General features: G+C 41.3%; 3 protein-coding genes and 1 long non-coding RNA gene across 19 annotated transcripts in view; 2 read left to right on the forward strand and 2 right to left on the reverse strand.

The window, feature by feature from the left end:
• Positions 1-398: 398 nt before the first annotated feature.
• Positions 399-9085, forward strand: PRKAB1 (protein kinase AMP-activated non-catalytic subunit beta 1). Of its 2 annotated transcripts, XM_035340403.1 has the most exons (9): positions 399-470; positions 715-767; positions 1622-1796; positions 2643-2809; positions 4244-4337; positions 5326-5440; positions 6693-6826; positions 7305-7373; positions 7456-9085. In XM_035340403.1, exons 3-9 carry the CDS (start codon positions 1632-1634, stop codon positions 7531-7533), a joined length of 822 nt encoding a protein of 273 aa, XP_035196294.1. In that variant the 5' UTR covers positions 399-470; positions 715-767; positions 1622-1631; the 3' UTR covers positions 7534-9085. The 2 variants fall into 2 exon arrangements, with proteins under 2 accessions (XP_035196294.1, XP_035196293.1); XM_035340402.1 differs by lacking the exon at positions 399-470 and having other exon boundaries at positions 646-767.
• A 1485-nt stretch (positions 9086-10570) lies between these two features.
• On the reverse strand, positions 10571-84735 carry CIT (citron rho-interacting serine/threonine kinase). 13 transcript variants are annotated; one of them, XM_035340976.1, is made up of 47 exons: positions 84526-84735; positions 83618-83759; positions 82247-82422; positions 80790-80891; positions 80449-80591; positions 79326-79419; positions 77994-78197; positions 76617-76770; positions 69195-69375; positions 61664-61769; positions 60643-60786; positions 59180-59299; positions 55589-55759; positions 55265-55318; positions 54602-54655; positions 53262-53402; positions 52790-52915; positions 49818-49913; positions 47902-48018; positions 47344-47453; positions 44232-44406; positions 42657-42854; positions 40434-40487; positions 32340-32537; positions 31683-31876; positions 31067-31202; positions 29773-29877; positions 28283-28423; positions 27994-28101; positions 27135-27297; positions 26726-26890; positions 25504-25641; positions 25047-25227; positions 24753-24844; positions 24368-24472; positions 23334-23503; positions 22589-22681; positions 22256-22391; positions 20844-20983; positions 19889-19981; positions 17500-17608; positions 17243-17371; positions 16439-16519; positions 15737-15815; positions 15439-15621; positions 14452-14785; positions 10571-13953 (listed from the first exon to the last, which is right to left on the reverse strand). In XM_035340976.1, the coding sequence occupies exons 1-47, from the start codon at positions 84619-84621 to the stop codon at positions 13930-13932; spliced, it is 6255 nt and encodes a 2084-aa protein (XP_035196867.1). In that variant the 5' UTR covers positions 84622-84735; the 3' UTR covers positions 10571-13929. The 13 variants fall into 13 exon arrangements, with proteins under 13 accessions (XP_035196867.1, XP_035196866.1, XP_035196880.1 ...); XM_035340975.1 differs by having other exon boundaries at positions 55265-55324; XM_035340989.1 differs by having other exon boundaries at positions 14452-14752; positions 22601-22681; positions 84526-84734.
• Positions 84736-90337: 5602 nt separating this feature from the next.
• LOC118175094 lies at positions 90338-132163 on the reverse strand. The gene is made up of 5 exons (XR_004754868.1): positions 131880-132163; positions 99646-99754; positions 99270-99364; positions 98296-98550; positions 90338-91951 (listed from the first exon to the last, which is right to left on the reverse strand). It is a non-coding gene; the product is annotated as an uncharacterized LOC118175094 (long non-coding RNA).
• BICDL1 (BICD family like cargo adaptor 1) overlaps positions 106432-144179 on the forward strand; it is a 53555-nt gene continuing 15807 nt past the window's right edge. The window contains exons 1-7 of one of the 3 annotated variants that reach the window (XM_035340990.1): positions 106433-107549; positions 112070-112285; positions 140009-140125; positions 140793-140804; positions 142183-142329; positions 143497-143676; positions 143980-144179. The exon at positions 143980-144179 is cut by the window's right edge and continues 19 nt beyond it. In XM_035340990.1, the coding sequence (XP_035196881.1) occupies positions 107175-107549; positions 112070-112285; positions 140009-140125; positions 140793-140804; positions 142183-142329; positions 143497-143676; positions 143980-144179 (1247 nt within the window). In that variant the 5' untranslated portion in view covers positions 106433-107174. Of the gene's footprint in view, positions 107550-112069; positions 112286-140008; positions 140126-140792; positions 140805-142182; positions 142330-143496; positions 143677-143979 lie in introns of all 3 variants that reach the window. The other 2 variants (XR_004754867.1, XM_035340991.1) reach the window with 2 other exon arrangements.

The raw sequence follows: 144179 nt of genomic DNA on the forward strand, positions 1-144179 counted from the left end.
AAAAGTAGAAGACAGCGGCAGCAGATGGAGAGTCCAGGGTAAAAGGAGAGAGTGCAGCTGGAAGTGCATAGAGAAGTACATTAGAGAAATACACATGTATAATTTAATTTGGGAAACATTTATTAGTTCAGGACCTTCTCTGTGGGAAGTAGAGCCGGGTGCTGTTGGCTTACACTCCTTCAGTTGTGTTCACACAGCCGGCTCTCGCTCCAGATTCACCAGGAGCAGCAGCGCCTTTCCCTTAGCTCAGCACCGCGGGGCTCGCTCCCTCCGCCTCTAAAACCCCGTGGTGGAGATTGGAGGGGGAAAAGAGCCCCAAGAAGCCGGCAAAGAGCCGGGAGCCGGCGGTGGCAGCCCGGGGCAGGAGCAGCGGCCTGCAGGGCCCGGCAGCTCCGCGGGGCGGCGGCGGGGGACGCGGAAGCGGAAGCGAGGGCGGCGGGGCCGGGACCGGGACCGGGACCGGGAGGGCGGTGGGTGCCGGGGGTCTTGTGGGGGCTGGGGGCTCCTGTGGGGGCCGGGGGGCTCCGGGGGGACCTTGCCGCTTGTTCCGGGGGGCGTGGGGGGGGTCCCGGGCAGGGGCAGCCCCCGCCCGGCGCCGTTGAAGGAGCAGCAGCGTGCGCCCCGCCGCACGGGGCCGTTGCCGTGGGCACGCTCCCCCGTGGTTTTTTTTTTACCGCGCCAGATGAATTCTCTGCTGTTTGTTTGCTTCTCCAGGTCCGGCACGCCGAGAGTGGTCTCAGGGTAGGACTGAGCTGAGATCTCTACAGGTAAAAGTCAGGCACCGTCTGAAATAGGAGGCTGCAGGGGCAGTGGCCTGTGTACGTACATGCATCCTGGATGCTCTGCACAAGGCCCTGTTTGCATGGTTTCACGTGGCCCCCTGGGACATCTCCAAGTTACTGCCCCGCAGCCATCTGTCACCTCTCAGTGGGATGGGCTATGCGCATGCAGGAGGCAGAGAGCACCCACTGTCACCCCTCTCCCTGCTGGGGGGCTGCGCAGGCTCCAGAGCTGGAGGGTTTGGGCTCTGGACCTGGAGGATTTGTCCTGCTGCCCACGCAGCAGGCCCTGGTTGTCCCAGAGAAGAGTGGAGACTGGAGGCAGCCTCATCAGTGGGGCCGTGCCAGCTGTGCTTTCCGAGCCCCGGTCAGCTGCTGTAACGATCCTTCAGCAGGTCACCACCAGAGCTAACTTTTTATTTTCTGCTGAAGTCCAATTTTTAACAGGCTGCTTTTGAAGTGCTCTGACAGTTAAGTTCTGCTGATGTTTTGACTGATGTAGTAGAACATTTTATGTATGGGTGTTTCAAAAGACAGAACAAGCACTCAGCTTGTGAAGAGAGAATACAAATGCTGCAGTGACAGCTACCTGCCTGCTGAGCTTTTAGAGTGGCTGAGTCTTGCAGGGATATTAGGATATTGAATTGTAACACAATTCAAGGGTAGTTAAAAGTCGTCATTTACTGTCAGTGTTCTTGTTCTGAGATGCTAGTACATTGGGTTAATGGAGGTTCTTAGACTTCAACTCAGAAGCCAGGACTACTGATGATCCTGCTTTCCTGCCTAATAGTGTTCTGGCTTCAAAAGTACGTATGCCAGTCTGGCTTTTTCTGCTCTTTTAGGTCCTTAAAAATGGGGAACACAAGCAGCGAGCGAGCTGGACTGGAGCGTCATGGGCATAAAGCATCCCGAGGTGACAACTCAGGAGGAGCCATCAGTACGAAAGAGGGTGATAGACCAAAAATCTTAATGGATAGTCCTGAAGATGCAGACTTGTTCCACTCAGAGGAAATGAAGGTATGGCTGGTTCTTGTCTTCTGATATTACTGGCTTGGGCACCCCGTCCAGCTGTAATGCCACACAGTTGTTAGCAACCTACAGTTATTCTGTAACTGAATTTACACGCAAAATTGTTTGCTTCCCTCGCTTCCCACACTAAGGAAAGATATACCATTGATATTCGAACAGATAAAATGTGTAATGTCTTGTTTTTCAGCAAGAATTAATTGTAAAAAAAAAAAAATAACTGTCTCAGCTTTTGCCCAGCTAACTGCGGTGACCCGTATTCCTTCAAATCCTTAATGCTCTTGCAGTCACCCCAATGTTTAACCTATTATTTTCCATATTAAAAGATCTGTTAACTGCTTTTTTGCTCATTATTAGGTGATTGGTAGAAACTTTTTGCTGTGCAATGTGTTTCATGAGAATATCTAACAATAAATTACACTGTTAGATTTTTACTGTTGTACAAAGCTGTGTCCTGTAAACAACTTCTAACCTTTCTGGATCCAACTGCAAATTCTGTGCCTACCACATTTGTGCAATCTAAATACTTCGTAAGTGTATTTCTTCTTAATTGTCTTTCTTTTATCTCTCTTTTTAACCTAAGTTAGGCTTCCCGGAGGGGGGTTATTTTGCCTTCCACTCTTTCTGTAAATTTGGAAAGCTTTAACAGCTTTGCAAAATCCTTGCAAATGAACAGTATCTAGAAATGCCCACTTCCTAATGTTCTTCTGACGAAAACTACATATAGACTTATAGCTGAGAGAATCATGCCTAAGTGCAAAAATATGTATAGTGAAATATTGGCTGTTGAAGGCTGCCAAGAAGGAATTCATGTTGATTAAAATGTTGTGCTTGTAGGCTCCACTGGAGAAAGAGGAATTCCTAGCTTGGCAACAAGATCTGGAAGTGAGCGATAAAACCCCCACTCAAGCTCGACCAACAGTCTTTCGCTGGACTGGAGGAGGGAAAGAAGTTTATTTATCTGGGTCCTTCAACAACTGGAGTAAAATTCCTTTGACAAGGAGGTAATAAACTATTTTTCCAGTGTCAATGATACTCCCTGTGGACTGGGAATGCTTAGAGAAGTGAGAAAGATAGTCAGCTGATAGATTGGTATAGCGCGTGGATATGGATCAGTATAGTGCCTACCACTTTGCAGCTTCTCTCCTCGAGCTCTCGGCAAGAATCTGAGTTTCTCTTCATTTTTTGACTTTTGGATGGCTGGGAATGACAGCTGAGTTGTGTGTCAAGTTTAAGGAGAGGTTTGTTCTCCATTTGCTATGTTTGAATGACCCAAAACAGTTCTTGCTGCGCAGAGTCTGCTGTCTGGGATGGACTTGGGGTATGTAAAACGAGGCTTCTTTTAAGCTGTGTCTCTCATGGCACATATACTTTCCTGTCACATGATTGGGTTTTGTCCAGCTTTGGGACAGTTTGCTCTCCTGCCATTTTCTGGAGTTTCTCATCTCAGTGGGTGCCTGCTTGCATTGTAATTGTTGCAGAAGTGCCTTAATCTCTTAGGAAACTAGAGGGAGGAGCATGGTGGCCTGATGAAATAAATGGTATTGGATGGAAAAAAAGGGTACTGTAGCAGTATTACAGTCATTCTCTAAGTAGAAAGCCTAGGAGATGGGAAATGGTGAAATCAATCTGGAAGAAGGCCAAAAACAGTTCTTTACAAAATCTGAAAAATGCAGGTTCATCTCTTGTCAGGTTACATACTGTGGGGAAGAAGGTATCTGAACCTCTTTAAAGGCTGAAAAAAATATGTGTTACAGAATCAAATATGCTGAAGTAGAAGAGTTCATTGTGCTCCCTACTTGAACAGAAGTAGAGAGCAATACTGGCACTGCATGGCTTGTTTGAATTGCTCACATAGCATCAACTGTTTCTCAGCTTCTTTGAGATGCCTATAAAGAATCCTGAAGAATAAGGAAGTTCACAGCACAAGAGTATAAAAATTGCTACGCAGCAGCTATTCTAACCCAAAATGCCTCAGAAGTACTGAGTTGCTGCTTTCATCTTCCAGTTGCTGTTCATTCATTTCATTTCTGAAATGCAATTTGTGATGACAAATATGGAAAGACAAGGCAATATAAGTAAGCTGATCTTGTTTCCTTAACAGGAGACTTGCAGATAAAATGAAGTCTTGTATACTAACAAGTAACACAAAGGTGTGAGAATGACTTTGAAAAAGCCCAGTGCAAATAATTCCTGGATTTCAGCACTGTGGGTGTTGATTTTGAATGTGCTGTCACAGAAGAAATTATTATTAACGTTAATTCTAGTTTGAGTATTTACCTTGGATTTTATCAGAGAGTCTCTTAAACGTGGTGTTGCCTTTTTAAGTTCTCACATATTAAGGAGATTTGTATTCTGTGTTACGACGTTTGTTGTAGTTTATGTATTGATGCACTTCTCAGAGTATTTTAGGAGAGATTGTTTGATTTAAATTCCAGTCACAACAACTTTGTGGCGATCCTGGACCTGCCGGAGGGAGAGCACCAATACAAGTTCTTTGTGGATGGGCAGTGGACACACGATCCTTCGGAGGTAAATGCTTTCTTCAATTTGCTATATTTAATCGTTGAGGCATCTGAAGAGGGGAAACTGAGGGGTTTCTGCACCGGTAGCTGGTCTTTTCAGGGAGGAGGCATTTATTAACAGAAATGGATTGTTTAAGCTGCTGAGATAGTTCTGATCCCTGCTGGCCTAGGTGGTGGCACCAGACTGACGGCCTCAAAGGACAGGAGATGTTGTAACAAATGGGTGACAAGGTCTCTTGGGTCTCCATTTTAAGAGATTGTGAGCTGTTCTTGTCTGGTCCTAAATCATCTTTTAAAGCACTGTAGCATTGCTGACAGCCCAAATCCCCCTGTGCTAACACTTGCTGTCTGTGCCAGAAAGTTGATGTTGCTGGTCTAAAACTTTCCATCGTCCAGTAAGTGTGCCAGTTGTGCCAAAACTTAGCAGGCCATTTCCTCCTCTGCTATAAAATGAGCGATAACCCAGTCTCACACAGCAGTCCCTACCTGTCTCAGAACTAATGCACAACTGGTGGTTGCTGTCTTCTTGCTGCTTTGGTAAATCTTGCAGAATTTACCTCACAGTAAAATTAGTTCTTAAACCCTCTGTCCTGGTCTCCAGTCCTAGCTTTAGCAGTACACTTGCAATACCAACCTTATCAGACACCAGCCTGGCTCTGAAAGGCCTGCAGAAGCTAAAAGTAAAGCCTAGCTCCTTCTGTACTCACTGTTAGCTTTAGCCCAAACCTAATCCTTGCCTTGTTTATAGCCAAAGAATTTCTCAAGGGTCATGTGGACCTAGCAGGTTCAACTGACATGAGTCCCTGTCTGGTTCTAAATCCTGCACCTGGCCCTTAACCTAACACTGAGCACTAGTGAGCTCCTGCCTTATCTGGTACCAGCCTATTTTAAAAGTAAAACACTTCTTTCTTGTTAATGCTGATTGCATAGATTTGAGAATTCTGATAGTCCGGCAAGCTTTTTTATTCTGACTTTTGTATCCTGTTTCTTCCCAGCCGGTAGTAACCAGCCAGCTCGGTACTGTCAACAACATCATCCAGGTGAAGAAAACTGACTTTGAAGTATTCGATGCTTTGATGGTGGACTCCCAGAAATGTTCAGACATGTCTGGTATGAGCAGTATAAAATAGTAATTTTGTATCACGCTTCTTAGAGCTGTTAAAACTTCTGTCTTCCTTTATGTCTGGAGTTAAAGCAGTATAGATTAATCTCCCCTTTTGTCAGGCCCTCTGGACACAAAGAAAGAATGTGGAATGCACAAAAGAAGACACCTCTGGCAGAGCAATACAGCTCATAGTAGATCTAATTGAGGAGGAAGTCGTGTGCTTAATAGCTGTTTGCCTGTGAAATGTGAAATGACTCTTTTAGCATGCTCGGTAGTGCATCAGTCTGTACCTTACAACATCCAACCAATGTTGACAGCCTCTATTGTTCCTAGTAGCATCTTGCTTTGCTAAGGAGATGGGCTGAGGAGGTTACAAGTTGTGTGTCAGGAGGCAGAAATTAGGTACATCTTGGTAATGCCTCTACAGGCTGAGGAATATCTCATATCCTATCAGTTTAGTATAAGTGATCCATATCTTAGATCAGAACACTATGAAAAAGTTACTTTAGTCTGATGTTTCAGGTTCTAGTATAACAGAAGAGAGGTAAGATTGAGCTTAGTCATCTCTGAAATCAACCTGCCAGCTGTCCTTTGTAGACCTTTGTAGGGATAGAGACCGTGACTCTATTCAGTGTTCAGATCTGTCCTTTGGGCCTGAGGCAGAAGATGCCTTTGGCTTGTTTTTGCTGTATACCACTTAGCCCTGGACAAAGCCTTCTTGGAGAAAGTGAGACTTGGGCAGTACAAGAATCCAGGAGGAGATTCTAGTACTTGAAGCCCTACCGTGCCACTGCACCACCCACGTGTTGTAAAAACCTTTGGTTATTTTGCTTTAAATTCTGAAAAGCGCTTTCCATTAAGCTATCCCTGCACTGCAGTAACACTTACCTTTCACATGTGCATTCCTTTGTGTTTGGTACTTCCCTTGCAGGTAACATCGCAGCTCAGTGCTTAATATTAAGTGTTTGCTGCAGAAGAGAGAACAGTGAAGGTCTGGAGTGCAGTAGGCGCTTAGAACTCAGCTTCCCAAATCTGCACAGCTAGTCTCAAAGCAGACAGGTTTTGGCCATCTTAAATCACTTCTTGGGCAGTGACCAATCCTGTTTTATTGCATCAAGTGCTGCAGCTCATGTATTTACATGCCATTGATTTATTTTGGTCACGTGTTCATGGATGTGAGAATTCACTTTGTACCTGTAATGAGCAGATATTCTTACAGGCTATTTTCAGAGTAAATATTTAACATCTCTCTGGCAGAGTTGTCGAGTTCACCTCCAGGACCTTACCACCAGGAGCCCTATGTTTGTAAGGCAGAGGAGCGCTTTAAATCTCCACCCATTCTTCCTCCACACCTGCTGCAGGTCATCTTGAATAAGGACACAGGCATTTCTGTAAGTACATCAGTCTGTTTTTCTGAATAAGGGCCTTGAGGGTGTGAACGGATGGGGGAAAATCTGGAAGACTGAAGGAAAAGCCTTACAGTGGTTGCTGTGTTTGTAAGTTTCATATTATATTAAGACCAGGTGGATCCATCTGAAGCAACTTATCTTTCTACTTGACTTAAGAGAACTGGATTGCTGTTTTAGGCCCCCAAACCCTAACTGCAACACTACTTAAATGTCAGGAGCACATAAGAAGTAATTGAGATCTGTTTCATGATGGCAGTGAGGATGCAGAGGGTTTCACCCTGGAGGGATCTTGTATCATTCTGAAACTTTGTCTGCTTTTTTTGATGGACTGTGTGCAAGAAGCAGTACGATGCGTTTGAGCGTGTGGCTAGTTGCAGATGGTGTTTATCACCCATCAGCTCTGACAAGTAAGCTGTGAGTTCTGTTATTTTCACAGTGTCTCACTTTCTCTTTTTTCCAGTGCGATCCTGCTTTACTCCCTGAACCCAACCATGTCATGCTGAACCACCTCTACGCACTTTCTATCAAGGTGAGAGGCCAGGACACGTACTTCACACCAGCAGGTTTTAGATAACTATATAATATGCTCACTTGTTTTCAATCTCCTGTAGGATGGAGTGATGGTGCTTAGTGCTACGCATCGTTACAAGAAGAAATACGTGACTACTTTGCTGTACAAGCCAATATGAACATCGTAGTACTTTGTGACCAAGTATTCTGGGCCAGTGCAGTCTCAGAAAAAAAAATGCTTCTCTTACCAAATGTATTCCTGCTCTGTGCTGTAGCAAATGAACTCTAACTTCATATTGTTTCTGAGACTTCCAGGTTCTCCTATATTTGCCTTATTTTCCCAGTCCCACCTTGGATGTTCTTGGAGACGGCAGCTCCATGGCAACGAGACTGATGGCAAAGGTGTCACTGCCCGTTGTCAGTTCAGTTAAAAAACACACTGATTCAATAAGGCTGAGAAACGTGAGGGCAGCAACAGATTAAGGACCTTCAGAGAGCCAGACTATAAGAAATAAACAAGCCAGCCCAAAGTCTAGAGAGTTCAGGATTCTTGTGGAATCTTATCTGAGCTCATCATCAGCAAAAGCAAGCCCATGACTGCTTTCATAACTTAGGTGCATCAAAGCCACAATTATTTCAGTAGCAAGTTTCACACTTGTATGGCTGAAATAAGGGTGAGGAGTGATGATTATTTTGTAGCGTCTTTTCTAGGCAAAATCATTGACACAATCACTTGCACGTTCATTTTTATTTTACAGTAGATTGGGGTGCTCTCTTTCTACTGTGAATAACTCTGTAGTTTTTCTCTTCATGAGAGCTGAAATATAACTTTTCCCCTGTGGAATTTCTGTAATTGAAACAATTTCAGTTGTTTTTACTGGCTGGGTTTTTCTGTAAATCATAAATGTGTCTTAGTAATCTGCTTTTGCAACCACTTTCCCTTGCTGTCTGATAAATTCCTCAAGCTGGGTTAGGTAGCTGTAAGGAAATCAGGATATTCCATTTAGGGATCAGTTCTTCAGCAACAGCTGCTGTCAGCCGACCCAAAGGTGACTGTAAGTTACCTGCATCCCAGCGGCCAAACTCCTGGTGTGAGCGGCTGTAATATGCTGGTGCAGCAGCATTGCACCGCCTCTGCCCAGGGCTGGAGCTGGGCCTCCTTGTCAGCAGCACTGACCACAGGTGTAAAATCCCTGGTACTTCCAAAGCCAGGGCTGTGGTAAGTGCTGCCAATTTTATTCTGTTTTCTCAGTGATTATAGTAATGCCAGGGTGCCTGCATGTGGTATTTACAGTCTGTTTAATCCCCAACTAAATGCAACACTAATGCAACACTGCTCGCCTGCCTTGGGCCTGCCTAGAGAACCCATCTCAGGAGCTGACCTGCTGGGTCCGTTCCTGTTCAGGGCTGGTGCCTGAGTGCCTGTGCCAGTGATAAGCAGCCCCAGTGCCACAGAGGGAAAGAGCACGTGGAACAAAGCAGGGGGGACGAAAGCCACAGCAGCCAGCATTCAGTGGAACCACCGTGGAGCGTGGTTTGCTATCCTCCTGTCTGTTCGCTAGCCTTGTTGCAATATTCTGAGTCGCTCAGTAGATCTGGGTCTAGTGCAATGGTTTTCTTGGGAAACTTTCTTCGTTGTGTGCTATGGATGGCATTTGGTATTCTGAAATATGGAATTGCTTTCGTTTTCAGCCTCTTTAGAACCAAATAAAACATTTTCAAGAAAAGTGGATGATGCTGTTATTAGCCTTCCCGTTTCTGGTGACCTGAGCTTCCTTGAGTCGTTACTTGTTATAAGTGGTGAGTGGCAGATTAGCGTTTTATGCCTTGGTGGCGTGGGCAAGCTTTTTGTCCAGAGATGCAGCTGGGCCATTGGCAGCCACTAAGTTGTTGAAGCATGTGTTACTGTGTATTTGTGAGGCAACATTCTTACAGTCCGATTATTTGTTACAGGCCCCAGTGATCAGGCCAGGAAAAAAATGATCTTGGCCTTAAGCCACCCCTCACTGTGTTTGTTAAAGCAAACCATGGTGTAAGCAAAGTGTTGTTCTGAGCCTTTCTCCTTGGCAGTGTGTAATGCGGGGGGCTGGGGTTTGTGGTGTCAGCGGCACACCAGGCATGGCATTGGGTTCGGCTGTGCCATGGGACAGCCTGCACCCGCTGTACGTTTATTAGCATCAGACAATACTAAGGCTGGGGTAGGTACTAGGTGTAGTCTGCCTGGGTGTGGAGGGGCCTTTGAGCGCAAGCTAGTTAGGTCAGGGCTTTAAAAAAAAAAAAAAGGCACATTGAAAGAACAGCAAAGGGCAATGACAAGCAGGTTGAAACAGTTCCAGTTAATGAATTTTAACAGGATTGCCTTTTGTAAGTTCAGTCAAAACTGCCATTTTGCCATATGCAAGAGAGCAGTATTTATGGCCATGGTTTCATTAGCGCTTGCTAACCTTTGTGGATTTTTTTTCTAATTACATATCTGTGTGACTCACTCCAGGCTTTTCATCAGTGCTGAGATGATGGAACGACAGGACAGAGCCAAACGCTTTGTACAAAACTGTGCTTTGTTTTTTAAAAGTGCAGAATATAGCAAGCTCTCAGAAGGCAAAGGGTACTTAGTACATGGGGTGCACCTGGCACCATTTTATTGCCCTCCCCCCCCCCCCCAAAAAAAAAAAAAAAAAAAAAAAGCTTTGCTTGTGCCCTTCAGAACCCAGGGTAAAGGGCCCCAGGTGTTGTTTTTTTTGACTAAGCAAGTGACCCAGCCCAGCCCAATCGGGGGCTTGCAAGAGTGATTATTCTCTGAGCACATCCATCTGTGCTTGTTTTGGATGGGTGAGCACAGCTGCCCCAAGGCTGGGGGCCAGTGTGTGTGTGTGTGGGGGGGGTCTCCCTCCCACCCACCAGGAGTAGGGTGGTTACATGGTGTCCTCTGGCACCTGTGGCTTCACCAAACATCTCCCAGGAGCCACAGCCGTCCTCCAGGTGAGCCCCTGACACACCTCAGCCCCCCCCAAATCCCTTCCTCCTCAGCAGGAGGACTGAGGACTCAGGGCCCAGGTAAGCAGAGGTAAGTGGGGGGGGGGGGGGGGGGTCTGGTGGGGGGGGGGGGGGGGGGGGGGAAGGAGTTGTCTGCCTGACAGGTGAATGAATTAGCTTGTCACACATGCAGTCCCTTAGTATAACGGGATGAATCAAATCCCTCCAAAGGCAAAAGCTGGATGAAGCGTTGGATTTATTAGCTCGCTTACATTCCCCTCCTACCTCTCACAGTCTGTGCTGTTATGTTTATTCTTGGCTGTTGCTAGGAGAGCACTTTTTTTTTTTAAGGTAGATGCAGAGCCTTTTGTTACTCTCATTCTGGGATGCTGGAGTAAGCCATTAGGTTCTATAAATAACAGGAACTCCCTTCCCCCACCCCCCGCCCCCCTAACTTTCAGCATGACATGGGGTGGTCATGCTGAAGTGGATTTGTGCAGGGTTCTTGATAATCAAAAGGCTCAATAAGTAATTTTCTTTTTACTCCACCAGTTTCTGGATTATTTTAGTTTTGTTACAATTCTGATCATGCATCATAGGACTGCAACAATGAGCTTTAAATAAGTATTCTTTGTGCACAGTAAAATAGAAATAAAGGAACATTTAACAAGTTAGCATTTCATCATATACATCAGATAGTAGGCACAATAGATAAATCAAGCAGCTTGGTTTTTATGTAGAGCATTTTCATGAAGAATGTCATGTAGACCAAAATGTAATAGGAGCTATTAGTAACCCTCCCACACACCCTCCAACAAGCCCTTTATTGGGGGTAAGGGGGCGGCTATGTGCACAAAACCAAAAACACTGAACAGTAGGAGGACAAATTAAGTTACTGTAGGCAGCAGTGTGAATATTAAAAACCTCTTCCTGTGAAAGAATACTTCAGACCCTGTAAAAACTGGTTCAGTTAAAAATAGATGTATTTACATTTAAGTCTGATCTAGCAAGTTTTCCCAGCAGGTGTAAGTTAAGATGTACAGCAACTCTGCAGGTTGTACTCAATCTGAATTAGATTTGTGAATGTTGCTTTTCTTAAAAAGTTGCAGCTATTAGGCCTTAAAGCACCAGCATAATACAGCAGTGGGATGAGTAACTATCTGTCCCCTTTGCTACCAGTACTCTGCTGGGATAAATCCCAAAACCTGTCATTAGATCACACTATTGTTAATTAAGATTTTTTTTCCAGCTCAAACTGCACGGGTCATTTAGCAGGGCCACATTCTTTTCCCATATACTCACACGTGTCTTACCTCTACCCACATCACCAGTTAAGTACGTGAGGGCAGAATTTAGCTGTAGGTGTTCGCAGCTGACTGCTGCTAGAGTAAAAGAGTTGGAGAGATCCCTCTGTTTTAGTTCATGTGAACATGCTTTGCTTTTGTGAAGCCACTTATGCTACTAGTTCAGGGCATAACGACTATTAAAATGCTAAATAGTCACGGTTAGCTCTTTGGTAAGCTCTGACGCCTATAGATTACACAGCCTCGAATGCTGGGTGCAATATTAGGATGGCTACGGGTTTCTCTGTATAGAAGGAAGCGTTCATTTCACCATGCCAGTCAAGATAGTTATTTGTTTTATTTGGTTATTGTTCAACAACAAAGTTCAATACTTTCCAGATGGAGCTTTGAACTGTCCCTCTAGTTCCCTCCCTTATCAATAATAAAAAGGTAATGAAGAAAATTCCTGTACTTTTAGATACCTAAAACCTCATTTATGCTAACAAGCTTCAGTTGCAATTTAATGTTACAATATTTCTTCATGGGAGCTAGGAGGATTAAGCTGAGGCCCCTCCAGTGTCTGAAGATGGCTGTCCACAACCACCATTAAAACAAAAAAGCTAGTGTTGAAAAACACACAGTTTACAATAAAAAAGTAGAAACCAATTCAATTCCCTTTTGTTACGAATATAAAGTTTCTTGTAAATATGTACAGTCCTTTGAGCTATTTCTATAGCAGGAAGCATTTCACGAACAAGACACAAGATATACACTTTCAGGACTCAACAAGCCCGTTTCTGAGGTCTTGAAGATCTTCCATGAGATGCAAAGATTTAAAGACTGATCTCAGTGACCCTTCAAAATATTCAGACCAGAAGACAAAACTTTCAGCAAGTTTCCTGCCATATCATCTGACCTAAAATAACCCAACAGACAAGAGAACAGAATACAATATTCATGAAACCTGCCAAAGGACACTGACAAGGCATTTGACTTCTTAGGGATTTTTAGAACAGGTTAGCACGGGCTTGCAAGGGACTAGCAGAAGTTTTAAGAGTGTGGCCAAGGGAGATTGGATGCAGTTTTGCTCTTTCCAGTTGTAAAGAACATGGTTGTTCACTTCGAATGTTGCTATTGCAGACTGAATGGTCAAAAATCTGCTTTGAAAATCTTTTGCTCTCTGCTTCGTGTTCACAGCAAAAGAGAATAGAAAGCAATAAATGGCTCGAGGTTAGATACGCAGAAGCGAAGGCGAAGGTGTGTTCAGTAACCGCTAAAGCTGTTCATTGTGAGTATCCTCTCGTGCCGTGACATTTGGTGCTTATTGTACGGCAAGTTACAGCTCACAGGGATGAGCCAGCTCTGGGCTGCTCCTCTCCCTGGGGAACGTGGGCTCCTCGTGGGCTTTGAGACGGAGCTGTGGTGTAATTTCTGAAAGGACCACGTTTAATGCTGAGAGGAGAACACAACTGTGACTGTAATTCTTGTCATAGAATAAGGCTTGTTAACTCTTCATTGCCAAATTTCCAGAGTAATTAACGATTATTTTGCAGCGTAATCTAGAGGTTTCAGTTAATTTACAAGTGAGGTACAATACACTACTCAGCAAAGCAACCTAAAAGGAGAGAGCAGCCAGTGATGGTGCAGCAGCATGCAGTGAACTGTCATGCAGAAGACCTGGATAAAGTCTTAACACCCCAGTAGCTTATAGATAATGCACTTTGTCTTGGGGCAGGGCACATGGGATCACTTAAAGCGGGGTTCTTCCCTCCCCAGAGCTGCTCTAGAGCAAGTTGAGTGAGAACAAAATAACTCTCAGAAGTGGCAGGTGAACAGACTACAAAAGTAATTTTTGTGTGTTGTGTAAAGAATATCCAGTCACACCTTCTACTGAACGACCTTGGCCCTTCTGTTTCCAGGCCACCAGGAATTCCCAGCACATCTCAGAACTATGATCAATTATCTGGTAAGGGGTGCTAACCACATTGAAGATCTGGGGTGGGACTCTAGTCCCATTTGATTTCCTTGATGAAGCACTAGGGAATAAAGTGAATACAAAAAGTTCATGAACTGCTTGAAAGAGTAACAGTAGTACAAAGTGCAAAAACAGGAGTGCAGGAAAGTGCAGAGAAATTAACTGAGATGCGAACAATCTTCAGAAGCGTCACATCTCCTGATGCGGAGCTAGCTTTGGCCCAGAAATGCTGGTTGGTAACTGGGCAGCAGACATGGAGTGCATATACTCAGTATATTTCATTTTTTTTTTTTTTTTTTTTTTTTTCCTGCAGGTCAAGATGAATAACTTTGTCTAGCTGAGACTTACACTGAAGACTGGTCCCAGACCTGGCAGGGAAATAAAATGACAGTTAACGTTGCACGTATTTTGCTCATATATGCACAGGTACCAGAAGCAGTACATCACCTAACTACTGCTGAGCAAGTGCTGCATGCCTACTTGCTTCTAGGTGGCATCATTCTTAAACCACTGACAACAGCAAGTATCAACACCACCCTGATCACAGCAGGCTCCCGCATTAATTTCTCCAGAAACGACCTCCCCCTCAAGTCCACAGTAACTCAATTTATGTTAGTAAATGCACCTGCACTTTCACATCGGAAGGACTTTAGCCTGTTCCAGGGTCAAGCTGCTTTTGCAGTTACAGAACTAGCACGCAGGAGGGTGTTCACAGGGCCAGTGAGTTGCACAACTTGTGTGTGCTGTGTTTTGACAGAAATGAAGTGGGGTGAGATTTGATTTGCTCTTATACTTTACAGTCACCAGCCCTTCTGAAGTCCATGTCTTGTCACATGAACAGAGAAGTTTACAAGCGCCTGACTTACCTTGTTGACTTGAGCAAGAGGAGTTCTGGCACCACTCACGGGCATTCGTCCTCGGCTGCTCTCGTCAAACAGTCTTCCAGGGGACCTTTCTCTGCGGGTGCTCAGAAGCCGGCCTGGAGATTTCTCCCTCTCCAGTGGTCGCCCAGGTGACTTGTCCCTCCGCAGCTCTGTCCTTCCCTCGCGGTACCGATGTGGTGTGCTTGGTTCTCGAGGGTGGCTTGGACCTTCCGGTGGTCCTGGGCTTGATGCAACCCGCTTGGTTATGTGCTCGTTGTATGTGGGCGGACCTCTCTTGTTAGGGCTACTGTCATTCAAAAATAATGGACGCGAACAGCTGAGCAACAAAAACCTCACGTTAAATTTTCTTTTAGCAAAAATAAAGTTTTATCCTAACAGCCAGCAGTGATTATGTGAAAAATCATCAGACCTCCCTAGGCCAAGCTGAAAAGTGCAAAGAAGCTTTGATAGCTGAGCATTCCTTACGTTAGCAACACTGCTGGGGTGCCTTAATAAATTGCTAACGTAAATCACGTGCATGGAACAGGCCACAAAACCGCATCTTTTTGTGTAGCATAATTTTCCATATAAAAGTGCACTAAAATTTGATGTATTCATCTTCACATACAAAATTTGTCACTAGCTGCAGGATGCTCAGGCCAGGTTAAGATGAACTACAAGCCTCTGTTTCTCAGCTTTCAATGCACAGCAGCACTACCAACCACAGTATTTATGCACTTAGCTGAAGTATCTGCTCTGCTGAACACTGTCTCCTTAAGACATCCATGCTCTTTTAAGAGGAAGGGGCTCTTGATTTAGAGATTCTTAAAGTCGATTTTTAGTGTCACATCAGTATCATCTAAGGTCACCAATTTGTGAAGTTATTTTTGTGAAGCCTCAAACATTTGTGAAGCCAAACATTTTGGGGGTAAAAGCCCTCTAGAGTGAGTGTGCTTACACAAGGACCGCAACACGCTGACTTTTTCATACCTGCGTGTAGCAGAAGATCCTCTGTGATGCTGCTCATTGTTGGTCTCCTTCACCAGATTGCCCTTACAGCAAATCACTCTTAATTTGTCTTGGTAGGAGGAGGCCAAGTAGATAGCTCCAGATGAAATTGCAGGCCCTAGGTACCGCGGATTTGGTATCTCCAAGTGGGCTCGTGCAGGAGTTCTGGGTAAAATTGCAGGAAGAAGTCTTTACAATCACAACTCTGCACATTTTCCTGGGAAGTACACATATTCTTCAGCACATACTGTTCAAAATAATGAAAAAAAGAACTACTTACCCTAGAGAAGCTCGTGCCTGAATCTCTATCACTTCAAGGGAATTGAAGTGGGTCACAAAGAGATAGGGCTCCCTGTAGGCTGAAGGAACATCATAGAAACAAGTAAAACACCATGTAAAATTCTCTATTAAAAACTTCTAAAAAGCATCAGTGAACACAACAGAACCCTGCAGCCCATTGGAGAAAAAACAGGAAAACTAGGTTTCCTGTAATAAGACAGACAATATTACTAAATAGAGAGATAGAAGCTTAGAGAATTGCTCTGAAACTACCTGCATCCCAACAATTTTACTAACTGAAGTATTATGAATTGGGCATTAAAGTCCGCTATTAACTGCACAAAATTCATTAGGTAGAGCAAAAGGCCCGAAGGATCCACACTGGAATGATACATTCTTGACTATTTCAGAAACTTTCAAGCATCATTAAAAATTCCACCAGCCAGTTTAGTCACTGTCAGACTAGGAACATTAAGGAAATACATCACTTAGGTTTACTTTTCCCTCATTGTTTACACCTCAAGTGGTCTGCCGTTAGGATTTATAACAATCTTAAATCCTGTGAAAATTTCCATAGCTTCTGGGAGCACTGGGAGAGGGAGGAAGAAAGAAAACCGCTGAGAGTGTAGAATGCCTTTCCCACAGGAGTGTCTTCTTGTTTCAGTAATGTCCATAATCCAAGCGAATGTCCCTCTACACCTACCAAAAGCTAAAGGTAAGCGATTCCATTTCAGGTCATCCGTCCTACTGCGTCTTCCATAGGAATCCACAAAGACCCCGAACTCTGCCAAGAAAAGTAGTGTTATGTCATAAGCAAGTGCCTGGATATTGACTCACAGAGAGAAGGTGCTCACTGTCTTGCATGTCCTACAGTGCCTTGACATTGCATTGTCTAGATTTAGGAGAACTTGCAGTACCAAAAGGCACTTAACTTCTAGGTCTCTTTATACCAGTTAAGGTAAGGTCATTATTTCATCTGTTTTTACAGCTGGGAACACTATGAGACTCCTACTGTAACGCGCTCAGAATTGCTGCTACTGGGCTTTTGAAGACTTCTGTGCATTTCCAGGACACTATCCTAGAGAGCTAATAAAAGCAGCTATATGTAAAACAATACACCCTCTTTTTATCAGCACAAGAAAATTAAAAGGTCTCATCTATATATTTGGAAACCAGACAAGAATTCCAAAGTTTGAAAACCCCCTAATGTTTTATTGGGCTGATCAAACACCTGTCTGCACTGAACACTGACTACAATCCCTTCTTTTCTGGGCACAAACTATTTGTGGTAACTGATCCACAGGCACAGAGAACTTCTAAGCCAGAATCAAGCTGATCAAAAGTGCTTCAGCAGGCTCGATCAGGAACAGTTATTGTAGCACCAACATCCTGTGCATCTTACTGTTTAAATCACGGGAAGTGAACTGTTCAGCTTTCTATTCCGACAGTACCTTCTGACAGTTCACAAACCAAGAGCAGGTGTAATACAATCATACAGCACACTTACCATGGAAACACAGCAGATATTCCTCCCTCTGCCCCGTTGGGTTCACCTGGATGATACTGACTGGGAAACTGTTGGTCGATGCAGCAAACACAGCAGAGGCCAAAGTATGATCATTTTTATCCAGAAACTCTGTAAAGAGAATGGGAAAAACAGCTTGATCAGCACCTTCCCCCCCCCCCACCCCCAAGCAGTACTTCCATCTCCACCAAAAGAATCTGTGGGGCCATTTGGTGCATTCCTTAGGAAATGCCTCCTACCCTCCAGCGTATACTGTTTCATCTCAATTTCATAGAACTTGTTGGTTCCAATGATGATGCTGTAAGTGGTTAAATGTATGCAGCTGCAAGGCTCTGAGGTTTCAATCTCCTGGAAAAGAGGAAAGTATAGACCAATATTAGTTCCCTGTAATTCTTTACAGCTATTAATTATTCTGGAAGTTTATACATTGCTACACTTACAAAACAGAGAGTCAGCAACCCCAAAATCATTAACCATCTCTCAAAAACATGGAAAAGTAATCGTTAGAAGGAAATGTTTTTATTTTGTTGCAAGTGACATTTGCTTGAATATAGAATTGTAGGTCACCTCAACGAAACTCTTTCTTTTTTAAAGATACACCATCCTGGAAGACATTCTGCTGTGTAGCTCAGTTTTCAGTAGCAGCAGGGAGTGGCTCCCTGCTTATTTATAGTAGATCATAGCCACACCAAAAACTGCACATCTGAACAGTGTGTCTGGAGATGACATATGAGCAGGACTGAGCAGTTAAGAGTTGAATCAGAGACGTCACTGTGAAGTGTATCAGTTAAATTTGCCCCAACTCCTGAATAGCTGTGCTAAAACAATCACTTCCTAGCCTGGAAGTCACTAGGATTCAGAGCAGCTGCTAGAAAGGCAGACAGAAGATCCTAAGACAACTGCAGTAGGATTGACCCAATCAAGTCCTAAACTCTTACAACACAAGGAACAAAACTCTTGTCAGTAGCCATGCCCACCACTGTGATTTGCCCAACAGAAAGAATCAACTCACTAATGCATCTCCGCTGTCAACATGGCTAAGAAATTAGCTCGATGGCTCATTAAAGACAACAACAAACATACACAGTCTTCCTTCCTTCCTTGTACAAAGTAACACTGTACACTGTCCACCAAGATTTGTATTATGACTGAATACCTAGGAAAGCTCTGCAGGCCAGACTGACAACACAGACTAAGATCTTCTGAGGATAAGGCTCCTTGCATAACCCACATTTGCTCCCCAAGCTGCATCAATTAATCCATAACAGTCCCTCATGGAAAGGTCTCAGAAAACAGAATCCCTTCATGAAAGTTGCCGTTCTCCATTCTAAAGTAATGTGTGGCTACTGCCACATTCATTGGGATTTCATTGGATCACAGAACAGATGTGTTTATAAATTAGGATGTTCTAACATCTGCACATTCCAGCCCAGCATTTTACCCAGAAACCTTATAGTAATCATTTTGATTTGCCTCCATCCTAAGCTGTAAAGATCACTTCAAATATTTGTCTCCAGAGTCATGTATTTGATCTAGACTTCTTTAATCTCTACTGTCTATTGTTTACCCTAGTTTATCTGGAAATTTAGTTGGCAGCACAGAAGAGCATATTCTGGGCTTGCTGCCATCTTGTTAGGATCTAAATTAAGTTGTCTGGATCAGTGAAGATAAGGAAAACCTGTCTTCTAAAGCACGCCTTTGCACATTCTTTCTGTAAGCCCTTGTCAAGGCACTCCGCACCATGGAGAAGCTGAGTGGCAGCGCTAGCAGAGTGGTGGCTGTGCATCTTCAGAGTTTCCTGTCAGCTCGTACTCCATTGTGAGCAGGACTTGATATCCGCTACAAAGCTTGTACACGTTCCAAGTTTGCTGGTATCCTCATTGTCTGTGCCAAGATCTTCTCCAACAAATGCATCTCAGCTTTCCAGGAGGCCAGCACAAAGAATGTGTGCCTGCAAGCGGGGGTCTGAAGGAGTTGCAGTGGATCTGCTTTTCATATCCACGCTTGGCAGAATGAAGCAATACGTGTGCCAGTACCATGCAGTACCAGTGGTGCAGGAAGACATGGTTCCACGCACTGGAGGTGTACACACAGATATAGAAGGTCTGTATCTTACTGCCTTGCTGGCTGGCCAGGAGAAAGGACACATACAGGGCAGTATCAGCAAACAGCTGCCTGTCCTGTGATGGGATAATACCAAATACACTTTGATTTCCCTTGGAACAGTAAACAAATTCAGATACCCATTACTTCTTTAATTGCAAAGAAGAGAGGTCATTTGTTGAGGATTTCTCCAAAGGCAATAAAGGTGAAAGAACACTGCTGGATAACTAAGAAGAAAGCCTTTCTTGGGTAAATAAGCAGGGGTACAATTACATCTGTGTCCGGTACCTCAAAAAATCCCAATTCCCTGTTCTGCACCTCTTCAAATATGCCAGCCCTTGGTGTAGGAACTTGCTGCCTACTTTCTTTTTAGTCTGTGCACATTGCAGTTTGCTCTCATTTTAGCTGGAAAGCAAATGTCCTTATGGATGCACAAAAAGTTTAAGGTGTTCACTCCAGAGCAAAGCAAAGTCTTAGTGCAGGGTGTCAATTGCCTTAGCTACTGAAGAGCATTACTAAGCTTACCTTTCTGATGCAGAACTTGTTCAAGCTCTCGTTATATCGCAGAACAACCACTTTATTGGGCATGGCTGCACAGATACAAAGACCATTCTCCACCTGAAGGGAAGTTTATAGGCAAGGTTTAGTTAGGGTGGTAATGGAGTAAATTCTAACGCTGAGTGTATGGAACAGATCCAAATCTCTCTCAACACAAAAAGAAGTTTGCAGAGTACTAAGGTAGTTATTGCAAAGTGGTGAAATAATGAAAAGGCTCTTCAAACTCAAAAGAGAATGTGAACTGCTTCTATCATTTCTTTTATACTTGAAACAAGTTAATAAAAATCAGAAGCTTTTCCACAGAAAAATGTTTCATTAAAAGGAATAAAACTGACACAGGTTAGGTTTAATGTTACCCCCTCAAGCTGTTATCTTAAACATCTCTTTGAACTGAATGATGTTTAGTTTGTTATCAAAGTAGTCTACAGAATTAATTGTTAATGATTTTTTTTTTTTTTTTTTTTTTACTGTGGCTAGATGTTCCATAATGAAAGTGGGAATTAGCAGAAACATCAAACGTTGTCAACTGACACAAGCACGTAAATAAATTTGCTAACCGGGAAACTGTTACATGACATTCAAGAACAAATAGCAGAAGAATTTCACTAAGTATAAATCTTAAAATTGAAGTCAACTGTGAGGAGGCATGCTATGCTTTGCTGGATTTCTTATTATGTCGAAGTTTAGGATATACAATCATGCCATCCTGACTGAATTTATTTGTATTTGTAGTAGATCCTCCAAACTGGCTCCAGCTCAGTCTCTTTTCCACCTGTATTTGTCTTATTTCAAGGAAATGATTTTAAAACAGGAATACAGACTTTGGATTTGTTGCCAGTGAAATAAAGATGCTGATTTGATTAATATTAAACTCAGTACAGACTAAAGGGTGGTCTGGGAGCAGGAGGGAACTCTATCCTACCTTGCCAGCAGCAAAAAGGTGACATCCTTTGACAGCCTCAAAGACATTTGGTGAGATATCAGGCTGGGCTGGGAGGTGAGACTGGGCTAGCGATTGCTTCACTTTTTTTACATCCACGAGACACAAAGCCCTTTCTTCTCCTGCAGACAAAAGTAGTTACATTTTGTGAAGGGAAAGCTGCCTGTTCTCTACAGGTCTGTTCTGTTACCTAAGCAGCGGCTTATCATTACAGGCTGTTACCACAGTAACAGCCACAATGTACCATGTACAATTCATTTAATATAATTCTTATTAAAAGTGAAACAGAAAACTTTTAAAAAAAAAAAAAACAACAAAAAAAAAAACAACACCACACAACCAGCAGTAAGTAAATCCACAGGGGTAACAGCCATGGATTATTAGTGTTGCTAAGGTCTGGTAGAACATCATTAATAATGACCTCATTAGGACACTATCCAAAAGGAAGTTTTATTTTATTCTTTAGAACTTCTTAAAGCGAAAGGTTCGTTAACCTTTCTGTGCCAACATAACTGGCAATGGGTTTCCAAGTGCTCCAATAAATTGTATTACAGACCAAGCCTGATTTCTCTCAAGAAGCCTAGGGACTCAGCAGCCTTCTCCTAAAAGAGAGAATGCTAGTGTTCCTTTCATAAGGCAGTCTTAAACAAGCACTTTAACAAGTCCCCATTTTGTTACATGTACTAGTGTTTAAAGCAAGAAAGGCTGAAAGTTGTTGTCAGCCCTAGGCCACAGAGATCACATGATGGTCTTCAGTTTGTTAACTATGTGAAAACAATGGTAGGTACAAATTAGGAAGGAATGTGCTCAGTAACCAGCTCCACACTTTTTAAACTTGCATTGGACTGTTTGCTCTAAGGCGGAGTCAGAGACCCTTCTACAGCCTCCATCACTTTCTGTGGAGTTCCAGAGAGGTGACGAACACTCCAGGCAGGTTCTCATCCTCCTTTACTGCAGCTGCTCTGCAGTTTCTCCTCCTGCTGTATAGCAGGGGAAGAAGGAACAGGCCAATTTTATTTCTGAACTGCAAAGGGCTCAGAATGGCTACCCAGTTCCATCTGATTTCAGCCTAGCTGAATTACCTAGTTGCTCCACTTCCATGCCTATGAAAGTCATATAAAAGGAGATGTAACAAAACAGGTTAACTGCAGCCCCAATCCATGGACACCAAGAGTGCTAAGATAAAGAAAATAAGGACACTTTTTGGAACTAAAACCAATGAAGACTGCTGCGTTAAGCATTGCAATTGACTCCTGATGATATGCTGATTTAAATAAATACGTAAATAAAAATTCTGTAATTAATCTAAAGGAAGGGCAGTGAGTTTCCTCCTACCAATACAACACAATTACCACAGTTACTGCAGGCATATATGGCAGCAGATAGCCCCCTACCTGCTATCATGAGTAGCTTCTCCAGATCCTTGATGAGGTGAATTTGGAAGACAGCACCCACTCCTGGGATGTGCGTTAAGGAATTCTTTAATACATTCAGGGCATAGAGACCTTCCTCTGCACCCACAAGTACTACCTGCAGTGACAATAAGGAAAAGAGAAAAATAGCACATGTGGTAAACAAGGAATGTTCCAAGAGCAAGCTTGAGTAATTTCATTTACCAATGAAGAAGAAAAAAACAAACCAATAACCAAGTATACAATTACACACACAGATGTTAAGATACAATTTTCATGAAAGAACAATAAAATATTCAGTAAGGTTCAACTGACCATTGTCATTACCTGGTCACTAAAGGGCATTGTGCAATTTATATCCAAACGGTCTTCACCTTCGAGCTTCAGCAGGGAGTTTCCAAGCAATTTCTGCAAGTGACAGAAAGAATTTTTTTTTTGTTGAGTTCATCTTGATCTCTTTCTCTACTAGTATTTTAACAATGTAAAGTCATCATTTCAGATGGGAGAAAAGTTTAGCACAGATTTCCTTTTCTGAGAATTCTCCCTTTATCAGAAAATAAAGAGTAATCAGTACAACAATGTTAAAAAAAGGCTATCCAGAGACAAAACAACTCAATTTAACCTCTTATTCCTATCAGAAATAAAACTAAAAGTAAAAAACAAACACACACTTCCCCCCCAAGAAACAAAAGGAAATCCCATCTCCCTAAGAAGGAGCTTTTTGTTTTTTTTTTTTTATTTCAAGGTTGGCTCATTCCATGTGGTACATTGGAGGATTAGATTTAAACCACATCCTAACTGCTGTTTCTTCCTTCCGTTTGCTGGAATTAGAGATCGTTTTGGGGTCCTCTTACTATATGCCCCAAGTCTAATGAAGGCTATTGTAATACAAAGCTTCACAAGGAACTAATTCCTGTTACTCATACTGTCCATCTCAAGGCAGAAATAACTTACCTTCAGTTAAACCTCAGTGTGTCAAATACCAAAAAAAAAAAAAATTTTTCAAACACTCTGCTCCCTCCCAGAATATTTTATTATTAAAAGAAACTTTTATACTCACAGCATCAGCCTCAGCCTTTTCTCTGGAAACTCTCCCACCTGCCACTATTGATTCCAGTGCTGTGACCCAGCGCTGTTTGTCAGGGAAGCTGGGTGCTAACAGGTAGAGTGTTCTACCAGGCCAGCAAGTGGTGTGTGGATGAGACTCCAATTTTAGGATATATGGCACATCTGAGATGTTGTATAGATAGAATAAGACTTAGATTAGTTTTCATAATATTGTCAGTGGACTTATATCAACACCTTTCAGCGTCATTGGAGAGAAGTTGTATTTAGCAGGATGTGTTACCATGACAATTTATAGATAGGTTTCTCCTTTACAGGTCCTGCATAGGCTAGCCACTTAAAGCTATGTATTAGATAGAGGTATGCAAACCATATGTACAAGGCTGTCTCTAATAAATAAGCATCATTTCTTGTCTTTTATTCAAAAAAGAAACATTATGGGAAAGAAGTACAAAACCAGCCACTCAACTAAAGTTTTACCTGTACTGTTCAAGAAAAATCTGTAAAAATTGCTTGTGGAAACCTTTGTTTTTAACAGTCTGTATCCTTTAATGTTGAAGTCAAGACATACATAATCTTTTCATCAGTTCTATTGAATACATACAAATCAGAACATTAACATTTTTTAATAATGAGACTGTATATACACCCCACAGTGTTTCTAAGTTAGTAAATTTCTGGTTAGAGTACAATGGTGGCATGAATTACAAAATTTCACACTTCATAGCGAGCACTGAGCAAAGAAATTTGAAATAAACCAGGTATGCCTTCAAGTATGTTACAAAATACTAATATTTACTTCCATTTGGCTTGATGGTTATCTTATTCACAGCTCAAGTACCATGACAGAAGCAACTGCCTGTGTATCTAGATGACTGACCTATTCACCTAATTCAGAGAGAGGTAACCTCATAATTACATGGTTACAAAATGGAAGTTAAAGCGAGAAAAATCTGTTCAGCCAGACAGAATGCCAACTGATGTCAAGCCAGATGAAATCCATTTGACCTCACGTACATAGATTCTCACCTGTCTTTGCTGTATTGGTAAGTTCAGTAGCTCCTACAGCTCCATGAACAGTTACATCACCATCAGGAAGGCAGAGCTCAAATTCTTCCAGAGGCCTCTGTCCAGCTGCAGATAGAATGGGGAAACGGACTAAGAAGAGCAGATAAGTAGTGAGAAAATATCTGTGACAGCAAAATGAAGCGCATACACCCTGGATATTTCCCAGCTGGACTGTAGTGACATACCAGCCAATAAAACCATTAAGGATCTAAAAAAAAATCAACTATGTTGCTTTATTACAAAGGATTAACTTAATTAGGCACAGCCACAGCAAACAATCATTAGGCCTCTCCAAACAGTATCTGAATATTGCAAGAAAAATTGTTCTTCCTGGAAATGATGTTACCTTCTCTTGCTTCTGCATCATAAATGAGCACTTTTGTTCCTTCCAGGACTATATACTTCCTGTCCCAGCCCTGCTGCCCACGTTTATTATTCCTGAAGAAAACAAGCACAAAACCACATTGGATTTTCTACCTGGATAATGAACAAAACAAACATGCAAATTGTAGGAAGAGATTTCAGTAATAGTAAGAAAATGTAATGGGCATGTACCAATTACCACCTCGAGCCAGGATAATATATAAAGCTTTTCCAAATGTTTCAGCACCTGATATGGCACCAAGATTCATGTTTATACCTTGGCACTTTCATCCACCCTTCAAGACGTAGACTGCTGCTTGGCTCCTTCAGCTGCAGACCGGGAGAATTCATTTTATCCCGGCAGAATGCTTCAGAGAAGTGTGTGGCATATTCTGCTGGCAGTCCACAAGTAGCTGGCAAGCAAGTTGAGCATTTTGGGTGACACATCACCTGGCATTCTGACAGAAGGACAGAGAAAAACTTATGTAAAATGACAAAAAAAGCACAGCACAGTTGCTTCAACTTTTAATACACAACCCCCAGCTTTTATAAGAATTTCCTTCTATTCTAAACCATCGGATGTTTTCTAATGTAGAATGTTTGCACCAAGAAGTTTCAAAATCTTCCTGCTCGGTTGTTTATTCAACTTTCACTGAAAATCTATTCTAGACAGCTGATCCTTTTTCATTCTACTGCAGTGTTACACTCTGTTCGCGCACACGCTCTGCTCTTACCAAGACATTTAGATGCTTGCCGTCCAAAGTGCACAGTATCCAGACATACCGCACATTTTGTTGCTCTCATATTTAGACCCACATTAAAACGATGTGGGATATTGTGATGCATTCGCTCTTTCAGGCGCCGACTGTACTCTGAAAGGGACAAAACCTATTATCAGGATGCAAACTGTAACAGGGATGAAAATTATAGTAAGTTTGGGCATTTTAAAGCCAAAGGAATTAAAAAGTGATTGAATATCCTTATCAAAGCCCCAGTGAATATAGACACTGTCTATTTTCCTTTGCAATCTGCAAATCTTAAACTACATTTCCACCTCAGTAACTACCTTATACAGGTGCACAGAGTGTGCCACTTGAGAACAGACTATAGAGCTGAAACTGCTACTGTTTGGTGTAGCAAGATTATGCCAATCAATCCAACTGAATTTCAAGTCTGTACTTAACTGCAATTCTTACAGTATGCTAGACTAATCACAGTTTTGCTTATAGCTAACAAACCGTTCAGCACCTATACTTTTGTAGTCAATACACAGCAGGCCCTTTCCATACAGCCTTCATACTAACCTTTGGTACCAGCATACCTTAAAGCATACCTAAAATCCCTGTTAGTGGATCTATTCTGTATTTTTGATCGTTAAGGAACAATGTTAATCCTTCAAGGCATGCTCTTTTACCAAATAACATGATTCTATTTCCTGACCATGATCTGCCACTGAAGACATCTTCCTATGTTGATGCTATCCATCCTTACAGCACCCTGTGGCTCCCCAGTATCTGTAATGGTGGGACCTATTTGTGCTTTTGGCTTTTCCATTTTCTTCTAAAGACTGGAGGTTGTAGCTCAGAGTCTCTAGGTTTGACACTCATTCTTGAATACCAGTTAGTTAAGAATAAAAGAGCAGAGCCCTTAATCCCTTTCTTTTTCTGATGACCCTCACCCCTCCATTCTCAGTAATATGGTAGGGTCTCCCATTCTTCTAGTTAATAGGGTATCAATATCTTTGACCTGGTAACTCCCATTTATGCCTAACCCAAGTCTTCTATTACCAAAAATCTTGATAGAATCTTTCTGCTCTGCACTATTAAATTTGTATGCAGCTTAGATAAGTAAAAACCCTTAATTGCTAAGGAAACAGCCATAAATCCTCTTGATCAATGCACAGAATAGTACAGAAAACATACTCCTTTGAAAACCAGAAGTTCACCTAGGACCTACCCTCTGGCGTGGAAGATTCCTTCCTGCGACTGGAGGGTGGAGCTAGCAGACTGATCGGAGTAGGCTGATGCTCTGGTGAGCGGACTATGGCAGACATGATGATCTGCTGCCTGGCTGTGGCTGGAGTGGATGGATGAGGGTGGTCTGATATTTTCCGATGAGCAGCTACAGATGAGATAAATATCACTCATCAACATAACCAATATGAAGCACTAGTTCACAGCAGTGGTTCTGTGCAACCATTCAAAGGTTACAACCGGCAGAAAAAACGTGTAGCCTTACTGCATCTTCACAGCAGTAGATAAGATTTAAACAACACATTACTGCTCTAGTGGCATACAATTAAAGGCATGTTTTCAGACCAAAAATGTGCGTCTCCTCCAGATTCACCTTTTCTGCTAACTCCTACCTTCTTCACGAGCAGATCTGAGCTCAATGCGTGTTTTCTGTAGAGCCTCCTCCAGCTCAGCAGAACGAGCTTTCTCCTTCTCCAGTGCCACTTTCAGCTCATTGTATTGCAGGGGAACCTGTGTGGGTAAAGAAGGGTCCTCTTTCCGCCGACTAAACAGGCCCTAGCAACAGAAACACACAGACAACTCCTAACTCCTAGTAAGAGATGGCTTAAACTAGGCAAAGTGAAACTAGCTAGTGGCAGTCCGGCCAGAGGGCCTAATGGTAATTCTGATATAAGTAAGGATGGATTTTTATCTCATACCGGCACTGGAGAAAAAGTGTTGCGATATGGATTAATTTAAAGAGGGACAAACATTACCTGTTAGTACTCACACCTTGAGTTTCCGAAAGCATCTAAACAGAGGATCTCAAAATATGTGGTTAAAATTAATTTAAATTCAAAATGACAGAACTGCTTCTGACACAGATGTGACAAGCCACATCACCTGACTAATCAATCCTATGCTACAAGACAACCACTCTAGATACAAAATATGTTCATACACACATACATACTTACTGTTCTAAAAAAGAAAAAAGCATGATAAAATTAAATTAAAACTCTGTATTCCTACAGCTTCACGGATGTGTAGCTACTGGGTTGTAACCTAAGTATCATGGGAATAACAAAATACCAGAAAGGCCATGTGAAAGACATTCTGCGTTGTAAAGCTTGTGCTCAGTGACTCGAATACTTAGATGAGGACACATTTGTGTTGCACAAAGAAATATAAAACAGAATATTTTGAATGCACAGCACATAACTAATCACAAAGCCATCATTTAACTCCATGCCTCAAACCTTTTTCACCCACCTTTTTCTTTTTCGCCGGTTGGTCCATCTTTGCCTGCAAGAAATCAATGAGTTTGGTTTGCTGAGAAATAGTGCCTTCCATTTTCACTTTTTCATGGGAATAGAGAACCTGTGAAATAAACAAATATGTAAGCAATTTCATCCTGCCAGTAGAAACAAACAGACAACTCAGTAGAACTGAGTTAAATATAGGGTAATAGGAAGTGTCACACAGAAACACTAAGCCACATCCCCAAACTCCGTATTAAATAGGAAGCATAGAGTCCTGCCCACTGTTTCCTCATCCTCACCTGAATGTTTTCCAGCTGATATTCCAGATCACTTCTTTCAGTCTTCAGAAGATCTGCTCGATCTAGAGCCTCCTGTAGTCCTTGAGTTAGGCGGAAGATGTGATTCTTTTGCAGATCCATTTGCTGCTGCAGCTTTGCCTGCTGTTAATAGGAAATCAAAGGCCAGTGTTTGTTTGTTTCTTAAAAAAGTTATTACATGTTAACATTCCTGGTAAATGAAGCATATTGCACAACTTAAAACTAAACTGACACTTTAAAAGCTAAAAAATTACAATATTCTAGGAGTTTTCCTTCCCTTCAAAGTGCATTATGACTGTTTCCATGTAGTGTATTGATATTAATTCATAGCAACAGAATTTCTTTCAACTACGTGTTCAAGCTAATTGCTTTTTAAGCATTTTAAAATTTTGTAATTATTAATTGTACTGCACACACATGAAGTAATTTGCATGCCATTTCTCAAGTCCTCTATGCAATCACCAAAAGCCATCTCAGTTGTTCCTAATAAAAAAGATCTTTCCTATAAACCAGGATTAACTCCTGTGTCTATTCGCATGAGATGATGAAATTTAAGTCCACATGTTTACATCTTTGTCTCCAAACAACAGAAAAGAGCACATGATACAACTACTCCTAAGTGGTTTCCTTAATGAGAAAACCCCTAAGTATGAAAACCACCAATGCTCAGATATTATTAAGAGCCAGAAATTTTTCACTGCAATTCATAATGGAATTATCTACCCTACAGTAACTTGTCAGTGCCCCAAGTACATCAACGGGCTCTAACTGCCCTGTGCAGCCTGCAACCACCTTTCCTCCAAAATCCTCCTCTACAAACTCTTCCCCCACTACCTAGGTTTTGGCCTGCATTCAACGTCTCTGTGATACTGTCCAGGTGTGTAACCTTGGATCAGACTTCTGTGAACCCAGCTGAATTATGAAAAAAAGAGCCATGAAAAGCCTCACCGGCCTCCACCCCCATGCACCCTCAGCACATTGGCTCCAGAGCTGTTTTTGAGCTATGGTCCTTGCCCTTGCTGTGTCAGAACTATAGTGTAGGAATGCTGTGCCTGGGCACGGACACTGCCTTGAGAGGTGACCTAGGATGTACCTTGTCACTACAGGCTTCTCCAATGATCACCAGGGCACCAGCTTAACCCAATTACTGTCACCAGAGCTGATCTGGTCTTCTTGTGCAGGTACTGTGGGACTGTGCCTACTGGCTGCAAAGTTCCTGCCCCTGCCCACCTTGCTGGCAGCTCTTGGCTCCCAGCTCACCTTTCCTTGTGCAGCTGTTCACCTTTACAACTCCCTGCTGTGGCCACCCATTTTGCAAAGATCTAAGTAAAAACAAAGCCCCTGTGTTCATTAATTCCCACAGTTGTATATGAGAATACCAGATACGTAGTAACTGCCATCCGCACAACTTTCTCCCTTCTTCCCCACACTGTGAAACCTTTTTTAGTTATAACTTGAATTTACAAGGTTACCTCTTCTAGAAGCCTCTGCTTGAGCTCCCTTTCTGTCTCAAGCTTCTGTTGTAAACTGCGTGCATTCATCTCCAACATAGCATGCTTCTTCTCCAGGTCATTGAGCTAGGCAGGTGGGATAGATGATCAGGACAAGGCTAATAAACAATGTTCCACAATCTTAAAATCCAACTTCACAAAGCATACACAAAAGAGAAATGGTACAACTACCCTTTACTTACTATAACGGCCTGCGGGGGGACAACAATTTGGTATGTCACTGCTCCAATTAAAAATGTGGACATCAAGTTATTGACAGAATGCATTGTATGCTCCTGGCACAGGCCGTTTTTACTTTCAGTCTTTCTCAAAATGGGCACAAGTACAGACTGGGAGACGAGTGACTGGAGAGCAGAAAGGGATCTGGGGGGGGGACTGGTTGCAGGAGGCTCAGTATGAGAGGACAAACTGCATTTTGGGGTGCATCAAACACAGCACAGCCAGCCAGGTGATTATCCCACTATACTTAGCATTGGTGTGGCCTCACCTGGAGGTACTGTGTGAAGTTTTGTGCTCCACAATAAAAATATATATGTGTGTATATATATATATAATTATTTTTAATTTATAAATATAAATAATATTATATATACACATGTATATATTAATACAAAAAAACTACTTGACTGCACCCAGAGGAGGGCAACAAAGCTAGTAAAAGGGCTGGAAGGCATGTCCTATGAGGAGAGCCTGAGGACACTTGGTTTGTCTAGTGTGGAGAAAAGTAGGCCAAGAAGCAACCTCATTGCTCTCTGCAACTTCCTGAGCAGGGGAAGAAGAGAGGGAGGTGCTCTTCTCCCTGCAAACCGACAACAGGATGTGCAGGAGTGGCACAAAGCTGTACCAGGGGAGATTCAGATTGCATATTAGAAAAAAAAAATCTTTACCATGTGGGTCATCGTGCACTGGAACAGGCTTCCGAGCAAGGTGGTTGATGTCCCATGCCTGCCAGTGGGCAAGAGGCATTTGGATAATGCCCTCAATGATACACTTTAACTTCGGGTTAGCCCTGAAGAGGTCAGGTAGTTGGACTGAATGATCTTTGTAGGTCCTTTCCAACTGAACTAATCGATTCAAAAATGAAATCCCAGGTCTTTGGCTTGAAAACAGAATTCTATCCTATTGACCTCCCATCTTTAATCTGCCTCAGCACCTTGAAAAAGCTGCTCAGGACCACATTTCTAGAACTAACATCTCTCTATTAAAGACAAGTATCTCAGCTAATAATAAAAGTCTTGGGCTGGAAGTTACTTACCTTATCAGAAAGGCTCTCAGCTTTGAGTTTTTGTTCCTTAAGTGCTTGCTGGAGGGCTAGAATCTCTGCCTTGTGTTCTTTGACAGCTAGTTCTACCACCTGGCGAGATTCAGTAATACGCTGATCTGCTCGCACTCTGCATTAAAATGGAAAACACTGTTACCTAACTCCTTTCTGGGTTTGACCTCTTCCTAGCATGCAGTAGCATCAATAACTTTCAGGGGTTTGCCTCAAATTCAAGATGTTGCTTTATAAAGCCTGTTTGTTGCGACACTTTTATTATATAACCCTGTTTCTGCCCCTGCTAGAAAAGCAGCCTGAAGACCCCACAGTAACAGTTTGGAGCAAGGACTAATTTTCTATATAACGAAGTAGAAGAAAAAGAAAATCAAGACTTTTATAAATTGCAATGATAAATACCATTCCCCTTGAATTGCTCACTTGTAAAGAAACAAAAGGAATAATATTACTGGTGAATGACTATTAACTAATATACCATTTTTAGAACTACCTCACAAGAATTTATATTTAGTTCCAACTCCCATATCCTATTCTAAAAATGCTTTGTAGAAGCTCATACAAGTTAATAAAAACGTGCAATAGAGAGAGAAAAGACCTGCTCTGTTTCTCAGTATCCAGCATCCTCTGCAACTCTCTGACACGACATTCAAACTGAGACTTCTCATCCCCTAGAACGTTTCTCCATGCTTCCCACTGACGCTCTTTCTCCAAGAGTTCATCATTCAGGGCCTCCAAGTCCATTACTTGCTCTTCCAGCATTGTACATGTTGTCTTCAAGGCCTCCATAGTCTAAAAATAAATCCTCCTATCAATTCTCACATCCCACATCAAGCATGCACTTTAAGCTTCAGCCTTACCATTTAACTTACAGTACATGCAAATTGGCAGCAAACATTAGCTGGTAAATCACAACCCATTTATTTCAAGGCTTCCATACATTCACTTGTGATTGCCTTTAATGTCAGTTCTATCACATTATGAAGATTTTGGAATTGCCAGGGTCACAAACTTAAAACAAATCATTCTAAGTTACAATACCTTCACAGCGCTAAGTATCTAAATAAAATTGCATAAAAACACAAAGAGAAATAACCAAACATTTCAATTCATTCAAGTACATGGGGAAGGAAGGCTTAAACGATAATTGGTCCAACCGTCCCTAGAGGCATATTCAGGCTTTCAGATTTAAAAGAATTTTTAGTGTTTCAGATAATCATCTAGCTCAATTGTGATCCACATTTATGTTACTTACTTGTTTCTGACTGGTAAGCTGCATCTCTCTCTCCGTGATCTCTCGACGGAGATGGTCAACTTCACTTCGCAACTGGACAACCTCATCGTTGGCCCCTGAGGCCTCATCAAGTTGTTTGGACAAGAAGAAATTCTGGTTGTTCAGTTCTGCATTGTCTTCACTGAGCTGGTTCAGCTGCTCTTCCAAATCTGTTATCACCTAGAAAGAAAAATAAATTAGATTATATGTCAGTGAGTACAGCTTTTAGAAAAAGTGTTCTCCTCTTGCAGAACCATTTATTGCCCAGCAAGCAGACACATACAACCTGCTTTCTTTTGCAGATTTACACGCAGGCTATATTATAATAGCAGATTTTATGCATGGGAGTGTACTTAGATTAGGAATAGCTTTGTTTCTTACACAAAATGCTGTGAATTATTTTTGATTGGGTTTAGAGTATAAATATGCTGCAATGCAACTTAAATGTGACAGTTCTTTCTCAAATACTAAAGTACTGTGTTGGGAGTCAGGAGTTCTGGTTGTATTCTCAGATCTGCTGCTGACTCAGTGTGCCTTTGCCAAAGTACCTCATCTTTTTTGCCTCAATTTCCCCTTAAGTGAAATGAGGCTAACGCTTCTCACAGAGACTTTTGAAGCATGATATTTAAGAAAACTGAGTAAGAGGTGCAATGAAGGCAGCATAGTCTGATGAATCGTCCTAGAAATGTTGTTTAGATTACTGTAAGTAGCACTATATATAGCCAGAAAAAGCAAAAAATGCAAGAAATATTTTATCCAAGCAACATCAGCATAGGATATATGAAGAAAGAAAAAAACATGGCAGCACAACAGACTAATAGAAAATCAGTGAAAAGCAAAACCTCAACAAGCACAATAGCCTTGCCTTTAATGAAGTACAACCATCCACTTGTTAAATAAGAATAGCATTAAACTATAATGCTTTAAACCACATTCCCCTTCAATTTAAAGACAAATACAAACAACAGTGGGCCCTTTATTACAGTCCCTTTTCATTTTTATGAATGAAAGGCCATAAACACTGGATGGATGAATACCTGTACCTCTGCCTAACTGAAAAGCAATGAAAGCAATGTCATCACAACAGAAGGGAAAGGATCCTCAGAATAATCTTGAAAACAGCTTAATAAATAGAATTTCAGAAACAATTAACATTCAACTATTAGAAATATGTTCAAGATGCATTTTTGCCTAGATGTCAAAGAAAAGTGAATAATATACTTCATTAAATGGGACAAACTAAAATCCCAGAACACAGTTGGCCACGCGTTCAAATTTAAATGTTCCAATTTCCTACACAAGCCAAGTACTTGAATATATAAAGCAGTAGAGCATAGCACATACATCTCTTCTCAGCTATCTGGAAAGATGACAACCATTTCTTTTTGAAGAATCTGTAACACGTATATTGGCTGCCTTTTACCATGCCTCTCCTAGATCTAAATTAACGCCATTTGATTTTTAAACTGTTGGCAGAAAAAGCCCAACTGCCATTACTCCCTGCTGGGTGAAGGGGAGATTCCCATGTGTTGGGTCAAATCAAAGTGATTCATAATCTAAAACACAACATTGCTGATGAAAATCTGATTGTGTGGTTGTTCCTTGAGCAGTCTTACTGTTCAAAATATGCATTTTATTCTGTATCATGTATCAAGTTTCTGAAGAACCCAGACTGTATCATAAGGATGTCTTAGTGTCATATTGCTGTAGGGATAAAAGCTTGCAAATATACTTAAACAAACAAAAAGGAGCAAAATGCTAGCTTTTCCAGTGTTTTACCAACCATTCTTACAAATAACAGTGTAGATTTCTACTATCTGCCAGATTAGATAATCCCTTTCTTTTTCTTCTACTTTTGTTTTTCTTTTATGTTTAATCACACCACATATCTTGGGAATTTCATGGAACCTGTTATACAGCTAAGGTTTCTTCCACTTTCATTGCAGAAACAAATGCAAGTACTTTCTATAAAGCATATTAAGCTATTTTTGAAACAGAAGAAAGTAGAGATAGGATGGAAACAAAATGAATAAGGTGGCATGCAGATCTAATACTTCAAACTACTTGACTCATATTTAAAATTAGCTGTATTTCAAGCCAGTTTTATCCCTTCAGGGCTGGAAGCTAAGCTCCCATTGACCTTTATTCTAGGTTCTAAGATTCTGACTTCTCTCTCTGGACATAACTAAAATTAAACCACCCGGTATTTCACTGTAACATTTAATCTAGTAGGATATTTCTGGAAAATTTCAGACAAAGAACTAAGCAATTAAGAAAGAAGGGTTCCAGAAGTAATAATGTGATCATCTCTCTTGAAGATTTTCCTAGCTGTTTATTTATCGAAAATTCCTAAATGGCTTGGCTTAAATTCCAAATATATTATAACCTATGTATCGTCATCTAGATAGATAGATTGTATTTATTTATTTTAAAGAGAGATAATTGGTTCTTTTCAGTATAATGTTCATTTTTTCATGGAGAAAGGGAAAATTTATTGACTAAATTTAAAAAGCCTATCTATTGATATATATAACCCGATAAGGTTACAGAATTTGTAAATACTGTAAAGTCTAAATGGTGACAGGTAATAGCGTCACAGGAAAATGGGGCAAGGTGTGATGTAAATGGCTGTCCTATGAACCAAGAAGGAAAAAAACAGATCAGGAAAACACATGTGATAGGAGATATCATCTTAGGCATACATACATACAAACTATACCAGAATACTGTAACTGAAAAGAGTCAATACTTTTAGGTATTTTTCTTTTTAGTTAAGGAAATCCCCAGGCAAAACAAACAAACAGACAAAAAACTGAGCTATGCTGGAATTAAATTTGTAAGTATATTAAAGGAAAGCCTACAAGGAAATACTATTATATCCACTGTTATATCCTTCTGAAACCCAAAATATATTTACAAAAGTCTTCAGATTTAAAGTTTATAAAACAACCAAACACTTGAAACTTGGAAAAGCACTTCTAGGCAGTGCAGGCAGCCTTATCTGTGGCACTGTATCACCTCTCACAAAGCCACTGAATTTTTCTCCTCAATCTATGTACATCTTCGTCACAGCAAATATAGAAGATTGTGATTATAATCTAACTGGACCATGCTAATCTTGACAGACCGTTCAATACATGCCACATCTAAGCACACAACTTATCTTTATGTTGGTATAGAAGATGGTATCTCATTCTTAAATATTATGGAGCATCCCAAGCATAACAACTCTTCAGCAAAGTGATTTTATTCAGCACAATTCCCTCCCCACTGCACGGTATCAGAGAAGTAGTGTTTCTATATTGTGAGATTGCACAGATTCATAGGTATTATACCTGGCCCAAAAAACTTCTCCAGGCAGAGATCACAAATTAAATTGTATAGCAGCCAGCAGTTCAGGACTGTGTTGATTAGGTTTGTGTATCAGACACAATGTACAAAATTTAATCCATACGCTCCATGTGTCAAAACCACAGGCAAATAATGAGGGAAAGAAAGAAAGGAAGCAGTTTTAGAATACTTCCAACTGCAGTTCGCAACCTTCTCCAAAACCTTATTCAGATCCTTCAGGAAGATGTTTCAGTTCTCAGATGCTACTGACAAATGTGCAGGAAAACATTAGGACACAGCAAGGTTAACTGCTTCAGAATGCCATCAGCAGTACGTTCTCTGGGGTTTAATTCAATCTTTAGTACAACATCAATTCATAACTTCTGAACTAATGCATAGTTTTACCCTATCCATTTCCACTCCCCCCACCATCACTGAGCTTTACTAGAAAGTTAGCTGTCAGAAGTAAAGAAGAAAAAAGAAAAAGCCATCTCTCACCCCTAAATTACCACAAGGAGAATGTGGAGCAGGCACCAGCTTCACTTCATCTTAACCTATTCACATTTGGACCTGAGACACCAAGCTGTTCTAGCTGAAAATTACCGAGCATCTTAATGACCACAGCCACAAATGCAGACTTGTATGCAGACAGGCTTGTGTGTCTTCCTGTATGATGGATATTTAATAATCACCTCCTAGCTTTCCTCCTCTTTCCATAATCAGAGAACTTCTGCAACTTGAAACATACCTTACACTGCGATAGATCTCAGTCTCCAAAAAATTATCACAGCTTAGCTTGAGGGACACTGATCATCAGTAGCTACAAAACAGGAGGACACCGCATGGTCTGCGTTCCCTTCGTCCCAACTCATTCTTAAAACATACACTCTCCTGTGCTCCTCAATCCTACTCCTTAGAAGATGAGCTGCCTCTTCCAACCGTGAGCCTTGTCCTCAAAGCACGATGATGTCGTCCATAAAGAAGGCCCCATTAACACCACATCAACACCCTAAAAGTCTCTGACTTTTTGTCAGACTACAAAAACTACAAAGCTCTATTTTTGCCTATAAGAAGCACCTGCCATAACATTTTCTGTGAAATGAAAATTAGGAACAACCCCTCCCAACCAACAGCCAATAACATAAATATACGTACGTGCGTGCATGTATGTGTGGATATTCTTGTTTGTTTGTTTGTTTTACACACTTAACTAAGCCATATAAAACTTTTTGCCTGGGTATTAGCCTTGTTACAGTGGGCAAAATCTCTTTACTCCAAGAGATAATTTAGCAAAGTATGTAACATGTCTGAATATAATTTTGGAAGTTCTCAAGAACATGTAAAGATTTTTTCCTGTATGCCAACTAATTGAGCCAATGTGGATCAGGAGCTCACACTGAAGTCAGAAGGACTTCATGCATGACTAAAGTGGTATGTGTGCCTAAGGGCTTGTTGTAGTTTTAATGCTCTACTATCCCGTCTCATAGACAAGTGCAGAACCAAGCATGGTAATGCTTATGATAGCAACACAAGACAACCACAAAGGAACCTCAGGGAGGGAAGATAAACCTTATTTTAATGGTGAAATGTTGAATAAATGGTAGTGCAGTATCCAATTAGTACTAAAAATGCCATTCTCCTTTCTAGAGTAAAAGCCTGTACCTGAAAAAAAAAAGAAGATTCAGGCAGTGGATTCCTGAAATAGCAATAGTATTTTATACTAAGCTGATTGTAAATACCTTATGAGATATCTTTTCTTCTATTTTTTTTTATAGACATTGCCACCTCCTTACTGAATGTTTTCCTCTTGAAAGAATTCTATTATTTAAATAATTTAGTATCATTTTTAACACCAAATGTGCAGATGATCCAACAACAAGCCATAATTAAAAGCCAGATGGAAACAACTGACAGAAAGGTAAATCTTCCTGTTTAAGAAAATGTATTTTATTTCCAGTGTTTTTGCTGATTGCCAGGGAAATAACTTGAATTTTAAAACTCAAATGGATCACATGGCTAATGTTTTTGATAGAACAATTCTTTAAAGGTAGGGAACTAGCCCCTCAACAGATTTTCTGGCTAAACTATCATTGTGAGAAGATTATGATAAAATATCACTCTTTGTGTGTGGCCATGTATATCTCTGTGTGTCTGTGTGTGTGTGTAGAGCAGGTGCTATAATTTGCAGGTTTTGTTGTAATTAATAGATACGTACTGTATCTTAATATTTTTTGCACAAGAAAGCAAAAGCTAGTATTTTTTTGACCCCAACAGTAAAAAAAAAAAAAAAAAAAAAAGATATCTTACAAGATGAAACAATGCAGAGCTATCAAAGCAATTAAATATGAATTCAGAAAGACGTAAGAAATTAAGACCAACAATATAGCAATGGTTTCTATGTACACATCCCAAAAGACAGCAAATTTAAAACTCAAAATAGGAGAACCTAAAAGAGTATTGACTTGGGTCAGACGTCTCAGCAAAAGAAATGACAGGAGAGCAATTTGGGTACAAGGAAAGCAGATGCATGTTTGAGGTGTGAGCCTTCTCTATAACTGGAAGCTTTGTAAAGCTAGAGTACAGAAGTAGAGGAAGTATTTTTATCTATCTTTTGCACACTAAGAAAAATATCAAAGTAATGCAGTCTTTCAATAATGTACTTTTTCCCTCTCTAATCTTATTTTCATTTTTTCTTACGCTGTCTTGGGTTACTTAATAAGATTAAATAAAAATTAATTCCATACCAGAATTCTGTACCAAAAACTAATTCCATACCATACTAAGTTTGCCAGAATAGCTCAAGGAGTTTGTTTCACCTCAAAATGGATGTATTTTCAAAACTTGCTAAAAGAATAAGCCTACTCATTTCTATGCTGCATAAGGAGCAGCATATTACAATTATTCTCTTGAAGTGCTATTTTAAAATGAGTATATATTCTAACCACCTTCAATTAGAATCAAATGGTCACCAAGAAGTGAAACCTGCATCATATCGGTCACTATTCAATTAAAATGAGGTTGAAATATCTGGTGAAGGCACCATAATAACGTTACCTGATCCCTCACTGTCATTAGAAGATTGTCCTATCATTTATCTCAATGGCCCACAGTAAAGAGGATGGACAGCTAGAACTACTTATAAAACAGAATGTTTCTGTCCATGGTCAATTAAATTATACATACATTCTCCCAGGCTGGAAAGAGAATGTATGATGAGCATGCATTATTCATGTAGGAACTATTTCATTAATTTCTTATTGATGAAGATGTTTTCTGATGCCTGATGCCACTTATCAGGACATCAATGCACAACACTTAAAAATCTTTTCATGCAGAACATTCAAAGCTCTCGGCAATCCTGTGGGTCACTCCTCACTGCTGGAGATTGCTCGCCACACTTATGGAGCCAAAATCCTACAGTAGTGAGATAATGAGTTACAACCTCTGAAAAACAGCCTACCACGCAGTGAAAAGAAGCTACAGATTTTCCACACAACTGGTTTTTGCCTGCATGGAGATCACATAAGTATTTTCATAGAAAGCTGTCATTCTTTACAAAGGCCAAGACAGAACAAAAGAACAGAAAAAATAGCTCTGGATGTAGGATACACGACAACACATATGGAACCAAAATATCAACTTGAGCAAGCGAAGAAGACTACAAAAAAACAAAGTTTCTTTTGCAGACTTTCTTTTAGATGGAGGTTAATACATTTTGGTAAACTCTACTTCCTCATTCCTTTAATAGAATATAGTGATATTCTATTAACAGAAGAGAAGTTAAGCACTGCTTAGTGCTGAAGAGTAACTGAGGGAAACAGAATAACTCTCAAAAGATATTTTTGAAAGATGAAAACTTATCTGTTAGATACTTATTTAGTCCTTTATTTAGTCCTACAGCACAAAAAAATAGGTTTGAGGAAATTACTGGAAGCAGGGAAACAATTGAGATAAAAAAACAGCAGTTAAGCTTTGCTTACAGGGTGGTGTAAGGAGAAAAAGCCTAAGGAGAACAGCAACCAGTGCTGATCCAGGGGATTCCACACTTCCGCAGTTCATGTCATTGGAAGTCAGATGTTCTCATCAAGCATCATAAGCAAGTTTGAAGATAGTGGTAATTTGCAAGAATACCTACTAATACACAAAGCCTAGGACACCTCTCCTGGACTGATGAAATGAATACAAAAACACATCAAAAGATCTCAAGCAATATAAGGTGCAAATTAAGATCCTAGAGTCCTTTCTGCTCTTTGACCAGATGACCACATGTTATTGCATCATCTGGAACCACAAGTTTTCTTGTCTCTTCAAACAGGCTTGAAATCCTCCTTAAAACCCAGAGTAGCATAAATGTTCTCCCATTCGCTCTGGCCTAGATCTACAATGCAGCTCAGGATTTGGACAGGTAGATCTTTCCTTCTCCTTGAGAGTAGAAAAAATCTTTACCTACAATCGCTTTTGCAGCTGCTACACCATTCTTATTAGCTGCACTGCAATGAGATATTTTAATTTTCTTTCTTCTCCAAAAAGAAGAATAGTATCAATTTCATAATCCAAATAAAACCTCACAAGTGAGGTTTACCTAAAGCCTAAAAGGAATCAAATCCAATCACTCTATCTCCTACTAACACCTTGAAGACAGGAGTCCACATTAGTAACTAATGTCATCAAGGAGTAAATCAGTAAATTGTTTAGTTCCTTATCCTTAATTTCAAAATAATTCAATGATCTGTATTTAATACTCACTGTGCAGCTATTACGAAGGGCTTCAAATTTACGCTGGATTTCATCTCTATGTGCCTAAAGGAGGTAAGAAGTTAATCATCAATTTTTCATACATTAGAATTAGAATCCAACAGCTGTTGCTAAACAAACTGCAGAACAATCTACCAGCAAGCAAAGTTTGGAAGGCAGATGCTGCACACTATGAAAGCACTCTGTAGTGGCAAAGAACTGATTAGTAAAAGTCACATCCTACTTAATCAAATGCTCCTAATTCTGAACTACTTTAGGAAAATGTACAAACTCAAGAACTGAATTATATAAAAAGTTCCATCATAAATGGTCACCTGATGATATATAGATTCCATGTTAAGTTTGTACATTCATGAGTCGCTTTTACTTCCATACCCAGATTAGTGTTTTGTATAAAATAAATACTGCATACAATTTAACGCTTGCAAAGAAAAACTAGAATGAAGCATTATGCAAGCTATCCCAAACAGCTCTGCCAATCTACCTGAATCCTACCATAAAGTACATTTAATCGTAAACCTCTCTAAGCAGCAGTGGTGAAACACAATAATCAATTCTTTGGAACACAGCATCCAAAGCACTGAAAAGGGAAAATGCTTATTTTAAAGAAAGCAGTATTGCATGCACCATTTTACCTCCTCATTTACAAGCAAAGCATGACAAAGCAAAAGTTCTTGTTTCAGCCTCATGGCCCCTTTCAAAATTCATTTGGACTAACAAAGTGATTTAACAAGTGTATAATGTCATATGCTATCTGAAACCTTAACAAATGAAAGGTCAGTGCACTAGCCCTAGTGCACCAGCTACCTTTCTTTATTCAGAACATTTTTGTTAGAGCCAAGAGACTAAACAGGACAAACTCTTTAGCAGAAATCAAATATGAGAGCTAAAAGATTATCTTACCACAATGTGAAAAATAAAAAAAAGTATATACAAAAAATTCCGTATCAGAAATTCTCCAAGCCCACTGAACTGGACTATCTTACAACAGCTGGTCCAAAAGCACTACCATTTTGCCAAATTAACAGAAGCAGTAACTGAGTGAACACAGGTCATATACATTCATCTGTTTCACTGGTGGCATCGGGTAAAGATATCAAGCACATCATCATCCTGTTAGCAGTGATAGTAGCAGTTATGCAAAGCTTTCAGCTGGGAGGAAGACGACCTCAATTTCGAGCAGAAAGAAACCGATGCCAGCCATGTTCTGTTCAGTTTCTCTTACGGCCTGGTATTGCTGCCGTACTTTCCCAGCACGTACCTGCTTAAGCACAGCTCTGCATAATACCCCCGTTCACCCACCGAAAGCATCAATCTAATAGAAGCACTATCTCAGCAAAGCCTACTATCCCTTCTAAAAAACAGCAATGGCAGAAATATCCAGAATAATAGTTCTTTTATCAAATATCACTGGAGCAAGAGAATGCAAGTTTTCAACACTTCAAAATAACTGGATTCGGAGGTCATTGAAGACTGCTTCTTCAATGAGGGTTAGCTGTCAGCCGAAGTAGCAGGTCATACACTTCTCTCCTCTCTCTCCCCCCACTGCCCTGGGAATCCTTTCTGAAGAAAATATTTCTTAGAATCAAGCACTGTGAAAGCATCTTTTTGTATTCAAGAGACAGCAACCAGCAGCATATAATTTAGAATTTTGTTTCCTGAGAGGGAAAGAGGGGGGAAGGAAGGAATTTCTTTTATCCTTTATATCATTCACACACCTCACCGGAGACTGCAGGATACAGGTGACAATTTTTAATGAAATAAAATTAGGGTGGAATAAAATTAGGGTGTTGTTACCATTATTTTCATAGAATCTTTTTTTTTCTCCAAAGCAAGTATAAAGGTTAACTCATAGAAACAAATCATCAAATCATTTATAATTATCAAGTACCTTCAAACTTGTGATAAATATTTAAATAAGTAAATAAGAGAGCAGAACTCTGTCAATAACAACGTCATATGCAACTTTCACCTCATCGCAAAGCAATAACGCACTTGCAAAGATTCGAGCAGTTTTGGCACCAATCAACCACTACTAGGAAGCATACATATGATTAAAGATAATAAGAGAAAAATTGACATTTTAACCATTCCTGCCCCTATTAACACAAGGCATAATTCATGTCTTATTCTGAAAATTAAAAAATTATATAGTAAAAATCGATATTTAACCTCATTATGAAATTCTAATCGAGTGCCAATTTCAGGGCTCACCGTGAGAGCTTGAATCTCTTCCTCTGCCTCAGCTGTAGTCTCCTCTAGTTCAGTTTTGGCTTCACGGAGCTGATTCTCCAGGGCTGTCCGTGCAGCCTGCAGCCCAGTAATTTGAGATTCCCGCTCCTGGAGTGTCAGCTGCAATTCTGTCAACTGCCTTTTGAGTTCCAGCTTTTGTTCTTCATGCTCTAGACCAACCTGAAGAATGCAACAGCAGCATCCAGATATAAGTTACTAACAAAGAAAATACAGGCAATGTAATCTCATTTCAAACCTCACTTTAGGATGACATTGCCATTTCTATCCTAAAATCACATCTTCACAGATTGCTTAAGTGACTGAGAAGTTAAGGATGCAGCATTGCCTACAGACTAATAAAAGTGACTGGTTTGCTTAGAAAAAGATCAAAAACAATATGGCATTTTGAAATGAAAATATGGGCACAAGAATAGTTCCAGCTGTGACTCAAATATCACATATCAAATGTTGATATAAAAAGCAGAAAAGCTGAAGTGGTTTGTGATGACCTTTCTTCACTGAAGTTATTTTATTTAAGAATCTTTAGGCATAAACATCAATACTAATCTTTATGTGCACGCAGACATTTAGATTCTTTTTGAAGAAACCAACCAAATCCCCTTGCTCTGGGTTAACTCGAATGGCTTCTATTCAAGGCTTTCTTGAGGCATCCTCAGTGATAAACATGTCATTTCCAGAAATGGATAAGAAATGAACAAGCAGCAGAACAGATCTCAGTGCTCAAAATCAATTCCAAACCTTAATACCTTCTTCAGGCTGTTTGCTATACCTTGTGAATCTGTCTGTTGTGCTGCAGATGCAAGACAAGCCTGCTAGAAATCTTACAGTGGTCCCAACCAACTTTCAGCCAAACAAGGACACGTGTTAGTCATCCAACCCTCTTAGCTAAAGGCAAAATTTCAGTCCTAGCTGAAAATTAGTGGAGTGAGACTGGAGAAGGTAAAAGGAAGACCTGAAGAAGATCCAAACTAGTTGATACAAAACTAAAGAACTAAAAATGAAGCACAGCTCACAGATTTAAAAAAAGAATGCATATTTTCATATTACTGTTAGTTTTCTTGAAAACGTTTGCAAAATGTGCATGAAGCAATATGTCTCCTGTGTTCTTATAGCACTTCTGTTGTGCTGTTTGCTTTCTATTCTGTAGACTCTTTAAGTCTATAGTAAAGCTGGTCACTGCACATAGCTAAGCTTTTATTCTCTACCCCATTACCATTCTAGCTAGAAAACAGTATAAGGATATTGTACCAAAAAAAAAAAAAAAAGACACTGAGAAAGCAAGATGATCTAAAAGCTTAATACTTACTCTAACGAGCAATCTTTTTAATTTTGTTTTTATTATTTTTTCATTTAAAAAAATAATAACCTCGGGGGGGGACATACTGCTAAACTGTAATAAATAGTGACATCTTAAAACACCATTATTAAGACACATAGAACTAGGACAGCTTATTTCTAGTTGTTACTATAATAGCCCAAATGGGTTACATTAAAGCAAATAGGATACATTGGGAGGGATTAAACCCAAGCCTTCACCTCTCGTAGCCTAGTCTCTAACTCCAGAAGGCGGTTCTTGTCAGTGTGATCTTGGTGACTCATCTTCTCCAATTGTTCCTCTAATTTTCGATTCTGGGCCTCTAACTTTCCAGCTTGTGTTTCCAAGTAGAACTTCTGTTGCCTGAGCTCTGAAATCATCTCCTCCTGGGCTTTCCTGACAGGAGAAAAACACAAGTGACAAACATGAAATGTTCTTAAAATATGTCTTTTCACTGGAGTGAAGTAGGGAAGAACACACCACAAGCTCCCTATTAAGTAGAACAGTTAAGTAAATAGCCTAAATTCTACACCCTAGTATGAAAGTAAGTCAACTCTGTTACCATCTGCAAAACATCCACATACTACTGCATTCATTGACATATGCCCAGAGCACTAATATTTCATATTTGCAAGTTGCACAGAAAAATAAATTCTACATGTGGTTGTCTACAACAGTATTTAAGTTGTACTTAATTGCTTTCATTTCACCAACTCCTTCTTATGTATTTTCCTATGCAGGAAAAATAAATGATGAGAATAGTTGTTTTCACATTATATATTTCCATGAGATAAGAGAAATCCTATGGTTTACTCTTTTTTTGGTGGGGTGTTTAGTTTGTTTGTTCTTTAAAGCTCTAATGGACCCAGAACAAGTATTAAACTTGACCTACATTGAAGCAAAGCTTTGTTGTCTCTGATCAAAGTCTCCATCTATAAAGTGAATGAAAATAATTACTTGTGTGCATAAGGATTTTGAGAGCTGGCAATGTCTGCTAAAAGCAGCAATTAGAATTTGAAATGCATATCCTCATGCATGACAAACAAACAAACAAAACCCACCCCTATGATATTTACAACTCCTGGAATCATTTTATTATGCATTGGAAAATTCTGCCTCAGGGTGCTTTCTATTTAGAAATCTCACAAAGCTTTACATATATTAATGAATTAATATTTTAAGAAGTTCACTGTGAGATAAACTGTTATTAATCCAATTCCAGAGAAATTATGTGGGTTGCCCAAGATCAAATAGGAAGACTTAACAAAACTAAAAATGGAACTTGTCTTCTGACTCACATTTTTGTGCTTTGAACACAAAACACTAGTCACTTTTTTTTCCCCCCGTTTTCTTTCTCTTTTTTTTCTTTTTATTTATCTCTACAGCCTATTGGCAGCAAGAGCTGTCAATAATCTGTTATTTTGCTTTCTACTGTTTCCTGGGCTGCCTGCTCAGGTACTCAGATACTGGGAGAACAAAAGCTAGCCAAGTTCCGCAGGCTTTTGAAGGGTTTAATCACCAGTTCATCTCTTCAAACATGCTCAGATTAGTTGTAGCTTTTGTAGATTCAAAATGAAGTCCAACAGATTTATACATATTCACCACCACAATTCATAAAATAAGCAGAAACTCACTAGCTATCTGCATATATAAATATGGGAATAATAAAGCCTTTTTTTCTTAAAATGCTGTTGATTCCGTAGTATCACCTACCAATCCTGCAAAATTAAGTTGACAATATTTCTTACAATAAACTATTCAAAGGCATATTTTAAAGCATTATTTTTTTTCTTGTTTTATATTCATCTCAAGGAAAGTGTCCTGCTATCAGACGATGCATCTCCTCAGCTGAGTTCTTATTACACTCAGTTCAGCAGCAATGACGACTCTGCATATGCTTCCCAGGTACATGTTGAGACACTGCTTGTGTTTTATTTCAGGATGAAGCTAAGTTATGGCTTTTGCCACCTCAACAGATTTCCTGGGTGATTAACTAGAAGTCATCTGGAGCATAAAGCAACTCAGTTAATTTTTTCAGTTACTTCTGTGGATATTTTTGGCTGTTCAAGCCAGAATAACTTGCCAGATATTTGAAATATAACAAAAATTGGAGCTACTACAAATCTGGAGGTATAATCAGGCCTGAAAAGATCAAAAACAAAACAACTCTGCGCCAAAATTCAATCTTGCTTGATTCTATTCAATATTATAAGTGAATCCGTCCAAGAGCTGCCCACAGAGATACTGCCTAACAGTGCATCCAGCAGTTGATGGACACTGAAAACATCTATGCAGACAGCCAAACGTGATGAATCTCTTAACTCAGTAAGAGCATATAATACTTTGGCCCTATCTCGCAAGGCATATCAAACGATCTGTGCTTTGTCCTGTACTTGAAGTAGAATGTCTACATCATTTAGGAAGGAAAAGCATTTTAAAGACAATAAAGAAACTAAACTAAAACAAAAAGCATAACGAAGTTCAAATAGACAGGAAGGTCTGACACAAAAGAGAAAAGGTCCAAGATTTCCTCAGTGTTAATAAATAAGAAAAATTCACCACAAGAAAAATTGCTGATGACACAGCAACACAAGATGACATTAGAGCTTGTCCAGTAGTATCCCCTAAAACACTGAACTATTACACTGGTCATTGAGGAGAACTAAAGAGAGGCTCAACTTGAGAGAACAACAAATATATTCAAGTACTAGCTGAGTTATGTAGAAAAAATGAATTGAAACATCATTCTGAAGTTGAAGCTGAGATCTCCTGCTCCACGTTATTTCTGCCCACTCCAGTAAAAAAGATCTCACTCTTCCAAACAGCAATTCAAAAACATACAGGAAAACTCTTGGCTTAAAATCTAGTTTTCATTTTGTCTTCTCAGCCATTGGGTGGGACAGAGTATTTACTATGTTTACAATGAAGGTATGTAATGTTTTCTACAGTGAGTAACTTCCACAGGAACTGAGGAAAATATAAATATATTAACAATATGCATGTTAAAAAAGGAATATATGCTTCTATAGAGATTAGATATTTTATGTATTGGTATTCATTTAATGTTTGGTAAACCTGCATAAAGCACCAACCTCAAGAAAGGCTCCAAAGTAGACATTGTAATACAAATCAGTTTTGCTTGTCACGTTTCATAAACACAAAATAAGCAGAGACACAAAACTATTTGAAGAACAAGCACATTTTCTGCATTACAGGAAAACAAGCAGGGAAGCACAACAAGCCTGTAACAAAGAATCACTTTAACGTTTTGAGAACAGATCTCACTGAGAAATGTTCAGTAGTGACCAATATGACAGCAGTTGCTGTACTTACATGTTCCTCTGGGTAAAAAGGCTGCTATTTGCTGCCAGTTTATTGGCCTCAGACAATTCCACTATTCTTTGCTCCAGTGACCTAATCTTTGAATCCATTGCATTGATCATCTGAAACAGAGCAACGTGCCTTTGAGACTGCACAACGAAAGTAATTTTAAAAGCAATGTTTAAAAACAAACAAACAAACAAGTCTCAGAATTTCCAGAAACAAAAATAGAAGAATATTGATCAAATGACCAAGAAAAATACTATCACAGATACAATTACTGGAGCCGTTTGCTGCTGCTTTCCACTGCTTAAATATTAGGGGAAAACAACCATTATTTTGTCAGTGCACAAAATGAGTGGTATACAGCAACTTATGCAGCCACTTTCAGAAAATATTCTTGAAGATTCCTTGTAATAAAATCACCATCTTTTAAAATAGGTTTTAATCAGTACATTTCCTTCGAGACAGGAGCAATGAGAAACCTCTAACAAGATTATCTTGCTTAGAAATCACAGCCTCAAAAAGCTACTCTTCAAACACTTTGATTTCCAATTCAACTACACATACCGCCTTCTGTTCAGCCAGGACTTTACATTTCTCACGTGCTTCTTCTTCATGTCTTCTGAGCATATTCTCAAGTGCTTCCTTATCAGCAAGATCTTTCTTCATCTGATTTTCCAAAACCTAAATGAAGATATTTCTTTTGTCTAAATTATATCCGTTTCACTGGGCAGAGGGCAAGCAGAGAGAAAATCATCAAGAAAGACAGAATTTTTAAGGAATTCATCACATCTCAAGCAACAGTAGACCCAGGATGCAATGGCATGAAACCCTGGAACAGCAAACTCCAAAAAAGAACGCTCCCTCAGCTACCTCTGAAGACTGAATTTAATGATGGTGTTTTATGAAGACATGAGACACTAAATAATAATAATGTATAATCTATACTCAAGAAATATTCCAGACTACTGCAACAGAAAACAAAAAAAATGTACCCCAGTGTGTAAAGAATTGTGCATCCTTTGGTTGCCCTAACAATATGGCTGAAAAATGATTTTTAAGTTCTGTCAATATGCATGAGAACATAACTGAGACCCCACGAATTCTTCAGGTCAGAGACACCAAACAGAAGAGCTAAGATTTCTTTTTGTGACACAAACACCTGTCATTAGGAACAGGACTAAAGTGAATTAACTGTCTTCTTCTTTTTCCTTTTTTTTTTTCTTTTTCTTCTTTTTTTTTCTTATTTTTTAAGGTATTTTTTAAGGTTCTTTACACAAGTCCAGAATTTTAAATCAGTTGTTAAACTGAATGTCATTTTCTTCAAGGACAGTTTTCAAAGGCACAAAGAATAGTTATGGACATGACTCTTTTTAGAACTTACTTAATCAGTATCTCTCAGGATACTATTTAATGTCCCAGTTGTAAACATTCAATGTCTTGAAATGCTTTCATCTAGCTTCCTGATCTCCTGCTAAACCCTGTATCACGTGTTTCCATAAATCACCATCTTTCTCTCTCTTTTTTTTTTTTTTTAACTTTTTTTCCCAAGCCCTATCTTGTTCTCCACTTTTCATGTCAGCACTTCTCCTTTCCCCAAGATCTACTTCTACTTCCTCCTGCTTTCTGTCACCCTCCTCTCATTACTGAGCAGACTTGCTCTGATCTGCCAGGAAATCATCTTTCTTTTTTTTGTTTGTTTTCCCATCATGTTTCTCCCACAGAAATTCCTTCTTTCCTCTTAAATACTACATCCTCACATATTCAAGCTAAAATGTAAAAGTAAAGTTCTAGGTAAATGTGATAGAGAAAAATTGCTGAAAATAGATTATGTTTAGTAGAAACAACCTTACAAAATGCATTTACTGGCTGACGCACTGTAGGTTCTATAGAAAAATCCTTAACTCCAGCACATACTCCCATTTCCCAATTTGTTTTTCTTAGTTTTAGATCGTGTCTATAATTCTATTTCTAACTGTATGTTAAAGTCTTATGCTACCCTGGAAAAGACAAAAACAAAGTGGGTGGTTTCTGTGGCTTCTTGGCAGATGTTACAGCTCCAAGAAGATGGAAATTCAGAAACGCTCTATTATTTACTGAATTTAAAACTTGCAGGTAGGCTGTGTGAATACTCTTAAATAAATCAGAAAATCATCAGTAGGAACTGAAATCTTTTTCAGGATGATAGATCCAACACCATTAAGAAAGAATTATTAAGTCAGCAATGAACAAGTTACAAGCAGCAACTGGTTTCTGTAATTCTGATTTCAAATGCCACCTGTTCTAATACAATGTTAAAAACAGATGAGGTATAATAACATGGACTAGAAGAAAAACTCACTCATATTTCACTAATCTTTCTGAACATTTCAGCAGCAGTAAGCAAGAAGGCAACTCATAAGACAAAGCAAAGCCTAAAGGCAACAGTTTTTCCCTGAACCCATTCTAACCACAAAAGCTTGTAGGATAAGAAGATATTTTACTTTGAGTTTTTCCTCATAGAATTGTTCCTTTTGTTTCAGCTGCAACTCCAGATGTTGTGCTGCGATCTGAGCCTCGCGATGCTTTTCTTCCAGCTCCTAAAAGCAGCAGAGATTCATATTCAGACACAGAAATAAGAGTTGTGCAGATGGGTTGCACAGGTATTGCCTATTTGTTGTCATTTTTAAGACTCCCCACTATGAAAATCTCTGGACCATGGCTGTCATAGTGAAATGACATGAGAGCAGCATGTGATCAGTTTCAAGCCTTGCACATTGCTGCTGACCCATCCACTGCAGAGCCAACACACTGCTAAAGACAACGATTTCTACTTCCACAATAAGAATTTGTTTCCCAGTAGCTTATTCCCAAAGACAGGCCAAGCACGTTTGATGAAAACAAGCGGTTATAAACACTTTATAGCTGCAGTGCCATCACAGGAAGTTCAGACCTATTTTTATCAAGGTCTCTCACTTGTTTTCTCACAGAAGGACTCAATAACGGGGTATTGCTGTCTCTGCTTTTCATTCTATATTCATAGAGTGGGAATAGTATTTACTTTGCCACATTTCTCAGATGACTGTTGTCAGAATAACTGTTTATGAATTGCTTAGAAAATGAGAAGTACAGGATGCAATACACATAGTAGATGGTACCACAGTATTTTTAACCTCTTTACCTCACAGCTGATAGTTTTAGCTGTGCACAGTAAGGACTTAGATAATTCTGCATCTCCAAAATTAGCTATTTTAGTACAAGGAACATTCTGCTGTCTGCATATATTATTGGGGATTTATCTATAAACACCTTTCAACATGACACCACACAAAAGCTGAGCTTAGTGCTTTATGCTCCTTCATTTTCATATTTGCCATCCTAACAATTTCTTTAATACAACAGGCAGATCCAGGTCTGTCATTCACTACCACTGGGCTGACTGTTGCACAGACAAGTTCAGGTTTTGGGATGCATCCAGGTCTCCTGCCCACCCCCCACTACTGCACAGCACAGGAAAATTTCCTGATATTTCTACTTGAGCATTTTCCATATTCTCTCTCTTCCCTCCCTCATCTTGAAAACATACTAAGACTTCCTCGCTCCAGTAATTGCAGTAGACCTCTTTTTCCAGAAGTGAAAATCAAAAAGGAGGTTCACCAAAAGTAGGTCATCTACAGTGCCTGGTACCCGACACTTCTGCAAGGAATGGAGATTGCTGCTTTTTGCAATTGAAATATGTCTCCCAGCAACAAGAAGGACAATTCACCTCCCCCAGAAGCCCACACGTTTCAGGTCCTGGCATAGAATCAGACAACCAGATCAGCAGCAGCTTCAAAGCTACCAGCATCAGACTGCTCATACTGTAGAAGATTCACCAGCTTCTGAAGTGGCACTTATCAGCCAGTGTGGGCTTAAAAGGTAATCTCTAACTGTTCCAGTTCTCACTGTTCTCTATGTAGCTGTAACTTTCAATTGTTATTAGCATCATAGCCATGATCTACACTTTCAAGTAGTATCTTCCCTAACTTATTTCTTACTTCTTATTTAATTCTCTACAGACAGATCAGCAAGTACCACTGAAGGAGTAGCACACAAAACCAATCCAACTTATTCAACAATTTTTACCTTATTCTACAAAATTCTCTTTAATTTTATTCTGTATTGCCAGCTCCTTTGCTATCTTTCTGTCCTTTCTATACCAGGAAATATTAAAAGTGTTTGAGGAGATCAACTTGAGGGAATGAAGAGAGCAGAAGTGGAGAAAACAAAGGTATTGCCCATGGCTCCCAAATTGAGATGCAAGGGACTAGGAAAGACTATCCAACATTCTGTCAGAAGTCCATTGAAACTATCTATGAGAATTGCTAAACATATCCCATGGAGTAAAACAATTAGTTAGGTATTTCTGCATTCCCTTCCAGATTTCCCTCCACAGAAAACGTAATTGAAACCAAGGAACAATCCCCATATATACAAAGAGGCTTATGCAACTATTTGAAGTTTTCCAGTATTTCTAAATGTAAAGTTACCTCTGTGCCCATAGTCTCCTACTTAGCATGCATTGATGTTATCAAAACAATTTGAAAGAAACACCCCCACCAAAGATCTGATTCTACATTTTCTTGAGACCCTTCAGACATTCTGATACTAAAGTTTGCCTGTGCAGCTATTACTCAGAACATGTATGGGTCATACTTGTCCAAACATGGTTCTTTTATATATTTACATTTGGCCCTCCTCAGGTCTGTCTATACTCAGGATTACTACCAAGAAAAAGTAATACCTTTTTGTCTTTATCATATTGGCAACACAGAAAGAAATGCAAATTAATGCAATTGCTCCAAGATTATGCTTCCTCTCCCAGGCAAGTAAAAGTATTAGATCACCTTCTGTTGGGGTCACTGTAGACTCAAGTACCAACTCACTAAAATGTCCTAATACGTTTAACAAAGAGAGCAAGAAATTGCCAACAGAGGTATGGGGGTAAAAATGGATTCCTAACAAAGATTATCTTTGGAGAAGAACAGTTTAGATGACTTATTTCTTTCTGCTACAAGGTATAAGCATTTCAGGTAGACGTGAACTCTAGATTTTAAACTAAATTGCAAAAGGAATTTAGATATCAATGCTTTTATTATTGCAGTGTCCTGTACAGTATCCAGTTCTGAAACAAAACATTACTTAATTAATTAAAATACTGATAAGTTGACTTTAAAGTGCTTCTACTTAGACAATTAGAATTTTATAGCCTTAAGATTACAGGTACAGGAGTTAGTTTGTAACTAAAGGTGCAAACAGAATTCGCGAACTTAAGGGGTAAGAAGGCTTTTCAATATATATTGTATACAAAACCAATCCCTTTACCCTTTATTCAACAATTTCCATTTTATTCAATGCAATTCTGTGTCTTCTGTTCCTTTTCTACTCCTTTCTTACCAACTCTTACCCTTCATCTTTCATTTTCACCTCTGCTCACCAGAATTTTTTCCGCCATCTGTTGAATCTGTTGAGATTTAGTCTGAATATCTTCCTTTAGACGGTTTTCTCTTCGTTCCACAGTCTCTAATCTCTTCACTTGATTCTCCAGAGAATGGCGCCGCTCCTGCAGAGCAATTATTAATTGTTATTTAGGCTAACCAACTGCATTACCACAGAGCAATGAGCTGTCTTTTATATTTGAAAACCTCATCATGGCTCAAATCCCTGATCCTAACCACAAGTCCTTATTGGCTCCACACTGAAAATAAAATCAGCCTCTCAGTAAGTTTTCCTCAAATTAATTAATTAAAACTTTAATTAATATAATTAATTAAAAATGGATTAATGCCTAATGTCTCTTTCTTATTAAGAGTTACTACAGGAATACAAGTTGTTTACAGTCATCCAGATGAGGGTTCCCGGACACATCCCAGTAACTAATTTATACTATCTACACATTCTCCATTCACCTCTGCTTCAAGCAATTTCTTCTTCATGCTTTCATTAGAATCCTCCCGATTTTGCAGTTTCTCTAACTCCTTCTCAGCTCTCTCCTTTGCTTGACGGATATTCTGGAGAAGTTCTGTTGCCTCTGAGCTAGCCTTCACAGCCTAGGTCCAAAGGAAAAAAAAAAAAAGAATTATAAGAAAAACCCACATACAAAAACTTGTGTCGAAGTTCATAACCTCACGATGGTCAATGTGCTGTCAAAATTGCTACAGAACTTTGGCCTAGCAGTCTAAAATTAAGACAGCCTACAAACATGTTCAGGAACCCAAATTCTAATTTCTGTTACCTAATTCTTTTCTGTTTCACACACACACACAAAAAAAAAAAAAAAAAGAAAATCCAGATCTACACATTTGTCTTGCTGTACTGCAATTTCTAGTTTTCACTGTGTATCATGAATTGTGCCCCTAAATTCAGTTCAAGTTTTTGCATAGGGCTCACAAAATATTCCTGCTAAAACATTAGGAAAATAACCTTTTGGCCTACAGATAATTGATAATAGAATTAATTAAAAGAGAAAAGGGGGGTAAAACAAGTCTACGTTGAATATTAAAAATAACATTTATAAATGGTTTTGACCTTCTGTTCATATCTCAGACCACTAATCCTTGGAAATGCCCTTTCTGAGCAGCTGTCAAGGTGAGGATAAAGCTCTCTCGGTGGATTGTTATGACAACCTTTTTCTTTTCTGCTAAAAGATCCCCCAAAAAAGCATAACATCTAGAACAAACAGGTTCTCACATTGTTCTCGCAGTGACTGACTGACCACAATTGCAAACATTATATCTAATGTACTTCCTTCCACTTGTATCACTGAAGTATTTTAATTCTGTTGTGAAGCCTTACTCAATCATTTTACCATAAATAACTGAACTGGAAAGTGATTTTGTAATTAAAAGAGATTTTGCTGGGAGACTAAATCAAATCCAACTTTTATTTATTTTTATTTTTTTACAGTAGTGAGCTAAAAAGGTCTGAACACTTGTCTTCAGAAGCAAGGGACCAGTGCATTGCATACGGCACACCCAAGCTGGCCTTTCTAATTAGAATTTCTCTACACTACTCCAGTTCTGACTCAGCTTCATTTGTAAAAATAAACACTGTTGACATGTCTCAAGAACCAAAAGCATACTGAGAACACCAATGATTTCAGATACCAGCTCCCACCCCCTTTTCCTTATCATCCCCCATGCTATGACTAATTCTATTTTTGAGGACAAAACAAAGTGCATCCCTCCTCTGCATTAAGGTTTCACTGGAAAATCTCGTGGAAAATTCACTTGTACCACCCAGACATTACCTTTGTCAGCTTTTCCTGCAGCTCCTGGATTTTGGCCTGCTGTTCTGTGTTGATCTACAGTTAAATAGAAAGATTGGGGGGGGAAGAGGGAGGAAACGAGGACGGGAAAGGCAAGTGGTAAAACCAAACTGAGAAAATTCTCTCCACTTATGATACCTTATTTAATTCACTTTCTAAAAATCTTTTTTTCCCTGTAAATTCCAGTGCTCAAAACGTCCCTTGGCAATTCTGCTCCCATTTTATTAACCTCTGGTTGATTTCATATTTTGGTCACCAACTAGACTGTTCAATGTGACAGGCTATAGTCAGCATTATTTTTATTTTTTGTTTGTTATTCGCTATTCATGAATAAAACTCTTATGTATCACTAACCCAACGCCAAATTCAGATTAAACATAATGGCCTGTCTTTGCCTTGCTTGAGAGCACAACCCATTAAGCACAGGACACCAGAACGGAGCTTTATATAAAATCAGAAATAACAATGAATCACACCAAGAACAAAAAATCCAGAAAAAAAAAAGGGGCCGGGGGTGTGTGTGCAGGGATAGCAGGGGGATGATGTGAGGCTATGCATGCCACTGGCTAATCAAAGACACTCTTGGTTTCTGCACATAATACAAAAGACCCAGGAAGCAAACTCCAGGACATTAAAGTAGCATACCTTCTCTAATTTGCAATACAACTCTCCTGCTTCATTTTTTCCTTGATCTTTAACCTGTAACTTAAATATAAAATATGTAAAAGTCTCGGGAAAAGTTTTAGTGCACTGGTTTTCTACCCAGGCATCACCTCATGCAAATTAAACACAAGCTGTTACACAAAGCATTAATTATGCTGTTTCAAGAGTAGAACCAAAAGACTTTTTGTATTAGTTGTACGATGCCACACTAATCTTTAGAGAACTCACATACAACTTGTGTGTGTAAAATAACACTAGAAAAGTAAGCAAGCATCAACCCCCCTCTCCCACAAAGCCTTAAACTACCTTTTGCAATTTGTTGTGACATTCAGTAGCTTTACGTTTAAATTCTTCAGCTGCCATTCGGGACTCTCTTAACTCCGACTCATAAAGATCACTACGCCTGCGAGCTGAAATCAGATCCTCTTCTAATTGATTCATCATCAGCCTCATTTCTTCTACTTGAGCTTGATATTCCTGTGGTTGTGGCAGAAGGGTAGGAAAAGGCATTACATTTTATAGGCAACAGAAAATATACGGAACAGCAGATCACAGAATGTACTGTTTGCCTGATTGCAAACAAGAAGTCCATATAAAAACATGGAGAAGAAAAAGAAAAGTGTTAAATAAAACAATTAGAGCTAAATAAAAAAAATATCCATCGTGTTCTGGTTTGAGTCTTTCCATTTTCAAGCTAATGCCTCATAGAAGTTAAAAACGCTGCCTCTTTGTGAGTGGCTTCACTATAGAAACACATACATATATCTTCATAAAAGTGATTAAAATTATTTATATTTCTGATCTGTGAAACAGAAACGTGCCTTTCAGTTGATGTCTCTACTAAATGCACAGATACTCCCTCAAGATATATTTTCCTCAGGCTAATAACATGATAATTACCATAGATCTGCAGTGTTTGGATAAAAGAAAAGAGGAGAAGCAGAGGAGTAGCAAGCATACTGTAGCTCCTAGCCATAAGTTATTTTCCCTTAACAGAGTTAAAGAGGAATATATTGTTCCGTATGGGAAACAACCTAAATCAAATACTAAGAATTGTCTAAAAGATAAGAAATAAACACACATTTCCCATAGAAGGCATTTGCCTATACAGACAAAAATAACGATTCGCCATGCAGGACACTGCAAGAAAGGGCATTTGGATGGCGAAGGTGTGAGAAGAACATTTTAATTGATCATCTCAGTTGCGACTGTGTATTCAGACTGACACAAGCTCATGAGATTTCTTCTTATATCTTCATTGGAAACACAAGTCCGGTAAGTATACATTTTTATAAAATTAAGCAAGAAGTATTTTTATAGAGCTAAGAACAAGTAGAAAATAAGCACATTAGGAGTTGGGGAAAAAAAAAAGATTTTGAAGAACTGACAGTGGGGGAGTCCATCTTTCTTTCTATTTTAATATCTTACAATATTCCTGACTACCCCCATATTCAAAAGACTAATTGTCTCGTGACAAACTCAAGTTTGTCATCACTCCTTCCAGACAGCCAGCTGCCTTCAGCTAGACGACTGATTGCTTCAGCACTGACCCTAACGTCAGCCTGTGATTCTATAGCAACACAAGGACCTTACGCTGCTGTTTAAAGAAGTTGGGCCTTTAACAGACAGCTTTACTGACCATTACAGGGAGTGTGGCAGAAGGGGTCTTAGGGTTCTAATCCCCAAACTGGCTCTGATTCACAAGGCAAACAGCAATTCTCTCTTTCCAGACACTCTCTCTCTGGATGATCTTATTTTCTTGCTGGAAGCAATTAGAGCCTTTTTATATTAAGAGAGCTCAGATACATTAGCTCAAAATTTGCTTCACACAATTACATTTGTGAATGAAAGAGGCAGAATAGCTTGAAGGAATACATGGTCTGCTCAGAAATCATTATTTGTGAAGACTCTTCCTAAAATACTCCACTTTTATATCAGCAAACACTTGACCAAAGAATTCCATGTATGACTACAGTTGCCGATGTGAAAATTAGTGTTTGGGAAGTCAGGAAAATGGAAAGGGAGAAAAGAGGAAAGCAGAGAGAAGTAATATTTCAGTTTTTCTTGATTCTTGATGTTTTAAAGACCATCTATGAATAAATCTCATGGCCAGGTCAGAAAAACAGGCTTCTCCACTCATTGAAGACAGAACTTCTTGAATATGCATTGGTCTCAGTTTTAAAACCACAAAAATGTATTTAGGCACTTATTAATGGACAGGCAAGGCTTAGGGCATCTACCTGAACCAAAACAAGTCACAGTAGCTACATACAAATGAGCAGACCATATGAATAGACCTTTCTAAAACTATAAAGGTTCTGACACATTTTAAGTTGATTCATTTGTTCAGGTCTTCACCAAGTAATGACCAGTTAATGCTGAGTTTAAAATTAATTAATCAATTAATTAATAGCCACAACAGTCTTCAAGTATCCCAGTGAAGTTGAACCTACTCTTCTGCCCTGAAAATACCAAATGCTTACTTAGTGCTTTTGAAGGTTCTGACGAACCAGTGAGTTTTATGGGTTCTCGAGAGCTTGGGGTTTTCAACAGCAAAACTCTAAGGGACTCATCTATCTCACCTCCCATTTCCCTTGACATAAAAATAATGATGCATGTCTTTACTGGCCAAGATCCACCTGCCGGTATGAGTCAGCAAAAACATTTCTGCATATCTTGTTGGGGTGTTATTGCACACAGGCTTCAGATAGCTCACAAGATCCCCCAGATATGAAAGTCTACAACATATTACAGATCCATTTGTTGACCTAAGCAGCATATTTATGTCATTATGAATCTTCACAAGATAAGTTAAAAGATTCTGGGACAAAATATTTGATTAAAAAGTACTTGCATTAGACTAATTTAACAAAGAAAAAATACACTGCTCAACAATCTATTGATATTTATGATTACCAAAAACATTCAACATTTCAACATTTAAAGCAATTTTGCTAATGAAGCACCAGAACACAGAGTGATGAGATTTAGATCCCTTGTATTACATAAAACAACCATCCAGAAGAATGCTGTAGAAGTCTTTGGAGGCCTGCTCCATCCAGCGGGTTGTTTTTGCATTTCATTACTTTTTACATAAGTGTTGCTCCTATCTGGAGAATTATTACCAAGGTTTCTGGGCTTCCTTGTCTCAAACACTATGAAATTAGTCTGGTTAACATTTGTAAAGTGCTTTGAAGATGAAAACCAGTAGATAATTGCAAGAATTGTTTGAACTCCATAGCAAATTTCAGTTTCTTTTTCTTAATATAATGTGTTAATTCACAAAACTGAATGGGTTCTGTCTTGTAGATTATTTTTAATCCTAAAAGTGTCCACGTCTGTCACCATATTTTCATTTAATTTTGACATTTTCTTCCTTATGAACAACACCATGGATTAATGGATTTTCACCCTTCTTCTGGTGGGATAAAATTATGAACACCTTTACAAATGAATAGAGTTATGCAAGGCACAGTTAGACACCATAGATACTATTTTGAAAGACTACTAATTAAGCATTTTAAATGGCCAGATAAGGAAAAAAAATCAAGGCTATTTCAGTGCTTTCCAAGGTTATGATTTATGAACTTGTTTTGAAATCTATACAGCTTGACCATTTAAAGCTGACAGTTCATTTCTAATGCAGAGTATTAGTAAAGCATTTCAGCTTTCTCCTGAACTGCCTTTACGGACAAAGTACCTTCAGGACCAGGAAAAGAGAAACTGGAAGTTTGGAGTTTGTGCTTTCTTATGTAGCCTCCCATTTTGTTTAAAACACACGGACTGGGAGTCATTGCAGTCCACCAACATACAATGCAATCCTGACAACAGAGCTGGAATGTGCCAAGAGTGCATATTTGTAGATAGCCACTCTACTCCCCAAAGAAGTAGGTATACCTGTTCTTTGATCTCTTGCAGTTTTCGGCTCTGCTCTCTGATATCATGAAGTAGCTGTAGTGCCTTATCATCTTCCTGAGACACCTCCATCCGTGCCTGTTCCAGGCTTCGCTTTAAGCTCTGCAGAAAGTGAAATGTTCAAAATACAATATTTTCTTTTTCAGATGGCTGGATAATAAAGACTTTTAACTATGAAAATTCCTCTTTGACCATAGAGAAGCATCAAAAAAAAAGGCAGCAATGATGGAACCATAAAAAAAATCATGGCCAGCATGTCTTTTATCTGGATAGAAGCAGCCCATTTTATAAACAGCATTTACTACACTGAAATCTTATTTCAAATCTCTACTTCCTCACATCAGTTTGGAGACAGAAACCAAACAGAGATCACAAAAGGCATCTATTATTGACAGCATTTATCCATCTTTTATCCAGAACTATTAATTCACAACCTAGATACAATTCTTCATCTTCATGTTACTAACAACCTTGTCCATTTTTCTTGTTACTGTTAAGTGAGTTAAATCCTTTAAATCATAGTTAAACTTTTACAAAGGACAGAATTGCTTCAATATCTCACCACATACTTTACCTGCAAATTTTGACAGACCGGTAGTCCTCCTAACAATTGTGTATTAATCTTCACCAGAAAGACGCAAACTTAGTTTTATTTATTTACTTATTTGGCATAGGAAAATCACTCAACCCAGTTTTAAGACATGCTTCCCAAAAAACAAACCCATCAGAAACGCTTCTCTATTCTCTGAAACAGTGCATTATCTGGATTTTTGTTCTTGCTAGGAGAGAGGAAACAGACTAATAAATCCAACTTAAAATACAAAGACTATTAACTGGAATGAGAATACCCTCCCTGGAATCATGCCAGGACAACTGGGCAGACATTCCCACTCCTATGAAAAGTGCCAAATGTTATTTGAAGACATGGTTTTAAAGCCTTCCTTTTATATTGTATCTGAAAAATAGCAGCTGTCCTAGCATCATCCCTGACGTTATGCTGAGGAACTCGATCTGTACTCAGAATACCATGGCTTGAGGCAACACCTTCATTTCCTAATCATCTTATTTGCCCTTGAAGACATCTGTCTAGGTACTGATTAGGCCCCATCCTCTTCTGGCTAAGAAACCTGTAATAAGCCAAACCCAAGTATGCTCTAGCACAGCTAGTAAGACAAAAAAATTATGGATATTTTCAGCAAGACCAGAACATTAGTTATTCCTGTACATTTTAAGCAAATAAGCATGAAACAGAGTTTGAATAAAATTATCAGACAAGCCTCTGCAAACAATTTAGCACTCCATTTTCAACAGAGAGCCTCTTGCTTATTATCTTCTCTCCATCAAGTACCCTGCTGGAACCTTGCTGGTACCCATGATGGAAGAGAAAGACAAAGACCACCAGATTTCAGGCCTTCGGAGGGGAAAGGACTGGTATAAGGGCTCACACTGCATTCTGTGATATATGTGGCCAGGTCCTGCTCCAGGAGGGATCGCTGGGTCTCAGAGGCTTTCAGTTCCACCTCCTTTTGGCTAAGTACAGCCTCCACCTCTGACACTCTCCGGTGCAACCGCGTCATTTCCTGCTCCATCTGCAATAAACATCAAGAGGTTATAAAGGGGTCTCCAAAAGCTTTGTTAACTGCTGCTTTCAGAGCTCTGTTTGTCAGGAATTTGTCTCCAAGAGACCTCTAAGCTATATATCTCCAAAAGGTGTTTAAATTCCAATACCATTGTCTCTGCTCCAGGAATGCACAGTTCTTCTTAAGGACAAGTAGTAAGTCTAAGTCACCCCATTCATTCAAGCTGCTTGTTCATATTCAGTCATTCTTCGAACCCCAGTTAGCAAAGAAGCCACAATCATTTTTCACCTGACTTGCAGAGATGGGTTACTTTAACCTTATCCCAAATCCATGCTGGACCAGGAGATGGTTTCCCCCCATCTCCTTGTCAGGAGCAAACGGTCAAATCCAGAACAGAGCAAGGAGAAAAGTAATTGAACTCTCATAAAAGTCTCAAACAAGCAGTGAGTTTCAAAAGACTCCACCAGGTTCCCTTTATTGGAGCACAGCAACTGTTACAAGATGTTCACCGTAACCAGTGACGTGACAGCAGTTACATAAGTAGAAGCTGATGAGTTAGGAAGAGAGAACCTCAGAACAGTGCTGCAGTAATTGTGCATATGACGACGAAGAGGCACGGCCTGCAGGAAGCAGCAGTCATCTGTGTCACGCTGAGAAAAGGACTGTTTAAAATCCAGAGCCGCTTCTTGTTAAGATAAAAGGATCTAGAGCAACAGCATGGCCTAAATTCATCTCCCTTCGTATTGGACAGGAAGCCACCTCACTGAAGGAAAAGCACTTTGCCCACCACGAATCTGGATGATCAGCAGCATCTGACAGATCCCTGGACATACAGTGGTTGCAGATTCCTTGAGCAATGGAGACGGTCAACTGCATAAATAAATACCTTGTGACACTTGTCCTGCGCGTCTTGGAGTTCTTTGCTCTTGAGAAGAAGTTTCTTTTCCATGGAGCTGACCTTGACTGGAGAATCCACACTTGAAAAAACAGATCTAAAAGAGCAAAGCCAAACAGCATGTGAATATAGGCAAAAGGTGTAGAAATCTGCATTTATGCAGCCTTGGTCAAGTCGTCGGACACTTACACAACGGTTAGAAGAAAGGTGCAGCAACCACATGCTAACAGCTGTCATTTCAGATCAAACATACCATAAAACCTGATGATACTATATCATTATTAAATAATCCATGCATACTTTAGTTAAATATTAATATTTTCCATCAGTGACTTATGTTAGAACACTAAACAATAAATCAGAGCCACATTTTTGCATAACTCTTGTACAGATTTGTAAGTGTAACAGAAACAAAGCTTTATGGTCAATTTAACCATTTTGGAAGGATAACGTTTTCATGGTGCTAATTTTTTGTACATCATTGTTAAACAGAATTTAGAACTATAATTAAAATACTAGAGCCCTAAAAACTTTGTGTCACAATCCCCACCATAAGAACATCATCTCCTTAATTACCTTCCACAACTCAAAATTGAAGTAAAACTTTCCCAACCCAAATCATATTATCCCTATGAACTCAGTCAACATTGACATGATTAGTCACACTGCAGAACTTCAGAGTTCCACTTAAAAGTATTTTTTTTCCCATGAGACACAACTTAACTGTACTGCTCAAAACAAGTTGACTCCAGAAAACAGGGAAAAATATTTACACTTTCTTAAGCTTCCTGTCTACCTGTGACTCTCCATTTAAGAAGATGACCACTTCTGTTAGTTTAAATTCATTCTAGAAAAGGAAAGGAAGCCACTCAATGTTTTGGAACATATTTTTAATGATTTGCAGTCTTATATATGTACTTTTTAGCCAAAAAAAAGAAGTATACACATCAAAACATAACTTCAAAGATCACATTCTCCCTCACATAAAGTGATTCAAACTAGATATTGAAGCAGTTAATGATGGAACCAGTGTTAACTGATACATAAAAACGCAGAAGTACAATGAAGGTGCTAATAAAAGATCATACAGTCTGCCCACACATTGCTTTCTGCTTCTCCTGGCCATAGTTTGGTATGCAGCCAGTTATCCCCATGGAGAAAAATGAGCTTTGAGCAGCTCTCTGCATATAGCCACACACCCACACACAGCAGCAGTCTCTTCTTAACACCAAGGAAAGTTTGATTCCATCACCACCATTTTCTGCGAAAAAAATCTATTCCTAAATCCAAATATATATGCAGGATAGCCACAAAAAATGATTTTTTATGAAAATGGCAAACCAACATGTATGTATCAAAATAGATCTTCAGTACCACCACCTTAAGCTGTCATTAGGAAACACAGCTTTGATATTAGCAAACAAATACATCAAAATGCACCAACTGTGCCTTGAAAGTTCTAATCTTAATCATTTCTTCAGAAACCTAGTGTGGAAAAACTTAGAAGAAAAAGTCCTGCATGTCAGGCAATACTGATATGGTCAGGACTTAAAAAACAAAAGTTAGAAGTGAAAGCTTTTGTAAAGCATTCCTTTAGTCCTGGTGCAATCGGTCCGATCTGTCAGATTATCATATTTAAAAATCAATTTATAAAGCGTGTCTATACTCCTACAGAGAAAAGGCAACCATCTGAGAAAGCTGCATATTAAATCCCTTAACAGCTGGGTGTACAAACAAGGCTAAAAATGAATAGTGGAGAAAAGCAGTCTAAAAATACAAATTAAAGCTCACATTAACTAAAAAAGACACTAAGGAATCTGCTTTAAAATGTAAATCAAATATATGTAAATAGCTGCAAATGTATATTGAGACAAGTCTGGAAATCTTTTGATAATTAAAAGTTCGCTTTACAGGCCTGAACTGTACTGGCTAAAGCAAATTTTGTTTTTAAAGAATTATAGTTTCAACACCAGCCACCACCTTTTTATTTTTTTCAAATCAGAGAGATTACCTAAGAAAATTCTATAGTCAGTTCTCACAGAACTGATTTTATTTGTTGTTTCTATTTTACCTTCCCAAAGGGGCCCATTTTATTTGTTATTTTCCCTTATTTCTTTTATTTGTTGTTAAAGCTATCAAAACACAATAGTGCAGGCACCATTTTGCATTTCAAAAATACCTCCTAGCCAGCCAGCATAAAGCATCAATGTGCACTGCAGCCCAGGAAGTACCAGGACAGATTCAGGCAAGAAGACCCGGAGCTCGCTCAGCAGAGACACGCTGCTCAGTCGCAAGGGATGGCTTTGGGACAGGACTGCACGCAGCAGAATCGTGCTGACCGAAGTTTGAATTTCATGAGGTGACTCTAGAGGGAGCTGCTTCTCAGGGCTGGTGTCAATTTAGGAAGGAAGGAGAAGGATACAGACGAACTACAATCTTTCCTTCTCATCCCTGTCTAAAGAGGGGAAGAAATTCCCTTAAAAATACACATCCTAGTAACACTACCATTTTCATGCCATGGAAACAAGTATATCTTACCCCCAAGAGCAGCTGATTTCAGTTAGCACTGGACACACTGCTTTTAAGAGATATCCTTCCCCAATAATACTTTCCTTTGTACAAATTATATTGGAACGACTTCATGAACATCCACATAACCTTCAAAGGTATCAGAAAGGGGACTGAGAGAGGAAATCAAGAGAAATGGAAGAGTGATTAAATTAATAAGCCTTGTCATGGTGATATAAGCTCTCAACACAGCATGACAAGGTGGAAAATGCCCACCTTGCTGGGGCACTTATGTTCTTCCTCAGTCAGCAGCAACTCCAAAATTAAACACAAGGTCCAACATCAAAAGCCATGTTGGAAAGCTATCATCTAGGCTGGTACCATCTCAGAGTATTTCATTTAATTAACTGCTACATCTGGATCAATTATTTTAACACAACAGAGCAGTTTCTGCTGTTTCCTCCGAAGTGTGAAAAATAGATTAACAAAAGGTAACCAGCATATATCAACAAGAACACTGCAATAGAAGATGGAAGAAAAAAAAAGTCTATAGTACCAAGTGCTGATAGCGCTAGCTGTGCCAATTTACTTTCAAAGGAAGCACTGCCCACACGTCTAAAAAAACAAGTTAACTTACAGCTGATTATCTAGCGATTTCACAGCTAGATCAGCAACAGCCTCAACCAGCAGAGCTATCAGAAATGGTGCTAGTTGTGTAAAAGCGCCTCCAGGCTTAACATGGCTGAGGAGAAAAACATATCGGTATGGGAGAAGCTATAGGATGATTCTGGGGCACGGAACTCTCTTGAACCTCTCCTGTACATCTTACCTCTTACCTTTCTTTGTCCTTTTATGCCACTCTCAAGCTCCCAGCTCACCTGTGCTTCTTCCTGCTCACAATGATTGACACCATCTGTCCTAATCCTGGCCCCCACACAGCATGCCTATAATCTCATCCCCCATCCCTCATGCTCTATTCTTTTTAGCATTATACTCATCTGTACCTTCCGCCCCCTCGTAAATGCTTGCTCAGGCCTAAAAAAAACAACCAAAACCAAACAGTGATACCATCAATCTGTGAATAGAGCAAGCTGAAGCAAAGCATATTTTCAGTTTGCTCGTCCTCTGTTTCCTCTCTAATCTATCTTTGGTGAAAGAGTTTACCAGAACCTACAAACTGTTGGATGAAATCAGTGATCTTTCCTTTTGGAGGAATGGCCTCATGTTAACTCACAGTATCTGGTAACGATGATCATGAATCCACATCAATTCTTAAATAATTTTTAAAATCTTGAAAAAGGCCACTTCTTATGCTTCTACAGAAAAGATCTGGGCCATCTACCCTAGCCTTACAGACCATTTACAAGAAATATTACAATTACATTTATTCTATTCTGAAAGATAATTTTGAAAAGTTAAAACCCTTATCAGCAACTGAGCTGGGGTACTAGCCCCACTGCCAGCCGTGCCTATGAATATCTCTGGGTTCTGGTTTACTTTGTATTACCTAATTTTTGTATCGTAAGTAGTCAGGGCCCTTCAGTTCTTTACTCCACGTAAGAGACAACAGAGACAGGCAAAATTTTACATCATAAACTACTTTTTGTTAGAGTTTTATTATTGTATATTTGGTTAGTCCGGGATGAATGATGTATTTTTTTGTATGCCTTAGGGCTTCTGCTAGTCACCTGCAGGGGACAAGAATAATTTTCTTTCACCACCTGATGCATAATTCTAGCATTTAAGGGTTTTTCTCACTTGTTCTAAGCCCTGGAGATCAGCTACAGTTAGGGACAGGAAATAAGGTGGGGCCAGCTTTTAATGGAATTAAACTCTCAGTTGCCTGTTATCTTGTCACAGTCACATGCTCACAGCCAAACCAGAAGCCAGACAAGTATTTCTCTCCCAGATCAAGAATTCTGAGGCTGTGATGGGAGGAGTTAGTTGGTCCCCTGCAGCCTGATCCCACTTAGAATCATACTGGAGACTTATTTAACCAACACTTCACTAGCACGGGAACCTATGGCATAAGCAATGCCCTTGATTTCATACAATGGTTTGGGTTGGAAGGGACCTTGAAGATCATCTCACTCCAACCCCTGCCAAGGGCAAAGACACCTCCCACCACATCAGGTTGCCCAAAGCCCCATTCAAGGTGGCCTTGGGCACCTCCAGGGATGGGGCATCCAAACCTTCTCTGGACATCCTGTGCCAGTGCCTCAGTTTAAAGCCATTCCCCCTTGTCCAATCACTGCACTCCCTGACAAAGAGTCCCTCCCCAGCTTTCCTGTAGCCCCCTTTAGGTACTAGAAAGTTTCTATAAGGTATTGGAAAATCACTATTTCCTTTGATTGCTTCCTATGACCCATTATTGTTGTGCCTTTTGCTCTTCTGTTTGCTCTCACATTTGTTATAGGGCCACAAATTCTTCCTAGAACTCTTGGTATGGGACAACACAGAATATTTTCATTCAGTGGACCCTTCTAAACTACACAGTGACTATACAATTTCAGGCAACAGGTCTAAGTGACTTGGGTGAACCCTTCTAACACTAAGAGGTTAGAAGAAAGAAGGTTATGGGAAATGAGAACTTTTTAATGCTTCTGTCCAGGTTTTTGAACTGTCCTTTCCCTAAAGGAATTGAAATTCCTACCTCTACTGTAGCCGCTTACCATTCAACGAACAGGGTTTAACCCAAAACTTGGCTTGACAGGCTTTAAATTATGAGCAAGGAAAGTTTCAAGGACCTTGTTAATGACACCCTGCAGTTGCCTGGCCTAACTGCGAGCAGCACTAGAGGCATTAGCTGTCATGCTGCAGACACAGGAAAACAGATCTGCATCACTTAGCAACCATAAGGGATAGACTTTTCAAGGAAAGGTTTTAAAAAGAAAAATTCTGCACTGATAAACTTGACTTAGGACTTTGCAGAGAAAGCATCCCAGGATTCACAACAGATACGCCTGACCTCCATTTACTGCTTTGTTCCCCATTAATAATGTGATTTTCATGGTAGTATGGACAGAAACAGTACTTTAATTTCTTCAGTAAAACACATACCCACACAATACTTTATAAGTATGAAGTTATCTTTTCCTCCCAGGGTTGCAGCGATATTGAGAATAAACTAGTCACTGCATTATTTAAATACAAATATATGCAAGTCTCTATACATTCTTTGCCACATTTAAATTGCCTTCTTAGAATATGTAAGTATATACACCTTTTGATATAAAAATATCATTTATCGAGATTGAATTAAAAAAAAAAGAAAAGAAAGAAAGAAACCACTAAGATCTACTCATATCAAAGTCTTTTTGGAGGAAATTAAGTACATTAATTTCAGCTCAGGAAAGACCAGGCCACACGAAGAAGAAATTTGACTTCAGTCATAATTTCTCCAGAACACATTAATCTTGATATTCTTTTGCCGTAGCCCTTCTATCTATTGCCAAAATCCAAATATAACTCCAATATGCATCTTCGGTACTAGGTCCCCTAAGAAAGTGTATCAGTCAATCTGCTATACCTCTATTACTTTTCAGCCTTCAACCTCCAGCACAGTTACACCACTGTTCATGAGACTTTACCTCAGGCTCCACTCCAGTTGCAGTCCAGGACCCCGTTACATATACGTTTTTACCATACATGAGTGTTCATTGAGCCTCTTCTGACTGATACATGAATGGTCTAGCCTCGATAGATGGATTGCAGAACCCCAGGCAGAAAAGATAACACCGTAAGTTATTTCACTTGTAAATCACAATAGATTTTAACTCCTGGTATCTACAGATACAGCATTCAATTTTCCTAATTCTGATGACAGTATTAGATCATTTCACCAAAACAATACTTTTTTGGTTGCTACGTCCTCTCCCTTTCTTCCTCTTTTATCATAAAAGCAACTCTACTACGGAGGGACAGCCAAAGACTCCCATTTTATTACTGGCATAACCATCATATAACCTTGATTCACGGTATGGGCAAGATCAAAGATGTCAACAGTGTCACCAGATTTGGTTGCACACTTCCCCTAGAAGCCTAGAAGCAACTATCACAACCACTATGATAGGAAAATGAAAACTCAATTAAGATAGATCGACAATGAAGTCCCTTATGGGAACTAACTAGCAGCAACGAACGATGGTTAACACGAAAACACAGCACAGCGCCTTAGTGCATCGAGTCACTAACCCAGCTAAAGCCATCGCATCCCTGAGAGGCCTCTCGGTACTGAGGAAAGGACTTCCCAACTTAACATACTGCACTAATACTTTTTCAATAGCTCTATCATCAGGAACTAACCACCCACCACACCAAATGGTTTATACCACACTATTTATATTCTTCTTTTTCCTGACTCCATTCTCAGAAATCACATATTCATTTGATTGAAAACCCTTTTTTCTGCATCTTTACTTCACTCGAATCTACAATCTCAACACACAGTGCAGCTATGTCAAATCTTCATATTTAACTCAACACAGTCAGCTGCCGTGGAGCTCCTTCTCTTGTTTCCTGACCCATCACCACACATTCCCAGATCAGGGGAGCTCCATTTCTGTGGATCACTGATTCAGCCTTACACATCCCCAGCACTGTGGTGCCCACTCTCTGACCCAATAAAATGCCCTCCCCGCTTTGCCATCTCCTAACTCTTTAGTATTTTCCTTCTTTCAGAGATCTGCAATACCAGCAATGCAATCACCTACTGCTCCCTGGTTAACAGCAGCAACTAATTCAAAGTATTTGAAAAACAATTTTAACAATAACTGTTCTAGAATCAATCCTTCAATTTCTTTCCCTCTCCCTCACCCCAGAAATAATCACAGAACGGAACGACATGCACAACCCACAGCAGCAACAGATAAAGCCAGAATCTGGCACCTTCCCTAAATCACAACGCAGGCCAGTTAAAACAGCTTTTTTTCCCACACACACAACACCCTCACTGTAACAAACCTTTGAATTTTTCCAGTGGTCATATGCACCTAAGCAATAAATTCCTACTTACTCTGATCTGAGGGCTCCCAGTGCCTTGATGAATGAAAACCCCACAAATGGCAAATCTTCACCCGAGAAACCTGCCGGGTTCAACTGGCGCGCAGAGGATAAAACCCGCGAATTCTTCTCTGGTTCATCAAAATTTGAGGTGTCATCATCAGACTTGAGAGTAGGAACGAAGGGGGGAGGAGCTGGTGAAAAAAGCAAGGAGAAAAGACAAAATTCAGCTACAGTTCACTCTGCAACAGTCCCACTCATTCAGTGCTCGCAATGGCACTGCAGCTCCTGCTTTTAATCTTGCTAACACAAGCAGACTGAGCTGCTGCTCTCAAATCGTATTACAGCAACAAGAGATTAACCCTTCCGCTACCAACATGGCTTCCACTCTGCAGGCAGAGTATCTTCCACACTGATTAAGCTGGGTTTTAGGTTTGGGACTTTGGGTTGGTATTTTCTTGTGGATTTTTTTTCATTTTGTTTTCCCAAATATACATTGAATCAATTCAAAACACCAGGGTAATGAAATCATTGCTGCAATATAGCTAGAAGTCATTCAACTCCGATTCATCTAGAAAATGTCTCCAGCCTATCCATTTAATGAAGACACTATATGAGAATGTAGCCTGAGCTTTTGCTAAGGGATAATATCTACCCTTTAATACTGCCAAGAATGTCCCCAGCATGGGCTTCTAAGCAGCAGTAAACTAGTCTTTCTCCTGGACGCTTTTAATAAATTACAGCTACTGAAATCTGATTAGACTTTAGGAAGAGAAGAAATATCAGCAAGATTTTATTTATCCAGAAGAGCTTGCTAAAGATCTGGAACTCTTGTTGGGACACCACTGCAGTCTGGCTCTGATACAATCAGCTCAGAAGAGAGGTATATATAGCTGGAATTACAATGTATTTTCTACTACAGTTTCTAAATTAGTACAATTTAACTTGCTAAGCAGTTGGTGGATTTCAGCTGATTTTCTAACATTTACCTCAGTTTAATTAACCAAGGGAACAAAAGGACAAGTAATTCTCATTGATGTGCAGCACCCTAGCTACCTGCTGGCTTGGCTACGTGTGTGAAAGGAATGAATGCAAAAGCCTGCTGTGCAATTCCTACCTCACTAAATCACATTTTCTTTTTTTTTTTTTTTTCTTTTTATTTAATCACTCAGGTCCTCACTCACTGCAAATCCACTAATCTCTTTTTTTGCTCTATGAAGGAGACAGCTCTTCAGTTGGTAACTAGAACACAGCCCATTGTCACAAGCTGATGGAAGTGTAGTGTGCTAAAACCGTTACCATGGATCCAGTATAGATCTCCTGTAGCTGAAGGGCTGATGAGAATTGAAGAACCGGGAACAAACATTACAACCCCTGCAGTGCAGGCTCCCTGCTCCTCACTCTCTGCATGCTCCGCGTTTAACCCTACCTGCCTGCATTCGTGACAGATGCTGATGCTTATCTGACTGACACAGGCAGAATGAGTCACGGCTGGAGCTTGCTAGCTCCCTCTAGGTTGCCAAAGCCTTTCACAGCCTGCTTTTTAACTCTTAATTCTCTAGACAAACCTATGCTTAAACTACCCACCAGACCAGTATTAATAGCCAAAAAAATCTGTCTTTGTAAACTGCCAAATCACAACTGCACACGCATGCTTCGTTAGCAGCTCCCCGAGGAGCCATTCTGACGCTGCTGCTGAGCAGGAACGAGAGAAGGAATTCCATGAAGCCGATAGGATGCTGCTCACGTACAGTAGTTCCAAGCACATCAGAATGAGATAAATGGGGGGAAATATACAAATTTAAAAGGTTCAGCAGTAAGCACTTTTACTTACTGGCCCCAGAACATTTAGATTTTCTGTCAATATCATGCATTTATTAAGTTCTGCTATTTTATTGGTTACAATGTGTATTTAGATCCAGTATAATACTGACGTCTATGTATTGTAAACATATTTTTGGAATATAGATCGTTTATTAGGATTTTTTTTTTAATTCACTTAATGTCAGGACAACATCAAGCTACTCTTTCATATGCTCTTAATGATTAAAAAGATGGAAGCAACATAATACAGTTCATAAGTATATCATCTTTAATGCAGATATAACTCCAAAGTTACAGTTAATTCATAGCAGAGGAGGATAATTACAGGAATTAATATTTTTTAGTTTAGCATCTCTGTTTAAAGAACTTCGCACATCCTCTTAGAGGAAGGGGTTGCCATGAGGTTTTTAGTATTGTCTTTGAAGACAGATTGAGTTGATAGGTAATTGAGAAAACAGCAAACTATTCCCTTCATTTGGGGAAATCTAGAATCTTTCTTAAAGAGGTAGCAAAAAACAAGCCACATTTTTATAATGGTATAACATCCCTGTTATATACTCCTCAGATTCTGACAGTTAACTTCAGCTTATAAAGAGAGATCTAGTGTCTTCCTTCTCACTGGAATGTAGCTAAAGAGCTTTAACGAGTCATCTTCAAGCCATTACAATTAAAAAGAAAGTCTTTCTTCTAACCAAGAATAAGAATACCTAGCCAAATTACATGCATAAAAATATACAATTTAAATATGCCTATGATCAGCACGCACTTAAAAAGATAAAATAGATTCAATAGGGGAACAATGGATGCAAAAATGAAAAACTGAACGTGAGACAGACTAAACCCTTGGGGCTGGTGGGTATCTAATTTAAGAGCGCAGAATTTTACACTACAGTTTCTTCTAATGTTTAATAGATGGGCACAAATAAGAGAAATTGTGAACGCTATTTTGAAAAATATTGAAAATGCATTTGCTCTCTATTTTACATTCACTAAAAATCCATGACTGACAGTCCAAAAACTGCAACTTTGCAGTATAGCCTTGTTACAATACTTTTATCAAGAAACAGTAGTGACTAGCGAAAAAAATTAGAACAGTCATTAAAAAAAGGAGGAGGCAAAAAAACACCTCAAGATGTTAAGTCATTCTGAACTGTCAACAGTGATTGCAAACGAGATTCAGAGCTTCTTCCGAAGTTTCAGGACACTGCAGAAAACCCACTTAGGAATAAAAGGGAATATCTCTATGGTAAAAAATGCTAGGTCCATTCTGTCTGACTGCTTGGTAGCTTCTTCTTAGTCCAGTATTCCTAAGACTAAGAAGTCCTCCCCCTGATGTCCCAACTGCCTACAGAATAGTCTTGTAAAAGCAAGCTAATATGGATATCAATTTGGTTCTCAACGAGGGTCACATGGTGACACAATCTCTAGCCAATCTCTAATAATCCATTATTATTTCTTGCTTAGAATCACAGGACTCACACAGTTATTGTATTTTTGGAACAAGAATGAATGCAAATGGATAGATGTGCTTATCAGTTCCTTCTTTAAAAGGAAGAATCCTTCAGCAGAGGTCAAGATAAGCCTACAAGAACTAAATACTAAAACCACACCATCACATCTGACAAGGTGAAAAATTTGCACTTCTTTCAGGCTCACCCCAAAGGAAGGCAAAACTATTAGTCAAAAAAGACAGTAGACCCGATGCTTCTAGGCTTACAAACTATATGGCAACTCTTTCTTCCTTTGATATGTTTCAAATGAACGTATATGTTCTGTTTACCATTTAAAGTATCTTGGAAGGAACTGCATGCTTTAAAAAAAGCCAGTTGCTTGCCTAGATACCTCTCTACTTGTGGAAGGATGTAACCCTCTTCCATCTGTTCCAAAGAATGACTTTCAGAGGAAAAGGGGGTGTTGTAGGTTGCTAAGTTAAACCAAAACCACAATGCAGTACTTTAACCAATTTATCATCAAGATTGGATAAAATGTCTCTTCTGGAAAAAAAGGGGGATTCGTTTGGTTATTTTTTGGTGGGGAGGGGAAGGCCTGGTTTGTTTGTTTGTTTTCCCTGCACCAGTATGTGTATTTGTGACTAGTTCAAGGAATATTGCCTTAATTAGGTCCTTCCCTCCTTTCAAAATATTTTTATGCGAATTCATAGAAGAGAGAGCACATTTCCCCTGGGACAGTGAAAGACTTAAATGAAATAGGAAATTTACAGGAAATACAAAACACTTCTAAAGAATAAAAGTGTGTCTTCTCTTGATCTACAAGGTGATCTATATATACTTGCAGGGGAGAAGCATCCGCACAGCCTTTTTAAGTAGGTTAGGCGTTACTCTCTCATGTTTTAAGAGGCCTATTTCAGTACAGTGTTATGGAAGAAAAAGAGAAAATAGCAGGTCTAACGGACATAATTTAAGGATGTTTTGTCTAAGGCCACTTGAACATTATATTAGGTCTAAGCCATCTATGTAACAGTATTTTAACATCTTCTCTGTTATTTCAAGGCAATGATCCAACACATACATTTCTGCTAATAAAAGTCATCTTCAAGCTGACATGAAAGTGATCTCCACTTAGAGAGACAAGTCAACACATTTTTTCTGAAGGCAAACAGCTAAATGAAACATCACAATGTTTAACTGTTAGCATACTGAATGACAACTTGGGGTTTAGCGTGAATTGCAGAATTATGAACAGGGAGATTTAGGTTACTGCCTGTTTAATAGCAGAAGACAGCCTAAAATCAATCTTCAACACTTTCTGAAGTCCTCCAGTTGCACAAGACCTTCGTTCCTTTCTTCTCATACATTTAGCTTCCCGATACAAGACCAAATATGCCATTCCAATTTCAAGACTTCTTGGAATACAGTTACAAAACAGTTCTTAAAATGAATGACTCTTTATGCTATACATATATACCAGACTACAACAGAATGTTCTGACAGTCTCTCAGATAACCTTTATTAGACAGATTTTTCATTTCAGATTAAACAGCTGATACGATTTCTGGTTTTCAGACAAGAGGTGGGTAGCAATATTATTATTAATATTGACAGATTATACAGAATGTAGCCTTGTTGCCAATAAATCTGGTATGTCACCTCCCTATATTCTACCTCACATTCTAGATACTTATCAAATACCCAGTTGGTAGTCCTGTTACCAATTTTTCAGTTAAAATCTTGATCATTTAGCTGAATGACAGCTAAAGATAAGTTAATTCTAGTAAATAAAAATCGAAAATATTCTTTGGAAAATTCTGTCAAATAAAACAATCTTGTGAAAGTTTTGTTTTTGTTTTTTAAGCTTTAGAAGTCGTTAAATAGAATAAGTTGATGAATACAGCCAGCAAAATCTGCAAAGATGTTTCAATAAAAACACTCCTAAGGAAGAATAAAATTACCGGTTGACAGATTCAGTTAAAATTCACCTTTGGTTAACGACTGGGTTCTCTCTATGTAACTTAAGAGCTGCTTCTACACACACGTTAACTGACCCCAGGGAAGATGGGAGCTTTTTGAAAGGCAACTATCTTTTGGGAAGGGGTTTACTTAAAAATCAGATATTTCATAGGTTACTGTAACAACAAAATGTAACACAGAAAACCCCCTTAATTGCACATTCTTAACCAAGAGTGGTGCATTACGAATGGTAATCCTGGAGTGCCCAGCATGATCATTTAAATACTTGCAAGGCATGGGTACCAATTTTTTCCTTTCTCAGTCTGAAATAGAAATAAAATCACTGCTTTTATAGAGTAGAGGGAAGTCTGAGTGTGTTGACACAGAATTGATTTAACAATGACCTATTAGAGATAAATTCATATTCTATACCCCCAAAATCTTACCATATTAACTTGAGGAAGTGAGATTTCTTAGTCTAACTCTAAATCCTGTGACCCCTTCCAGCACTCACTGGCTTCCTAATTTTCTCAGGCTGCCATTGCTCCAGTTAAACCCCACTATCACAGGAGGTCAAGATAAAAAAGAAACCTCTTAGATAGCCCAGGCTGAACCCATCAAGGCTTTTGAATAGAACTATGGTGACACTGCCCTTAATAGGCCAGCAAATGGAGAACCACTGCAGAGAGCAAAGCAATAGGTGATACATTGAATCTGCTACTAAAATCAAGAGGACTGCTGTGTTTTGTGCCAGTTGCAATGAGGTTTTTAAGATGTATGAGACATAACAACCAAGTCAGGGGTCAAAACTGAATGAAACTTCACCATAGGTGGATCTGGATATTACAGGGAATGATGCAATCCACTGGACAGCTGCAGGCAAAAACAGGATTTAAAAAAAGATCCAAATTACTATTTTAACCTTTATAATGACATCAGTGCTTGCCCATCAGAATTACTGTTATTACATGAAATGGCAAAAAGACTCTCAATTAATTTGTGCAGTTGTGTAAATGCTGGACAAGCAATTGCCAGGGAAACACCACAGCAAATGCTCAAATGACTTTTTTTCCAGATATAAGATAATATGATAAAAATGCAATACAAAAATTTCAGAAATGGAAACTGGTAGCTTAGACAGAATTCTGGGTAAAGAAGGCAGAGTGAGCTGAAGCCTGGGAAACATACGTTGAAATGATGAGAAGGATTTCTCACTCAGGGCTCAAAGGCTCTCTATGGGCAGAAACAATGGCATTTACCAGAACGGCAGCTCCACAAGTTCAGAATTAATGAATCAACAGAAAAATGAGTAAACATTCTGTGGAGTTGACAGCTGAAGTGCTGAGATAGTCATCAAAAGCAGAAGCATTGGCTTAGCAATTTATAGAAATTAGAGCACAATCATTGCTCTTACTACAGGGCAGCATATTTTATAAGGAATATATGGCAGACATGTTCTTTGTGCAGATAATCTTACAGTCCAAATAACTTAAAGAGTATCCAATGTAACTTGGGCAGAGATCACTGATGACCTCGGAAATACTTGGTTTCGCCACAATGCCGGTGCCTCAGTACTTCCAAATATTAAATTCCGTTATTTCCTTTGTGTTATAAACTACTTTTTACATAGAAAGTTATCTGCTTTTTTCAAAAAAAAAAAAAAAAAAAAAATTTACTCATTTATTAGTCACATTAACTTTGAGAAAAAAAAACAGTGCCCCCTATGACCTCTGACATTTTATCACCTACAGGAAATCAAAAAAATACATATATTGAAACTAGATCGTAAACAATGAAAGATAAAGATACAATGGGAAAAAAAAAAAAAAAAAGATGAAGCCAAAATTAATCAAACTGAAGTGTAAAAGGCCTGAAAGAACACACTGGTGCATTTTAATCTGATAAAAGACACGTAAAGGCTACCGTGATTTTCTAGTCTAGTGCCTACAGTAATATGGCAATTGCATCAGAATTCATATAGAAATGTATGAAACTTCATCTTACAATTTTCATCTAAGAGATGTTAACTCATCCTATCCAAAAACCCAAACAAATTGTTTTGTTAAAAACACGTACGCCAGAACACAGTCTTGTTTCATTATTAATGGCTCATATCAAACACACTTAAATACTCACATTGTACACATTTTCACGTTACCCAAGAAATCAGGAATTGTTTACAAATGCAGTGTTATTCTACTTACAGTTACGGATATTATCCCAGTCAATTTTAGCAAAGAATGGATGGCAGCAGAGTCCCTCGTAACCCAGCCTTTCCTTCTGCCCACAAAGCAAGCTCTGGATCAGATCCAGAAATTCACCACTGACTTTCACATCCTCTGGGAACTTCAGAAACCTCTGGGTTAAAAAGAAAAGAATTTTGTTCAGTAGCAAAACAGTCTCAGAACAGTAAGATTCTTAAGCTTCAATAATCTGAGATACATCAGGCAAAAGAGATGAATATTAAATAAATATTACATCAGACAAATGGTAGACCCAGTTCACCATCTTATGCTGAACAGTGGTCAATGGCATACACAAATAGAAGAGCACAAGACACTTCCCCAGAGAATCCTCCCAAGCTTACAAGAATTTGTGGCTTAGGATTTTCTGAACCAGGGAAAATATCTTTGTATTTACCAGATCTCAATGCATTATTCTTTGAAGATTCTTCTGTATTTGTTTAGTTACTCCTTGAACTCATATAAATGTTCAGTAGCTGCAAACTTATGATGGGCAGATCTTTGCCATAATGTGCTGTGTGAAGTATCCTTTTGGGTTTGTTCTGTAGTTACTGTTGGCTACTTTCATTTGATACCCCCAATTGTCAAAAAATATGATAAACAATGATTCTTCATTCACTTTTTCCCAGATAAATGATTTTTTTTTCATATTAACTCCTAACATTCGATGTGCTATTTTTGTTCAGTAACTAAAAACTAAATTAACATTTTTCTAGATCGTAGTTTCAAAATACTTTTCCTGAGCCCACCACTAGGTAATGTGGGGATACTTTTCCTTTCACATGCACTGATTTGAATTTATTTACAATAAATTTCACATGACATTTTAATCATGGAGACACTCAATATCCCCAAGTCTTTTTGCAGCTCTTCACAGCTGGCCCTTGCTTTACTATCCATAAACATCATTTGATAACTTTATCAATTCATGATTCATCCTTTCAATTATTTTCCTCTGTTATTTTGGAGATGCTACAGTTACAGGTGCCTGAAACGCACAGCTAAATCTGTTTTAATTCCTGTATTGCAGATAGTTATTTTTGGACTGCTGTTATAAAAATAACTTTATATCTGCAATACAAAGGTATGTATAAATAAAATACAAAAATCTTTATAAAGTATATACACACACTAAATATGTTATGAACATGTCAAAGTCCATAAGCTCCTTTTCCCAACCATAATATATATATACACATCTATATATATATATATATATATATATACATATACAGACATATATATATATACACACACACACATCTGTATCTATTATATATTTATATAGTCTTTAGTGACAACCTTTTTACCCAGGAACATGGAAGGAATTCTCTCTACCTGGAAATTCATGATGTTATTGAAAGTTTTTGCTGAGGTTCCCTCGGTGAACGGAGATCTTCCATAAATCATTTCGTATGCAATGACTCCTAAGGACCACCAGTCACATTCTGGGCCGTAAGAAGCTTTGCCATCCCCATTCAGTCCTGTCAGCATTTCTGGTGCCATGTAATCAGGAGTACCAACAGGTAGCTTGGCATTTACCTAGAAGCAATAGAAGCAAAGATATTCCAAGTGAAGTTACAGAAAGCAAGCTATTTGATACAAAAAAGGAGTCCAATAATTAGAGCTGTCACTGCAAACTATATGCAGCTGAAGTAAAATAGCAGCATTATAAAAAGCACAGCATTACCGAACAGCGATGTTTTGAGCAGTATGCATACTCTAGCACTACTGCTTCAACTGCTATTAATGGGAACAACATAGCAGAACTTTCAAAAAAAGTATAATTTAGACATAACTATTCCCTGCTTTCATTCCGTTCTGTGTCATCCCTACCTTTTTGCCTTGTGTTCAGGATCAGCTAGTATTCAAATTACATGAGTGCTTAAAAAAGGTAATTCAGAAACCAAAACTGGAATCATATTTGCACTGTCATAAAAGAGTGAAACAAACAAGCAGGGAAACTAACACAGAAACCTGAAGAAGATTGAAAAGATGCATAACATAAGAAGAAAAAAACTTACAAGAAACATTCACTGCAGAGAAACACCGAACGAGGAAAAATGAAAAAGATCAGAAATCATAGAACAAATGAGGAATCTGTTCTATAACTTCATATTCTCTCTTAGATCTATTTCAAATTACTGCTTGAAAAAAGTTCAACTTATTCACAGCATTGAATACAGTGCTTTTTGGTGGGTAAAGCTGAATCCCTGAACATTGGAATGTGACTCAATTTAATTAAGAGCTCTCCGTCTTTAGAACTATGCCAGCTTAGTTACAGCAAACATAACTTTCAGTCCAATTGCAAACAATTGTGTAAATCCATAACCTTCTTTAAACACACCATTCAACAGTTGTGAGAATCTCTAAAAATATGATTTTGTATTGCAATACAGCACAATCAGAAAGACTTGCCTTTACCCTACTTACATACTAAAATTTGAATACGCAAATACTTATTTACTGAGAGCTGCAAAAGATAGCCAAGCTATCTTATCAGTTTGAAAAGACATTCATGAATGGAAAAATATCATTGTGAATAGATTCCACATCGGACAAGAAAGGCAGAAGAACAAGGTGTAATCAAGGAACACATATAACATCAATTCTCTTTTTGACTGGAATATCCAAACAAGCCATAGACAAATCTTAAATCCACATCATTACCATTTTGTTTATTGTCATTTTGGCAGCTGACCCAAAGTCCACCAGTTTAATGTGTCCTATTCGGTCAATTAAAACATTCTCTGGTTTGATATCTCTGTAAGCAAAGAATAAAGCAATCAGTACCTTTTTATGCTGTTCCCCACTGCCACATCTGCACATGAGTACCTCCCTTTTCAGCTACACTCAACCATATGCTCAGCTGGATAAAACCTTAACAATGGATTAGGATTTGAGTCTTACTTCCAGTCCATTCTGCTTCCAAGTTAATACAAAATTAGTGAAGTTCCCCATATTTCATGGAAATTTAACAGTCATTGACAAAAGATGGAAAGAAAAGATGGTTTTGCACTGACCTATTGAGATACTTTGACTATGGCGTAACTGAGTTACAGGAAAGTATTACGTAGCTTTCATCCTAAATTTCTTCCCAGCTTATTCCATGCATCTTTCAAATCCATTAGAAAGCCACAGCCTGTATGCTCCAAGTGCAGCCACTATGGCTGCTTGGAACATAAAATGCTGCGTAACATTTTCAAAGTCTCAGAATAGAATAAATTTATGGAATAAGTTTTTCTTAGAAATAGACACCTATAAAAAATAAAATGTTCAGTTATACCCATCAATAAATGGGATAAATCACCAACGTGATTTGAAAAATGCATACAGTTATAGCCTCCGTGCCTTGATATGATCTTTAGAAAACTCAGTGATATTTAACTATTCCAACATACTGTACTGCCCTGTTCACCAGTCAGGGTACAACAAGCTCTACCAATTACACTATTTTCTGTAACGTTTGGTTCTAATAACAACAAGCCTTCAGTTCTGGAAAATATTTTTGTTCCTTAGTGCAACATTAAGGCCTCTTTTTACTAAGCCTCCAGAAAATATATGCAACGATCCTCTTCTAATTTCAGTTTGAACTTTATATCAAAGTTAATGCTTTTAGCTGCAATTACAGTTGGAGTATGATTAATTTTCTAATTTTCCCTCCTGATACACCACGTGAAATACTGTCCTTGAAGAGGACAGAATATAAAAAACAAGAATGCATCATTCCAGAACACTATCTGGAACAATACTGATTCAATACTATGTGCAATGCAAAGCAATCTTTACCTACCGGTGTACATAACCCATCTGATGGACACTGTGAATGGCCAGAACCAGCTCTGCAAGATAAAACTGCACCATAGTCTCATCCAGGTGGTCCTCGTACCGGTTTAAGAGTGACAGTAAGTCCCCTCCAGGCTGATACTCCATAACCTACATACAAATTTAGAGGAAGAGATACACTTTATATGTATCTAAGACATTCCATTCAACTCCTCCATATTATACTGGACACATATCAAAGAGCAGAATGGAATGCAGGAAAATTTACAGAAGATAAGGACGTTTCAGCCATCACATTCTTAACAATGGTAACAGTGTTCAATAGAGAAGAAACAAAGTATTCTTTACCAAGTAGAGATTTTTCTTGTCTTGAAACGCATACTGTAACTGTGGAATCCATGGACTGGTACTCTGAGATAATATACTGCGTTCTTCTTCAAAAAATGACACCTATAAAAAAGAAAATGTTCAGTTACATCCTGATCAAAATGGGTTAGAATATATCAGAATTCCCTGGTTTTAGAAAGATGAAAGTCTGTGCCAAAGACACACATCACACACATACAAAAATACTTAGAAACCATTAAATGCCATTTCCTTGTGATATGCACCTTTAAAAGAGTAATTTTACACCTTCTGCTTTCAGTTCCCCTCACACCTTTTGTTTAGTTCCTTTGCAACTGAACACTCCCTGCAGCAAAGCTCAGCTCTCCTGTCAAACTGGAGAAGCATCTACCAGTTTGGAGTGCCATCCTGACTTCATCTGGATTGGCCCTAATAAAATAAAAGAAATCTCAAAAAGCAGAAAAGATGCTGTGACAATTACAGGGTAGCATCTCACAGCTAATTCTATAACAAATTAATGTAAGATATAGTACAAGTTTATCTTGAAATCCTACTTTAGCAACTATTCCATTATTCATATGTACAACCAGACAACAAGGAATTAGTTTTATTACAGAAATATTGCTAGTTCATTGAGATCAGTGGTCCCTACTTTCACTGACTATGTGTCATATTGAGGGTAACATAATAGTTTGCTTTTCTTGCCAACCTGTGCCACAGCAAGAGTAATTTCAATTTACTTTCATTTTTGACAGCCACAGACAATGCTAGAGAATCTCAGGAGCAATGTAACTGCAGCCATATATTGGGAACAACTAATTTAGATATCGCTGTACAAGTTCATGAGGCCTTTCACAGAATGTGTCCTCCATGCCATCTCTCATCAATGAAGGATTAACTTCTACTTCTCACCAGCCTCTGGAAACCACCTCCATTACCTTTTTTTAAAAAAAAAAAAATCAAAGTTTTCAAGTAGCACATCTCTCAAGTTAATGAGAGGCTCTCCATAAAAATTCAGTCACCAGTTTGCTTTCACACCCACTCTTGACATTCTACATTGCTCTTTAAAATTAAAAAAATAATGAATAGATTGCCTGAAAATTCAAGACATCAAGTTGTTCATCAAGCTGATCAATACAGATTTAATATATTTCTTGTTTCTATTGTTTCTTGTTTAATAATTAAAAACACTCTTTGAGACAATGATTTTTTTTTTGTTTTGAATGGTATCTCACCTAGTAGATTCACGGTCTATGACAATGACTTTTACCCACAGCAAAACTACACACAAATGTGATATTTCACTGAAATGTAGAACGATTCTTCCCATTCCATTTTATATTAAATAAAAATTTGTAAATTTATAAAAATTAAATTCAGTATAATTGTAGCGTTAAAAAGGAAATGCTTCACAACTTGTAGTTTATTGTTCTAACATCATAACAACAAAATATACATACATGCTCCTGCGCCAACAAAGACTCCTTGCTCATCACCTTCATAGCATACACATCACCTGTAGCTTTCTCTCTTACTACTTTTACATCTGCAAAGTGACCACAGCCAACCACGCTCTTTACTTCAAAATCCTTCACACTTGGTTGCAGTTCCCTTAATTCAGCTATAGTCTCTGCATCTATAAAAATAAAACATTTTTACATTAAACATAAACACAACATCCGCAACAGGGAATAAAAAAATAAAGCACAGTCTTCTCATTCCAGTCTCTATAGAAATGTTAAATCATACCAGAATATGCTTCTTTAAAAAAAGTGTATGCAAGTACTAGAAAAAGACAGTATTAATGCATAGTTAAGACTGAAATATGGTGCATACAAAAGAATCAGGAAATGCTAAGACAGTTCCCATAGCAACCATAATTCTGTCCCATTCATAACATCAGAGGCTGATAGCCTCTTTTGTTTCTAATTTCTTTCCAACCATCCTTTTGCCAGCACAAAATACATTCGTTAAATCCAAGGGCTTTACCCAGTGAGTTCCACAAGTCAAGTGGCAGGGTTCAGCCCTCTGCCTGTGGGAGGCACTAGTCTATTGTCTAACAAATAACCGTTGGCATTTATTTCAGATGTTTGGTTTAAGCTTCCCATTGACTAGTTTCCAACGGTATGCAATGTGATAAACAAGTACTCTCTGTAGCGTTCTAAAAATTCTTCAGACTCCATCGAAAAACTACTCTCAGCCTAATTAACATCTAGAAACTGTGGGATGGAACTCTTACAGCGTACATAAGTTACCTTTAACCAAATTTTTAGTGTATCCTAATTGAAAAGTTTTTGTTGTTGTTGTCGTTGTTTTAAAAAAAAAAAAAAAAGAATCTGAGCATGTTGTCAGTAAAATATTTCTTCCATCTGGAATTATTTCTGAAGTACAGGATTACTACTTACAGATCACACAGGAAAATAGGCTAAGACATGGAATCTGAAATACTAGTTCAAGCTGAAAGAGACGTGTATTAGCAAGTTAATTTCTATATCTCTCCTCACCTTTAGTCACTGCTCTGCTTCAACTTCTGATATAATTCTGTTGTATACACTCGGAACTTTAAACTTTTATCAAAAGTGCCTCTTCAACTATAAGTAAAATACAAGCTACGAAGGGTGGGTGAACTTTAGAGTCACAGCACTTCAAAGCCACTGGCCTTTTTGGACCTGACAAGGTTCCCCTTGTAACAGTGAGTCTGGCCACAAGAAGTCAGATGCAAATCCTACGTTACAATCGTTAACAAATAACTAGAGCATCATTTAAGCATTTATATTTTCACGCATTATCTTTTAAAATGACATCTGAAGATTAGCCTAAAATCCACTTACACTTCTTGACAAAGTTGCCCACAGGTTTAATTTTCATTAAAGAGGGGTTTCTGCATTCTTCAAAAAGAACAAATAAAGAATCAAGGATGCCTTCCCGGGAGAGAGGAGACATCTGCTGTTGAGTCACAAAGAGTGGCTTCCCCTGGAATAAAAAAGAAGCAACAGCAGATGGAGTCTCAGACAACAATGAAAAGCCTCACATCAATAACATATGTATAGAACAGATTATATATTATCTATTTAAAAATTACTACTTTAAAAATTAGACAAATAAGGCAAAAGCATGAGGTAAATACATCAACTCACTACATCTATCTGTAAGAGCTGTCACAGGTATTTGACTTTTAGACAAAGCAATCTTGTAAAGGTTGTTAAAGTTCAAATTGCAGCTTTCCTGAAATCGTCTGCAATCTACTGCTGATTCTCATCTGACTGGCGTGTTCTTGACATTGTACCATATGTTTTTTCCATGGCACAAATAGTTTAAGCAACCAGCATCAATATTAGCTCTGGAAGCGAAAGCTGTTGAACATCATCTGATCAAATAGCAGCTGGTTAGGTAAACCCACCTCATGACAAACCCTGGGTTACATCACCATGAAAAAAACTGCGGACTGGAAGCCACAAAATGCAATATTACACCTTTATGTAGGAAAAGCCCCTCAGAATAAAACATTAAGAGGTGCAGGTGAAAAGAAGACCAGCTACTATCCTCTCAGCTTCACGTGAACAAGGTACATGCTTTGGACTTGGACAAAGCATTGAAGTAGTGTTTCCTTTTGCCCCTTCCTCCACAACCCTCCACCCCCGGGCATGCTTTGGGCGCCCAACCCAATAAGAAAAGCTGCGCTTGGCACACGGTACGGCCAAACTGGAGCTCGCCAAACCCCAGGCCAGCCGCTCTTTACCTGGAAGAGCAAGTTGAGGCGGGAGACGCGGCTGGCGATGGGCTCCATAGGGCCGGGCTCTGCCGGCTGCCGGGCACCGCATTTGAACTTCAACATCCCGTCAGCGCAGCTGCAAGAACACAGCGCCGCAGCCCTGCCGCAGCCCCGCCGCGCCCCTTCCCTCAGCGCCGGCCCCGCGTGCCCGGCCCCTTCCCGCCCTCGCCGCGCGCCCCAGGCCCCGGCCCCGTTTTCCCGCCGCCCCGGTTTGAACGGCGCCTAAGGGCGGGGCCTGGCCGCCGCCGCTGACGCGAGCCCGGCGCCCGCTCCTCGGCCAATGGCGGGGCCGCGGGCTCCCGTGAGGCGCTGCGGGACCAGGCCTGAAGGGGTGTGGGGTGCTCCTGGCCGGGCGGGCCGCTTGGCCCCTGTGTTAACGCTTTTTGTGTGTTTTTGTGGTAAATCTGCAAAGGCAGGTGGCTCCTTGTGAGCAGCTCGGGCTGGAGCTAGTGCAAGGACAGACTGGACGTCACAGCTGGCAGCACCGGCCTGCCACAGGGGAAATAAAAACGTTTTCAGCAGCTTAAATGTTATTTGGAGTGCTTATTTCACCTTTACGCTTTTTTTTTTTTTTTTTTTTTTTTTTTTTTTTTTTTTTTTGTGATAACTGGCCCTTTTCTTCCTGTATAGGGTCATTATGTTGAAAGTGAAGCAGTAGAGGGAATGTTCCTGCTTGGCATCCCTTCCCATGTGCCACCCATCCCTCTGCCAAGCACGCACAGCACAACCACGTTCAACACCTCAGTCACAGGGATGTCAGTGCAGGACACAGGGATGAAGCACTGATACTACCCGCAGTTACACAGAGTGCAGGACGCTATCTCAAAGCACTGATCCTTGTTACACAGCGTCTTGGCAGGGTTTGAGCTGGTAGCAGAAATCTAGGTGATAGGGTTCCTTAAAAATAACTGTCATGCCATGGAGTGACATAAAACGACATTTTGCTATCCAGCAATCACCTTAATTGTGCTAATGGGGGCTTGGCAGCTAGCTGGTAACATAACGCGCTGGTGGAGTGATTACATTACGGCTTTATACAAATCATTTTTACCAATTTGTGCTTCTTTCTACCTCTTCCAGTCCACCTCTGGAACACTGACATATTTTTAGCATATTTCTTGTCTAAAAGTTTGGGTTCATTTCAAGTTATTAAACCTGAAAGAGTTTTTAAAATCTAACTTACTGTCCACCACCTGCACTGCCAATTTGCTTTTTGGATTCCACTCAGGACACTGTCATTGTCTATGCCTCATCCACAGCTGCAAAGGACAGGAGTGATCAGCTCTTAAAAAAGAAACAAGCTTCTTTTTCTTAAACCAGTCAATTTTCATGCTAGTTCATTTTAGTACAATACCACCTTGATAATTGGAACCCCAACTTGTCTCTGCCCTAGATTTTGGGCAAGTCTCGGCTGTCTGCCATCCAACCGAAGAGAACTTTAGGCTCCTCTGACTTTCCCCTTCTCCAGCCTACCTTTTGCACAGATGCCATTAGCCCCAGCTGTTGTAACTGCTAAAATCACTGTTAAATATCCACACTGTTTCTAATGCCACTTGGGAAATTACAATAACTGTACAATAGTTTAGATTTAAAAAGCAGGGGAAGCAACAGAGCTGGGGTTCTCTTTCTGACAGTTAATTTCCTTATTGTGTTCAAATAACAAGGCGTGGCTAAGTCTCTTTTCATCTCTGTGGGGTGGTGTAGAACAGCCAATCCACAAACTGTACAAGGATATGGGTCATCAAATGTTTCATTTCATCCACATTAGACTACCCTACTTCTACAAGAGGAACACGACCTCTGGGTGTCCCACACAATAACCTGAATTTGTTTAACCAGCCAGCTGAGCTGATTAACAAGTCTGCCTCAGTTTGATAACTGGCCTCTCAACTGCCCAGCAGGTTCAACTGAATTATGAAGTCGTTTGCTACAATTTTCATGTTAATAACTTAATTTTCCCTAATAAAGATATCCTTGTTTGTGTACAGTTGAGTGTTTGCAAGAAAGGCAGCTGGCTGTTCAAAGCATTCTTTGGGACAGATTCATTCTTCCTAATAAATCAGGTGAGGGCTCAAGTTAGACTGTTTCCCTTCAAGAAGGCCCTTAAATAAATACATTTGCTAGAGGCAGCCATGATCACATAAGCAGGAGCAGATCACATACAGTTCTTCTCTTCTTTGTTGCTGTGTAAGAGACTCACATAAACAAGAATATCTACCTATGAAATGAAATAGCAGCAAAAAAAAATAAATACAGCTGTTATCAAAACGTTAAGAAAAAAAAAGCTGAAGTTGCCGATGGAATAAGTTGAGGAGAGAAGCGCTACAATTTCAGCAATAAAACCTTAGTAACCATTTCTGATGTCTCAGGTGAAAAGTACGTACCCTTTCAGAGAAACATGTATTTCATTTTCCTTTAAATTGGTGACTTGAAGTCTTTAGAGCAAAAGTGATAATTCCTTCATATGTCTGATCTTTTTAATTGAGAGCAATCATAGTATGCAATTTCTCTGTCTTCAGAAGGGCCAATGTATATATCACTTCTTGATCTTGGCAACTACTTCTGTGGATAACCTCACTGAACTTGAAGGATTCATGAGCAGACCTGCAATTGTACACAACAAGGGTTTACTTCCTGCTATCAAATTAATAGGTCATTCAAAAGCTTAAAAGAATGAATAGTTCTATGATTTTCCCTAAACAGGTCCCGATATGGTGCTCAACATGTTTTGACATCTCACCATGCATTGATTTGGTTACCGTCTGTTTGGCATTTTTGTATTATAAAAGTAGGAGTTTCCCTTTATTTCCTTGGCCAAAATTCTCTGCCCTCATGCTGTTATATAGTGCACCAAGGTGACTGTGTTCCAAAGATTTCTTGTCAGTGTTTGTAACATCCTTCAGGCTTGCACAGGGTATAAGACACTAAATAGGTATAAAAGTAAAAGATCAGATATGCAAGTATGCTAACATTCCACCAAAAATCTGACACTCATATTCTCACCCACACTAACATAGCTTTATTTTAATGGGCAGCAAGATGCCAAATCCTACCCTCTCTCCCAACAACATCTAGCTGGCAACCTCTGGATTTACAGAAGCATTACTCTCAAATATCATCTCTGGAGCAGATCCTGAGATTTACATATCGGTAGAAGGTAATAAAAAGGCTTGTGGTATCACAGTTCTAAGAGCTGAGCACTACCAAAACACTCCTATCTTTTGTCCTACCCTGGAAATCTCTTCAGCTCTCCTGTTTCAAATCTTAACACTACTCTGTCCATACAGACTGATATCAGTTTGCAATCTAGGCTTCCAGAGTATGTGGACCCCAGAAATAAATCAGGTTCTTTAGTGATTTTGTTGTTGAATGTTACGGCTGACATTAATCATAGCTAATCTACAGGGATATGAATTTTAAAAAAAATACATAGACATATTATCCCTTATCGGCTCTAGTCCCTTCTCTAACAAAACAGTACTTATCCTGTAATAGACCAAGCTAACCCTGATCCCAGCTGGGTGACCACTTTGCATCAAAATAAACCTTTAAACTTGGCTGAGTTGTGTTCTGACTTAAACTCTTGACAATAAGTAGCTCTCACTTTTGATTATCAGGACTTAAATAATCCTTAGATCGCAGGCACACTTTGTCCATTTTGTTTTCCCAAACTATCAAAAATAACCAACTTATCTGCAATAGTCATGCATACCTACAGGGAATATACACATTTGCAAAATATATATTGAAAAATAACAGTTATGGAAGAGATAAGTAATTTCCTTTTCAGAGAAAGAGGAAAGCAAAGAGAAATAATCACCAGGAAAACAATTATATTGTCTTTCCTCTGCAGTATTTTTTAATTTTCTCCTCATAATTTTTGGGGGAAAAGAAAAAAAAAAAAAAGAAAAGAAAAAAAAAAAAAAAAAAAAAAACACTGCAATCATTCTCCTAGGATAAGCAGAAAGGAAATGAAACTTTAAGAGACCTAAATGGTTGCTAGGTGTTTCTTCCCTAGACTTCCAGTAGTGAGCTACATCTGATAATATTCAAGGTTATTTTGATTGAAATATTAAAGGTGGCTTTTGTTTGCATTAGCAATGTGCTTATGCATTACGTAAGTGCCTATTTTCAGTGTTGTTTAATACAATGTTTTTATTTTCTTTACATTTGCACACCTAAAACCCATTCAAATTATGTTTTAAATAAACACGGTAGCTTTGCTATGAGTTACACGGCCATCATCTGTATTTATTTTTTTTTATTTTAAAAATGCAGATACTTGTGATGCTCTTCACACCTAATCCTAGCTCAGAGGATTCCTCATTCCAGCTAACAGTGTTCAGTGATTGTCCACGTTCCCAAACTCTCCTAACATTTTAACCCTAGGCTGAATTTCTCTTTAAGCCAGAACATAATCTCGCTGGTTCTGGTTCAACCAAAATGAAATGGTAACTGAATTGAGTCACTAACAAACCTTTTTATAGGCAAACCAAGGCTTTATAGAAGAAGCTGCAGGCGAATCCCAGAATAATACTTGTGTCTTAGACTGGTGTGAATATTCCCAGCAATGCTGCCCAGCTGTTCTCTGCAGAACATGGCCCCTACTCCAACGTAATCAGGCTACAAGCAAAACTGAATAATACATAGAGGTATAGTTTCTAAAGAATAAGAACTGAAATTCACGAGGCATTTCTTTACAGAGTAAAGTCTCTATAGTGCTCTAAAAAGAAGCTTTCACTGCTAATATCCACCAAGCACGTCTGTGTCTCTTACTTGTATCATCGTAACATTGGAGAGCCATACCAAATAATTAGAAGAGAAGAGCTGGTAGAAATTAAAGTTCTGATATTAATCACATAAATGATTTTATTATTATTACTATTAAGGTTGGGTTAAGGCAATTGAAAGAAGCTGAGAAAATGAGGTTATCTTCCTTTCTGAATGCTGTTCTACAGATTTGCCACCTTAAGCACTCAGAAGCAATTTATACTGGAAAAACGTTCAGAATTTTCTGCCCTCTTGTTCACAAGCCTCACTCTCCTGGCTACAAGCTTCACTTCAGTCCCCTCCTTCTGATGATAAAACACCACTTACCTAACTGTGCAATTACATTGATCACTGTATTTCCATTTGGTTGTTTCAACGCAACTTATACTCAAAACTATCGTTAGATTCTGGGGAGTCGCATCTCAAGGCTAAAGTATCACCTGATCACCCATCCCTGTCTTTGCCTCCCAAGTGATTTGCAGTATTACTTTGATTAGTCCCATGGGAATCCCCTCAGATTACACCGGTTGTTCAGCCTTAGAATGTGCTTTACTTTTAGTGTTATATAACATTAAATGAGAAAACTCTCACGCTGAGTCTGATGTTGTCAAATTCTTTTTTTTTTTCCTTGATAATGAGACTATTAGTTCCAGCAAAGCTCCATTAAAGTACTTTATACCACTGATGCCTTAAAACTATAAAACTTGTCTCAGATTCATAGAAAAAGGAACAGCCTATTGTACCCTACACCTATAGCTATGCGGTAGTATAGTTGGGTTCCAATAACGGAGGTGGAAGAATACAGAATATTCCCCCTGAGGTAGGCAAGAAAAAGAGACAGTGTGAAATGAGTGCATCTGGGAACCTCAGAGGTGAAGGTGCCATTAACCGCAGTAAAATGAACCTTTTTTTTCTCATAATTGTCTTCCACGTTCTTTCTACTTTTTTTTTATATATATATATATATATTTATCCTAAAGCAACTAAATCATTACTTACTGGAGAAATAATTTATTAATTTTTAGATACAGTGAAAAGCAAATGTTTTTTTTTTTTTCAGACCTCAACCTCAGGCTTCCTTTGTGCTATTACAAGAACACCCCTGATTTCACAAAAATTATTTTATAGAAAGCAATTTATTAAACCTCACGATCTGTCAAGACACATGAATATTGATGTGTTCACATTAACATTCCCTGCAGCAGCTGAAAACTAAATTTGTCATGACATAGTGGGAATTACATGTTGCAGAGCAACAAGTGACAGGGGCTTAATTAAAGCAAAACTGACAAAGTATCTGAGCAATTACTGTAAATATATTTTTTTTTGTTTTAAATGTAGCTAAAGAACTACTTGCATGTTTTCAGTGAAGTGGAAAGGAAGGCAATATTGAACGCTCTAGATAAAACCTAGAACAGTACAGGTGCAGTTTGTCATCTAGAAATTGCATATGACAAAATACTCAATTACTCTGGAATTTAGATACAGCAATGGCCATATCAAATTATATTTTACCTAGATTCCCAAAGAAGATACGAACTGAGATATCTTTATAATGAAGATAAGAAATTCTGCAAGAGCACATTAAGAGCGATTAATAGAATTTAATCTTCAATTGGTCCTAAGACAAATGAATTCTAGTGGTTTAAAGGAGGATTTTTTCCTTGCCCTAAATCAACAAATCCACTGGAAAGGCACCCTTTAGTTCATCACAGCAGTAATTTGTTTGCTTGTGAGATGGTCCTGTGTTTCAATGCCATGTGCTGTAATCTCATCTAGAAAGCTGGCACTCCCCACCCTCCTGTGGGCTGCAGAGCAGCGTGTATCCTGAAAGGGTTTCTGACTCAATCCAGTCCATGTACTATATTTGGAAACTGGAAATCTGACCGCCGTCAAGGGAAAGTGCCCCAAAAGATTAATTCCTTCTTAATAAAAGTAGTAGGCTCTTCTTAGTTGATCTCTATCCCTGAGATCAGCCAGAAACAGAGATGTGCCAGACAGACATCTCCACATCCAATATTGATGAGTAGCAGAGCCATGCATACCCATAAATCTCTTTGGCCGACTTCCAGAAAGGTGGAAGAATGAATTAATTTAGGAGTTAGCTAGACAGCGTTGAAAGATACTCGTATATCGCTATACCATTGTGATTTTAGAGAGAACAGGTCAAATTATTGTTTGGAGTTTTATGGAATAAAGCAGGTTAGATTAATGTTGAACCTACACTACATAACAAAATGGCAGAGAGCCAGCTGGGGAGGGGAGCATCACTAAATCAATTTTCTACTAGAGTGGGAAACATCCCCCTTTTTGAAACAGGGACATTTGTTAGTTTGCTTGTTCAAGGTAGGTCAGCTCAGTACGAGTCACACAGTACGGTTCATTCATTGTAAGTTCACTGTACCTATGCAGATGGGATCTGAAGACATGAAAGTAGAAAATCAGAGCATCACATCAAAAGCTGGGAGGAGTCTGCTCACATCAAATCCACGCACTGGGACAATTGTTCCAGTTGTCTCTGATTTAGAAGTCGTTGGGAAGCATAAGGTGCTTTTCTGCAGCCCAGCGTCAGCTGACAGATGTGACTACAACGTGCTTGATTAAGAGTCCCAAGATCCATTATCTAAAAGCAAAACAGAACCATTGACTCGTACCTACAGTTTAGTAAAACAAATAATGTCAGACTGAAACATTAAAATTCAGTATTGAAATAAACAAAATAAATCTGTTGAAATTATGCAAGCTCTTTTAAAAATACATCTTTTTACTACCTGATGAATTAAGATATAACTGATGAATTAAGATATAGAGGTAGACTTGACTTATTCATATAACTGAACATGGAGAAATTATATCTTTTTTCTTTTGAAGATTTATTCAAAACATTCCAGTAAACAATAATCTGTGCACAGTAGCCGTACAGGCATGATAGCTGGCATGAATAAGGTAGAAAAGAACAATAGTAGCAGTGGTTCAGAGTAAAAATAAAAGCATCAAATGGATTAAATGACAGCTTTGATGTAGAAGGACTTTTCCAGGTAAGACTAAAAGGAATTTAGATATGATTGCCTGTCTATTTTTTAATTTGGAATCACGATTTTGGTACTTTACAGATTTAAGATGTTCTTGCTCTGAGTGGGTGTGTTCATTCCTGTCTTGTAGAACTCAGCAATGGCAGCCTACATGTTACTTTATTTAATTCTTCTAGAATTACTTCTATACTGTTTGCTTGGAGGCCAAGAAATACTTTACAGTGTGGAATTGTGATTTTTAAACAGTTTTTCCATGGTAAGACTTGTGATGAATAAGTGATTAAGAGATAGCAGTGACAAAGAGCAAAGTAGCTTGATGTTCACATAAGGACTGAATGACAATTTCTGGCTGTTCTGCAGGTCAAGCTGCTGTTCACCAGACTTAACGTGCTATGGCCTGCCTCACACTTCCAATATACTTTTACGTTTCCTTTGCTACCTGGAAGGAAAAGGCTACAAAACCAGTACATTCTTCCACAAATGGGGGAAACAACAAAAACAGAAACAAAAGTCCATGGTGGGAGGTTGTAACAATGACGCAATGTTCATGGTCTTCCAAGAAATTGCACTTAGCCCTTTTTTGCCAAAGGGTGGATGCTAAAATACTAGTTCTGCTAGAAGAATGGAAACTCCGCATAAAAGAGTTTCTGTGGAATAAATGTTACCTGCAATAGAAAAGGGTTAGGGGCTACTTTTCTTTTATCCTGTGTTTGTAAAGAACTGCAGATGGATTTCCTTCATAATGTTTTAAAAATCAATTTTTAATAAAAGCTGTTTTCATGCTCGTGTTTCAAATTCTTTTGTAATTGAATGAATCACATAAGTACAAAGGTAGAATATGTTCTACCTTCTGCTCTTCCTAGCACTCAGCTGTCCAGATTTCCTCAGTGCAATGAAAATCTTGGACACTGATTCTCTGAAGTTTCGAAATGGATCAGAAGCAGCATTTATGAATTGTGCCAGTGGGTGAAAACAGCTAATAGCAATTACTTTTTTGGAAACAAAAGCAGAGGTGCAAGCTTGCTGAGCCTCTGTAAATAATACACTTCTTAAACCTTTCAAACATGAAACAGAAATCAGTTAGCTTTTCATATCAAACAATTATCAGAAAAAGCCTAATGGACAACCTCAAAATGACAAATAGAGATGACAAAAAGGTCTACACTAATTGTTATTTGCTAACAAGTCTTCTAAAGCAGACCACCAGCTCCCACTTAGAATCCTCTAGAAGACAGTAGTAAAAGCAGTGGAGGAGGTTGGGTTCTGCATCGACTCAGTCCACCATGAGAAGAGTAGCAGGTATTTGGGGATAAATATTTTACATTTTAGAGTACAAGATGCCGGAATAAAAGAGTGTTTGCATGCAGGCTGCATACTTCGTTTCTTCTCTGTCCTCCGTATTCTCCTGGGTTTCATTCTGACGCCTTTCAGTACCCCAACATCAAAAGATGATACATCACCTAGTTCCTGTGAATAAGAACAGCTACTCCTCTGTTGAAAAAGGCTCTTAAATCCTATTGCTTCTCTTTTTCATCCAAGCTGTCTTCTGTGACAAATTGATCCGGAGGCACAGCCAGGGTGATGCTGGCAGCGATGTTCAACAGCTCTCTAGAGTCTGCTAAAGGATAGCTATTCCTGAGCCAGTCTTCCCACCTTCTAGGTAGCTTCTTGGGGCAAAAATACCATCTAGACATTCAAAAATACCCAACAAACAGGCTGACACAGGATATTTATAAATTGTAAAAATGCAGGGATGAGCCTGCCTCACCACCGTGTTGTCAACTGCCCAGCTGTGGTATGATCAGGAGGACACACAACTCCCACAGCCTGAATCAGGAGTACTAACACTTCAGAAAATGGCAACTGCTAAATAACATTTTTCTTTTCATCTCTATCAAGTCTTGTAAGTAGCCCTTTCTGCCCAAGCTGCATATTAATTGCACGTTGTTAGTAGATTGATGCTCTCTCGCATCATCTGCATGGTGCTTCACGCCAAAACCACAAGACTGCAGGACTTCAATCATAAAGGAAAAAATCAATAAACCCAGGCAGCTTGTGACGCTTAGTGACAAATATTCCTTGCCTGTATGGCTATATTTTAATTTAGACAAAAATAGCTAACACCACACTTGCATGCAAAAAGAAGTCATCTGCTACTTATCTAATGTGTAATTCAATAATTCCTATAATTGATCTTCATTGACAGTTTATGCAAGCTCACTCACCCACACTGCACATATTGTGCTTCCTGACATAATTCCCAACATAGACTATGATATTTCAACAGAAGAAGCTTGTTAAATCAGGTCAAACAAAATAAAGAACCAGAATCTGCTGCAAGTCCTTACAGTTGTCTGTCTTTTCTGTCCCCTCTCCCCAATACCCAAGAGGAAAAAAAAAGAAAAAGAAAAAAAAAAAAAAAAAACTATTGGTAATTTTGTAACTGGTTAAAAATGCAAAACACGGTTTTGTTAAATGTTGATAGGCTTCAGAAGAAAACCACGTCCTCATTTTTTCCCTAGACACCAGATTATTATTGTTTATCAGACATAACTGCCAGTCTTTATTGTTTCCACATGGTTTGATTTTCCCTGGAAGTACCATATATATTTTAACGATCTGCTGAATTAAAAGAATTCTAAATCAGTTTCCAGCTGATGTGATGCTATTTCTGAGATAGGCCAATAATGGACATTTTCTCTCATACAGACAAACCAACGCAAAATTGTGGCACTGATAATGGGTCTTCAGGTGTCTGAAAGAGTGATACCTAATATCAGAGGAACACAAACAACAGAGGCATTTCCACTTACAATAATTGTAAATAAAGAGGAACACAATGATTCTGTTTTATAAACACAATTACCTAGCCAGCATTGTCCAGCCATTTCAAATGACTGTTTCTCTCCAAAGGACTGAGATAAAGAAAGAGTTTAACTGACTAACAACTGATGCATACAGCTAATGGCAGCAGAAAGCCAGGGGAAGGTGATTAGCAGCATACCGATAAGCCAAACACAAACGGCTGGAAAAATATTTCCAGAACATATGCTAGGACAGGGGAACCCCTGGTTTAATTTTCTGAAATAAAAAGCAAACTTCAGCTTTTTAAACAAAGCATTATTTGAAGCTCAGAGACAGACATTTTTCCAAAGATTCTGTTACTACATATTATCTTGCCAACTTCAAGACCTAATTTTGTAGCACCTGAGCAAACAATTCCCATAAATAACCTCTTTCACCCACAAGCCTTTCCCCCATCATCCAGGGGTAGTCTCTTAGGCTAATTTACCTACTGTGCCACTGAATTATTTTCCAATTTCTGATGGCTATAGCACTTCAGGTTGGTTATGTTACACCTTATTGAGCAGGTAAGTCATCAGGAAAAAAAAGGGAAGCAACCAAGGGTGACGTGTGTGCAGAGGCAATAAAAATCACAGGAGCCTGCTCTTAGCATCCATGCCCACAGCAGGTTCTGAGGGAGGTTTCTGCACAGGAGAGGGATGTTGGTACGCTCAAAAGAGTGATACAGTATTTCATGAGCTCTGCAAACTTCTAATTATAATACAGAAACATCTTCTTTTCCCCACAGAGTAACTTCTGAAACACCAAACAAAAATACTTGGAGGATAAACCTACATATACTTGTGCTATTTGTATGTAGGTTACTCTTTTGGAATAAAAAATGGAGTAAAACCGACACGACATGTATCTTACCTATTGCTGACACTGAGTAGCACAAAACTGACCCAAGGAATTAGCAAGGAGCCAGCAAGGGAAAGCTCTGGGCCAGACTGCATGGCATAGGCAAGTCATACAGCCTCTTAGGGTAGGATTGTTCAAAGAATGCTTTGGAAAGTAGTTGCTTCCCTCCCTTTTGGCCATGGCTGAGATTTCTTCACTGAAATGTAAAATTTGGGAAATAATGTTTTATAATCTCTGCAATGTCCTTGAATCAAAACAGTGAGGGAAAATATAAAAATGAATGAAATTCTTCATATAAGGCTGCATCTGACACTTAAAAACATAAAAGAGGATGATTAATGTAGGCTAAATTTGCATTAAACTAAGATATTCTTTTAATAGTAAAATGTTCCTGGAAGAAACCAGATACCCAAATATGTGAGAGAGAATGCAGACTAGCTCCCATCACTGAAATAATGCACGTAAAAAGACTTGTGAAGCCTCTTCCCCTGCCCAATAAGTCTGGTTTCATCTGATTCAGAAGATCTTGTCAAGCAAAGGGCTGGAAGCCTTATAAAATGACCTGATCTCCAGAGGAGAGGTGAACCACAGTTCAAAGCACCACAGGTACAAAAGCACAATCAGGTAAATTGGGCTCTGATGGAAAACCTGAATTGCTGTAGATTTTTATCATAGTCTTGGCATGTAAGTTAAAAGGCTGTCAAATAAGCAAAACATGCCCATGATCCTTTTACAACAGCATGCCAGAGTGTTCATCAATCCCAATGAATAATATTTGTCTTCATGTTTGTCACATCTCTCATTTGCCACGTTGCAGGTCACGCTGCCGTCGCACACCCTGTGGGAGAAGTGGGCTGTGAACTCAGACCGAGGATGCACCGCATGTTCAGAAATGTCATTTCCACTAAGACTGAGCTCACCCAGCCTCTGCAGACAGGCAAAATTTAAAAATCAGAAACAAGAATGGAAGATACTCTATTAAGGTAACATTCATATCTGAATTTCACCCCCCTATATAGCTCATGTGTGGGTGAATATTAGATTTAAGCCATTAACTAAATGCTGAATATATTAGCGACAAATATGGTCTATGCACTTCCTAAAATGTCTAGGAGTATGCGAAGAAATAATAAGGGAAAGGTAGGGCAGAAAGACAAAGGAAACTTTTAATCTTCAGGTTTATTTTTAGGTCATATATTGAATGAAGGTTTGCCTTTTCCACAGAACACCCACACCCATGCAGCAGAGCAGAGATTCATCAGCCCAGAGTATCACAGCTTCTTCATGGTGTTGCTTTTTTCACATAATGTAGTTAGTTAATTAGATCTCCTCTGATCAATCATTGAATTACTGCTTCAAAAGGCATTATGATATGATGAGAGTGCCTCGCAGCAGTTTAACACTTTGATTTTTCTGTCCTAACACATTTACAGCTAGTGTGAACTAGGTCTTCCCAGCAGGAATAAAGAAATACTCTTTTTTTTAAAAATTACAAGCATGATTTATCTCACAACTTAAAAACTGACCGGTAAAATTACTGTAATATGGTTTCATTCTCTCCTCTTCTCCTTCCTTGTATTTAAGTCTAATCCCTTTCATGTTTTCCATGTGTCTAATGTTTTGATCTCAAGCTCTGTAGAGCTGCAGCCTTCTCTCTCACACTCATGTTCTATTCAGTTCTTTTAATACCATCACCATAACACATCTGTGACTTCAGCTGTGCGGTAGTATTTCCTTCCTTGCTCCTCAGGAGTCTGTCTCAAGAATCAAAGAGGTACAGTCATTGCAGAAAGACACTATCAGGATCTCTGTTGTTTTCCTCTTGCAATTTGACTGTTGAAGAGAGATTGTGATCTAAGGGTTAAGACTGTAAGTCACAACTTCAGTGTGAGAGTTGTGTGTGACCTGGCATTTGGGGCTGTTGGTTAGTTATTGCCTTCGTCCCTCTGTGAAATGGGAACAGCAATTACAGCACAGTGTTTCCCCAAGACCTGCTTCATTTTTGTTTCAGTGAAGAGCTTTGGACTCCTTGGAAAGCAGAAGGTATGGGAAGAGATGGTATCTACTCTTTGGAAGTCTGGTTTTGCTCCCTCTGCAAGAGGGGATGATATCATGTGTAACATTCAGGGATATCTGCATGGTTTGTTTCAGTATTAACATTTCCATCCTATCTTTCTCATCGCTGACCTCCCCACATAAATACCCCAAGCTAAGCACAGAGTTTACTCACCCACTCCTTGTGGTAGGATTTCAACAACTGCAACAAGAAGCTTACATTATTTTCACGCTCACATGAATGACTTCTTGCAAGCCAAATTGCGCCAAGCTGTTAAAGCTCTGCCCGCACACAGTCAGCTGCAGCCAAACAGACCAGAGCGTGGACTTTTCACGAGGAAATGAGCCACCAGACCAGCTCTCAGCTTGTTTCATATTCTCCACTTTTCTGCATACACACTCTTGCTCAGGCCCCCCATCTGAAAAGGAACTATGACAGCCACACATGCAGCAGCTCCCCTCAATGTAAAAGATGACAGTTTTTAAATACTTTTTTCTCCTTTTTATGCTTTAGCTGTTGCATGACAGTTAAGTATTTGGACTATCCAGCAAATTCCTTTTTTACTCCAGTTTGCACTTTGTTTTTCCCATCTGAACATGGGTGATCCCCTGAAGTGCCTGTCCCTAAGGCTACCTGAGAGTGTTTCTTGCACTTGTGGTACCTAAAGTTCCTGATTAGCAGGTAGTGCTGTCAAAGGTCAGAATTTCTGATCAATAATTCCTTTTAAAGATTAACATGTAAAGATAAACTATAAATCTCTTTACCTGCAAACTTCATTAATCTGCTTTATGCAGGGTCATTTGCTTATCCAGTGTGTGGTGGTATGACTGCCTAGCCTATACAGGCCAGGTTGACTTCAATCCTTCTGGCCCCAGGTGCTGAGGTCTGCTCCCCTGACCGCTGCAACACAAAGAATTTTAGAGGAGCAGATTCTGAAACACTAGGAGCATACCTATAAATTCACCTTTACTATTGCTATAAAGCAGTGTCCTTTGGCTTAACAGTGCTATACAGAGTTCTTACGCTAGCAGTATAAGAGACGGTTAAAAAAGCTTTTAAAGTTATGCTCCTGTTAGTGATGGAAGTCCCCAAATGAGGAGGAAAGATGCATTATTTTTAAGCAGTAGAAACGATGGAAAATATTTTACTTTTTAATCCCAAAGAATGACATTTGCCAGATGCAGGGGAGCTGAACAGTAATATAGGAGGTCCTGCAGTTGCCTTTCCAGAAGGATAGTGCAGTCTGCAAGTAATTAAACAACAGAAAGCAATACCCATAATTCAACAGTATGTCTTAGCTATTATTTGGCAATTCTTTTTCTCTTGAAATCTCTTATACATAAATATGAGCTTAAAATGGAAATTACTCCTACCAAGTTTTATTTCATTGTGAAATATTCTCATACAGCAATATGCCACCATATTTATAAAAAAATAAAAAAAAAATAAAAAAAATCTCTCACTGCCAGCCAAAGCTGACCTGCAGTCTCACAAAGCCTGCTATTTTGAATTTGAATGTGCTACCTGGTATGTGGGCAGCAGGCCCCAGGGAGATGATACACCAGTCTGGCAGCTCTCCATTCCGTGAGGCACAAGGGTGCTGACAAAGTGACGGGGATTTAGAAGCCAGCAGCTAGGATCTGAAAACACAGGATTTTTATTTTTCTGGAGAGATTCAGAAATGAGTATTTTTATGACAAGGCTGATGGTAACCCCCAAAGTAACCCCCACTGATTGGACAAGGAAACAAATTATCAGCTGACTATCTGCTATTTCTGAGCACTTGCAATGTTCCCCATGCCCAGGCTGGCAGAGGAAAGATGGATTTCCAGAGGTTCCTGCTCCAGACAGCCCCATAGAGCCACTTCTCCCAGGAAGGTTAACATCCCTCCAGAGCTCTTATCCTGCACTAGTCAGACACCGCTTCACTTTCTAAAAACTATTTCAGGAACAATGGGAGTTTTGAATAAAAGCCACGTGGACTTCTCAAACTTATATAATAAGAAATTATTTATTCCCCTTTTCTGTGCTTGTTTCTTCCTGAACACCCATTTCAATCGAGGGCACTCCATTCTGGTGAGTATTTAGTAAATACTATGATGCAGTCTAATAATAAGAAGCAATATGTGACTTTTCCAGCTTGAACTGATATGAACAAGATGAGAAACAAGAATGTTTCGAAGTACGATCCTATTACTGGAACACAAACACACAGAAATCTCACCCTCCCTAACCCCTGTCTGGCCTCTGTGACTTGATGCCAAAAGATCGGGCATTTACCTTCAGGCTTAAGATGAACATGTACAAGGTAACAACATTCTTTTTAAAAACAGAACTGTCTAAAGAAAGAGAAGTAAAGCAAGCAAGTTTGAAAACATGAAAAAGCAGAAAGATCCTGGGGAATAGCACTGACTGACTCACACTAACGCAGGGTCCCTCAACCATGTAGAACGAGCTTCAGCTAACCAGGAGCCACTTAATTACTCCCGTTCAGTGGTTTTCCACCCACATGTTTATCATAGTTCATGCTGCTGAAAAGCACTGAAGAAACAGCTCGGAGATGAAAGGCTGTTCTTCTCATAGGTGCTGCAAAAGCTCTTTCTGAAAGCTTCTGTGCTGCCCATATCCAGAGGCCTCCATCCAGGCGGGATGGCCTGCCTCCTCATGGTGTGACAGTTCATGCCCTGAGAAGTTCCGTGCTTGGGGTTAGTAAATAAGGGAATCCAGTAGCACCAGTTGAAAGGGTAGGTTTGTTTAGACAAAATATCCCAAACCAAAAAGTCCATCAAGGTTGTCCATTCGTCTGTGCTAGGGTAAGAAACTAGCAGTAGATGGAAAGGAAATTTTTGCAAACACAGCCTGTCTGAAAAGTTTAAGTGGTTGAACAGGAGGTTTGATTCTCTCAAGAACCTCCCGAGCAAGGTTATCAACCTCTTGCAGTCTGCAGGCTCCCAGCGGTCTCAGTGTCAAAGGGAAAAGGACACATCACTCCCACCACAGCCATTTTGCAGCATCAGCCACAGCACAGCCAGGACAAGTTTTGAAGAACTCAAGAGCCCTGCAGATGGCACACGGGAATGTTCTCCCCTTCTGGCACAGCAGCTTCCTAAACAGGCACAGGAACAAGCTCATCCTTACTGTGCACATCCACTGGTCTCGCTTTCTCTAATGAGGGACAACAACAGGCCAGATCTTTCACAGATGCTAAGGTGCTGCCATTTACACCGAGTAGTTAATGGGCCCTAAGAATTAAAATAATTACACAAATCAATGTGTAACTAAAAAAAAAAAAAAAAAAAAAAGAATCCTCTACTTCTTGCTTTCAAACTTCTTGTTCCCAAGAAGTGAATCAGGCTTCTCGTCAGATAATTTATAGAATACCAGTTTCCATAACAACGTAATTGCTCAATGAGGCAAAAATACCTGGCAGAGTTGCCATTGTCATGAAATAATTGACCACAACAGTGAGCGAAGGAAGCTGCATCACAACAAAGATTGCTTCATGTCAACGTGGTCAATTCAAATCTAACAACGCTAGATCAAAGACCATTACTCCCTCATGAGTCACTACAAATCATAGCACATACAGAAGAGGCAGAGCAAGATGGTCCTGAACAAATATTTTTTCCCCACAGTCACATCTAATCATTTAATGGTTGCAGAACTGCACAGTGGCCAACAACACAGCAGGTAATTTTAGGACCTAATGGTTTCCTACAGGGAAATAGGAGCAAGAACATCTCTCTCAGTTTGTGTCTCCATATGAGCAAGAGCACTGAATACATTTTTTTTTAAAAAAAAAGGAGTGTTTGTTCCAGAAAGACTTGTCAAATATTGTCATGCTGCAAGATTCAAGAGGGGGTAACTCACACCCACTGCAAAAAAAAAACACCTACTTCACTGAAAAAAAGCTACTCTACCTGTTGAGCACTTACTTCTTTGCTCCTGTGAACCACAGAAGCAGCAAGCCCAGGGCCAGGTCTGTGTGTACGTTCTCTGGCCTAATACCTCTGAAGCAGGCCTACAGAGCCCATCCTGCTTGGCCCTGTCCCAGGTCTGCTCTGGATCTTGTTATGCTCACTGTGTTCTCAGGATAGTTTTTGTTTCTTTGCGGTTTCTCCAGCTGAGAAAGCTCGAAACAAGAAGTGATGCAGCAATCCATCCAAGTGGGATGTCTGTAGTACAATGTTAAGGCATGTGGTGCCAATCCCTGAAGTCAGGACAAGATTATATGTGGATGGGAGCCCTCCTGAGGAAAGTGTTTGAGCATTACCCCAGCCAGAGGGAGTCACCTTGGGCTCTCTCTGTGTCCAGAATCTGCGTGGAGCAAACCCTGCCACCAGCCACAACTGTTGTTTTTTTTTCCTTGTCTAGAACTAGTTAAGTCAAGAAGTAGCCCTAGGAGCAAAGCAAAGTAGCACATACCTCACCTGGCTCATCAGGGCCTGGAGCGAAACCAAGTAAAACTGCCAGTGCAGTACCCCATTGAATCAAGCTGGCCTGAAACACTGGCCATGCAGCTCCACGGGCTCCAAGTAGTTGTGCTTGTTCCCAGCACTGTTAGCTTTGCTCTGGAGATGGCTCTGACGTGCTTCCAAACCTCACACCTGAAACAGTGACTAAAGCTGCAGTTAGAGTACATCTCTAACTCAGGGATGTCTCAACACGATACCTGCATGTGCCAGGTAACAAGTCAAATCCATTACCCTGTTCTTTTCCCTTTGCATCCCTTGCTCCTTACGTGTTGGCAGTAAGGTGAGCACCGTCTGGTGTTGGCTCTGCCCTAAGGCAGTCCTGAGTCACTCAGGCTATGCTTTCATACCCTTAGGCAGCCAAGGGATTTTTCCTTGGACTTTGATGTTATGAGTCACCTTGGTGTCCGAGTGCTTTTTCTGCTCTAAGTGACGTAATACCGATAACCCTGAGAAACAACAAGCTTGATGGGAACCCTGTAGGGATCTTGACCATTGGGAAGAATCAAGATAATCTTTCAGTTCACTACACTTTGCTTGGCTAACACTCCTAACAGCTTTCCTTTCCCTTCTGTTTAACCAGAAATTTCTATTCTCTCCTCCCTTACCAGCCTCTACAAACCCACTTTTCCATCCTCTATTTCCTCTCCCCAACACCAGGGAGAACCTGGGCACACACATACCCAGATAGCTTTGGACATTACAGAAGCAAAGAGAAAGTAAGGTCACACAGGAGTCTTATCTCGGGCTTTGCAGTTCTGGCCTGCTTTATAAGCAAGACACGTATTTCCTTTAATTATTCATTTGGGTAACTGCAACCTCTGAGCAAACTCTCTTAGGCTGCCGACTCTTCTTGCTGCCCATCTTGCAGCAGCAGGAAGCTGTGGGACATCGAAACACCTCAGCATGCAGGTACACGATCCTCCAAAATAACTAAAACATTTGTCAGAAATAAAGTGCAGTAAAGCAAAGAGAAAAATAAAGCTATTAATCATTCAAACAGATATGAGAGAGAGAGAGAGAGAGAGAGAGAGAGAGAGAACGGCAAAAGGAAGCCGATAGCTTGTGCCATCTTCCTTGGAAGACTGTCAGCCTACTGACAGGAAGATTAAGGATGCTGATGGGAACTCCTCTCTCAGTGCAGTTAGCTTTAAAAGCATAGGACAATAATCTACTTTCACATGTCTGCCTGTGGCTTTCCCACAGTGCGTCTTTTGCTCCCGTTACTCTAAATAATAAAGGATGATCCCTTGCAGTGCTTCATTTCTGGCTGCTGCCCTCACAGCTGTGGTGGAAGTATTGACTGGAGCACTTGGGCATTTATTGGATTTGCAGCTTTTCTGACATGTTAAATATGTTTTGTCCTGCTTAACTCGTACAGCTCTGCATACACCAGTATTTGTTGGTATAGCCACCAAAGGTCCAGCCCCTCCACCACGCTTCCTTTGTGAAGAGACCAAAGGGTGAAATCCCTGGAAGGCAGAATATTAATTTCAAAGCACTGGTTTTAACAATGTACTTGACATTGGGCTTGAAGAGTCTGTGCAGCTTTCAGTTCACCTCTCCTTGACCCTCTGGGGAGGACAATACTCACTGCCATATCTGCGGCTTAAGCTGGATTGTCTGTTCCAGGAGCTCACTCCTTTAGGAACCTGTTTAACAGAGAGAATTGCACTGGCAGATTGCCCTGAGTGGGTCCTTGAGTTAAGTTCTCTGACCGTTCCCCTGGCTTAGTTACTGAATTGGGTAATCAGGGGTTGGGGAAAAGCAAGAAGGGAAAGTTTTTTTAGAAACAAAGTCAGTGCTGTCCCTTCTCCCTGTCCAGGAGAGGCTAATTTTTTGCTACTTGCTTTTCTTTTACAGCCCTGTAAGTTTTTTGCCTGAGCAGGAGAAGAACGAAGAACACAATCTTACACCACCCTCTTATACCAATGTTTATTTTCAGCCTTGTTTCCTAATACCACAGGGAAGGCCTTCATACATCCTGTACCTGTGGAGTGATGACATCACTTGCATCAGTCACTTGCTCTGTTCTCTGCATGCTTTAATCAGTCTGTCCTTCCTGCAGTTTCAGAAAGGGGCTGTGCTATTGTCATCCCTGTAGTGATTTCCATGCTGATAGTTTACTCTGTACACACAGGAACCTTCACACCACAAGAGCCTCAGCTGCTGTAACACTTGATCTAGATGTCCACATGACCTGCCCATTATTTGCAGTTCTTAGCATCCACCTAGGGAAGACTCGCACCAGGCATGAGCATTGCAGTTAAAAAACAACCAAACAAAAAGAAACTCACCTCTAACACATTTCCCTTAATCCATTCATCTTTTTCTTTTTTTTTTTTTTTTTTTTTTTTTTTTTTTCCTAGGCTGAGGTTCTCCAAAGGACACACCAAGCCTTATCTGGGGGAAGAGGAGCTGAAACAGGTGTCAGGTGTCTATGGACAGAGGCTGTCCCAGCTCTCAGCTGAAATGGCTGAAATGCATTTTAGAATCCAACTGGCTAATGCCACTGTGTAACTGTAAATAAACGGTTGTATCCTTAACTGTTTTCTTGCCTATTTGATTAGGATAATGCATACAACATAAAACATTAGTTAAGTTTTAAAAGTAATCACTATATTTCTAAAAAGTCAAATCAATAATTAAATTCACTGGACTTTTTTCTTGAAATGCAAGTCACGCTGTGAGCAAAGCTTTAGTCCAAGGTTACCGTAAATAACACTGCTATGTTTTGCAGTCAGTAGGCCCCAAATGAGCATTAAGGTTGTGTAGGTGCCTGACCGAGATGGTGGCATATCTGCAATACACAGCGCTGGTTTACATCTTCTCCATCCAGGCAATAGCTTTTTTTCCCTCCCCATCCAAACAGATGCAGCTACAGGGTTTGTTTCAGGCTTTGTCTGAGGGATTAAAACCATCTCAATATAATCCCTTTTTGTTTTATATACTGATAGAAGCTTTAGAGATGAAAATTAACGCCACAATGGATTTCATTAATCACACCAGGCTTGGTTTGCTGTAGTAGGCACATCCAGCAGAAGGTGCTCACAATCAGTTTAAACATTAAACTCCCTCCTCTGTTTAAATAGTGCTGATCAAATCTCTGACAGTATGGCAGTGGGATTCCTTTAAAAGCTGTAGCACTGTTCATCTCGCCTTATGGCGAGTCCCATTTCCAGCAATGTTGGCCCCACTTGATCGCAAGGACAAAAGCTCTAACAAAATCAGTGCCTGGGGGAACTGCTGGGAGATAAAGGAGGAGTCACTTCCAGGTCACCAGTGCAAAAGAAACAGGGGTCATAATAGCCAACGGTCACCATTGCAAGATGGGTGCCAGCAGGATAAGCATGGCAGGAGGTAGCGGGTCTCCACCTGGGTCTTGGACAACAGGTGTTCGCATGACAAAAAGCACCACAGCCATTAACCGTCACCGCCAGGACAAGAGCCAAGAACACGTAAGTCCTGCTAGCTGGGCTCTTGGGGTGCATCCCCCACAGAGGGCTGGGTCCCAGTGGCAGATGGCCAGAGGGAAGTTTGCATTCCCCCAATTCTTGCTCTAACCGTCAGGAATAATCTGCAGCTCTCCAGGGACCTGGGTCTGATGCGAGGCAGGAGCCAGGCACGCTAGAAAACTGCTCCAGCCCTCAACTGTCACAGCCAAAAACAGCCTTGGGACTGATGTGTTGGGCAGCTGCATGCAGATGAATGTCGTCTAAGTGAGTCCTTTGTGGAGGGAAAACAAGCCCCATGGAAGTAAGGGCTAGAATTAAAAGCTAAAAATTTAACTCTTTCTTTCGACAAACTTCCAGGAGTCAAAACCACAGCTTTCCTTTCAAACGATTCTGTTCAATCACTATCAACTAGAGCCTCTCCTGAAATTAAACCACCAAGGGAAATTGAGGAAACAGTCCAAGCAGACATGACGATGCACACTTTTACCCTGCCTTGCTCTGCCTCAGCCTCCCCTCCTGTGGCAAGAAGTAGTTCCTGGATCAGAGGGAAGAAATGAAGTCAACAAAAACAGAACTGAAGAACCAACTCCATGAAGCTCGGTTGCCTGGCAATCCTGCCTCCTCCCGGTGCCACAAGGGCTCTAAGCACAACTGACTACGACTCCCAACATTCCCTGAGGTCGCATTGGAGGTAAATGTTCTCGGGGAACATCCAAACCAATCTGAAATAGAAAGCAAGCCCCAGTGGCTGTTGGAAGCTGTAGTCAGCTCTCCAGACGCGAACTACGGAGTAGAAAGGCTTGGAGAGCTGCTCCCCGAACCAAGAGCCCGGCTGGCAGCAGGCAGGGTGCGCTGTGCCCCTCCTCGACCTTCCCAGTACCTACCCGGGGGGGATTTTCCTCCCCGTGCCCTCACCAGAAGCAGCCAGTTGGGCACCGTGCAGAAGCCCCGCTCCCTCCCCAACCCCCCAAGGGCACCCCAAAAGGCCGATGAGCTGGGGGGCTGGGGGGGGGAGCCGGGAAGGCGGGGGCCGGCGGCGGCGCTCCCCGCCCAGCAGCGGCAGCCGCGGGCCGGGCGCGGGGGGCGCAGCGGAGCGGTGGCGGCGGCGGCGGCGCCTCGCAGGGCCATGTCGGCGCCGTGCCTGCCCCTGCCCGCCGCCGGCTCAGCACCGGCGGAGGCGGACAGCGCCGGAGGCATGGAGCCGCCCGCCGGCACCACCGGGACCGGGAGCAGGACCGGGGCCGCCGGCTTGGAGCTGGCCCTGGAGGAGGAGCTGGCGCTGCTGGCCGCCGCCGGGGAACCGCCGGAGCCGCCGCCCGTCGCTGCTGCTGTCGCCGTCGCCGCCGCCGCCGCCCGGGACCCCGAGCTGCTGTCGTTGATCCGGCAGAAGGAGAAGGACCTGGTGCTGGCGGCGCGGCTGGGCAAGGCGCTGCTGGAGCGCAACCAGGACATGAGCCGGCAGTACGAGAGGATGCACAAGGAGCTGACCGATAAGCTGGAGGTGAGGCCCCGCGCCGCGGTCCTTTCCCCGCCCGAGCTCCCTCTGGTAGTGATGGGCTCTAAAAGCAAGGGAACCAATTAAAAATAACCCCCCAAAAGCCCCGAGGCCTGTGGGAGGCACAGCACAGCTTGGCCGGCCTGCAGCGCCCCGGCCCCCGGCTGCTTTGCCCCAGCCCCCGGGTGAGGGCACGGCCCGGAGCCGCCTCCAAGTTGGGGCTGTGCAGCAGCAGCGAGGTGCTGGGCATGTGTCAGCCCTCTCCTGGAGCTGAGGCATTAGGCAGGGCAGGAGATAAGCCGTGGTGATACGGCTCTGCTAGCTGGTTGCTCTGAAAAATACCTACAGGTATGGAGATGTTTAGCTCAACCCCTGGGCTCCTGCCATTTATTGATTTTAAGGTTGAAATGGAGCTGTTATAAAGAAAAGGATTGGTGCTGGCAGCTGCTTTTGGAACAACTCTCTTGCACAACTATGCACAACTATCACCCCTGCTCTTTTTTCAGACATACTCTTGAAATTTTAATCCCCTAGCAAGTAATACTAGGCACAAGAAAAACCTCGCTCACCGTCTTGAAGAGTTTGAACAATACTGGGTTAACATTGAGATTTCAAGTCACAACCCTGCATATTTCTGCGTTCATCCCTCACAGACTTTAATCTCTCAAGTTCAAGAGGATTCGTGAAATTAATGTATGGCCCTTGTTCTCGGATCACCTTCTTCCTGAAAGGGGAAATTTCTCTCTATTATTGAACTCAGCACTTCACTCTGGCTGGTCCCTTCCTCTTTGCAGGGAAATCTCTCTGCATTTACTATTCTGGTAGAAACAATAGCGAAGGTGACATTTGCTCAAATTATTTAGCAGCACTATTTATCAGATTAGAATTTCCCAGAGTGTTAAAATGTGCTGGAGTGAACGTTTTCAGGTTGATCTTTAAGCAAGAACCGACGTATGTGGCACTGTGCTGACGTGGTTCCCCTGACGAGTTGGAGTAAAACCTTTCCTACCGTTAAAGAAAAATGCACAACTTCAGGCGCTTCCTGGGCTGCTGTGAGTGAATTCTGGAGACTCAAACACCACTCACTGTTTGCAAAATGTAAAGGTGAAAAGGAGAGGGGAAAACTAAGTACTATGACTTTAGAGTACTTTAACATTCCCCAAATGGTTCCCTCCACTCTTCTGGGCCCATTTAGAAGGCGAATGAAGGGGTGATAAATGCAGCCAGTTGTTTACATTTTTCATCCCACTGCTGTAGCTCTAACTTTCCAGTTGAATAGCAGATTCCTGTTTTTCAGGCTATGCATCTGATAGGAGCTATCTGCTTACGGGTCAGGTTTTTTCTGCTGGGTTTGGCAGATCCAAACTGTGTTACTTCACACACACACACACACACACAACCCAACCTCAGATGTTAATATTCTGTAACACAAGCCTTGTAAGACTCACCTCTGCAGATTAAACGCTGGCCTCCTCCTGTTGTCACTAAAGTAAACAAAATTTCACAATAAGCTTTTCAATTTTGGAGGAAGGGGGAGGAAGGCCCCACGTGTTACCTCCATCCCTACACTGACAGCTTTGTCATGATAACCAGAAGCAAAACTCAGGTGAAATCCTTGGTGACAACTGGATCTGGTGTAGGGGTGTATGAGTACCACTTAGGAGAGATTTCCTCCCAGGCAGCAGCTCAGAGTTGGTTATAGGAACTGAAGCCTCTCCAGTTCCCAACAGCCAGTGTGCTGGCCTGTGCCTCTGGTACTTTGCCTCAAGACTCTGCCTTTGCAGTGTTGTCACCATGTTGGTGGTGAGAAACATCTCTTTTTACTCTGTGCTTAGGTTAGTTCCCTGTGGCAGTGTGCACACAGGACAGAGATAGCTGCCCATGGCCACATTGGTTCTAATTCTGCAGGTGTTACTGAAGTGCAGCACTCCTACCATAGACCTACTCCGGCAGCTTTCACTTCAGACCCTGAATTCAGATTTGTTTCTAAACAGAGTTGAAGTCCTGTAATAAATTCTGAAATATAATCTCACTTTTATCCTCCACAAGTGACTAAAACAGTTAATGCCTCATTCCATTGATACCAAGAAGCTTGCCCCACCTAAGCATTTTTCAGTGCAGACCCTCTTTGTCAGCTGGGAACTCCTCCTTGCTCTCAGCTCGTTAAACTAGGACCAGCCCAACTCAGTCACATCAAAGAAAACCTGCTTTTGGAATAAATACCTTCTAGAAAACAGTTCCGCACAGAAATCAGTGAGCAGCTGGTGGACAGAGACACTTGTAAAACACAAAACCTTCCTACTGACAGCAGTTTGCCCTGTCATCACTACATGCCAAAAAAAAAAAAAAAAAAACAATAACACAGATCTGCAGCTGTGCAGAAGCTGGGGTGAGGGCAGGCAAGGGGAGACAGCTGCGGAGAGAGGAGGTGGCAGGAGGGATCGGTCAGCAGTTGTGGGCTGGTTGATCCTCCCTCTTCACAACAGCCTCTCCGCGCCCCACTGCACCATTCCAGTCCCTCCATCGTGAGAAAATACACTTGCTGTTCCTCACCTCCCTCCAGCTCCTGCCTGTGTGACGGCTGCTTATTGGAGCCGTACGTAGCATGGATTTTCCCTTGCAGTAAGGCACTAAAGTGGTTTTTAAATGATTGGCAAGGCTTACCAATGGCTTCTAAATCACATTTGAGTATGTCTGCGTGCACCAGGCAACTTCAGCTGCGCTGCTGCTCCTCAGCACGCTGAAGTTTCATCTTCCATTTAGAGAAGGCCCTGGATCTTTCTGAACGTTGCCTAGCAGTGAAAGAGACAGAGCTGTAAAACCCAGCATTTCTGCGTGCTGCTGAAAGCGAAATTGTGGCTGCTCCAGCCACACTTAGTTGTCATAGGCCTAGTGCTAGGATCTCCTGCCTACCTATTGCATTAAAAATAAAGATAATACTGCTGAGTGCTTGCAAGGAGTACTCTTTCCTTTAGCATCTGGTAACACAGGGAAGTATTTTTGCTTTGGGCCGGTGTTATTTTAATCAGCCTTCCCTCATATTTGAGGGTTTTCCAGAAAGTCTTGTGGAAGAATTTGGAAGGGCACAAGCAGGGTGTTGCTGTGCTGGAAGGAATCTAGAAGCTTTGGGGATAAGATTAAGGAACATGGCATCTTCTGCAGGGCAAAAGAGGTGGACGATCAGTGATGGCACAGGCCAGAGGCTGCTGGAGAAGTGCAGAGCTCTGACATTCAGACTTACTCAGGAAGGTGACAGAGACCCTGCCAGGGAGGCTGTGTGTCATCAGCAGTAGGCACCCAGGGGAAACAGCCACCTCACAGCCTAACAAGCAATAAAAAGCCACTTCACATAAATGCAGTGCAATTTTCTTTCCCTCCTAGCAGCTTTATTTTCCCCTCCCAACATAAGCATCATGGGGATTGCTCACTGGGGGATGGTAACCTCAGAAAAATGGGAGAGTGCTGCCAGTGCTGGGCCCAGTGGGTTTCTGTTTGCTGAGGCACATTCCTAAAAGGCTCATGAATCTGGTGGAGAGTAACCGCAGGTTGTTCTGGGGGACAGCAAACAAACGACAAGGAGAGGGCTCCTGCTCTTCTAGTTTCCCCGCTGAGCTTAGGACGCAGCCATGTCCCAGTCTGTGACCATTCAACAAGTATGCACATGGCTTCAGTCACCAGGGGAAATCCAAGCTCAGATTTTCAGAGCAGGGATTCTTTCAAATGGGCACAACAAATCTGTTTTGACCTGATTTGCAGCTCTGTTCAGTCAAGCCCTCATTTTACTGAGCCTGTAAAACATCCGTAAGTTCCACCCGCTTCATGCTGTCCCTCATATTGCAACCAGTCCCAAACTCACCAGGCCTGAGAGCTGTTCCTGAAAAACCTGCACCCCAGAATGAACACATGCAATGAAACTACTTCATTATATCCATTGCCACCCCAGAGGGGACTGCATCAAACAACAGAATTACTGTGGACTATCAAACCACCAGGCAACTAATTAGGTCAGGAATAGAAGGAGCAAACGGATAGATGAATCAAACGTTGTTTGTAAGACCCCATGACAAGAAAGATGCCTCATCTAGGTTCCTCGTCAGCAGGAAGGATACAGTTTATATAATTTTGACTAGAGGCAATTTTTAGAAGAATTATGCCACTGCCCACTGAAATACTGCGTTGGAGTTAACGTAGGCTCCGCTAAATCAATTGGCCTGCCTGACCTATATTTTCCACTTATTGACATGCAGCCTGCTTTACCCTTTTGACAGTTGTTTCAGTAAAAATCCAATGCACTGATCTACAGAGGCCAAGGACAGGCCACGTGCTGGAAATGGGAAGCAAGCTTAGTGCCTGTGACCTGTCCTGACATGGGATGGGATTGCCACTGCCATGGTACTAGAGCATGACAGTGCCATTCTCCTTCCTGCATGAAAAGAGGCAGTGCTAAGCACGAAGGAGGGGAGGGAGGCAGTAATCACTTCTTTCCTCCCTTCCTAACCCCTCCTTCCCTATCCCCTATTATCTAGCACCTAGAACAAGAGAAGCACGAACTGCGGAGGCGATTTGAGAACAAGGAAGGAGAATGGGAAGGAAGGGTGTCTGAACTGGAGAGCGACGTGAAGCAGCTGCAGGACGAGCTAGAGAGGCAGCAGGTTCACCTGCGCGAAGCTGACCGCGAGAAGACACGGGCTGTCCAGGAACTCTCCGAACAGAACCAAAGACTCCTGGACCAGCTCAGCAGGGTGAGTCTCTGTGGCATGGTGAGGGCAGGCACCCAGCTGCCCCGGGATGGGCTCGTGGCTCAGCTTTAAGCAGCCTTTCTGACAAGTGAGTGGGAAAGATTGCTAAGGGAGAAGAAATGGTTCTGCATCTACGCAGATTACACCAGTGTGTCTATAAAATACGCTGCCTTTAAACTGAATTTTACACCTTTAAGGAGTGTTGCATTTCATGTTTTGGGAGTTGAGTGGCCATTTGACGCATAGATACCTTTCTCAGCTGGTTGTATCTAAGTCTGCTTTACCAAATCTATTTCTAAGCTTATGAATAGGCTAAACAAATGTAAAACAAGAAAAAGACTTATCTGTGACAGGAGAGGTTCTTTGCTGGCCTCCCTTTTTTGATATCCATTGTCTATGAAGTTTTTAAATTGAACATACTGTGTTGTTCCAAGATGGTGTGTCACTGCAAATAATTTTGCCATGTTTAGATGTATGAGAACCTCCTGAAATTCCTTGGAATGGCATGTTTCAGCAAAGAGCTTAGTCTCTGAATGAAAGAAGATTTATAGTAAGGCTGCTACAAATCAGCCTAATTGACTGGCTGCTTCCAGCACTGGTTTCTTTCTGAGAGCAAAAGACTTAACAGTTGCTGCCTCCTCCCCCAGAAGCTGACCCATCTTCTAGAATTTAGAATTATTTTTTTTTCCTCCCCACTGGACAGTCAGTACAAACCATAATTTTACTGCTTGAGCACACAGTTACTGCAGCAGATGAAAGCATTTTCTCACCAGTTGTGTATCCCCCAAATTGCATAGAACAAAGACACACCACAGACTCATGCTGGAGAGGCCTATGTAATGGTAGGAGAGCATATTTCAGACCAGATTTGGTCAGGGGTGAGACTCGGGCTGACAGAGATGTTTCTTAAGGAGGGTCAACAGCCCAGTTACAACACTAGGACCAGAAGACTGAAACGGTCCAAGCACACAGGTCTGTTCACTTGCTTTTACTTAACCTGAGTGCAGTTTTCCTCTGCCTCTGGAGGTAAGAGGTCTTCACTATAATGCTCTGTACTGGCACTTGAGGAAATCATCCCTCCGTCTGCTGTAGGTTTTCTTGTCAAGCACTGAAAAACTGTCACTTAGTCTGGGGATTTGATTTTTACAAAAATATTTCCTCAGCTCAGGAGAACTGCTAAGTTTGTCAGGGCTTTTAAAGCACTACCTCCCAAGTGGAGCTAGAGAGGATCTTTCACATCTTCTCTGGACAGAACCTCTCATGCGCAATGTGGGTAGGAGGTTCAAGCCAAGCCCTTGCGTTCTGTTACATTTTTCATCTGATGCTCAGGACTTGGCTCCCATCAGATTTGGTGGCCCTCAGGGATTTTCTGTGTATGCACGATTTCCATCATTGGCTAGGAAATGTAAGATTTTATGGTCCCAGTGGAAGCATAAACTAGAGACCAGCCTAGAAGGTAGGAGAGGAAAACCAGACAGCTTGCTTTGGGCTTTAAACAGCATGGGATTATCCTCACATGACACTCCTGCTGCAGGAACCTCTCACAGCCCAGCTGCTCAGAGAGCCTCTCTGTAAAGCCTTGTGCAAAGGAGCAACCAAGTTAGGTCTTCCAGCACGCAGTGGCAAAGCATAGCTTTTGTTCCCTGAGCTCCCTATTGCTGCCAGAAATAATCTTAATCCACTCACTGCAGAATTACTGCATCCCAAAGTTGCTTCTAGGTGCTGCCCTCTCTACACCAGTCCCATCTTGCTCCCAGCATAGAGTAGGGGACAGTTGTTCCACAAAGCACAGGTAAGGCAGAGGGATACAGATAGCATCTTATACTTGGTGAGGCTCCCCAGCCAAGATCAGTACTCACCGAGTCTGTCACCTGGCTAAGAACTGCCAGTTACTCAGGCACCGCAGGGGATATAGCTGGAGCATAAACAGTTTTCTAGAGCTGTAAGAATCTAAGCAAACTGAAGCCAAGCTGGGAACGGTCTGTTGTTGTTCAGCCAGGGCTTTGGTTGAGGCTGTTAAAAATCTCAGCATTACATTAGCACTTGATTACTGGGTGCTTGTCATCCACATTTGCTGCTCCATGGTGCAATTCCATCATACTTGTCTAGTCTCTTGTTCTGAAGATGTTACATATGTAATGCTTGAGGCAGCAGTAGTGCTTAGACCCTGGCCATCCACACAGCTCTGGCTCCTGCTACTACTTAGATTTCCAATAAATAAAAGGACATACAGCTGTGTTACCACGGCCTGGAGTCTTGCTCAGGATCACTAACTGAGCAATGGCAGAAGACAAACCCTGCAAAGAAGCGCTATTTTGGCTTCTGTGAACTTGGAGGTGTTGCTGTTGTCCTCTGCATTCCTGGTTCTGAATTTTGCATCTCGATGGGTTGTTTGGGAGGAAAGGGTTAAGAGAAGCCCGTGATAAGGCAACAAAAGCTTCAACTCTATCCTTATCTACCACTGAACACCCTACTAGAGGCTTCACTCGCAGGGGAACAAAGAAATGTTACTCTCTGACATGAGACATTCTACATGAGATAGATACTACCTCTTTAAAATTGAATTTCTGTGGTTTAGCAATTAACAGCTCATGGCCCAGTTTCACAAGACATGAGCATCTCTCCAGGGGAAGGCATTCCCTTGGCAGGAGGATCTACGTGTCAAACGATGGGCTTAGCCTCACGACCTACTAGCCCACATGGTCTTGCTTGCTTCTTTGGGAGTTCCCAAGCTTCAGCCCCTTTTACCTCAAAGCAGGAAGCATCCACTGTCTCCTTCATCCTCCTCCTTCCTGCTGCAATACTCTTTTACTATCTAATTAGGTCTGTGGACTTTTTTATTTTTTTAATAAAAAAATAGTTACCTTCCCCAGAGAAGGGCCAACCCCACACTTTTTTCCCCAGTCTGAACCTGGCACAAATACTAACCAGTCAAGCACGTGCTCCCACATACCCACACAAGGGTAGCAAAGGGACCCAGAAAGCTCTGCCTTGCAGTTCAATCGTGGGACTGAAAATTCCATCCTTGATTCTGGAACTGACTGGTAAGGAAAACTCAAGGATAGGGATTTTAGGTCTGTTCCGATCTCTAAAAATGCTGATAACTGTCTTGCCTTAGAGTTGCCATGATGCTAAAATAAGGGCTATAAAATGACTTGAGGTCTTCAGATGAGATGGTCATATAGGAGAACTTTACATATCTAATAATAGTAAATAGGTTATAAGGAACTTTGCTGCCTCTTGAAATATGGCCTTCAGTGTGGTTCTCTGCTTCTAGCAGATCAGAGACACTGCCCAGTTACAGCAGTATTAAACAACATGGAAGTGAGGTGGGATCGACTGGGAGCTCAGTGAAAGACATGACTCAGATGCTGAAGATCAAGTTTAAGATCTCCACAGTAACCTTTCTTTAAAAAAAAAAAATTCTAAGTGATGATTAAAGCCCATTCTGCATGTTGATTTTGTTCCCCTCCCCCTGCCTCAGTACAGCAAAGCATGTAGGAATTCTCAGTAGCACATCCATACTGAGCCAAACACTGATTTTACAGAGGAGAGCTGCAGAGCACATACAGCAAGGTACACACTGCTCACCATAAACACTCCAAGTACAGGAGACAAAGCACAGTTCTGCTGAGAAAGTCATGGCTTGGAATTATGTGTTTTGTTTCCAGCTCCTTCAGTCTCTCCCATCTGTTTCAGTTCCTCATTTGAAAAAAGAATTTCCTACACTTTCTATCCTTATAAGTTCAAAAATTATGGGGGTGGAGCCGCATAGGCAAAGATGATCTCGTGTGTGCTCCCAGCAGCTCTAACACAGCAAGTCCTGTCCCCACCTTTGGGCTTCTAGGAGCTATGAATCCAACAATAACAAGCAGCCCTTTGCCTGTAATGAGGCAACATATTACTACTTTGTCAGGAAGTGAATGAAAAAAAGACTTTCACGCTGTTTCTAAGTGGCTTCACCAGATGGCTTTCCCACACACTTCCTGCTACCAACCCTGGGCTCCTGTAGCTGTTTGTTGCATGGAGCTTGGGCGAGGATGTATCCTTCCAGTTCAGTTGGGTTTCTGCTATGGTGCACAACGCATAAGGAAGTAATTTCACAATGTCAGGCTCAGGTAGGTGTTTTTTTTTGCAATGAAAAATCTCTCTTGCAGCAGCAGGAAGAAGCGTGTCATCTTGCACTGCTGAAATAGCTCTTTGTGTTTAGAGAGGAGCACTCAGCCACCGCGGCGTCCCTCCGAGGGACCCTCAATCACCAAGTTTGTATATTCGCTCAGCATCCAGTGCCAGCGCACTGCTACAAAGAATGAGGTGTTTCAGTCAGTCCCTCTGGTACATCGAGATGATCAGCCAACCCACAAATCTCCAAAGGAGGCTGGATATGCTAGCCCCAAACCTTCCTTTCAGTAATACTGCAAGTGAAGGAGATCTGTTTCCAGCTCGGTGCTGTAATATGCAGCACAGCTTCACAGCACAGGCAGATTTGATTTGAAAGAAACATTTTAATTCAAGAATTAAACAACTGTATTATATTCTCCTTTCCAAAGGAAATGTGTTTTAAATACATCCTTTGGTGGTCAACAACGTGCCTAGAAAAAAAAGATGGCTCTTTTGTCAGTTATTGATTTGAAGAGCTTTTTCTGAACGTTGTTTATTGGGTCTATCAGCATAGGAACAACGTTGGATTTAAGAAATCCAGACTAATCACTGAAAAAGAAGTTACTAGAACAAGCGTGCTGGGCAAGATTCACTGCTTTTTCCATGCCAGAGATCTGTAACCATTATGCTATGAGTTATTTTACCTTTAATTCCTTATTTCATCTGCACAGGTGCTTAATACAAGACTCCTTACATTTGTTTATTGAGTTGTTTGCAGTAGCCCAGCAGGGTGTATTGAGAAAGTCCATGCTTAGCACAGAGGCGAGTAAGTCAGGCTCAACTTAAGCACTGCTTCTGGGGCTTTATTTTTCAAACAGAAAAGCATCCCAAGCTGACCAAAGCTTGAGAAGAGTTGCTTTGACTAGCCCCACACTTCAGGGTGCATATCAGTCACTCCACTGAATTCTTTGCTGGTTTTTCACCTGAAAGCATTCACTGAAACTACTCAGAGGGATTTTGTAGAGTCCTGCATAGCAAACCTTGGTTGGCCTCACCTCTGAGCCGTGTAATTTCAACAGGATAGGGAGACTGCACAAGAGAAGGCAGCATCCCTTTCTGTTGAAGGGGCTGAAGCAACCTTGCAGCAGCCTAGGTAGGGCTGCCCATGCCCCAGGGCAGGCAGACAGCCCTTCCAGCATGGCTCTGTGCCTGGCACAAGGCGGTTATCCTACACATGGTGGGGTGAGTGGGAAGCAGATCCCAGCACAAGCCAGACACCAAAGCCATCAAACCTCCTGTTAACCACACCAGGTACCCTCCAGCTCCCTGCCTCTCCAAAGCACCAGTAGATCCCAGCACTACGTAACCAGTTCCCCAGTTGCTTGCTGAATACTGATACCTGCGCAGGCAGGAAAGACTTCCTTGTTCCAGCTACTTCTCCCCTAGCAGAAAGCACTTGTTAATAATTCAGCTTCGTGCCACATCAGGGCTGGAGTGCTGAGGCTTTCTATGCTAAAGCTGTAAATATAGGACGTGACTGCAGCTGCATTTTCTCACCTGCAAAGTCCTACAATGAGATGATTCAGAAGGTAATGAAGACACATCCTGAGGTCACTGCTCAGTAGTGCTCAGCTACCAATCCATCTGGAGGAAGGAAGACAGGCAGAAAGAAAGGCTCAACCCCCTGGTGACAGCCTGACCAACCCTGCAACACCCATTAACCCCATTTCAGGGCACCTAGAGCTCTGGGAACCAACCGGAACAGGGCCATCCAGACACCAAGGCATAAATGGAACAAACACCAAAGAAGTCACACCAGCAAAGGGGGAATAACCCCCCCCCCCCCCCCCCCGAGGGGTTGCTCAAAGGTTTTGCACCCACCCCTTTTAGGCAAAATCCTTCCCTTGTGTCCTTTGGCTAAAGAACTAGTGAGCACTGGGTCAGAAAGCTGCATGCAGAATAAAGCAGGGGCACAGACTGCTACTGCACCACAGTGAAAAACCCTCCTGAGGGAAAGGGTTACAAATTACTATTGAGGTGAAAAATGGCTACTGTGAAGGCAGCAGAACTACAGAAATCCCTGTTCATGAAGTAAAAGGAGAGCATCCATGGGGCTGGGGGCTGGATGGGGCCTCATCCTGCCCGGGGCAGCGGGACAGGCACCCCGCTATCCCCAGGGACCCTTTGGCAGTTGCTTGGTGACGGTACACCACATCACGATGTCACCATGGCAACTGGGTGTGATCCTACTGCTTGCAATGCGGGGACAGTCGGCGGACACGCAAGGAGACGCAGTTATGACGTCCGAGGCAGGCAGGCGGTGGGGGCCATGGGCTCGGCTCACTGCCGGGACATGTCCCCGGCATCCGCCACTTCACCCCCCTGCTGCCTCCCCTGCTCATTGCAATTCTTCCAAAAAAAATTCACCCTGGAGTTATCCAGGCCATGGCAGCCTGTTGTCCATGCCACCCACAGGGAGGTTTTTGAGCTGCTGGGGCAAATGTTTTCTTGTCTTGGTAAGAAGAGCCCGTGTGAGCAGGTGAACCGAACTGTGCAAGGGTGGCTGTGCCATGACTGGGCACCCTCCCTGCAGGTCCAGCTCAGGGGACACAGCACAACAGAAGGGGTTAGTTGTCACGACCACTTCACCTCTGCACCACTTACAGCTCATCTCACAGCCTTGGAGGATAGTGGTGTGGGATGGAGCAGCAGGGACCTTCCCCAGGAGACATCCCCAGAGCCCAGACATCCCGTCGCCACCCTCAGGCATCACATCAGCTGGAACAAGGGTGCAGAGCAATATCTAGGAGAACACACGTGACTGTTAAGCACCTGGTAATCAGCTATACACAGTTCTTCCTTGCACCTCAGCTCACAGCCTTGCCTTCATCTAGCAAGTAGCTCTGGAGCAGATCTCAGGAGTTTCTGCAAGGCTTTTTGCCTTGAAAGGTTTTCAGACCTTCACAGCTTAGTGATGCTGCTAGCAGGAATCCAACGTGAGACTGAAATTGAACTTGATATGTGATGAGGAAATAAAAATCTGAATGAATCCCTTCCTCTCCTCTTACGCAGCACTAAAAATGTCAAGTGGCTATTCTGTTTGTGTCCAGGTCTTGATGCTTAGAGGAATGGCTTTATTATGCAGTAGCTCAGAGGTAGGGAAACATGGGCAGAAAACGATTTTGTAGGAATATTTCTGCTTATTCACACTTGCTGTAAACACTTCCTCCAGGAGATTCTAGAAAAGTAGGACACAAGGTGTTTGCATCCAGCCACTGCATTACTAGCTAGAACCAGAGCTAAACACAACTCAAGGCTTTGCAAATCTGCACATAAAAAAAAAATAAATAAATAAATAAAAAACATCTGATCTTTAAAGTGCCATTCCGGGTTATAAGCTTTGTGCACCTTATAATGAAGTCTTTAAAATCCTTTTCTGTTTAAGTGTGATTGCTTTTTCTAAATGCAGTTTAGTAGACAACAGCCCAAGAGGGAAATCTCTTCTATGCTGAGGGGTTTTTGCAGGCTGTATTAGGTGCTCTGATTATCCATGAAGTCATAGAGGCCCCTTGCAAAAACAGCCTAGAGCTTAATCAACGTTTTGTTTAGAGCTGCATTTAGCAAAATCCAGTTTATTTTAAGCACAGATATGGGATCAGTGAGACTCTTGCTGACTTCTGATGGATGCCCCAATGCAACAGAGAAGACTCGTACTTGCCAGTACCACCTGTGGGGATGGGAAATCCCATCAGGGATGGGAGCAAGAAGCTGCCCAGAGGTGAGAGTGCAACAGGTAGCAACTGGCAGGTCAAGACAAAAACCAAGTGACTTGCATTGCAAAGGAACAGGGATAAGAGGTGGCCCATAAGTACATCAAGCAAGAATTTCATTTTGAAGAGGTACAGGTTGGCCAGACAATTTTATTAGGTGGCTTCCTATAGAAGCTCAGTTCTGTGGCTGCAGAGATTTGCACCAGCTTTCTTTCAGACAGGAAAGTGTCTGAGTGGGGACTGCCAAGATCAGAAGCATGTGGGAACATTCCCATTAATGGTTCTCATCATCTCCTAATTACTCTTTCCTGGAAGGCTTTAATGTTGAAGCATGTAAAGAGCCTTTTTAAAAGCAAAAATTACTTGGATGGGTTCAGCTGGGATATTATTCTACCAAGATTAGTACAGCAATGCAGATGGGTAATAAATATAGAGCTATCACAGGAACTGTTGCGTATTTGGGAATAAGTGGGCACCTAAGGCATCCAGCTTACCTGAATTTGCCCTTTAAATACTATTTACTGGTTTCACTCTGCATTTTATCTGACCTAAAAGATCTGTTTTGTCCTCATTGCTTCCCCCCTTCTGTTGTTCCCCCACCTCAGTCCCTCTCCTCCTGGATACATCTCAAAAATGAGTTCAAACAAATTATCGGTGTCCTCAGGCTGGTCATTGTCTCTGCAGTCTTGTTCCTTGAGCTGATGTGAGACCATGTGAGACCAGCTCGGTTCCTTTGGGGTTAGCCTGGCTTCTACTTCCAGTACACAGAGATAAAATTTAGCCTTGCTACTCCCTTGCTCTCTACATCCTTCAAAGTCTGTTTCTGAATCCACTTCCAGACTTGGCACTGTTTTGTATAATGGAGATGTTCTTTTGGAAAGCTATTTCATTGGCAACTACTTCGTATAAGTTGTTCATGGCTATTTGTTAACAAAACATCATTGCAGTTGGTTGCCCATGTGCTCAGAGCAAGGAAAACCAAAGTCTTTTACAACTCAAGTGGAGACCAGCGGATTTGTTGCTCATACCAGGGCCATGGGGCAAGTGCCAACCACAGGACTTGTTAGAGGAAAGGGACTACATGACAGAAGAGATGCACAGAGCCATTAGCTTTTGTCAGGTCAAGTGCTTCAGGACCAAGTAAACAGTTTTCAACAGAAGGGTGCCTTTGAGAAGTACTTAGAGTTTTCCTTTGTTCCTTTACTTGATTAGCAGGTGCTTTGCATAGATCTTTTTGTGACACCAGAAAACTGATGCACTGAGACAAGGCACCAGTTGTCAGGGTAAGCCTATGAAAAAGACCCTAACAACAGAAAAAATCCTCTCAATTTCTGTTGGCAAGCAGCTGGCACAAGAGTTTGAGCTGTCTTCTTCACCTTACAGAACACATATTAATTTTTTATTGTTTAAGGTGTTGATTAGGAAATTGGGGAAGTATATCCCATACTGAAGTACACCACTCCAGGAAAAAAGCATTGGTGCAGACAATTACTTATAATTTAGGTTTTATTCTCCATATCCCTTTACATATGGGGCAGTGCACATAAGCTGTAGGACAAGAATTAGTGTAGACATTAAGGAAAACATCTAACTAAGTTAGCTGAGCAGAACAGAGTGCCCAGAGATGTTACAAGGTCAGAGAGTTTTGGTAAGTGGCCAAGTAGTCACTATCAGACAGGGCTGGCCAGTTTTTGCCTTAGTATGAAAAGAACTAGGCAAAATTGAGTCTGAAAGAGGCCTTCTCTCTCTTTTATCTGAGGTTTCTCTATCTTTTTTTAGAGAAAACTTTCATGAGGTCAGGTCTCCCTGCTGTTTCTGAATATTGAAAGAAAAAGGCAGAGAAGCCCAAAGAAACACTCACAAGCAATAACTGAGCTCAAAGACTTTGGAACAGATGTGCATTTTCCCTCCACACAAGCATAAAGCAATAGAGGGGTCAAAACAAATGCAAATTGGGAAAGATTCAGAGGTAGATTCCACCATTTTCTTGAACACAAACTCAAGTATTGGGGGAGTTACACTTACCAGGAGATTTATGTTTCTGTGATCCAAATGAGAAAGTCTGAAATGATACTTTGCCAAAATCTACAATCTCCTCTGAGCGATGTGATATTTTTCCAAATAACATCCATTGATCGGCTATGAAGACGCACAGCGATTTGCTAACTCAAATGATTTCTGTAGTTCTTGCCTCTAATCCAGAGAGATTTATTTCCCTAGGCTTTACTGAATGTCGTATTTCACGTTGTGCACAAATTCTTCCTAAATGTTGTGCTTCTTTATTTCCCTCTCCACCTTAGCACCAGGGACCAGACTTCAATAACTAGTAAATATTCAAAGCTTTAAATGCTCAAGGCAAATGCTCATGAAATTGATGATTGCAGCAGTACCTCCTCTTCCTGGGACCTTTCTGTCCCTGAAGCACTGGGGCTGTGGATGCTCTAGTCTCCACCATAAGAGACCACACTGAGCTACCCCATACTCACCTCAGTCAAGGCAAGACAGACCAAAAAGCTGCTATTTAACCTGCTCAGGCTCATCTGGATTGTTTTTGTGGTATGGAGGAATGAGCTCACCCCAGAGAAAGGAGGAGGAGGATGATGCACACTTGGGAGCATCATTTTTTCCTGCCAGAGGCAACTGCACATCCCTGATGCTTTTAAAGCTGAGTAAACACAGGCACCTTGAGGCCTCACAGCCTCCAGCCAACCCTTACACAGAGCCCATGCTGGACACAGACCCCAGAGAAAGCAAATAGAGAATGGTTCCACATGAAAGAAAGGCTGGAGGTAAGCAGAAGCATTCCTCACAAGCTATTTTCTTGACTGACAGGAATAGACACGCTGAGCATCTGCTTTTACTACTTGGACCCCATGAAGGAAAAGGCAGATGCCACTGCAGAAACATCTGAGATTGTGCAAATCGGTGGTTGCAATCTAAAAGAACTTCTCAAAACCACCTACAGAGGATTAGCAGACTGATTTACTTCATTTAAGGAGGCCTGCTCCATTCCAGGCATTATCTAACCCAGCAGCTCAGAGCTACTTACTGAGATTAGCTCTGGCACCACGAGACAGTCTGTCAGCTGAGGGCTGCCCCTCAGTGGCTCCTTCATTCCAAGGAAACTGTTTGCATCAAGGCTTCAAAAACAGGAATTCCACCCCCCCCTCCCCCGTCCCCCCCATTCCCTATCCTCCATATTTCTCCATCAAAAGAAAGTATCAGACTAAAAAGGCCAAGTTGTGAAGGAAGGAGACAGGCAACCCTTATCCCTTCATTACTGCCTTGCCTCACAGGAGGGGGAAGATTAGCCCAGAGTGGGACAGGGCCAGACCATGCAGCTTTAGTGCTCCAGGTCCCAGGTGTTGGCCACCTCCATCAGTCTCTGCCCCTTCTCATGGCCAGGGAGCACACGGCTGATAATATAGAATCATAGAATCATAGAATCATAGAATATCCTGAGTTGGAAGGGACCCTTAAGGATCATCAAGTCCAACTCTCGACACCGCACAGGTCTACCCAAAAGTTCAGACCATGTGCCTAAGTTCACAGTCCAATCTCTTCTTAAATTCAGACAGGCTCGGTGCAGTGACCACTTCCCTGGGGAGCCTGTTCCAGTGTGCAACCACCCTCTCTGTGAAGAACCCCCTCCTGACGTCCAGCCTAAATTTCCCCTGCCTCAGCTTAACCCCGTTCCCGCGGGTCCTGTCACTAGTGTTAATGGAGAAAAGGTCTCCTGCCTCTTGACAACCCCTTACGAGGAAGTTGTAGACTGCGATGAGGTCTCCCCTCAGCCTCCTCTTCTCCAGGCTGAACAGGCCCAGTGACCTCAGCCGTTCCTCGTACGTCTTCCCCTCCAGGCCTTTCACCATCTTCGTAGCCCTCCTCTGGACACTCTCCAACAGTTTCATGTCCTTTTTATACTGTGGTGCCCAGAACTGCACACAGTACTCGAGGTGAGGCCGCACCAGCGCAGAGTAGAGCGGGACAATCACCTCCCTTGACCTACTAGCGATGCCGTTCTTGATGCACCCCAGGATACGATTGGCCCTCCTGGCTGCCAGGGCACACTGCTGGCTCATATTCAACTTGCTGTCTACCACGACCCCCAGATCCCTCTCTTCCAGGCTGCTATATTCTGCTGTGTGAGGCAATCAATGCAGAAGCCGTTTCTAACAGCATGAGCTTGTTTGTATGAAGATATTAGCTCTCCTGCTTCCCTTAATCTCCCTAAGCAGATTTAATAAGCCACCCCAGGCCAGGGCAAATGGCCTAGGGTTATCAAAATGCCTGCTCAGACCCACGTACCATCATACATGCCATTAACACCCACCCAGAGCCAACTGGCCTCTGTGCAACTGGGCTCACCCTGGGGACAGGGAAGGAGAAAACCTTGGTTATGCTGGTTGGTTATGCTGGAAAGCCATTGCCAGAGTACACACACATCTATGCCTATACATACACTCCTCTTCCTCTCTTCCTTCCCCTTGCATCACTCGGAGAACAAGACATTTGCATGAGGCACCTGCTAGTATTTCAAGCACGTGAAGCAGACGGTTTTCATTAAGGCTTTGTCAGCACTGCAGACCGCAACGGCTTGCTTATACCTCCAGGCTGCTGATGCTGCAGAGCGCAGACAGATGGGCAGCCATCTCAGCACCACAACAGCCTTGTCCACCCCTTTGTGTGACAGCAGGTAAAGCCTCCGCATTTGGATAAGTTGGAAACCTCAGGGCCAAGTGGTGCTGCTTTAATATCACAGGGAGATTTGAGGCTTCTGCAGCTGCACACCTCCCAGATTTACCACAGAAGAGACAACACTTCAAAGGCATGCAAATAATTGCTTTTTGGTGCATTCCACCAGCATCGTTAGGCAAATGTCCATAAATACCCTTCTCACATATCTTGTCTCACTGAGATTATTCTCGTCTCCCTGGCAACTGTCAGATGATGTATAATGCTGGCAGGGATTAGCCCCAATGAGCCTTATAACCCTCGTGTAAATTCCTGCTCTATGAAGAGACCTGACCAAGCCCTCTTCTTCCCTGGCAATGTTAAAACGTTGCCATAAATAATATTAAATCCAAGAACCTTTCCGTAAACCTGAGTAAGGATGATAACTAATATGGGGCTTTTTAAGTGGTAGTATCTGTCTTGTCCTCCAGACAAATAAGTTTGAGACACATGGATATACTTGGTGTCTCGCAGCTTGACAAGTAAAGCTGTACATTGAATCAGTGCTTAAGAGAAGGCTTGTGCTGAAAACTTGGGCTCTAATATCTTTATCTCCTTTGTCCCTGGATGCCAGTGGGGATCATGCTGGGAAATTCCAAATCCCCACAAGAGCTTAAACTTACGCTACGCTTTTTTAACCTATTCATTTCTGAAAACTAACCTGGATTCAGGTCAATGTTTGAAATCCATGTGCCTACTGACACCAGTTGCATTAAGACTTCCTGCCCCAGCAAGCAGCTATGACCTCCACCTTGTGCCCCTACTCCTCAAGCAGACATAACCAAAGCATCACACCAAAGAGGTACAACCTCACCACCACCACTTTCTGCAAGTGCAGAGCATTTCTCTGGGTAATATACCTCACTGGGCCCAAATGTGGAAGTTGTTTGTCTCCAAGTACCCCCTTTGGCCTGCCTGTACAGTCACAGCAGGCTTTTGCCATGCACAATGCTAATGCCATGATGAACCCCATCCCCAGGTAGGAAGAGCAGAGTATCCCAGCTCAGGAAGCCAGGCAGCACTGTATTATAGGTAAGCCTTAGGGGCTGAGGTGTCCAAGCAACGACAAACAGCCTGTGGGGCACAAGTGACATGTTTAAACTACTTTTTTCTTCTTCAGTCCATTTGAGTCTTTATAATATCCCAGCTTGGCAGCATCTACTCTAATTCAACAGGACATGAAAAATCCCTTTAAGCAGAGCCAAGGAAAAGAAGCTAAAAGAGGAAACATCACCCTCAGCAGCAAAATCAAATCCAGATACACCACAGCCAAAATCAGAGAATTTCTGTAATTAAATATACAAATCTCTGGCATGGTGCTGTGTTGATGCAATAGGTCATGGTGGCTTTCTATTCAAGAGATCAACTGGAGAGCTGGGGAATGGCTCCAGGATTCAGGAGGTCACAAAACAGCCAAGGCAAGGAGTGATAGGGAAGCTGGTGTAGGAAGGGTAGTGGCAGGCAGAAGCAAATCTAAAGCTTGGCACAAGCTCGTTAGCAATGATGCAACAAGATTTCCTCGCATGCTCTGTGGACCTGTTTGCTCCCCAGCCATCTGCCACCTCCACTGCACATCTCGTCACATGAGAAACAGGGGGAAGAGGGTCAGTGGCCTAAAGCACAGGGAGGATTAAGTCTTTCTGACTAACCTGCATACCTCTGCTCTGGCAGGAATTTTAAGCAACACCATTTTAGACACTCCCAAACACAGCAGGCATTCAGTAGATTTACTATTGCCACCACAGGCTTGTGCACAAAGAAATCCAGCTGCAGCAGCAGAGTAGGAACTGCTGGGAGCTGAACAGCATGATCTCTTGACACTGATCACATTATTCTTGCTTTCTAGCAGCAAGAGGAAGAGCAAGTTAATCATCTAGATGCAGTGATGCTAGGACAGATCCCATTTTAAAACCCTGCTGTAGTAGTGTAAGAACTGGAGCAGTAGATCAGCCTGCACTCAAGTGCGGGATAATCAGCACACGCTCCCGCAAGGCAGCCCTCACTGTCCTTTGAAGACAGAGCCATTAAAGAGCATAACTGGAAATCAAAGCAGCCACAAAAAAAGTATGAGCACACTCAAACAGGACTTTCAAAATGAAGCCCACTCCCAGCAATCTGTCAGGGAGATTGCCTTTGAAGGTAAAGATCAGCCACTGCCATGCCAGTTTTGTTGCATTTTACCTGGTGCAATTTAGCTGGTCTCCTGTTACCTATATACGGCCAAAAAGCACATATATGGCATATATAATGCTCTCAGCAGCTCTGATGTATGCTTAAAAGCACCAGAGCCAAAACCAACAGCATTCCCCCATTTCCAACAAGACATCCATAGGTCTTTTCCCACTCCGCCCCTGAGCCACATCAGCAAGGGTGAAAGGCAGGGGCTATGAAGGAGGGGAGAGCACTCCCCTTGCTCTGCTCATGCCAGCATTGCCAAGGATGCTACTGCTTTGCAGAGGCAAAGCCTTAGTCATCGAAACTTCAGCCACCAGCAGAAAGCATCCTTTCAGTATCAGACACATAGGACAGGCTGCAAATTCTCACAGCATCTGTCAGTGCAGCATTTCCAATCTAAGGCCGTGTGCCATGCCTACAGATCTCCCCACCTCACCATCGGCAGCCTCACAGCTCAGCTGCACGGAAACCCAGGCTGTGGGTCCACCCTGGTCCCCATGTCCACCTGGCACCCGCTGCGTGCCCAGTCCAGGCTCACTGCTGCTGCACAGGGTCCGTTGTCAGAAATCAGCAACCTCAGTGCCAAAAACCACAGCAGGAGTGATTTCTCTAAGCAGCAGCTCAGACTGCTGGGGAAAGGACTTTTGATTCAATGAAGCCTGACCTACATTTGATAAACTTTGGCGATAGGTACAAGTCTAAGTGGAGTATGTATGCCAAATTGGAGGCCCACGGCCAAACACAGAGCCTTTGTCTACAGCATTTTCAGTGAACTCCAGCTCACACACAGTTACTCTAACACAGCTGTTGTCATGTTGCTACAGTGGCTTTTTCTCTTCTGACAGCATTTCACCTCTCTTCCATCTGAAAAGATAACTGAATACATGAAGGGTTTAGGACTGAGCTGGCTTTCCCACACAGGTCCCTCCATGCTTTACTTCTTAAATGATATTCTCAGATGCAGCAAAGCCTGGAACTCACACAGAGAGGGGCTCTTTCCAGTCACTCATAAGGCATTCCCCTGCATGCATATGATTTGGCAGAGCATAGTGTATTTTATATGCCATCCTGCAGTATGTGCTGCATCCGCCTTGTTTTTCAGCTAAGTTTGCTGTATGCATCTACTTTGCTTTTTTTCCCCTCCACCAAGCACAGGTTTTTGTAGGACTTAAAGTACCAAAATGCCAGTGAGTTTGCCAAAAGCTGTTATTTAAAGAAACCCATGCAAAAACTTTTTAAAAACTAGATTGTGGGAGGACAAGGCTCCAAGAAGAGATCCATGTTCTTGTTTCTGGACTCCCACATTGTAGAGAGGCTCTGGCCATAGCAGCACCTATGGAATGCCTTCAGGGGAGCACCTCACCCACCAGGCTGACATGTGAGAGAAGATCTGGCCGCTTACAGAAATCCTCAACAGATTCCCAAAAGCCGGGTTACGGGTGCTATTCAGAAAACATTCATCCTAGACTTGGAGTATACCCGCTGGGGTTTAATTTAGCATTTTTGTCTCGTGCTAGAAGTTACTACTACATACTGCTATCAAGGTGCTCTGAAGGCTAAGTCCTTGCCCTGAGGAGCTACGACAAAGACCTAATCCCCTCAGCGCTTACATCTGTGGCACTACACAAAAAGGTAAACAAGTACTTCTGTGTTCAAGCATCTGCTGCACTGAGTCATAAGCTGTTTCCACATTAGTGGAAACAGAGCAAAGCTGGGCTGAGAGGAGAGACAAGTGTGCATGTACTTATTACATATTGTAATGCACAAAGTGTAGATCTGCATTCTACTTCGGCAGATCAGAGTGCTCAGATGTTATTACTAACACATTGTAATTATCTTTTGTCAGTGATCACCAAAAGCAAGGTCTGCCTTGTGTTAGAAGTCTACTCCAAAGACCTTATACTCTAAAGAGATCTTTTTATGCTGCCAGCAAGGGAGAACAACTCAGAAATAGCTGAAGGCTGCTGAAATACAGGAAAAAAAGTATTGCCAAGTTAAATGGTATGTCTAGATGCTTTTTGTCTGCAGGTATCCAGCCCAATTCAGTTGTGTTTAGAGTGACAGATCAAATACTAGCTGATCAATATTTCCTAAGTAAAAGCTTACCTAACAGCTCCAGAACTAGCTTCAATAAAGTAGATTTGGACCTTTTTATTTAAGCATTGCAATTGTGACATATTGGCACATGGCTGTTGTGTGTGTTTGTTTTTTTTTTTTTAAATGCTTTGTGACAGACTTGCCTTTTTTTTTGTCCCTCTCCTTTCATTTATGACCCTACTGTACATAGCAGTGATTAAAACAGCCCCTAGTGAAGGGAAAGCTTTATTGAATTTAATAGTTGGTAGCTGGAGCTTCCATCCTAGCCAATATTCATTATAGTTTGTGGGTGTCCTTATTTTTCCTACAGAAATCAACTACAAGTTTTACTGCATGAGCTATGATAAATAAGCTTTCTGCACTGAGTAACTTATATCTTGCATTAGTCAAGCCAAACAAAGAAGACCTCTTAACGCTCCTTCTCTGGGTTTTGAAATAAATTGGACAAGTTGTCAAAGAAGTGAGCAAACACATTGAGTACTGCAAGTTACTGGGAGTCAGATATGACAGGAATTTAGAAGCTAATAAAACATCTCCCAGGTCAATCTACCATAAAGTTTAAATACACATCTATGTTTCAGAAAATGCTTTCTTCCTGTCTCAAGGCTTCCTAATAGAAGTTAATGGATTTTAATCTAACTCCTTGATTTTTTTTTTTCTGGCATCCCCAAGTTTCACAGGAATGGACACCAGTATTTCCATGCAGTCAGACGTCTGCAGGTGCAAGTTTGAGCATCAGGTCTAAACACACTGGAAAGCTTTTAGTTCGCATATTACTACTAAATCCTTATAGAGTAGGTCCTAAACTTAACAGGTTATATAGGTGAAGATTTCAAAAGCTGGTGAGGATTCCCTTCATGACTTTTACTGCCATCGTATATTAGATAACCTCAACAGAACTCTGTTCATTTTCTTTGAAATAAAGGAGATTTCAGAGCACTTAAAGCCAGAGTAAGAGACTGCAAGAAGCTTAGTTATTGTCTTGCTTCCAGGCACAGATATGTGAGTTTGAACACCTCTGGGTTTAAAAAGTCTTAGACTTAAAACAATTACATAAAAAGTAAAATTCAAGAATGGAGATTTGCTATCATGACTTCTGGCTGCCAGGGAAGACAGCAAAGCCTCTCGAGAGCAGCACTATATATTGCACTTCTCTTTGCCTCAGCCATCATAAGTGTCCATTTTATTCCAGGAGGTTTTAATGACTGAAGTATTTTTGCTTCCAGTTCATCAACTACTTCCAAACTAATCATGCATTTTATATTTCTTTAGACTATCACCTGACCCACACTTATGGCTCACTAGGAATTTACTGGAATAAAAATTTTTTGTCCTTTAGCTTGAGTAGAAAAGTCACATTAAGCTCAAATACTCTGGATTAAAAACCCACATCCAAGGTAAGAGAGCCAAAATGCTCCGTTATGTTAAAATACGGCTTTTGTCAGGGAAAAATAACCTATTCATGGAAACTAAGCATTAGAAATGCATTAGAAGTTACCTAGCAGAGCAGACAACTCAATTTATTGATGTAAAACACAGGCCATCCCACATTCAAACAACTCCAGTTCCCTCTGCTACATCAAGGCAAGACTTCAGAAACTGGGGTCTCACACATCAGTGGTGTGGATTTTTGGGGGGCTTTTCTAAACTGAGTGCCCCAAACCCCACTGCAATACACTGGCCACCAGCTATGCTCCACTGAAATTAATGCAACGGTTCCCCTCAGCTCTGCTGTAGGGTCATGGACTTGATTTAAGCTGTAAGCCTTTCTGCCTCCTGTTGCAAATATGTGCAACAAATACTTCAGTCAAGGTCATGTGCAGCATCTCTGCAGAACTAGAAGAGCCTGCCGGTACTACTCCATTCCTTCTCAACAAGCAGGAGCCAAGTGTCTGCCAACAAGCCCTGCATTCAGCTCCCCACTCTGAGCCCACTGACACCAGCCCCAGGAGCCCCTGCACAGGGCTGTCTCATCTCCCACTCTTCTGCAAGCAGCATTTGCATACAGAGAACAAGAGCCACACTGGGTGCACTGCTTAGCATTGCATGTCCTCCAGGCACACTTTGTCCTCTGAGCTATCTCCAGTGCTAATTTATTACAGCATTCAAAGCAGCGGGCCTCCGGCAGTCCCTCCCACAGGAAGCTGGCTGACTCATTTTTCCACACACTGTATTTTTCTTTCCACAAGAGCCAAATGCTTAGGTCAAGAATAAACCATAAAAAAGGGAGGCTCATGTTTTAAGCACCTCCTAAAGCATGTTCACAACCCACATCCACTTGCAAAGCTATTTCTTCCAAACAATGAACATAGACATTACACCTTGCCAGAGTTGCCCCCATATGGCACACAACTGTCTTTGTTTTTGCTGTGAACAGCCATTCCTAATCCCATAAGATGCTTTAGCCTAAACTAGTGGTTGTTGGCTTCAGACAAACAGGTATCTTAGTACTCACTGACAAAGAAGATGAAGACCACCGTTTTGTGTTCATTCCCTTGAGCTCTCTTCCAACAAACAAACAAACCCACAGACAGTTACTTTATAAACTAGTTGTATCAAGTAGTCTTCTAGGAAAGTTAAAAAGAACTGCATTGCCAGAAAACCCTTGACTGTGCACTCTTCCATACTTTGCTTGGTGATGCAGTAAGGATTCACTATCCTTATTAAGAGGATTTTTCAAGGACCTTCAGAAAGAAAAGAAAAAAAAAAAATAGCAGTACCTTATCACATCAGGCCATTAACAGCAGTTATCGCCAGCAGCACTTCCAGCTCTCCAGCCTCAAGAAACCAAGGAAGCAACCAAAGCCAGCCAACATGAGCACCTTTCCCCTCAGAAGAGGCAATCCAGCTTGAGGTTGAGCAGAATCACATTTTCTGGAGGTTTTCACTGAAGAACTAAACATCTGTGCTCTGACAACACTTCCCTATCTCAAAGGGCAGGTACAAGCCTAACCCCACAGAGAAAAAAGTACCAGCTGCACCCTGTTCTGTCTTATAGCCAGCTCCCCCACTGGCCTCTGCTTCTCAGGTGTGAAACATCTGAGCTGATGATGCATTAACCCATTGCCATCCACTGCATCACTGGGGTGTGCTGGAAGGAAACCACTCACAATCTTGGTTTGTGTTAGTTTAAAACTCAGGTAAACAGGAGTGATGTCAAAGGACAAGATGAGTAATTACCTGTTTGTCCCATAGAAGGGAAAGAAATGAAGAGAGGACAGACCTGGAACAAAGAATTTACACTTTCTTGCAAGCAATAAAGTATCTTATTTCTAAAACACTATGACTGTATAAGAAGTGCAGATTTGAGCATGGGATGCCACTGCCCTCCTTTGTCTCACAAAGTCCTCTCAAAGTACATTTAATGCCACAGCTAAGAGACATTTCCCATCAGAGAAGTCTCCTAAGCTTGATGCTTATAAAAGAGCAATTTCATTGCTTTGTCTCGGTTACCAGGCTCCTTGCTTTGGCAATTACAAACCCTTATCCTTTAGGTTTTTCATTCCCTTCTTTCTTGATAAGTCAATTTTGTATTAAAAAAGGCTCATTTCCTGTTTAATCCATCCACTCTGTTGTCAATGTAGGACCCCTCAAACACTGTAGTGGGCCTGTGCCGTACAACATCAGTCTGTTTCCCACTGAAGGGAGTGCACATCAACCTGTATGGCCGTAACAGAGGAGGTCAGGCAGACTGCCACATAATCAAACCATTCTAAGCAGATATGGATTTATTGGCTCCTCTGAATAAGGAGAAGGGATAACTAGGAGGAGACCCTCAGGGGCATAAAGACCATTGCAGATAGCTGGGCATGAGGGCGTATGGTACGAAGGTATCAAGTGCCAGATATGCAGTAGCTTGCCTGAACTGCACTGAAAAAGGTAATAGAAAGTGCACCACATTCTGTTCACAGTTTCACATAGATGTATGATTTCAGTGCCAGGACCCAGTGAGGACAATGCAGGCTGGATGCTGTGTGCCCCTACCGTGGCTAGCTCGCAGATCTTACCTAAGTGAAGGAGCTGAGCGTCAAAAACAAGATCACTGGGGAGTGGGCTGATGGGTGCAACGGCAGGTTGCAGAGACGGTTCCTGAGTAAAAAGAAATCTGTGTTAGAAAGTAAATCGTACCTGTAATATCTGAGCAGATATACTCACTTTGGCTAGTAGTATCAAATCCACCTGCTAGCCTGCCCATAGCTTGTGGGTATAGAATAGATATATATTACATACCGATACCCTAGCACTTTCACAGTATTAAAAAAAAAAAAAAAAAAAAAAAAAGCATTTCTAAAAAGTATACCATGGAATCAATGCAAACAACCTCTGTTGGATGTTTACAACCAAAATATTTTGGAAGTGTTGCCAGTAGTTTCCTAAATTCTCATTTTCCCATGTAACTTTTCCGGGTGGTAACAGCTCTCACACCGGGACCAAGCTACTACAGACTTTGTGTGGTTGAATTTTCCAAACTTGGACAGTAGCAGAGCAAGGGATGAGGCAGGGAGAGGAGGATTCAGTCCCACCATGTCATTTTGCAGAGATGGGGACAATGCTGGCCCTGGACATGATGAACATCAGTCACCAGCTCCAAATGGCCTGCTCTGTACTGAAGAGCAGCAGGAAGAGGTCCTACAGAGAAAGCTTAGCCCTGTCTTCCCATGTGCAAAGTATGTAACTGCAGATTACTGATAAAGCTAATAAAGCTGATAGCTGATAAAGCTAATTGTGTGCCTGTGGTGGGTTGACCTTGGCCCTGCCAGCTGTTCTCTCACTCCACCACCTCCACAGGATGAGGGGAGAAAATAAGATGAAAAAGTGGATTGAGACAGAGACAAGGAGATCACTTACCAATTACTGCCGCAGGCAAAACAGACTGAACTTGGGGAAAATTAATTTAATTTATTGCTGATTAAAATAGATTTGGATTGTGAGAAACAAAGACAAAATTAAAGCAACAATGTTCCCCCCGCCCTCATCTCCCATGACTCAGCTTCACTCCCTCATTGCCACCTCCTCTCCCTCCCTTCCTTGAGCCACGCAGGTGGATGGGGAACAGGGGTTGTGGTCAGTCCTTAATGGTTCCTCTCTGACACTTCTTCCTCACACTTTTCCTGTGCTCCAGCATACATCCTTCCCATGGGCTGCATTCCCTCAGGACAAACCTGCTCCGCTGTGGACTCTTCCATGGGCAGCAGGGGAATCTTGGCCCCAACTCCTGCAGCACCATCTCCTCCTTTTCCTTCTCCTTCTCCTCTTCCTCCTCCTCCTCTCTTCTCACCTCAGTGCTCTCAGGGCTGATCCTCACATTTTTTTCCTCACTGCTGGGCAGCCTTTTGCCCTTTCTTATCAGGATTTCTCTGAGGCGCCACCAGCTCGCTGAGGTGCTTGGCTGAGCCCTGAGGGGAGGCTGCTGTGGAACCTTCTGGAACCAGCCCAAACTGGCGGCCTGGCTTCTCCTCACAGCTGCCCCTGCAGCCCTGCTGCCAGCTCCTCAGCACAGATGCCCCCTAAAATCTACCCCTCACCTCCATGAAACACGTACTTATGATTTGTCATTAAAATCCACCCTCATCAACCTTCACAACATTATCTTATGTCATCAACCACAGAAATGTTTCCCCACACCAAAATTATCACACCATGGCAAAGGTGGACAGTGTGCATACTTATAAAGGTCCATCCCTCCTCCATCCACCACCTTACAGCAACAACAACAAAATCCTCACTATTATTCCTGTCCCTGGCTATGTCCAGTCCAAGCTTTGTCTGTCTCCCTGTCACTGCCTTTACTTCAAATTCCTTGTCTGGTAAGTGATCTCCTTGACTGATAAGTGGTCTCCCTGTCTTCATCATAACCTACAGGCTTCTTCACCTTATTTTCTCCCCCATCCTATGGAGGATGAGTGAGAGAACAGCTGTGTGGGTGTCCGGTCAAGCCACCACAACGCCATTGCCCTGATGGGGCTGTTGTGCACGTCACAGGGGCCATCCCTCAGGGAGTCCCTCTGTGCACATCTGTCAGCAAGTGCAAACCAGAACCCTCAAAAGGTGACGAATAACGAGTGCTGTGTGGTTGCTGTCACGTAAGCAGTTTCCTGGATAGAATAATGCTTCAAATAACAATTTTAAATTGACCTGAATTTAAAGCTTCAGTAAAAATCTCTCAAAGATGCCCAGACCAGGCAACCTCAAGGTATGCAAAATACAGGTGGCTGTTTATGGTGTGCCAGGAGCTGGACAACAGCCATGGCCTCACCACTTCCTTGGTATGGGTCAATTAGCCCAGAAAATCAGGCTTCCTACTGCTGCTGGCGGTCACCAGGGTGCTGCCTGTGGAGGTGGGAAAGCGACCCCAACGCTCCCGGGCCTCCTGGGCCTCCGTCGGCAGCCAGATTAATGGTCTTTATTATTATTATTATTATTCTAAAGCAAGATGTTTTTAATTTTCTCCTTTGCTTGCTTTTCAGTAGCCAAATATATTTTCCTCCCTGTGAAGAGCTGGGAAAGCAGGAACCTGGAGCCAGAGTAGGCAGCGATTAGTGATTGGAAGTGTTAATGGTACCACAGTGGGAACAGGGAGTCCCTTGAACTCAGCTAATAGCAAATTAATAAAAGGGGTAACACGCTCTCCTGAGTGTTACAAATTTAGCGCTAATTAGGGTTTCTTTTCCTTAGCTATTTTAGGCAAGTAAATCTTCAATATCCTTTGTTAAATTTGAATCATCTTGTTTGTAGAAGTAAATCATATGGCAGCACTGGTTTCTTTACCCAGCTACAGTCCATTAGACTTTTTGCATTCTCTTTTTCTTTCTGACATGACTTAAAACTGGGTATTTTGAATGCAGTTAGACTTCTTTAGCAAATCTTCCTCCAAAAGAGGGTTTTCTTTTCATGAAACTAACCTGCAGGCCATTCATTTCTCACAGTCCATCCCAAATGTTACAAAGAGCCCCTGCTGACAGAAGCTTCAGCGCCCCAGTTTACTTACATTTATTTTATTTATTTGTCATATATTTGAGATGTTAAACCTCATGGAGTTATTGTAACTGGTACACATTTTCCTGCCAAATGTGTCCACAGTTTCATGTGTTTTAGCACTATAGAATTAATCAGGAGAGAAACTTATCAGCCTTGCAATGAAAAGAAGTCCCTAATTAGAGCAGAGACCAAAATGTCCTGCTCTTCCTTTCCTCCTGCATTGCCCAAATCTCATCTAAACCTTGCCTGAAGTCCAGAAAACAAATCTCACAGTTGATTGAATATATCTAATTGTGAATTGATGTCTGTGCTTTTGCAGATGTTTCAAACACTGCCTGGTAGCTGTGTTGGCTAATTTTCCTATACCCAGGAAATTAATTTTCTTAACTACAGAGAAAAGCTACGATGTTGGGCGATATAAGTCTGCCTTTCCAAAATGAATTTTACTTCTCTCTAACAAAATCAATGTATCACTAAATGGTTGATGTAACCACAAAAAGGTTCTAACTTTTAATGTTTAGGAAAACGCTGATGGGGAAGAGAAAGCACTACAGTTTGTATAAGAGTAAAGCCAGGCTGGCTGAGGCAGAATAAATCCACTTCAGTTTAGCAGACATGAAAGTCATAGCTTATTTGAGCAATGAATGGAAAATGTAGATAGAAGGTTACCTCCTCTGATGATATAAAATAAAAGAGCATGTTTGAAATGATCAATAGCAGGCTCATGGCTTAAAATGCATGTGTATTTATGTACTCACCTACAGAGGTGTGAGAACAAAGCAGAGACCCCATAAAAATATATCAGAAAACCTGCAGAATATTGTACACTGTCAAGGTGGCTATCTATGTAATATTCAAATTTACATGAAAATCTAGACTTTATAATCAATTATAAGGGGTAATTCGGCAGCAGTATTAATAACCGCTGAAATAAATGTAGCATGAAAACTACAGTACCAACTGTAGCTCAGCTCAGAAGACTTTTTCTTTCATACAAAAACTCTTATCTTTGAAAAAGGTGAGACTAAATGCATCAGCTATTTCCCTGTCTAGAAGAAAAAAAACAGGTGAGGATTTTTCCTCATTCTCCTGTGAAGGGAAACACATGATGCAGTCATTTCTGTTTATTTCTGTTAAACTATTGATCAGGGATAGTATTCTGCACTGCATGAGGCTAAAGAAAATATTATTTTTACTTTTCTCTACTGCAATAAATAGGATGTGAACAGTGTAGGTTGAGATGACACTGTGACATGCTGTCTGCATTAGGGCCCTAGACACTAGCAGTGAGTTCTTTTTTCCCTCCAGGTGGGCTAAAACTGCAGGAACAAGATGTGTGAGCATGTAAGCTGAACAGAGAGTAGATAAATTCCAGATGATGATTTAAAGCTGGAGAATAGAAACCTTACAGTCCTGCAAGCAGTGCAGTACCGGAAAGGACCTTTGAGGTCAATTCATTTCCTTTCTGTCATAGGCAGTCCTCTGAAAGAAACTGTGTGATAAAGTGATCCAGCTCCATCACAAAATTCATTTTTGCTACCATTCCTCCTACTGTAATGGTGCAGAAGGAGGAATCCTATTGCAGCGCCTTGGAAACTTAGAAATCTTCCCATTCCCAGCCTCAATATACTCTTATACAGTTTATTCACATCAGTTCTGTCAAAACTGTGCTTCTGCTTAAATAGCACTTCTCCCTTCTGTGTGCTAATCCATGATATATTTATAGGGAGCCCACACTCAGCAGTCGTTGCAGGAGATAAAACAAGCCAGCCTCTTTTAGTCTCCTTTCATATAACAGATTTTCCATGCTCTGGATCACCCTTTCAGTCCTTCTGATCTGAGCACAGGGTCCAGAACTAGCAACAGCAGCTGTATATTGTCTTACTAGAGATTTCTACAATGCCTTTACATTCCCTTGTTTCTTACTGCTGTGTTGTATGTTTGTACTGTCTGTACATAGAGTTGTTCTAACATATAAATTGTGTTATACAATTAACCATCAAATACTGGTGTGTCATCTCATCCGGAACCACTTGTGCTTCTTGAGATTGTGGTCAGCATCTTGCAGGCAAAATCCTTTGGTGCTTTTCATCTGGTGCTTTTTCATCCTTGATAGCTCCTGCAGCGTATTTCAGTATGAAGATGTTTCAGCAGTCTCTACAAATGCAAGTGAATCATTCACAGAAAGCACAATCCATCCATCTTCTTTAGTGTCACCAATTAATAGCAGTTCAGGATGCCTTGAGATCCATAGCTGCTTAAGGGAAGAAAAATAACCACCCCCTCCCTATAGGGCTGTGCTGTCACTGTGTTTTGTGTGCTCTGCCTGTGCAAAGAATATTTATTTGATAAATAAATGGGGGAGACAGGGTGAGTACACAAAGACCTCTGTTGTGAGTCTTTAAAGAAGGTGAAAATACTGGTTATGCTGACATAGGATAGGAAGGGAACTAAAAATCAATTGGTAGACAAAATTGTTTCTTATTATGGGAAACAATTTCTTGTTCCAGAAGCCAGTGGTCAGAGCCTGGCTGATTTCTGCAGCCATGTTTCTGTCTCCTGCTGCTCCTGAAAAGATTGTGTTGGGGCAGCCACAGTTTCTCCACCTGATGGAGGTGGAACAACCTTTTGTCTCTTGCTTCAGATTTGGATTAATTGGTGCAGGCTGCAGAAATTAAGGGACTATTTTTAAGATAGTGTCACCTGTGGGTTTGTGTTCATTCCTTGAGTCAGAAGCTGTTGGAACAAAGTCATCGCACCCTTTGGTAGAGCTGCTTCCGTGGGCTCCCTGTCAGCTTGGACCTACGTTTAACAGACATAAGATGGACTCTGAAACCTGCCAACAACTACTGACCCCGATGGGGATCTTCTGCTCTTGCCCCCATCTCTTTCTCCCATCCCACCTCCCTGTCTGAGGCATGGGGTGGCATTCACCATTGGACATAGAGTTCTACCTGTGCCCTGAGCAGGATGGCAGTCCACATCCTGAGGGGGATTAATTCACTTCCAGCTAATCTGCTGGGGGAAAGTCTGTGCCTAAGTGTAATGGAACCTGATGGAGGCTAATTAAACAGAGAACCATACATTTCTGCTGTCTCATTAGGGATTTGTCATAAAAACCTTATGTTCTCTTACAAACCTAAACAAGTGTGTTCACCATGTAAAAATCAGCAGTGAAACTGTCCAGAGGGTAGTTAAATATCTAAGCTGTCATTTATACAGCCTGTCTGCAGCCTGGATCCTGCAGGTAAGGAATGGCCTTTCCGCTGTCCTCAAACCACCTCGCATAACTGGGGCAGCCCTCCTTCAAAATGGGAAAGAGGGCCAAGCCCAGCGAAGCCACACTGACAGTCATCTGGAGTGGATGCTTCTCCGTCTGGCCCTGACAGGAGCCAGGAATAAGAGGCAAAGGACACTTGTTTTAAGGCTACAACAAAGGTGTTCAGAGGTTTAGAAAGTGTAAATCCAACAGTGGTGTTTTCTGGGGTCTGTGGAGATTGGCTCCCTCACCGCCTTTGTGAGCGGCCTAGTCGCTTCCTCAGCCCCAACTGGGCTACTGTTTATGAGGAAAACTAAATTCCCTGTGAGGCACAGGAGTCATCATGTTATTTTGCAGCAGGTGTAAATTATGGGCTGTGTCCCTGTGCCAGTCCTGTGGGAAAATAACATGGTCTAAGTGGCTGCTCTCCTCAGCCTCTGTCCAGGACGTGCTTTTTCCTGCTCCAAACTCTGCAGGCCTCAGAGTTTCTGCCAAAACCAGGGGTTGTGCAGAATTCACACAGGGGCAGGTCTGCAGATCTTCTCTGCGTAGGAGGAGGTAACTGCCATGGGACAACCCCTAACGTAATGCCAGCTGGTGTTCTCCTTGCAGGCATCCGAGGTGGAGCGGCAGCTCTCCCTGCAGGTCCACACCCTCCGGGAGGACTTTCGGGAGAAGAACTCCTCCAGCAGCCAACACATCGTGCGGCTCGAGAGCCTCCAGGCTGAGGTGAGTAACTCATGCTCAGCCTCTCACCTTCGAAAGGCAGCCAGGGCTGCTCTAACCCATATAACAAACCCCTCTGGACTGGGTAAATAAACCCAGTTGCTTGGGGTGAGCAAGAAGGTTGTTAGCTGTGGTGCAGAACACTCCCCCAGTAAGGACTTTTGCTGCATCACAGAGCTGGCCAGGGTGGCAAGGGCCAGCTTGTACTGCTGCCTCAGCCACAAGCACACCTGCAAATTAATGGATGGGAAGAATCTTCCAGGAACTGAACCATGGAGTTAAGTCTTGTGGGGCTGCTGTCTGTACAGCTTAAACTCTGGGGCACAGTGGGAAGGTCTGCAAGGTTGTTTTTTGGTTGTTCCTCATGCTTGCAAAGAAAGCAGCAATCCTCTCCTGCCTCTGAGCCATGCATGCGTGAAAGCAAGGAGCCCCTACCTGTTTAGCTCTGGTACATTAGCAGGGATGATATTATCTTCCTTTTTCTTTCCTTCCCTGATGGGACTCACTGGAGCTAGTGGGGCAGATGTTCGACTCTACCACCCTGCCGCTTTTTTATTTTTAAGCTATCAGGAAGAGCTTTTCCTAAAATCTCTCAATTTCTTCTCTCCTGCTCCCACCTGCTCCCTGCTGGTCCCTCGCCTTCTCTTCCCCTCCCCTCGGTGTGGAGCAGCAGGTCCTTGAAGTAAGTATGAAGGCTTGGAGGGGGGCTGCCTGCGTGTGCATCCCCATCACCGTGCATGCCTGTCACCGTGTATGCTTCCCCTCACCTTTTTCCTGTCTCTTGCTTCCCAAATCCATCTCCTCTGTTCCTATGGCCCAGGGCCCTCAGCAGAGCAATGGTTTTCTGTTACGCAGTCATTCACAGGGTGTTCATTACCGGCTTGGATACCTAATACTTACTCTCAGTACAGTCTTTGTATTATACCTCTTATTTTTCTCGCACCCCTTTTCTCCAGCCCACACAAATCATGATGGTAGTGGGAAGAGATATTTCAGAAACCATTAGTCATCTAAAAGCAGCTTTCTAATACCTACAGCAGCCTTTACCCTGAAGAAATAGCAAGGCCACACACTTTGCTAATATTTCTTCATGCAGCCAAACATTTCCATCAACCTGGAAAGCAGCAAAAAGACAGGGTCCCGTAGAGGCCAAGAAAGCGGTAGAAATTTGTTGAATTAGTCTATGGCCCATGCTGAAAGGAGTTGAAAGGAGACCACAGGGAATATTTAGGGTTGTACTGTAGTGGTGAATGGCATACACAGGACCTTTGGGGACGGTGCACAAATATGGGAAAACGTTCCTTTTTCTTGGTTAAACAAGAAGTGACCTTGGCTAGTGCTGATTCATCCTGTGCACTGTTCCCAGCTAAGTGAATCACAGAGGTTTTGTTTGGCACATTGTCCCTCTTCACCTAAAATCGCTGCCCTTGACAATTAAAAGAAATGAACCAATTTTAAAGGTAGCCGAACACTGGAAACTAAAAATAAGCATGGCACAGAAAGGAGTCTTCATGAGTAGAAAGAAAGAAAAATCCCCGATGAGGGCCTGGCGAACGTGCAGCAATTAAAAAAAAAGTGTGCAGGCAGTGCCATGGCACAGCCCTGTGGGGAGCAAGAGCCCAGAGGCTCTCCCTGTGATCTCCAGCACTCACACAGGAGAAAATCCCTACTTTTGCTCAGTCAGGGGCAGGCTAGGAAAAGTAACTTCTCCAATTCTTGCAAATTTTAGGGTACAAGGGGTAGACAGGGCCAGGCTCCACTTTATCCCTTTGGACATTTCTGCCAGCTCCCTGGCCTGCCAATGCACAGTGAGCCCCTTTGGAACTGCCCCTGCAGCGTGGGGAAGGAGAAGTTTCCATTCAGACCCTTCCTAAGTGTTAAACCACACACAGAGATACAGTTTCTCTCTCACACACAGGTACAGGATACGTACATACATACTTTTTTTTTTTTTTTTTTTTTTTTTTTTCCTGCTTCATTTCTCTCATGGAAATGTGATTTCACTCCTTTGCACTTCCTGGAAAGCATGGGGTCCAACTCCAGCTCTCATTCCTCTGCAGATCAAAATGCTGACGGACAGAAAGCGGGAGCTGGAGCATCGCCTTAGTGCCATGATGGAGGAGAATGACCTGCTCCAGGGAACTGTGGAGGAACTGCAGGACCGAGTCCTCATCCTGGAGAGACAAAGCCATGATAAGGACCTGCAGGTGAGGAGACAGCAATGGGAGAAGGGAGAGCAGAGGAATGGGGAAATTGAGTCAAAGATGTGGTTTGGGGGTAAAATTAACAAGGAAGATAATCAAGAACTGGGAGACAGAACAACTGGAAAAATAAAATGCAAGGAAGAAAATGTAAAAGGAACTGGAAAGCACTGGTTGTGGTCATATTACTTATTTTTTTAATAGTGGAATTGGCTCTAGAAGAAGCTCCTTTACATTATTCCAGAGAACAGTAACCAGCCTTGTAGCTGTCACAACTTAAGTAGTTTCCCAGCAATCCATCTCACCAAACATCACTGTCTGAGAACAAGATGGCCTGTCTGCAACTATGGGCCTCTTAGTGGAGAGCAAGATTTTACTTCTCTTCAGCGAGCTGACAACCACTGTACCCCTAGATCTCCAAAACAACTCATATCTGTTTTTTTCCTCTCCCTAGAGGAATGAGAAACCTGCTGATATGTCAGACAGCACTGTCTTCCCCTGCATCCACAGCCCCAGTGTGTTCAGCTCCACTACTCGCATGACACCTGGCTGTACACCAGCCCCATGCACAGTTTCTGTGCACAGCAGTGGCTGCTCCCCCTCAGGCAAACCGCAGCCCAGTGCTTACAGAATTATACAGTTGGGTGACCGCAGATAAACCCCAAAACAAATCAATGCCAATGTTGCATCTTGTGTGCTTAAAACACTCCATTAACTCAGATTGCAAACCAGCGAATTAGGGAGTTTGACATCTGAGTTGTGTGTGTTAGGATTTAGCCGATCAGTATGTTTATATTTCTATACATATATATTCAGTATGTATTTATATTACTTTTCTTTTAGGATTCACTTTCTGCTCTGTTAGTTTTAGCAAGATTTTTTTTTTTTTTTTACACAGGTCCCAATTTCTTCACAATGTTCCTCATTTTAGCACTGATTAAACTGCTAATTTTATCTTTCAGGATATTCCAGAGCCCAAACAGTGTCTAATAACATTTGGAGATTATTAAGCTCCAATAAGTAGCAAAACCAGCCAAAGGTACTTTCCTCCTGGCTGGAAGCCCTCTTTCACACCACCTGTTCCTCTTAGCTCCTTCACAAACCAAGAGATTCATCCAGGCCATATCACCTCCACTAACATTTTTTCCCTGCTTCTTTGATTTTCTTTGGAAGCTGCACCAAAGCCAGCTGGAGCTCCAGGAGGTGCGGCTATCGTACCGGCAACTGCAGGGGAAGGTAGAAGAGCTCAGTGAAGAGAGAAGTCTCCAAAATTTCAACACAACCAGCACATCCCTGCTATCTGAGATAGAGCAGAGCATGGAGGCAGAGGAGCTGGAACAAGAACGAGAACAGGTATTTGCCCTCCTGCCCCTGGGAAAGCCCATGGATTTCACCAGTCCCAGAGGGAGAGGGAGCTTAATGCATTTAATCTGGATTTGGAGCTGAACCAACAACCAGAAATTGGGCTGTGGTTCCAGCTCTGGTATGAACACCCTTTTACTGTATGCAAGTAAATCTCTGCATCCATTTCAAAACCAACATAGCAATCTAGGTGAATATTTGTGAGCTTTAGCAATCACACACCACAACGTGCCACAGAAGGTGGACCTCTGGAGCCTTGACATCCCAAGCTAACATGGGGCTCTCTCGTTCCAGCTGAGGCTGCAGCTCTGGGAAGCATATTGCCAAGTGCGATATCTCTGCTCCCATCTCAGAGGAAATGACAGTGCAGACTCCGCAGTCTCCACAGACTCCTCCATGGATGAGTCTTCAGAAACCTCATCAGCCAAAGACGTCCCAGCCGGTAGCCTACGGGCAGCTCTCAGCGAGCTGAAAAGACTGATACAAAATGTGCT

Source organism: Oxyura jamaicensis, chromosome 15, assembly GCF_011077185.1.
Source record: "Oxyura jamaicensis isolate SHBP4307 breed ruddy duck chromosome 15, BPBGC_Ojam_1.0, whole genome shotgun sequence".
NCBI lineage: Eukaryota > Metazoa > Chordata > Aves > Anseriformes > Anatidae > Oxyura > Oxyura jamaicensis.

Coding starts and splice junctions, on each gene's coding strand:
- CIT (XM_035340975.1), bottom strand. CDS start 84,621: ATGTTGAAGTTCAAATGCGGTGCCCGGCAGCCGGCAGAGCCCGGCCCT. Junction 24,473..24,752: donor TGATGCAGAAGCAAGAGAAG/GTAACATCATTT, acceptor TTCTATCTGCAG/CTGGACAGAGGCCTCTGGAA. Junction 19,982..20,843: donor ACCTTTTTGCTGCTGGCAAG/GTAGGATAGAGT, acceptor ACTTCCCTTCAG/GTGGAGAATGGTCTTTGTAT.
- PRKAB1 (XM_035340403.1), top strand. CDS start 1,632: ATGGGGAACACAAGCAGCGAGCGAGCTGGACTGGAGCGTCATGGGCAT. Junction 4,338..5,325: donor GGACACACGATCCTTCGGAG/GTAAATGCTTTC, acceptor GTTTCTTCCCAG/CCGGTAGTAACCAGCCAGCT. Junction 6,827..7,304: donor ATAAGGACACAGGCATTTCT/GTAAGTACATCA, acceptor TCTTTTTTCCAG/TGCGATCCTGCTTTACTCCC.